Consider the following 140390-nt stretch of genomic DNA (forward strand, 5'->3'; position numbering starts at 1 on the left):
TTTGTTTTTTGAGACGGTGTTTCGCTCTTGTTGCCCAGGCTGGAGTGCAGTGGTGCAATCTCGGCTCACTGCAACCTCTGCCTCCAAGAGATTCTCCTGCCTCAGCCTCCCGAGTAACTGGGATTACAGGTGCCCGCCACCATGCCTGGCTAAGTTTTTGTATTTTTAGTAGAGACGAGGTTTCACCCTGTTGGCCAGGCTGGTCTTGAACTCCTGACCTAAACTCCTAACCCACCCGCCTCAGCCTCCCAAAGTGCTGGGATTACAGGCATGAGCCACCATGCCCAGCTGCAAATTTATAGTTTAACTTTGAAACAAAGATAATAGCCCTCTCCCAAAATAAACCCCTTTCTTGCCTGGGGACCAGACTGCCTTTGTAAGACTAACAAATTAGCCACGAGATTAGAAATTACGGTTCAGAAGTCATGCGGGTAGTGGCCACAGATTCTAAACCTCCCCAACGGCTCCTAGGGGAGCTACTACTGTAAAACCGAAGATTGGTGCTCAAGATATTTTTCCGATCCTGCACTCAATGGATCCGCAGGCGACACACAGATTAAGAAACCGGATCATCTGGTCTTGTGGCCCCCACCCAGAGATCCACTTAGCACAAGAGGACAGCTTCCACTCCCTATGATGGCATCTCCGACCTGACCAATCAGCACTCTCCACTTTCTGGCCCCTACCCACCAAATTATCCTTAATAAAACCCAGTCTCCGAATTTTCAGGGAGACTGATTTGAGTAACAATAAGACTCCGGTCTCCCATTCAGTCGGCTCTGCATGAATTAAACTCTTATTGCAATTCCCCTGTCTTGATAAATCGCTCTGTCGGGGAAAAATGAAACGGGCAAAATGAACCCATGGGGAGGTTACACTGACCCTCTGCTGCACATCCCGGACAGCCGTGTTAAGAACCCTTGGTATTATTGTTCCACGCTCCCATTTTACTTAGGTGGATCCTGAGGCCCAGAGTGGACAAAGGGCTTGCCAAGGTCGCAGAGCGCGCAGAGGATTAGAACCCTGACTTCCGTCAAGCACCTGCGGAGTTGGAGACGCCCACGGGCAACGCCCACCTGGCCGGGTGAGTGGAGGGGGCGGGCGAGTTGGAGGGGTGGAGTTTATTCGCGCCCCGCCTCCTTCACCCAGGCTTGGGGGCGGGGCCTTCCTGCAACCTTCGCGGCTCCAACATGGCTCCGCGGCTATGCAGCATCTCTGTGGCGGCGCGGCGGCTGCTGGGGGGCCCGGGGCCCCGCGCTGGGGACGTTGCGGCTGCAGCTGCGGCGCGGTGAGAGCCGGGCCAGGCAGGGACAGAAGCGCGCGGGGTGGGGTGCACGGGCGGGGGCCAGGGACTGGGCCGCGGGGGAGGGGCAGAGACTCCTCTCTTGGAATCTGGGGGTTAGAGGCGGGGCAGGATCAAGGCCTAGGGAAGGGTCTGGGCAAAGAATGGGGGAGGCGAGAAAGGGATGGGTAGGGTCTTTGTCCTGGTTGGGACCGGGCTGTGATGGGGACCTGATGAAAGATGGTGAGAAGGGCAGGTACTGGGCCCTGGAGACTGGGAGAGGGCAGAAGACAGGAGGAGTGGCCCATTCCCAGGCGTAGCTTATGATTTAACACCCACTGGAGGCTTCTGGTAGAGTCAGCTCCTCCGTCGGGAAGTTCGGTGGGAAAGAGATGATGGCAGGGGAGCAGTGGGGGATCCCCAGGGGCCATGGCTGCACAGACCCTTTGTTCCCCCACCTCGAACTGTACAGGTGGGGAAACGGACGGGAGTTGTCCAAGGTCACCCTCCCTGCTGTGCCATGGCATAACCAGATCTGGGACCCAGGCCTGCCAATGCGCCATGCACTTTGCACCCAACTGGTGGCCTCCTGGGAGTGGGAGTCTGGCTGGGCCATGTGCTCTCAGCCTGGGCTTTTGTTTGGGCCCTGCTCTGGGCTGAGCTAGGGATTGGCCTCCCTGACGGTCCCTGAGCAGCCCCTCGCTCCTTGGTCCCCACAGCCCTGTACTTCCCCCATCTGCATATATCACCCTGCACAGTTATGACTTGGTGCTTGTCTGTCTCTCGCTAGACCCTGATCTCATTTTTCTCTGTTTCCCCAGCCTCCCACCCTCAGAGGGCTCAGGACTGTGTATGGTCAAGGAATATTTACCAAAGAAGTGAGGCCACCTGTTCCCCTTCCCCCAACCTGTGAAAAGGAAGCAAGCATCCCTCCTGCCCTGCAGCCCAGGAATGAAGCTGCAAAGTTCTGTTAGAGCCTGCCATGAGATGTTACAGCACAGAGCAGTGGGGCTTTTCAACAGCTGGGAAAGAGGAGTGGCATAAGCCCCCCACCCAGACTGCCCAGTAATTAGGGAGAAAGCTGACACCGTGGGAAGAGCCTAGAGTTTGCCTGGCACTAACAAATTTAACTCGGAATTTCTAGGTGGGGTGTCCTCAGGACTCTTTAAGCCTCGGGTTCCTCATCTGTAAAATGGGAGTAATCAGACAGGAAGTATCTCATAGGGTTGTTGAGGACTAAAGATGCCGTGCTTGGTCGGGTATGGTGGCTCACATGTGTAATTGCAGCACTTTGGGAGGCCGAGGCGGGCGGATCACTTGAGGTCAGCAGTTCAAGACCAGCCTGGCAACACTGTGAGATCCTGTTTCTATAAAAAGTACAAAAATGGCCGGGCACGGTGGCTCATGTCTGTAATCCCAGCACTTTGGGAGGCCGAGGGGGGCGGATCACGAGGTCAGGAGATCGAGACCATCCTGGCTAACACGGTGAAACCCCTTCTCTACTAAAAATACAAAAAATTAGCCGGGCGCGGTGGCGGGCGCCTGTAGTCCCAGCTACTCAGGAGGCTGAGGCGGGAGAATGGCATGAACCCAGGAGGCGGAGCTTGCAATGAGCTGGGATCGTGCCACTGCACTCCAGCCTCCAGCCTGGGCGACAAGAGAGAGACTCCATCTCAAAAAAAAAAAAAAAAAATTCTCCATGTTGGTGAAACCCTGTCTCTACTAAAAATACAAACAATTAGCTGGGCATGATGGCTCACACCTGTAATCCCCGCTACTAGGAAGGCTGAGGCAGGAGAATCAATTGAACCCAGGAGATGGAGGTTGCAGTGAGCCGAGATCGCGCTACTGCACTCCAGCCTGGGTGACAGAGCAAGACTCTCTCTAAAACAAAAAAGATACCGTGGTTGTGAAGTGTCTGGCACTTGACAAACATGCAGCAAGTGTTGCTCCTTGCCCCTAGCCTATGTTACAAGCAATTTCTGCATGAGACCCACATAATATTGAGGCTCAAAGGGCTCTGGGAAGATCATCCTTTATGAGCCCTTTGTTTTCCAGATGAAAACATCAAGGTTGGGGAAGGGACAGAATGGGTTGGTGGTAAAACCATTTGTGTGGCAAACACCCAGAGGCCATAAAAGGAGCATGGGTCTTAGAGTCAGCCTGCTGCCCCTCACTTAGTAACCCTGGATGAGTTGCTGAACCTCTGTCAGCCTCAGTTTCCTTTTCTGGAAAGTGGGGATGGTGATCCCTGCTTGGTGTTTTTGGCAGGATTGCTGTGAAGACACTTGGATTAATATTTATCAAGTCCCTCAAGGACCATCTTGCAGTTACTTATGCCTTAATTCCACATTGGATACCTGAGAACACTCTGTCCTGCTGCCCTCAGGCTGCCCCATATCTCTCTGGAGTCACTAGTAGGGCCAGCAGCAGCCCTTCTGGCCTGTGAAGTTTGGGGGCAATGAGGCTGCTGGGGTGGGGATGGAGTGTGGGCTTTTAAATCAAATGGACCTGGGCCAGGCACCGTGGCTCACGCCTATAATCCCAACACTTTGGTAGGCCAGGTGGGAGAATCGCTTGAACCCAGGCGTTTGAGACCAGCCTGGGCAACATGGCAAGATCCTGTCTCTATAAAAAATACAAAAATTTGGCCAGGCACAGTGGCTTACGTCTGTCACTTTGGGAGGCTGAGGTGGACGGATCACCTGAGGCCAGGAGTTCAAGACCAACCTGGCCAACATGGTGAAACCTCATCTCTACTAAAAACACAAAAATTAGCAAGGCCAGAGCTGGTGGCTCCCACCTGTAATCCCAGCACTTTGGGAGGCCCAGGCAGACAGATCACGAGGTCAGGTGTTCAAGACCAGCCTGGCCAACATGGTAAAACCCCATCTCTATTAAAAATACAAAAATTAGCTGGGCGTGGTGGTATGCATCTGTAATCCCAGCTACTCCGGAGGCTGAGGCCGGAGAATCGCTTAAACCAGGGAGTTGGAGGTTGCAGTGAGCTGAGATCGCACCACTGCACTCCAGCCTAGGTGACAGAGCAAGACTCTGTCTCGGAAAAAAAAAAAAAAAATAGCCATGGTGGCGTCTGCCTGTATTCCCAGCTACTCAGGAGGCTGAGGCAGGAGAATCGCTTTAACTGGGGAGCCGGAGGTTGCAGTGAGCCAAGATCGCACCACTGCACTCCAGCCTGGGCAACAGAGGGAGACTCCGTATCAGGAAAAAAAAAAAAAAAAAAAAAAAAGGCTGGGTGCGGTGGCTCACACCTGTAATGCCAGCACTTTGGGAGGCTGAGGCGGGTGGATCACCTGAGTTCAGGAGTTTGAGACCAGCCTGGCCAACGTGGTGAAACCCTGTCTCTACTAAAAACACAAAAATTAGCCAGGCATGGTAGCAGATGCCTGTAATCCCAGCTACTCGGGAGGCTGAGACAGGAGAATCACTTGAACCCAGGGGGCGGAGGTTGCAGTGAGCTGAGATCGCACCATTGCACTCCAGCCTCGGGAACAAGAGCGAGACTTCGTCTCAAGAAAAAAAAAAAATTAGCCGGACATGGTGACACATGCCTGTAGTCCCAACTACTCTGGAGGCTGATGCAGGAGAATTGCTTGAACCTGGGAGGTGGAGGTTGCAGTGAGCTGAGATCATGCCATTGTACCCCAGCCTGGGCAACAGAGTAAGACTCCATCTCAAACAACAACAAAAATTAGCCAGGCATGGTGGTGCACACCTGTGGTCTCAGCTACTTGGGAGGATCATTTGAGTCTGGGAGATAGAGGATGCAGTGAGCCATGACTGTGTCACTGCACTCCAGCCTGGGTGACAGAGTGGGACCCTGTCTCGAAAAAAGAAGAAAAAAGAAAGATGAAGCTGACCTAGCATCAGAACCTGGGTTTGTCCAGAGCTTGTGCTCGTAAGCACTAGTTCTGCTGTTGGTGTTAAGGATGGAAAGGACCCCCGATCCCTGAGTGAAGTCACTCTGGGTCAAGATCTACCATTTCTTTCATACTTTCCAGCTTTCATCATTTTCATGCAAGAATATCTTAGCTCCTCCTTCGTTCATTTCTCAAACTTGGACTGCGTTCTCACCATGTGCCCAGCACTGCTCCAAGCATAGGGGATACAGCAGGGATGCAACAGAACAGACAAGGATTCTGTCCCGCTAGGGCTGCTTCCAGTTTAGAGACTGACAATAAACAAAGCACATAATAAGCCAAAAAGTATATATATTTTTTTATTTTTAATTTGTAGTAGAGATGAGGTCTTGCTGTGTTTCCCAGGCTGGTCTCAAACTCCTGGGTTCGGCTGGGCATGGTGGATCACGCCTGTAATCCCATCACTTTGGGAGGCCAAGGCAGGCGGATCACTTGAGGTCAGGAGTTTGAGACCAGCCTGACCAACATGGTAAAACCCCGTCTCTACTAAAACATACAAAAGTTAGCCAGGTGTGGTAGCACGCACCTGTAGTCTCAGCTACCCGGGAGGCGGAGGCAGGAGAATCGCTTGAACCCAGGAGGTGGAGGTTGCAGTGAGCTGAGATTGTGCCACTGCACTCCAGCCTGGGCAACGGAGTGAAACTCCATCTCAAAAAAAATACAAGAAACCAAAAAAAGGCCAAGCGCAGTGGCTCACGCCTGTAATCCCAGCACTTTGGGACGCTAAGGCAGGAGGATCACCTGAAGTCAGGAGTTCAAGACCAGCCTGGCCAACATGGTGAAAACTCGTCTCTACTAAAAATAAAAATTAACCGGGTATGGTGGCACACGCCTGTGGTCCTAGCTACTTGGCAGGCTGAGGCTGGAGAATTGCTTGAACCTAGGAGGCGGAGGTTGCAGTGAGCTGAGATCATGCCACTGCACTCCAGCCTGGGAGGCAGACTGAGACTCCATTTCAAAAAACCAAAAACAACAACAACAACAACAAAACAACTCCTGGGTTCAAGCAATCCTTCCCTCTTAAAGTGCTGGGATTACAGGTATGAGCCACTGGACTCATCCTAGTATAGCGTTTTAGAAAGTGCTCTAGAACAAGATGGGAGAGCAGGATGAGAGGGCTTGTGGAGGTTAAGGGTAGGAGAACATTGTAATTTCACTGAGAAAGTGAAATTTGTACTCTTGCAAATATGCCCTTGGGGATGCTGGCTTGGAGTTCAAACCCTCCTCTGAGATCTTTGACAAGTCCTTTCTTGGATTTTCCCTGTAGAAAAGAGCTTTAGGGATGGGCTCCACCACCCTGCTCGTTTGATAGATGCGGAAACTGAGGCCCACAGGCAGGAAGGATTAGTTTCCAGCATTCCAGCCCATAATCTCTCTCTTCAGGGCTGGCTATTTGACTGATATTTATCTTGGTCAGTGCTGATGTTAATAAATTACTCAGTCTAGTCCTTTCTAGAGCAAAGGTCTTGGTTGATAAATAGTAGGAGCTGTTCTCACTGCCTGTCTCCCTCCAGGGGAAGCAGCCCCTCTACATTAAAACCAAAGGTCAAGTCCCTCAGTGCCCAACCTGAGGTGGGGGTTGGCTTTCAAGGAAAGAGCACTGGGTTGGTTTTTTTTTTTTTTTTTTTTTGAGACGGAGTCTCGCTGTGTCTCCCAGACTGGAGTGCAGGGGTGCGATCTCCGCTCACTGCAAGCTCCGGCTCCCGGGTTCATGCCATTCTCCTGCCTCAGCCTCCCGAGTAGCTGGGACTACAGGCGCCCGCCACCACACCCGGCTAATTTTTTGTATTTTTAGTAGAGAAGGGGTTTCGCTGTGTTAGCCAGGATGGTCTCGATCTCCTGACCTCGTGATCCACCCGCCTCGGCCTGCCAAAGTGCTGGGATTACAGGTGTGAGCAACCACACCTGGCCACTGGGTTGGTTCTTAACTCTGCCCTCTGATTTCCTGTGTGGCCTTGGGCAAGTCCCTTAAACTCCCTGGGCTTCTTTCTATTTTATCGTCTCGAGAATGGGAATACCAGTAGTACCAATACTATAAGATCATTGCATAGAGTCAGTGAGATCGTGCAGTTGAAAAGTGTATCCCAGATCCCTGGCTTAGAGCCTCCCTTATTCTGGTCTAAAAACTTCACAGACCACACTACCCATCTAATGATAATTGTCTTTTTGCTAATGAAGCAAATGCATGTACAATGACCGAGACAGTCCATGAAATCAGAAATGCTTAACACACTTTTTAAAATCTTTACAAAAAATTATAATGAATAAAGAAAAATTTAGCCTCCTATTCCTCTTTCCCAGGTAAGCAGTATTAACAGTTTGGGATAAGTCATTTCTCTCTCTTTTTTTTTTCTTTCTTTTTTTTTATTCTGAACATGGAGTCTCACTCTGTCACCCAGGCTGGCATGCAGTGGTGCGATCTTGGCTCACTGCAGCCTCTGCCTCCTGGATTCAAGCAATTCTGCCTCAGCCTCTCAAGTAGCTGGGACTACAGGCACACATCACCACTCCTGGCTAATACTTTGTACTTTTTTTTTTTAGTAGAAATGGGGTTTTGCCATGTTGCGCAGGCTAGTCTTGAACTCCTGAGCTCAGGCAATCCGCCTGCCTCGGCCTCCCAAAGTGCTAGGATTACAGGCATAAGCCACCATGCCCAGCCTCTTTTTTTTTTTTTGAGTCAGGGTCTGGCTCTGTTGCCCAGTCTGGAGTGCAGTGGCCCGACCTCAGCTTGCTAAAACCTCTGCCTCCTGGGTTCAAGCAATCTTCCCTCCTCAGCCTCCTGAGTAGCTGGGACTACAGGTGTACTTGACCATACCTGGCTAATTTTTTTTTTTTTTGAGAAAGGGTTTCACTCTTGTATTCCCAGGCTGGACTGCGATGGCCCGATCTCAGCTCATCGCAACCTCTGCTTCCTGGGTTCAAGTGATCTTCCCACCTCAGCCTCCTGAGTAGCTGGGATTACGGGCATGCGCCACCACGCCTGGCTAATTTTGTATTTTTAGTAGAGGTGGGGTTTCTCCATGTTGGTCAGGCTGGTCTCGAACTCCTGATCTCAGGTGATCTGCCCGCCTTGGCCCCCCAAAGTGTTGGGATTACAGGCATGAGCCACCGCACCCAGCAATATTTTATTTATTGCAGAGACAGGGCTTCAGACTCCTGAGCTCAAGCAATCGGCCTGCCTCAGCCTCCCAAAGTGCTGGAATTACAGGCATGAGCAACTATGCCTGGCCCATTTCTCATTTTTCTTTCTTTTCTTTTTTTTTTTAGAGACGGACGGAGTCTTGCTCTATCGCCCAGGCTGGAGTGCGGTGGCGCGATCCCGGCTCACTGCAAGCTCCACCTCCCGGGTTCACGCCATTCTCCTGCCTCAGCCTCCCAAGTAGCTGGGACTACAGGTGCCCACTACCATGCCCGGCTAATTTTTGTATTTTTAGTAGAGACAGGGTTTCACCATGTTAGCCAGGATGGTCTCAGCCTCCTGGCCTCATGACCTGCCCGCCTGGGCCTCCCAGAGTGCTGGGATTACAGGCTTGAGCCACTGCGCCCAGGCTCTCATTTTTATACTTATGCAAACATATCACCACTTTGGCCGGCTGCGGTGGCTCATGCTTGTAATCCCAGCACTTTGGGAGGCTGAGGCAGGCGGATCACGAGGTCAAGAGATCGAGACCATTCTGGCCAACATGATGAAACCCTGTCTCTACTAAAAACACAAAAATTAACTGGGCACGGTGGCGCACGCCTATAGTCCCAGCTACTTGGGAGGCTCAGGCAGGAGAATCACTTGAACCCAGGAGGCGGAGGTTGCAGTGAGTGGAGATCTTTATCCATCTCAAAAATAAACACAACAAAACAAATATATCACTACTTTAAGATTATTTAAAAAAAAAAAATTTTTTTTTTTTTTTTGAGACATGGTCTCTGTCACCCAGGCTGGAGTGCAGTGGCCTGATCATGGCTCATTGTAGCTTTGATTTCCTGGGCTTCATGCGATCCTCCTAAGTCTCTCAAGTGGCTGAGACTACAGGCATGTGTCACTACACCCAGCTAATTATTGTATTATTTTATTTTATTTTATTTTATTTTATTTTATTTTTATTTTTTTGAGACAGAGTCTTGCTCTGTTGCCCAAGCTGGAGTACAGTGGGCTTTGGGCATGATGCAAGGTGGATTTGGGGTTGATCCTCTTGGCAAGAGGTGGCAGTTGTGTGACCCAAGTAGAGGACCTCTTGGAAGGGGGATGAAGTGGAGGCAGGGAGGCTAGAGAGAGAAGTGGGAGGTGGGGCTGCCTCTCCTGGCCTCCTGAGGCTCTGCAAAGCTTCAAGAAGCCAACTGGGCAGCTGGAATCTCTGTAGAAAGGAGCTGGCTCCAATAGCATTTCACACTCTGGAGCTACCACAGGACTCCGTGGCCCTGTTCCCAGAAATGTGGGTCACTGGTCTAGGGGAGCAGGACATCCGAGCAGATGGAATTGCTGGGGCTCCCCCCCCACCTCCACACGTCCCCCTCAACTCCTCTGTCCTGCAGTTTCTATTCCAAGGACAATGAAGGCAGCTGGTTCCGCTCCCTCTTTGTTCACAAGGTGGATCCCCGGAAGGATGCCCACTCCACCCTGCTGTCCAAGAAGGAAACCAGCAACCTCTACAAGATCCAGTGTGAGTGGCTGCTGAGCTGACCAAGCTCTGCCCTTTCAGGGGCTCTGGGGGCCTGTGAGGCTCCAGGATGGAGATGGGAGCAGCTGTCCTGGGACCCCTGGCCTTGATTTGCTCCCCTCACCCCAACTTCTTCTCTGTGTACACACCCTACCTCACTTCTTGTTCTCTGTCCTCTGTTGCAGTTCACAATGTAAAGCCCGAATACCTGGATGCCTACAACAGCCTCACGTGAGCGTCCTGCATCCATACATCCCAGCCACTGCTTGGGTGGGGACCACACTCTCAGCAAATCCGCAGAACATCTTCCACCTTGTTTTTTTTTTTAGAAATCCAGGAGATGTAGATTTCTTTTATTTCTGCCTTTTTCTTTCTTTTCTTTTTTTTTTTTTTTTTTGAGATGGAGTTTCGCTCTTGTTGCCCGGGCTGGAGTGCAATGGTGCGATCTCGGCTTATTGCAACCTGTGCCTCCCAGGTACAAGCGATTCTCCTGTCTCAGCCTCCCAAGTAGCTCGGATTACAGGCATGCACCACTAAGCCTGGAAAATTTTTTTGTATTTAGTAGAGACAGGGTTTCACCATGTTAGGCTGGTTGCGAACTCCTGACCTCAGGTGATCCACCCGCCTTGGCCTCCGAGTGCTGGGATTATAGGCATGTGCCACCGCGCTTGGCCCCTTTTTCTTTCTTTTATTTTTCTTAAAAGAGATGGTCTCCGGGAGGCGGAGGTTCCAGTGAGCCAATATTGCGCCTGCACTCCAGCCTGGGCAACAAGAGCGAAACTCCGTCTCACACACAAAAAAGAGACATGGGATCTCACTTTGCTGCCTAGGCTGGTCTCAAACTACTGGGCTCAAGCAATCCTCTTGCCTCAGCCTCCCAGTGTTGGGAATACAGGTGTGAGCCTCCATGCCCAGCCAGGATGTAAATTTCAGAGTTGGAAGTCCTGAGGGCCCTTTGCCTAGCTTCTGCATTTTTGAGATGGGAGAGTCTGAGGCCCAACCGCAGGGTCTGCAGTTTGAACTGAGTTTGAACCCTTATCTCAGAGGCCCTGATGGCTATGTGAACCTTGCCCCTCTCTGCACCCCTCCCACAGGGAGGCTGTGCTGCCCAAGCTGCACCTGGATGAGGACTACCCATGCTCACTCGTGGGCAACTGGAACACGTGGTATGGGGAACAGGACCAGGCAGGTAAGGCGCTCACCTCCCTAGTGCCATTGCTACCTCCTAGCCCTGGCCTCCAGCACCTTTCACACCGGGCTGTTCTCCACTCCCTCTCCACAACAGCACCTGGTGGGGCTCTTACTAAAACCTCATCACCTCACTCCTCTGCTCAAATACCTGTCCTGGCTCCCCTGTGCCCTCAAGGTGACCTGTGAAGCCTGTGAGTCCTTCCCGGCCCCACCCCCAGCCTCATGGCGCCAAATCCTTCTTGCCTCGCTGTGCTGTCCCACCCAGGACTCAGTTCCTCAGATTGACGGTTTCACTCTTTAGTTCCAGACTACTGCTCATGCTCTTTCTTCTGCCTTAAGCATTACTTCTTCTTTGCCTGCTTTACCTGGATCACCGTCTTTTGTTCTTTTGTTTTTTTTTTGAGACTGAGTTTCACTCTTGTTGCTCAGGCTGGAGTGCAGTGGTGCGATCTCGGCTCACTGCAACCTCTGCCTCCCCAGTTTAAGCAATTCTCCTGTCTCAGCCTCCTGAGTAGCTGGGATTACAGGAGTGTGCCACCATGCCCAACTAATTTTGTATTTTTAGTAGAGATGGGGTTTCACCATCTTGGTCAGGCTTGTCTTGAACTCCTGACCTCAGGTGATCCACCTGCCTCAGCCTCTCAAAGTGCTGGGATTACAGGCGTGAGCCACCGTACCCGGCCTTTTTTTTTTTTTCTTTTTTTTTGAGACAGGGTCTCGCTCTGTCACCCAGGCTGGCAGGTAGTGGCACAGTCTTGGCTGACTGCAACCTCCATCTCCTGGGTTGAAGAGATTCTCCTGCCTCAGCTTCCCGAGTAGCTGTAATTTCAGGCATGTGCCACCACTCCCAGCTAATTTTGTATTTTTAGTAGAGATGGGGTTTCACCATGTTGGTCAGGCTGGTCTCGAACTTCTGACCTCCGGTGATCCACCCGCCTCAGCCTCCCAAAGTGCTGGGATTACAGGCATAAGCCACCACTCCCAGCCTTTTGTTTTTGAGACAGGGTCTTGCTCTGTCACACAGGCTGGAGTGCAGTGGTATAATCTTGGCTCATTCGAGCTTCAATTTCCCAGGTTCAAGCAATATTCCCACCTCAGCTTCCTGAGTAGCTGGGACTACAGGTGGGCTCCACCATGCTCGGCTACTTTTTGTGTTTTTTGGTAGAGACGGGGTTTCTCCATGTTGCCCAGGCTGGTCTCTAACTCCCGAACTCAAATGATCCTACCTCCTTGGCCTCCCAAAGTGCTGGGATTGCAGACATGAGCCATCGTGCCTGGCCTTTCATTTTTATTCATTTTAAAATTTTCATTATTTATGTATTTATTTTTGAAATCAGGTCTCGTTGCCCAGTGGGGAGTGCAGTGGTGTGATCACGGCTTACATAGCCTTAACCTCCTGAGCTCAAGCAATCCTCCTACCTCAGCCTCCCGAGTAGCTGGGACCGCAGGTGCATGCCACAATGTCCAACTAATTTATTTTAAATTTTTTGTAGAGACGGGGTCTTCCTATGTTACCCAGGTTGGTCTCAAACTCCCAGGCTCAAGCAATCTTTCCATCTTGGCCTCCCAAAGTTCTGGGAGTACAGGCATGAGCCACAGTGCCTGGACTATTCACTTTTCTATTTTGGCATAGATGTCACCTCCTCCTGGAAGGCTGCTGAGATTTCCTCCACCTGGGCTGGGTCAGGCACCTTCCCTAGCTCTCCAGGCCTCAGTAATTACCTCCTCATGCCCTGATCACGTACCCCTATAGCTGCCTGTTTAGTTGTCTGTCTCCATATATAGGTGAATCCCCAATATGCAGTACATATTTGTGGAATAAATAGGGGTTCTTCTTGTCTAACCTGGTGTCTTACAGTCCCAGGGGCACCCCTAGCATGCCCCATCCCACCCTAATAGACACACCAAAGTTGGTACCACCTATAAGAACCCACACATGAATTTGGCTGACTCACAACATCTCAGCCACTCAAAGGGACCTCAAATTTAGACCCACACTGTCCAAAATGATAGCCACTAACCACATTTAGCTATTTATTTATTTATTTATTTATTTTGAGATGGACTCTTGCTCTGTACTGTACTGAGCAAGCTCTGTACTGTCTCCCAAGCTGGAGTACAGTGGCGCAATCTTGGCTCACTGCAACCTCAAGTTGTTCTTGAACCTCAAGGGTTCAAGTGATTCTCCTGTCTCAGCCTCCTGAATAGCTGAGATTACAGGCACATGTCACCACACCCAGCTAATTTTTTTGTTTGTTTGTTTGTTTTGTTTTGTTTTTGAGACAGAGTCTCGCTCTGTCGCCCAGGCTGGAGTGCTGTGGCCGGATCTCAGCTCACTGCAAGCTCCGCCTCCCGGGTTCCCACCATTCTCCTGCCTCAGCCTCCGGAGTAGCTGGGACTACAGGCGCCCACCACCTCGCCTGGCTAGTTTTTTGTATTTTTTAGTAGAGACGGGGTTTCACCGTGTTAGCCAGGATAGTCTCGATCTCCTGACCTCGTGATCCGCCCGTCTCGGCCTCCCAAAGTGCTGGGATTACAGGCTTGAGCCACCGCGCCCAGCCTTTTTTTTTTTTTTTGAGACGGAGTCTTGCTCTGTCGCCCAGGCTGGAGTGCAGTGGCGTGATCTTGGCTTACTGCAAGCTCCACCTCCCAGGTTCACGCCATTCTCCTGCCTCAGCCTCCCGAGTAGCTGGGACTACAGGCGCCTACCACCACGACCGGCTAATTTTTTTGTATTTTTAGTAGAGACGAGGTTTTACCATGTTGGTCAGGCTGGTCTCGAACTCCTGACTTTGTGATCCTCCCGCCTCAGCCTCCCAAAGTGCTGGGATTACAGGTGTCAGCCACTGCGCCTGGCCTATTTATTTATTTTTTTGAGACAGCGTCTCACTCTGGTTGCCCAGGCTGGAGTGCCATGGTGTAATCACAGCTCACTGTAGCCTTGACCACCCAGGCTCAGATGATTCTCTCACCTCAGCCTCCCAAGTAGCTGGAACTACAGGTGTGCGCCACCACAGCCAGCTAATTTTTTGTATTTTTAGTAGAGACAGGGTTTCGCTATGTTGCCCAGGCTGGTGTTGAACTCCTGGACTCAAGCAATCCATCAGCCTTGGCCTCTGGACTACTGGGATTACAGGTGTGAGCCACTGCGCCCTGGCCTCACATGTAGCTGTTGAAATTTATATTAGTTAAAATTACATAAAAGTTAAAATTCAATGTGTGCCAAGGTGCTCACCTGTAGTCCTAGCTACTTGGGAGGCTGAGGTGGGAGGATTGCTTGAGCCCAGGAGTTCAAGGCTGTGATTCAATACCATCACACCTGTGAATAGCCACTGCACTCCAGCCTGGGCAACACAGTGAGACCCTGTCTCTAAAAGAGAAAAAATTCACTACTGAGTATGGTGGCTTATGCTTATAATCCCAGCAGTTTAGGAGGCTGAGGTGGGAGGAACACTTGAGGCCAGGAGTTTGAAACCAGCCTGGGCAACATAATGAGACTTTGCTTCTACAAAATATATATATATATATATATATATTTTTTTTTTTTAAAAAAAGAAGAAAATATTTTTAAAAAGAAAAATTTCAGTTTCTTAGTCATACTAGCTACATTTCAAATGCTTACTCACACACACAGGGCTCATGCAGAAAGTACTTTTGGACGGTACTGGTTTAGACTGTCTGCATAGCACAACTATAACAGATGGTCCTCTAAACTTCCCTTGAATTCTCCCAACCATGAAGAGCTCACTTGTAAGCCAACCTATTTCATCCTTTGACGGCCCCGATAATCATGTGTCTTTGAAAATAATCTGTGACCTACAGATAGATAGGTGTATCTCCTTAATCAATTATTTGGTTTTAGTAACAGACATTAAAATATTATTTCTGTTTTATTTTTATTATTTCTATTTAGAAACAGGGTCTCGCTATATTGCCCAAGCCGGACTTGAACTTCTGGGCTCAAGCAATCCTCCTGAGTAGCTGGGACTATAGGCATATGCTATCGTGCCCGGCTAGACACTGATATGTGGCTAAGGGAATAAGACAAAAGCAAATTGCCTTCAGTTTCAGCCACTACAGCTTTCCCATTTTAAGCTTGACTTGATCAGCTCCAGCAGTATTCCTTGAATTCTCTTAAGCATTTGCTAGTTGTGAAATGAACTTTGAGGGATGGGATCCTGACTTTTTCTTTTTTTTCTTTTTTGAGACTGAGTCTCACTCTGTTGCCCAGGCTGGAGTGCAGTGGCGTGATCTCAGCTCACTGCAACCTCCACCTCCTGGATTCAAGCAAGTTCTTGTGCCTCAGCCTCCTGAGTAGCTGGGACTACAGGCATGAACCACTATGCCTGGCTAATTTTTGTATTTTTAGTAGAGATAGGGTTTCACCATTTTGGCCAGGCTGGTCTTGAGCTCCTGGCCACAGGTGATCGACCCGCCTCAGCCTCCCAAAGTGCTGGGATTACAGGTGTAAGCCACTGCCCCTGGGCCTATTTTTATTTTTTTTATTTTTCTGTTTGGGACAGGCTCTCGCTCTGTCACCCAGTTTGGAGTGCAGTGGCATGATCATAGCTCACTGCAACCTCGAACTCCTGGGCTCAGGTGATCCTCTCACCTCAACTTCTTGAGTAACTGGGACTGCAGACATGCACCACCATGCCTGGGCTAGTTGTTTTGTTTTTTGTTTGTTTGTTTTGTAGAGGTGAGGTCTTGCTATGTTGCCCAGGCTGGTCTCAAACTCCTGAGCTCAAGTGCTCCTCTCCCTCCTCAACCTCCCAGAGTGTTGGGATTACAGATCTGAGCCACTGCATCTGGCTGATCCTGACTTTTTAAAGCATACCCAACATTTTTTGTACCTTGAAGTTCAGTCCCTCACATAGAGTCAGCCGAATCATGTTGAGCTGTACCCTGGGAGTAGGGTTCAGGAATCTACATTTTAATAAACTTGTAAGAACCATTGATCCATCTACTACAGGGAGCACCGTAATTGTTAGACAATTCCTTCTTCTTGGCTGGGTGCGGTGGCTCATGCCTGTATCCCAGCACTTTGGGAGACTGAGGCGAGTGAATCACCTGAGATCAGGCGTTCAAGACCAGCCTGGCTAACATGGTGAAACCCTGTCTCTACTAAAAATACAAAAATTGGCCAGGTGTGGTGGCTCACGCCTGTAATCCCAGCACTTTGGGAGGCTGAGGCAGGCGGATCACAAGGTCAGGAGATTGAGACCATCCTGCCTGACACAGTGAAACCCCGTCTCTACTAAAAATACAAAAAATTAGCCGGGTGTGGTGGCGGGCGCCTGTAGTCCCAGCTACTCGGGAGGCTGAGGCAGGAGATTGGCTTGAACCTGGGAGGTGGAGCTTGCAGTGAGCCGAGATCGTGCCACTGTACTCCAGCCTGGGCAACAGAGTGAGACTCTGTCTCAAAAAAAAACAAAAACAAAAACAAAAACAAAACGAAACAAAAATACAAAAATTAGCTGGGTGTGGTGGCACGCGCCTGTAATCCAGCTACTTAGGAGGCGTAGACAGGACAATCTCTTGAACCCAAGAGGTGGAGGTTGCAGTGAGCTGAGATCGCGTCACTGCACTCCAGCCTGGGCAAAAGAGAAAAAGAAAGAAAATTCCTTCTTCTTGCCAGTGATATTGTCCTTGTAACTTTTCTCCGTTAATCCATTTTCCACAGGTCAGCATTCCTGGTTTTGGTAGATTTCCATCCATAAAGTACTTTTGCCATTTCCTTTCAGAAAGAGGCCTTTAAACCATAGGGTCAGGCCATTTTGCAGATGGGAAAATCAAGGCACAGATGGAATCAAAAAGCAGGTGAAGGTCAGGCTGGGGATGGGGATGGGAAGTTAACAAAGTCTGAGCTTCCAGACTGATGGCAGCCAGCCGCCCTTAGCTTTAGTCTGCCCGTGTGATCCTCTGGGGACCTTCTTCCGCTGATTCGCCCAGCCATGCTCACAGGATGGCAAAACTGTTTCCTTTCTTCTCCTCCACAATTAATTAGGTTTCTTTGTTATTGGGAGTTAATTAGTTTCCCCGGGCGGCCAACATACCACAAACTGGGTGGCTTAAAATAACAGAGGTTTATCCTGTCACAGTTATGGAGGCCGGAAGTCACAAATCAAGGTGTTGACAGGGCAGGGCTGTCCTTCTTCCTAAGGCCTTAGGGGAGAACCCTTCCTTGCCTCTTCCAGTTTCTGGGGATTGCTGGAAACTCCTAGTGTTTCTTGGCTTGTAGACTTGTCATTCTAATCTCTGCCTCCCTCGTCATATACTGTTCTCTCCGTGTGTCTCTGTCTTCACACAGTGTTCTCCTGTGTCCAGATCTCCCACTTCTTATAAGGACACCAGTCACTGGACTCAGGGTCCACCCAGTATAATCTCATCTTAGGTTGATTATACCTACAGACACCTATTTCCAAATAAGGTCACGTTCTGAGGTTTTGGGTGGACATAAATTTTTAGGGGACATTGTTCAATTCAGTGCAGATAATATGATTTTTTAAAATTAATTAATTAATTAATTTATTTATTTTTTGAGATGGAGTCTTGCTCTGTCACCCAGGCTGGTGCAGTGGCCCGATCTTGGCTCACTGCAAGCTCCACCTCGCGTGTTCATGCCATTCTCCTGCCTCAGCCTCCCCAGCAGCTGGGACTACAGGCGCCCGCCACCGCGCCCGGCTAATTTTTTGTATTTTTAGTAGAGACAGGGTTTCACCATGTTAGCCAGGATGGTCTCGATCTCCTGACCTAATGATCCACCCGCCTCGACCTCCCAAAGTGTTGGGATTACAGGCATGAGCTACTGCACCCAGCTTCTAATTTTTGTATTTTCAGTAGAGACAGGGTTTCACTATGTTGGCCAGGGTGGTCTTGAACTCCTAACCTCAAGTGATCTGCCTGCCTTGGCCTCCCAAAGTGCTTATGGGCGTGAGTCACTGCGCCTAGCCAATAATAGGATTTTTATAAATTCTTTTTTTTTTTTTTTTGAGACAGAGTCTCGCTCTGTCATCCAGGCTAGAGTGCAATGGCGCGATCTCGGCTCACTGCAACCTCTGCCTCCCGGATTCAAGTGATTGTCCTACCTCAGCCTCCTGAATCGCTGGGACTACCAGCACATGCCACTATGCCCAGCTAATTTTTTTGTATTTTTAGTAGAGATGGGGTTTCACCATGTTAGCCAGGATGGTCTTGATCTCCTGACCTCGTGATCCGCCCTCCTCAGCTTCCCAAAGTGCTGGGATTTCAGGCGTGAGCCACCGCGCCGGCCTAGGATTTTTATAAATTCTAACAGTACAAAGAGTTTTCCATGCAAAGTAAGCATCCCTTCTGCCTAAGGCCTCACAGGCCTCCATGCTGTGTCACAGGGGCATCTACTGTCAATGTCTTTTTTTTTTTTTTTGAGATGGAGTCTCGCTCTGTCGCCCAGGCTGGAGTGCAGTGGCCAGATCTCTGCTCACTGCAAGCTCCGCCTCCCGGGTTTATGCCATTCTCCTGCCTCAGCCTCCCGAGTAGCTGGGACTATAGGCGCCCACCACCTCGCCCGGCTAGTTTTTTGTATTTTTTAGTAGAGACAGGGTTTCACCATGTTAGCCAGGATGGTCTCGATCTCCTGACCTCGTGGTCCGCCCGTCTCGGCCTCCCAAAGTGCTGGGATTACAGGCTTGAGCCACCGCACCTGGCCCAATCTCTTTTTTTTTTGAGACGGAGTTTCGCTCTTGTTGCCCAGGCTGGAGTGCAGTGGCGTGGTTTTGGCTCCCCGCCACCTCTGCCTCCTAGGTTCAAGGGATTCTCCTGCCTCAGCCTCCCAAGTAGCTGGGATTACAGGCATGCACCACCACACCCGGCTAATTTTATATTTTTAGTAGAGACGGGGTTTCTCCATGTTGGTCAGGCTGGTCTCAAACTCCTGACCTCAGGTGATCCAGCTGCCCAGGCCTCCCAAAATGCTGGGATTACAGGTGTGAGCCACTGCCCCGGTCTACTGTTAATCTCTTAAATCGCCATTAAGAGGTGATGCATAAATTAGCATCTCTGGATGTCCTTGCCCCCTCAACACATGAGGTAGCATACCACACAAGCTCTTCTGTTCCTTGGTTCCTTTTTTCAATTCACTGTTTTGGAATGCTCCATATCAGCCCATCAGTTCTCCCCTGTCCTTTTGTCCAGTTGCTCCTCCAAGGTCTGGTGGTCTTCCTTATGCATGCCACTGCTTCCAGGGTACAGGACACATCTGATCTTGTTGCTATTTAAGGAAGGTGGGGTGGGAATATTATTCCCATTTTCAAGATGAGAACATTGAGGCCTAGAGCCATCCAAGGCTACTGGGCAGAGCTGGAGCTCAAATCCAGGTCTCCTAGACTTGTGTCTGGGATCATCCTCTCCCCAGCATGGTCTTCCACCAAGGCAGAGGGAACTCAGAGGGTCTTGCTGCTACAGGGAACCAGACTACCTGCCTCCCCCATCCCCACCACATATATACTTAGCCAACCTTGGGGAGGTCATCTGCTGGGGGTCCCAGCAGCCCACTGACCTATACCTCTCACCCCCAACAGTGCACCTGTGGCGATTCTCAGGCGGCTACCCAGCCCTCATGGACTGCATGAACAAGCTCAAAAACAATAAGGTATGTTAGTGGCCACTCAGCACACCTCTCTGGATGTTGGATGCAGCCCAGCCCTGTGCTGGAGTCTCCTCTGCCACCCCATGAGGCACACTGTCAGGATGGAGGACACTTCCTGGTAGCCGTGCCTTTACCACCATGCCCACAGGAGTACCTGGAGTTCCGAAGGGAGCGGAGCCAGATGCTGCTGTCCAGGAGAAACCAGTTGCTCCTCGAGTTCAGCTTCTGGAATGAGCCACAGCCCAGATTGGGTCCCAACATCTATGAGCTGAGGACATACAAGCTCAAGGTGCCTCCCTCCGACCGACCCCCTCCTGCCCCCCAACTTCCCTGCTGCAATGCTGCTTTCAGCTGTCCCAACACCTAGACTGGGGCTTCTGGCTTCTCCCTCCCTATGGGCTCAGAGCAGAGTTGTGTACACATGTGTGCAAACATGCATACCAGGGCCTGAGTGAGTCAGGGCCTGCAAATGAGGCCAAATGGCTGCTGGAGCTTAGGAGGCGGGGAGACAGGGTAGTTTCCCTTCCTTGCCTGGCTGCAATGCTATGAATCTGAGGTGGGGGCTCATTCCCATCATCCCTTTGGTTCTCTTTCAGCCAGGAACCATGATCGAGTGGGGGAACAACTGGTAAGTGGCAGCACCAGGACTGGGGTTGGGGGGGTACCCTGCTCACCTGCCCCACCAAGGCCCCTGGTGGGCCACCTTTTCCAGGGCCATATCACAGGGAACTTAGTACCCTCTGCCCCTCATGGATCTGGGAGAAGGATCCAACCAGGAGGTGAGGATCTCCTAGAAGATTGTGAGCCCTCCGTTGGTAGAACACCCCGCCATCAGCACTTTCCCTCCTGTGGGATGTGGCCAAGAAATCAGCCTCAGTACCCTCTGCACCAGCCCTGGCTTCTGCCCCATATTATTCTGCCTTCTCCAGGGCTCGGGCCATCAAGTACCGGCAGGAGAACCAGGAGGCAGTGGGCGGCTTCTTCTCACAGATAGGAGAGCTCTACGTGGTGCACCATCTCTGGGGTAGGTTGAAGACCTTCCAGGAGCCTTTTGTTAGTTCTTTTTCTCTGTCATCATTCTCTGTAGCCAATGGGGTTGCATTAGTGTCCTCAGAGAACTTAATGTTCTAGCAGGAGACACTATCTTAGATGTAAAGTCACAAAAAGATCAATTTCAGATTATTACAAATAATATTTATAGAAAACAGGCAAGGAGGCCAGGTGCAGTGGCTCATGCATGTAATCACAACACTTTGGGAGGCCGAGGTGGGCGGATCACAAGGTCAAGAGATTGAGACCATCCTGGCCAATATGGTGAAAACCCATCTATACTAAAAATACAAAAATTAGCTGGGCATGGTGGCGCACGCCTGTAGTCCCACATACTTGGGAGGCTGAGGTAGGAGAATCACTTGAACCCAGGAGGTGGAGGTTGCAGTGAGCCGAGATCATGCCATTGCACTCCAGCCTGGCAACAAAGCGAGACTCTGTCTCAAAAAAAAAAAAAAAAAAAAAGGCAAGGAGAGATGATGGTGAAAAACACAGGGGATCTACATTGGTCTACATAGACAAAGAATGCCTCTCTGAGGGAGTAAAATGTAAGCTGAGGGGTAAAATGTAAGCTGAGAGCTGCAGGATGAGAAGGAGCCTGCTGTGAATTGCTAGGCAAAACCATTCCAAGTAGACAGAGCAGCACGTGCAAAGGCCCTGTGGTGGCGAAAGGCCTTCGGGGTTTTGAGGTATGGCAAGGAGGCCAGTGTGGAGTGAGTAAGGAAGAATGTGGGGAGATGGATCAGGAGAGGGGGAATGAGTTGGGATTTATTGTAAATGCAATGAGAGACTGTTTCAAATAGCAGTGACATGACCTGATTTTTGTTCTAGTATGATTTCTCTGGCTGCTGGCTGCTTTGTTAAGGGTGCTTGGTAGGGGAGCAAGAGAGAAAGCAGAGCTTTAGGAGGCCATTACTGTAGTTCAGGCAGGAGGGGATGGGGCAGTGGGATGCTGAGAAGTCCACAGATTCGTTAGTCTAGAGGTGGAACCAACAGGATTTGTGGATGAATTGCCTGTGTGGGGCAAGAGAAGGAGAAGGGCATTCCAGAAGAGCTCCCAGGTTCGTGCTTGACCTGCTGTGTGTTGTTTACTGAGTCTGGGAGGTCTAGGGAAGGAGCAAGTCAGTGGGGTCAGGAACGTAATCTTGGCCCTTGGAATTCTTTCTTTCTTTCTTTTTTTTTTTTTGAGACTGAGTCTCACTCTGTCACGTAGGCTGGAGTGCAGTGGTGCAATCTCAGCTCACGGCAACCTCCACCTCCCAAGTTCAAATGATTCTCGTGCCTCACGCTCCTGAGTAGCTGGGATTACAGGCATGCAGTACCATGCCCGGCTAATTTTTGTATTTTTAGTACAGACAGAGTTTTGCCATGTTGGCCAGACTGGCCTTGAACTCCTGGCCTCAAGCAGTCCACGAGCCTCGGCCTCCCAAAGTGCTGGGATTACAGGCGTGAGCCACCACACTCAGCCAGAAGTGTTACATTAAAAATGCTGACACACGAAAGTAGAGATGTCAAGTAGGCAGTAGATGGATATAGGAGTCTGGAGTGCTTGGGAGTGTTTGCGACTAGAAATATAAATGTAGGCAATATTAACATATGTACTGATTGGATGGATTATTAAAGCAGATAGTGTTTGCTAACAGTCCGAGGGAGGCATCTAGGGAGGAGGAGACAGCAGGGCAGGGTTTGGGGGGCAGTGGGAAGAGGGCCCTGTGCTGGGTAAGGGATCCGATCCTCTGTGCCTGAGAAATGAGTCTGTGCCTTTCTCACAGCCTATAAAGACCTGCAGTCTCGGGAGGAGACTCGAAACGCTGCCTGGAGGAAGAGAGGCTGGGATGAAAATGTCTACTATACAGGTGAGTGAAGACTTTGGAGGTCTTCTGCTGAGAACCCTGTCTGAGGATGGAATCCCCTCTGCAAGGAGATCTAGCCTTTCTTGATTACCTCCAGTGATGGGGAACTCACTTTTAAGACAGTGAGTTAGTGGGTTTCTATCCCAGTGGCACACTCCATAGGATACCAGCAGGCCTAGGTGAGTGCTCTAGGGGATGATAACACAGCCAGGGCCACACCTCTGCCTAGGAGATGTGGATTAGCGAACGCCCATTGTGACCTTGGGCATGGTTCTTCACCTCGCTGAGGCTGTTCCCTCGTCTATAAGATGGTGATGGTGATAGTGCTTCCATCAGAGGGCTGTGAGGGAAGATTCTACAAACTGTTACTTTTTATTTTATTTTATTTATTTTTGAGACAGAGTCTCACTCTGTCACCCATGTGGAGTGCAGTGGTATGATCTTGGCTCACTGTAACCTCCGCCTCCCAGGTTCAAGCCATTCTCCTGCTTCAGCCTCCCAAGTAGCTGGGATTACAGGCATGTGCCACCATGTCCAGCTAATTTTGTATTTTTAGTAGTGACAGGGTTTTACCATGTTGGCCAAGCTGGTCTTGAACTCCTGACCTCAGGTGATCCGCCTGCCTCAGCCTCCCAAAGTGCTGTGATTACAGGCATGAGCCACCATACCCGGCCCACAAACTCATTTATGAAAAGTGCTTTCCCCAGTGTTTGTTACAAAGGAAGCATGCAGGAAATGTTTTTGAACAAGGTTTTTGTTTTTGTAGAGACACAATCTTACTATGTCGCCCAGGCTGGTCTCAAACTCCTAGGCTAAGCAGTCCTCCCACCTCAGCCTTCCAAAGTGCTGGAATTATAGGCATGAGCTACTGTGCCCAGGTTCAAACAAGTTTTTTGCTCAAGGTATTTGCCACTTTGCTAGGAACGCTGAAACCACCTAGAGTCAGTGGGTGTTAATTGAGCTCTCACTGTGTGCTGGGAACTGTGGTAGGTAGGTGGTTGAGGGGCCCATAAATGAACAAGAGCTGTTCTTGCCACTGAGGAGCTTACAGTGATCACTTACCAAGTGGTATGAGGGAGAATATGTCTGCTGAAGGAGGTAGCAGGAGCCTTGCTATTCAGTGTGGTCCCAGCTGGGTATGGTGCCTCACAACTGAAATCCCAGCACATTGGGAGGCCGAGGCAAGAGGATCACTTGAGGCCAGTAGTTTAAGACCAGCCTGGGCAACACAGGGAGACCCCATCTCTACAAAACATTTTTTAAAAATTAGCAGAACATGATGGTTCCCACCTGTAGTCCCAGCTACTTGGAAGGCTGAGGTGGGAGGATCACTTGAGCCCAGGAGTTTGAGGCTACAGTGAGCCATGATTGTGGCATTGCACTCCAGCCTGGGCAACAGTGAGACCCTATGTCAAAAATAAAAAATAATAAGAAAAAAACCAACAGTGAGACCCTATGTCAAAAATAAAAAATAAAAAAATAAAAAACAGGACAGGCACACTGGCTTACACCTGTAATCCCAGCACCATGTAAGGTCGAGGTGCGTGGATCAGTTGAGGCCAGGAGTTGGAGACTAGTCTGGGCAACATGGTGAAACCCCGTCTCTACTAAAAATACAAAAATTAGCCAGGCGTGGTAACTCAAGCCTGTAATCCCGGCTACTCCGGAGGCTGAGGCGCAAGAATCGCTTGAACCCAGGAGGTGGAGGTCGCATTGAGCCGAGAACCTGCCACTGCACTCTAGCCTGGAAGACAGAGTGAGACCCTGTCTCAAAAAAAAAAAAAACAAAAATTAAAAAACAAAACAAAATCAAGTGTGGTCCCAACTGACAATATTGGCATCCCCTGGGAGCTTGTTAAGAATGACAAATCTCGGCCGGGTGCAGTGGCTCACGCCTGCATCCCCAGCACTTTGGGAGGCCAACGCAGGCAGATCACCTAAGGTCAGGAGTTCTACACCAGCCTGACCAACATGGAAAAACCCCGTCTCTACTAAAAATACAAAATTAGCTGGGCATGGTGGCACATGCCTGCAATCCCAGCTACTTGGGAGGCTGAGGCAGGAGAATCGTTTGAACCTGGAAGGCGGAGGTTGCAGTGAGCCGAGATAGTGCCATTACACTCCAGCCTGGCAACAAGGGTGAAATTCCGTCTCAAACAAACAAAGAAGAATGATAAATCTCAGCCTTCCTGCAACCTACCGAATCAGAATCTGCACGTTAACAAGAACTGCCAAGTGATTTGTATGCACATTAAAGTTTGAAAAGCTCTGAGCTGGAGGAGAGTCTAACCTCCTGGATGACCTTGAGCTGACCTTCTCTAGGCTGCACCCTCCCCATCTGTAAAACAAGGCAGTTGGGCTAAATCAGTGTTTTTCTTTTTTCTTTTTTTTTGAGATGGGGTTTCACGCTCATTGCCCAGGCTGGACTGCAATGGCCTGATCTTGGCTCACAGCAACCTCTGACTCTCAGGTTCAAGCGATTCTTCTGCCTCAGCCTCCCCAGTAGCTGGGATTACAGGCATGTGCCACTACGCCTGGCTAATTTTGTATTTTTAGTAGAGAGAGGGTTTCTCCATGTTGGTCAGGCTGGTCTCGAACTCCTGACCTCAGGTGATCCGCCTGTCTCGGCCTCCCTAAGTGCTGGGATTATAGGCATGAGCCACCATGCCTGGCCAACAGATAACTATTAAAATTTAAGAAAATGTTACTCTCATCACCACTAAAGTCCTATCTTATCCCATAATTTGAGGGATCTGGTGCTCTTCATGGGCCCTTTCAGGAGGGCAATAGGACATTCCTGTCGCAGCATCTGGGACCTCCTTCTGCCCACTCAAAGGCCAGCATGTTTGGGTGGGGCCAGGGAAGGTTGTTGGCTTGCTTGAGCCCCCTGTGTGACCTCTGCCTTTCTCTCTCCTCAGTCCCCCTGGTGCGACACATGGAGTCTAGGATCATGATCCCCTTGAAGATCTCGCCTCTCCAGTGATGCTGCCTACACCTCCACCTCCTTCCCCTTCTCCCTCAGGCAACCCCGATAGACAGTGGCACTCCCGGTCCTGCTATCTTGGTTTTGTCTTGGCTCTGGGAGGACTCTGAGGGGCAGTGCTCAACTCAGACAAGGGGGAACTGAAGGCTGACAAGTTCTGAGGATTACAGCTCTGCCCAGGCCCTTTCCACTTTCCCTGCCTGCCTCCTTCCCCCTGCTAGAAGTAGTTTCTAATTTCCCTGAATGAAGGATAGCGATCTTTTAGGCCTTCTTATATGTTCTAGAATTCCTCATCTCAAGGCCACAAGTCCCCAGTTATCACCCTTGGAAATCCTCCGTTTAGCTTAGTTGCACAAAAGGTAACATGTCCAGTGGCTAGAGGTGGGGTGGGAAGACAGGACCCCAGGCCAGGCCCTAAGGAATTCCCTCGTCTCCACTGGGCCACCCACTTGCTGGACAGTCTGAGCCAAGTCCCTCCTGTTGGAGAAAAGCCTGGAACTGCCAAAAACAAAACAAAACAAAAACCTCATCACCATGGTCAGGAGGAGGTCCAGACATCCCACCCAGATAGGCTGGGGAAAGGGATGGAAGCCAGGAAAGATTTAGGGGCAGGAGACAGACACGTAACAGGAACTCAGAAGGTAGAACTTAGAATTCAGAACTTGGGTTTCAATTGTAGAATTTGGAATCTGGAATACAGAATTGGGAAGAAGAACAGAGATGACAAAAGACCATTTGAAGAGAGGTTCCTAATACTAGACAGATGGAGAGTGGCTTGGCTGTTTCCCCCTACATATTGGGGTTCAAAACTTAAATGTGTAGTTCCAGTCCTTCTATGCAGAAAGTCTCTGCTGCCCTCCCTCCTTCCTGCAGGCAAATGTGCCACCTAGGGCCTGTTCCCTCACCCTGTATTCTGTCTCCCCTGATTGACATTCTGTCAGCCCAACCCTCATTCTGCAGGGCCACCTGGTGTGTGGAGGGGGGGTCAGTGACTCGGCGGGGTCTCCTCAGTGACCCCCATACCTCATCATGAACCCTTGGGTAGCTTGATTCTGCCTCCCATCCAGGAAAACTTGTGCTGGAGTTGCTGATGGAACCAATTAAATATTTACTATAAATCGCAGTGTCCTTTCTTCATCTGCAAGGAACTTTAGCAGGTGCCTGAGGCAGGGCACAGTAGAGCTGTTGGGCTTAGTCCCACATGGCAGATCTACCCTCCTGGAGGGTACTGTGTTCTTGAACTATTCTCAACAGTCAGTACTGGCTGGGCACAGTGGCTCACGCCTATAATCCCAGCACTTTGGGAGTCCGAGGTGGACAGATCACTTGAGTGAGGTCAGGAGTTCAAGACCAGCCTGGGCAACATGGTGAAACCCTGTCTCTACTAAAAATACAAAAATTAGCTGGGCATGGTGGTGCATGCCTGTAATCCCAGCTACTTGGGAGGCTGAGGCAGGAGAATCGTTTAAACCCTGGAGTCAGAGGTTGCAGTGAGCAGAGACTGTGCCGCTGCACTTCAGCCTGGGCGACAGAGCAAAACTCTGTCTCAAAAAAACAAAAAAACAAAAAAAAACAAAACCATTATTTTCCTTCTTGCTCCAGGGAAGAAGGAACTGGCACTGTACAACCAGGGATTCAGGACACGTGTTACTAGCTCCGGATAAGTAGGATTTACCCGAAAAAATCGACCCTATTTGTACAGTTCATGCCAGGGGGTAGGAAACACTTGAAGCTTTCATATACTGCATTAGAAGCTTTCAAATATTGCGTTAGACTTGTGACTCTCTGTCCTGGGCAAGTCAGGTCTAAAATGGAGAAACTGGTGACGCACTCCTCAAAAAGCCAAGTGTAAAATGAGGTTAATGCCCTCCCTGACTTGTTGCCTTCACTTGTGTGGCATATTGTGGTGAAAATAATAATTAAGCAGCAACGTTATGGATGCAAATCCTTTAGGGCCCAAATCTTTCCGGCCGCTGCCAAGTTCTTTCGTGTTATCTTGGACATAACACAACATTAATTCAACTACTTGGCGGAGCGCCCACTAGTTGCTGGGCACTGCCTTAGGCCCTGGGACAGTGAACAAAGAACAGGTCTCTTTGTCTGTTCTTTACAGCCTCACCACGCCCCCACCTCCTTCGGGGGCCTCCGCGCTCAGCTTCCGGCCTCCACGCCTCGCTTCCGATCGGCCGCCCTTTCCTCACTTCCGCTTCTCTATGGTGCGCGAGCCGCCTTTGCTCCGCCTCCGGAAGTGGCTTGCTCCCGGTTCCAGGTTCGCGGAGCTGTGAGGTGAGGAGGGGAGTAGGGCAGCGGGGCTGGGATATGGGGCGGGGCCGGGCACTCCGGGACTGAGGTGCTGATCGCCCAAAGGGCGCCCCTGGGCTGGGGTCTGACCCGGATTCTCCTCCCTCACTACCGGCAGTCCCCGGCCCCTCGGCGCTGCGCTGTTATCTCATCCGAAAAGTGTTCGCTGCAGCATCCTCAGGCTTCACGTTGCAGCCTCTTGGTCGTGAAAATGTAGCCTGATGGGGGGGGTGATGGTGGTGATGGTAACAGCTCACATATAATGTGCTTTTCTGTGTGCCAGGCACTCTACTGTGTTGCCAAAGTCAGGATTTCTCACACTTAAGCCTTTCAGGTCCCGTCTTTGTAGGCTTTGCCAGATCAACTTACCGCCTGTACTACCGTTTACTAAAAATTTTTAATCCAGTCCAAAAAAATTTTTTTTTGCAACGGGGTCCCTGTTGTCAAGACTGAGCGATCATAGCTCACTGCAGCCTGGAACTTGTGGGTTCAAGCCATCCTCCCACCCCAGCCTCCAGAGTAGCTTGGGACCACAGGTGTGCGTCACCACACTAGGCTAATTTTTAAATTTTTTCTGAAAATGGGGTCTCGCTCTGTTTCCCACTCTGGTCTTGAACTCCTGGGCTCAAGCGATTCTTTCGCCTCTGCTTGCCTTGGTTTCCCAAAGTGTTGGGATTACAGGTGTGAGCCCAGTCACTTTTTTTGTTGTTGTTGTTGAGACTGAATCTCGCTCTGTCTCCCAGGCTGGGGTGAAGTGGCGGCGATCTCAGCTTGTTGCAACCTCTGCCTCCCGGGTTCAGGTGGTTCTCCTACCTTAGCCTCCTGAGTAGCTGAGCTTACAGGCGCACACCTCCACACCCGGCTAATTTTTGTATTCTTGGTAGAGACGGGGTTTCACCTTTTGGCCAGGCTGGTCTTGAACTCCTGACCTCAGGTAATCCACCTGCCTCAGCCTCCCAAAGTGCTGGGATTACAGGCGTGAGCCACTGCGCCCAGCCAAGTCACTTTTGAAACTAAAAATTTACTTTGAGAGAAAACTTGAAATCTCTCCACCAGAAATGGAAAGCTGCTTTCACTTGTTTTATGTAGAAGGTAAAAATTAATATAGTTAATATAATGAAAATAGATCACTGTTAACAAATTCTGGCTAGATTTTGTTGTTTAAGGCTGTGGGATAGAGTTCTTTTGTTACAAAGGAACACTGGTATTCATAGATGTTAAAGACAAACTAGGGAACTTAGATGTTCTCCTTGAAGCAATCAGAAGTTTCAAAAAAGAATTGAAAAGGGATTAACTTTCTCCTTAGGTGTTCAGCATTATTTAAGATCACCTATGCATCATCTGAAGCCACAATCCCAGGTCATCTTCATCACCTTCCCCAGTGGAATGCCTCCTGTGTTAAAGCCCACAACAACCCCTGTGGTAGGGACTGTTATTCTCATTTGATTTGTGAGGAATCAGACCCAGAGAAAAGTGAAGTGACTTGTCCGGGGACTCATAGCCGTGAAAGAGTAGAACGGACATTCCAGTTCAGGGCTCTCTGACTTTTACCATGACAAACTATTGGCTGCCTCAAGTCAGAGAGGTGGAAGCTTCAGTGAGTATGATTGTGCCACTGCACTCCAGCTTGGGTGACAGACCAAGATAGATTAAGGTAAAGGGGACAGTGCTGCCCACCTCAGGAGGCTGTGGTGAGGCAACAAGGGAGGATGCTTTGTGACCCTAGAGCCCCATGAAATGTAGGTTCTATACTTTAAATTCTAGGATCAACCTGGGAGTCGATGGCATCACTAGATGAGATGCTGGCAGGACTAGGAGGCGTAACAGTGTAGTTAAGAGCACCAGTATGGCATTGATTGGATAGATCCAGATTTTAGCATAGTAGTCATGTGACCTTGGGCAAGTAATTCCCGTTGCAAGCCTCAGTTTTGTCGTCTGTAAAATGGTGGTAGTTCTTATCTGAAAAGTTTGTTATAAGGAGCAAATGAGAACTTACCCATACAGTGCTTGGATCAAGGCCCAGCACACAGTGATCACAGTAGTAGTGGGAGTGCGTTTAAATGCCAGACTGAGGAGTTTGGATACTAATTTATGGAGCACTCTGCAAGGCTCAGGGGGAAGAAGATAGAGCTCACAATCTACATGGGAAGACAGGTGAACGATTCACAGAGATAAATTCCGTAACAGTGTACCCAAAGTAGCCAAAAGAGTGCTTTGGGGAGACCTGACAGGCTTCCTAGAGCAGATGAGCTTTGCTTAGTCTTGGATATAGGGAGGAAGAGCTTTGCAAGCAGGGGAAAGGACGTGGAGTGTTTGGAGAACTGGGATTGCAGGGTGTAATTGCAGCCAGGAGCAGAGGTTGGGGACAGTGGGAAGGTCAGTAGGAATGGGAATGCAAGAAATGAAATTGGGAAGATGGGTTGGGGACAAACCATCAAGGGTCTTTATGACAGGTCAGGGAATATGGGTATTCAGTGCATTATGAAGAGCCAGCAAAAGTTTTGAAACAGGAGAGTCATTAATTAGGTTGGTCTTTTTTAAGAAAGATAATTTAGACAGTATTGTTGGGCAAGACTGTTAAGAGTAGTCCTGGAGAGGAATGTGGAGGGCTTGGAATAGGGTGTTGAGATGGAGAGACACATGGTGCCTGGATAGCTGAGCGGACCCTTGAATGCAGGTCTCTTCTGTGGAGAGTGTGGAGCAGGATGTGGGTGAAGGCAGGGAAGGGAGAGGTTGAAGAAGATGATTCCGAGATCAGTGGGGGTGGGTGGTGATGCCTTTTTATAAAAGGCGGTGGAGTTTGTTTTGGACGGGCTGAGGGATGCTTCCCTGTTGTATTATAGAGGGTTAAATTGAGGCTTTGAGGGGTTAAATGACTTTTCTTGAGTTACCGAGTCTGTAAGTGGCCAGAACTGCTAGTTCGGCTCCAGAAGAATGCCAAAAGCTTTCTCTTCTTAACAGGTCTCTGCTGTTTCCTCCTGACATCAAGGAACAACCATGTCATCAGAATCGAGCAAAAAACGGAAGCCCAAAGTCATCCGAAGTGATGGAGCCCCAGCTGAAGGAAAGCGGAATCGATCTGACACTGAGCAGGTGAGATCAGTCAGGGTTGCCATGCTGCTGAGAAATTACATCTCATGGCCAAGCACCTGGCTATGTGTTTACAGCAGCTCGGGGTCGCATCTACCAGGTACAACTTTTTGGTGGCTTCCACTTGATCAGGTGACTGGGATTCCCGTTTCTTCACAAAACCTGAGTGTCCACATCCGGTTTAGCTGCAGCATCTCCAAAACCAACAAGCCTGTATTAGACATGATTAGCACCTGCACAGAGAATGTATTCCAGTATGATAATGTGTCTCCAGTTTTCCTGATGGTCAGAAGAAGGCAGTCCATCTGCAGCATGGCACTGGAGCTTCATATATGTTGAATCCCAGGGTGTGCTGCTGAGACAATACCTGCAAACTCTGTCTCCAAAAATAAAAGAGTGACTCCACTATGGTATAGCCACACTATGGGATATTATGGTACAGTTGAAAAGAAGGAAGTCAGTATGTGTGGTATGTGTGTAAGGACAAGGATAGATCTCCAAGAGAAAGTGTTAAGTGTAAGAAGAAAGCTAGAGCATAACATGTGTAATGTGAACCCTTTATGTTAGAAAATAGAAAAGACTCACCCAAAAGGAGAACTATAAATTTCTGTGGGTACCTGTATATGTAAGTAAATAGGAAAGATCTGGAAAGATACACATCAAACTGGTAACAGTGCCTAAATTTTGGGAGGAAGTAGGTGTGGAGGCAGGTGGTCAAGGAGATTTGAAACTTTGAATTTCTTATAAGAATATATTCATAGTCAGGCACGGTGGCTCACACCTGTAATCTCAGCTCTTTGGGAGGCTGAGGCAGGCGGATCACGAGGTCAGCAGATCAAGACCGTCCTGGCTAACACAGTGAAACCCAGTCGCTACTAAAAAATACAAAAAAAAATTAGCCGGGTGTCATGAGCCTCAGGAGGCTGAGGCAGGAGAATGGTGTGAACCCGGGAGGTGGAGCTTGCAGTGAGCCGAGATTGCACCACTGCACTCCAGCCTGGGGGGCAGAGCGAGACTCTCTCTCAAAAAAAAAAAAAAGAATATATTCATATATTTTGGCCTGCCGTGGTGGTACACTCCTATAATCCCAGCTACTTGGGAGGCTGAGGCAGGAGAATCACTTGAGCCCAGTAGGCAGAGGTTGCCGTGAGCCGAGATGGAGTCACTGCATTCTGGCCTGGGCAACAGAGCGAGACTTTTGTCTCCAAAAAATATATATATGAATATTCATATATTTCTAATTCGATTCAAAATAATGTTACTGTTATGGTCTGAGAGCTCGTGGTCGGCAGGTTCTTTTCTTCATTTTGTCTGTTTCTCTGTTCTTGAATCTGTCAACTTCCTTTGTGACTTAGCTATTTAAAAAAAATTTTTTTTGAGACAGGGTCTCACTCTGTCACTCATGCCAGAGTACAGTGGCACGATTTTGGCTGACTGCTGACTCCCTCTCTTGGGCTTTAGCGATCCTCCCAGCTCAATCTTCCAAGTAGCTGGGACCACAGCTGTGTGCCACCATGCCCAGCTAATTTTGTATTTTTTGTAGATATGAGGTTTTGCCACGTTGCTCAAGGTGGTCTCAAACACCTGAGCTTAAGTGGTCTGCCTGCCTTGGCCTCCCAAGGTATTGGGATTATAGGTGTGAGTCACCCTGCACCCAGCTGGAATTCCTCTCTATAGTAGACTACCATGCAGCCATTTTGATTGAGATCTATATTTACTGGGATGGTCATATGGTTTGACCATGTCCCCACTCAAATCTCATCTTGAATTGTATCTCCCAGAATTGCCACGTGTTGTGGGAGGGACCTATAGGGAGGTAATTGAATCATGGGGGCCGGTCTTTCCCATGCTGTTCTCATAGTGAATAAGCCTCACAAGATCTGATGGGCTTATCAGGGGTTTCTGGTTTTGCTTCCTCCTCATTTTTCTCTTGCCACCATCATGTAAAAAGTGCCTTTTACCTCTTGCCATGTTTCTGAGGCTTCCCCAGCCATGTGGAACTGTAAGTCCAATTAAACCTCTTTTTGTTCCCAATTTCAGGTGTATCTATCAGCAGCATGAAAACGAAGTAATACAGTAGATTCATACCAGTAGAGTTGGGGGGTTGCTGAAAAGATACCTGAAAATGTGAAAGCGACTTTGGCCCTAAATAACAGGCAGAGGTTGGAACAGTTTGGAGGGCTCAGAAGAAGACAGGAAAATGTGGGAAAGTTTGGAACCTTCTAGAGACTTGTTGAATGGCTTTGACAAAAATACTGATAATGGGCTGGACACGGTGGCTAACGCCTGTAATCCCAGCACTTTGGGATGCTGAGGCAGATGGATCATAAGGTCAGGAGTTCAAGACCAGCCTGGCTAAGATGGTGAAACCCTGTCTCTACTAAAAATACAAAAAAATTAGGCCGGGTGCGGTGGCTCAAGCCTGTAATCCCAGCACTTTGGGAGGCCGAGACGGGCAGATCATGAGGTCAGGAGATCGAGACCATCCTGGCTAACACGGTGAAACCCCGTCTCTACTAAAAAAAATACAAAAAACTAGCCGGGTGAGGTGGCGGGCGCCTGTAGTCCCAGCTACTCGGGAGGCTGAAGCAAGAGAATGGCGTAAACCCGGGAGGCGGAGCTTGCAGTGAGCTGAGATCCGGCCACTGCACTCCAGCCTGGGCAACAAAGCGAGACTCCATCTCAAAAAAAAAAAAAAATTTAGCCGAGCGTGGTGGCGGGCGCCTGTAATCCCAGCTACTCGGGAGGCTGAGGGCAGAGAATTGCTTGAACCAAGGAAGTGGAGGTTGCAGTGAGCCGCGATCATGCCACTGCACTCCAACCTGAGCGACACAGTGAGACTCCATCCCCAAAAAAAAAAGTTGATGATAATATGAACAATAAGGTCCAGCCTGAGGTGGTCTCAGATGGAGATAAGGAACTTGTTGGGAACTGGAGCAAAGGTGACTCTTGTTGTGTTTTAGCAAAGAGATTGGAGACATTTGCCCCTGCCCTGGAGATTTGTGGAACTTTGAACTTGAGAGAGATGATTTAGGGTATCCGGTGGAAGAAATTTATAAGCAGCAAATCTTTCAAAAGGTGACTGGGTTATGCGCAGTGGCTCACGCCTGTAATCCCAGCACTTTGGGAGGCCAAGGTGGGCAGATCACTTGGGGTCAGGAGTTCAAGACTAGCCTGGGCAACATGGTGAAACCCCATCTCTACTAGAAATACAGAAATTAGCCGGGCCTGGTGGCAGGTACCTGTAATCCCAGCTACCCATGAGCCTGAAGCAGGAGAATTGCCTGAACCTGGAAGGCGAAGTTTGCAGTTAACTGAGATCACGCCACTGCACTCCAGCCTGGGTGACAAGACTGAGACTCTGTCTCAAAAATAAAAAAATTAAAAAAAAATAAAAATAAAAAAATAAAAACCCGTTTTTTGAGGAGAAATTCAAGTTGGTTGCAGAAATTTGCATAAGTAGCAGGAAGCCTAATGTTAATCTCCAACACCATGGGGAACATGTCTCTAGGCCTTGTCAGAGACCTTCATGGCAGCCCCTCCCATCACAGGCCCAGAGGCCCAGGAGGAAAAAGTGGTTTTGTGGGCCAGTCCCAGGTTCCCCGTGCTGTATGCAGCCTAGGGACTTGGTGCCCTGTGTCCCAGCCACTCTAGGCATAGCTGAAAGGGGCCAATGTAGAGCTTGGGCTGTAGCTTCAGAGGGTGGAAGCCCCAAGCTTTGGCAGCTTCCATGTGGTGTTGAGCCTGTGGGTACACAGAAGTCAAGAATGGAGATTTGCTCCGCCTGGATTTCAGATGTATGGAGACGCCTGGATTCCCAAGCAAAAGTTTGCTGCTGGCGTGCTCATGGAGAACCTCTGCTAGGGCAGTGTGGAAGGGAATGTGGGGTTAGAGTCCCCACACAGAGTCCCTACTGAGGCACTGCCTAGTGGAACTGTGAGAAGAGGGCCACCGTCCCTCCAGATCCTAGAATGGTTGATCCACCAATGGCTTGGGCAATGCACCTGGAAAAGCTGCAGACACTCAATGCCAGCCTATGAAAGCAGCCAGGAGGGAGGGAGAATGTATCCTGCAAAGCCACAGGGGCAGAGCTGCCCAAGACCATGGGAACCCGCCTTTTGCATCAGCGTGACCTGGATGTGAGACTTGGAGTCAAAGGAGATCATTTTGGAGCTTTAAAATTTGACTGTCCTGCTGGATTTTGGACTTGCATGGGCTCTGTAACCCCTTTGTTTTGGCCAATTTCTCCCATTTGGAATGGCTATATTCACCCCATTGTACCCCCATTGTATCTAGGAAGTAACTAGCTTGCTTTCGATTTTACAGGCTCATAGGCGGAAGGGGCTTTCCTTGTCTCAGATGAGATTTTGGACTGTGGACTTTTGGGTTAATGCTGAAATGAGTTAAGACTTTGGGCGACTGTTGGGAAGGCATGATTGGTTTTGAAATGTGAGGACATGAGATTTGGAGGGGCCAGGGGCGGAATTATATGGTTTGGTTTTCAATCTCAACTTTAATTGTATCTCCCAGAATTGGCACATGTTGTGGGAGGGACCCAGAGGGAGGTAATTGAATCATGGGGGCCAGTCCTTCCCGTGCTATTCTCATGATAGTGAATAAGTCTCGCGACATCTGATGGGTTTATAAGGGGTTTCTGCTTTTGCTTCCTCCTCATTTTTCTCTTGCCGCTGCCACGTAAGAAGTGCCTTTCACCTCCCGCCATGATTCTGAGGCCTCCTCAGCTATGTGGAACTGTAAGTCCAATTAAACCTTTTTTTGTTCCCAGTTTCAGGTGTGTCTTTATTGGCAGCGTGAAAGTGGACTAATACAGATGGGAAGTCGCACTTAACAGCACAGATGATATGATCCCGTTTTGTTTACAAATAAAATGTTTATTTATCCACAGTCTTCACAGTGGTGGTGTTTCGGACTGAAGCGAAATTATAGGCAATTTTTCTGTTTTCTTTTTGATACTACTCTGTATATTCTGAATCTTTGACATCAGGCATGCATTACTCTGCAATCAGAAAGCAAAAGAGGGCCGGGCGCGGTGGCTCACGCCTGTAATCCCAGCACTTTGGGAGGCCGAGGCGGGTGGATCACAAGGTCAGGAGATCGAGACCATGGTGAAACCCCGTCTCTACTAAAAATAGAAAAAATTAGCCGGGCGCAGTGGCGGGTGCCTGTAGTCCCAGCTACTCGGGAGGCTGAGGCAGGAGAATGGCGTGAACCCGGGAGGCGGAGCTTGCAGTGAGCCGAGATTGCGCCACTGCACTCCAGCCTGGGCGACACAGCAAGACTCCGTCTCAAAAAAAAAAAAAAAAAAAAAAAAGAAAGCAAAAGAGGTTTCTATTTTGAAGAGAAGAAAAGCATTTGATTTAAGGACCAGATCTTTTAGAGACCTGATTGGGGCTTCATTGTTACTGTTTTTATCTAACGAGATGTCAGCCAAGTGTCCCTGATCCCAACAGGGAGACTTTTACCTCACGGACACAGAGCCTTTATCCTTACCTCTACAGGAAGGTAAATACTACAGTGAGGAGGCCGAGGTGGATCTGCGGGACCCTGGCAGAGACTATGAGTTATACAAGTATACCTGCCAGGAGCTACAGAGGCTGATGGCTGAGATCCAAGACCTGAAGAGCAGGGGTGGCAAGGATGTGGTAAGAAGGGGGACCACGTGGCCGTGAACCTGGTGGGTATGCGTAGATGAGGCTGTTTTTGCACCTACCAGGGCCCTTCCTGATCTTGGTCTTCTGTCCTAGCCATGATCAGGTGACTGGAGCCTCAGGGCTCCCAAAACCTATTAATTTATTGGAACTTCTCATCACCACTCAGTCACCAATTACAGTAATGAAAGTATAGGATAATTAATTTTTTCCCTACTAATTTGATCATTTATCCAATTAATATTTATTAAGTGCCAGGCATTTTGCTAGGTGTTGAGAAATGATAATAGTACTTATACATTTGCTTGATACAAAGATTGATATGTATAAATAAATTATAGACACCAAAAATGAAATTATCATTAATAGTAAGTGAATAAATGAGGTTTTAGGGGCAGATAAATTAAACAACGTGACTAAAAACTTGATAAGTTTTTAAAAAATCCATTTTTTTTCCAGGAATTGCACATATTCGTGCCTATGCTGACAAGTTTTCTTACGATTATTGCATTCAATCTATTGTAGCCAAGCTTTATGGCTATAATTCTGTGATTTTCCATTTAAGTTATCCTGTAATGTTATTTATAGAGGTCAAATTTTATGGCAAGATGTTACTATTGCCGGGATCTCTGCGTAGGATCTGTAGAGACAGATTGTGCCTTCGCTGCCTTTATTCCAACTTCAATTCCTGTTACTCTAGTCCAAGCAGAAATTGCTTTTTTTTTGCCTGAGATTCTTAAGCGTTTTCCTTATATAACCATCCCTCTTATTTTCTTCATGACTTTTCTCATGGTTCTGGGCTCCCTCCAGTGCCTATGTTTGGCCCCAGATGAGGATGGGTCGGTGGTGAGGGACGGAAGGAAGCTGAGCGAGCCCCTGTCTCAGTGGGCTTTACTGTTTTCTTTGCTCACAGGCAATCGAAATTGAAGAACGGAGGATTCAGAGCTGTGTGCATTTCATGACTCTAAAGAAGCTTAACCGATTAGCCCACATCAGGTTGAAGAAAGGAAGAGATCAGACCCACGAGGTAGGAGTTAAAAGGTTTAATTAACCTTCCTCCTTTCTCCTCCTCATCCCCTTCTTTTTTTTTTGGAGACAGTCTCGTTCTGTCCCCCAGGCTAGAGTGCAGTGGCACAATCTCGATCTTGGCTCACCGCATCCTCTGCCTCCCAGCTTCAAGCAGTTCTCCTGCCTCAGCCTCCCAAGTAGCTGGGATTACAGGTGCCTGCCACCACCACCATGCCCGGCTACTTTTTGTAGTTTTTAGTAGAGATGGGGTTTCACCTTGTTGGCCAGGCTTGTCTTGAACTCCTGAGCTCAGGTGATCCACCCGCCTCAGCCTCCCAAAGTGCTGGGATTACAGACGTGATCCACTGCACCCAGCCCCATCCCCTTCTTTATTCCCTTTACACCTTCTCTTAGTTTGCTGACCCTCTCCTCTGCCCCATCCTTACTTGCCCTGCTCACCTCTGATCTTATCCTCCTTTCAGGCTAAGCAGAAAGTAGATGCCTATCACTTGCAGCTCCAGAACCTGTTGTATGAGGTGATGCACCTACAGAAGGAGATCACCAAATGTTTGGAGTTTAAGTGAGTTTGGGAGGACAGGGCTTTGGCACATGTGGTCTCTCGGTAATTGCTTTTTCCCGTGTAGCTCGCTGTAAGTCTGTTTCTTTTGTTTGTTTGTTTTTGAGATGGAGTCTTGCTCTGTCACCCACTCTGGAGTGCAGTGGCAGAATCTCAGCTCACTGCAACCTCCACCTCCTGGGTTCAAGCGATTCTCCTGCCTCAGCCTCCCACTACAGGCACCCACCACTACACCTGGCTAATTTTTGTATTTTTAGTAGAGACGGGGTTTTGCCATGTTTGCCAGGCTGGTCTTGAACTCCTGACCTCAGGTGATCCTCCTGCCTTGGCCTCCCAAAGTGCTGGGATTACAGGCGTGAGCCACCACACCTGTAAGTCTCTCTTTAAAAAGAAGTCTGATGAGCTTAGGAAACTAGGATCTGGGAGAAGGGCAAATTGCAAGGGTGAATGTGGGAGAATTGCAAGCCATGGTTTCAGGCTGCATAAAGAATCTCAAAAGTCTCTTTGACCTTTTTGAGTTTTGAGCTCTGCACTTGGTAAAAAGCAGGTCTCTCTCCCTATCGGGGGTCTTTACATTACCAGTTTGATTCCTGGGTACATTGTATGGGAGCAACTCACTTCCAGTCACATCCTTTTAACCTTTTGGCCCAGTTTTCCTTTCTTTTTTTTTTTTTTTCTTTTTTTTTTGAGACGGAGTCTTGCTCTGTCGCCCAAGCTGGAGTGCAGTGGCCGGATCTCAGCTCACTGCAAGCTCCGCCGCCCGAGTTTACACCATTCTCCTGCCTCAGCCTCCCGAGTAGCTGGGACTACAGGCGCCCGCCACCTCGCCCGGCTAGTTTTTTGTATTTTTTAGTAGAGACGGGGTTTCACCGTGTTAGCCAGGATGGTCTTGATCTCCTGACCTCGTGATCCACCCGTGTCGGCCTCCCAAAGTGCTGGGATTACAGGCGTGAGCCACCGCGCCCATCCCTGATGCTGATTTTTGAGAGACATCTTTATCTGTTCCACAAAATCATTACCTAGTAAAAGTTAAATACGAATAAAGGTGAAATCTGCATCAGGTCTGTACTTAACAATATTGTACCATTGTCAGTTCCTGGTTTTTTTTTTTTTTTTTTTTTTTGAGACGGAGTCTCACGCTGTTGCCCAGGCTGGAGTGCAGTGGCGCGATCTCTGCTCACTGCAAGCTCCGCCTCCCGGGTTCCCGCCATTCTCCTGCCTCAGCCTCCTGAGTAGCTGGGACTACAGGCGCCCGCCACCGCGCCCGGCTAATTTTTTGTATTTTTAGTAGAGACGGGGTTTCACTGTGGTCTCGATCTCCTGACCTTGTGATCCGCCCGCCTCGGCCTCCCAAAGTGCTGGGATTACAGGCTTGAGCCACCGCGCCCGGCCAGTTCCTGGTTTTGACAATGTATAATGTGGTTAGATAAGTTAGTATCATTGGGGGAACTTGGGTGAAGGGTACATGGAGGAAATAAATTCTCAGTATTATTTTTGAACCTTCTTGCAGTCTTAAACTATTTCAAAATTAAAAAGGTATCAAAAACAAAATAATGTGATGCACTGGTCTGTAATCATCATGCAAATGGAAACTGACAAACCCAGAATATAGTGGAACTTAAACTACAATTTTACTTAAACTACAATTTTGTTTCCTGAGAACGGCAGCACAATGTCATGTTTTTGTCTGTAGGTCGAAGCACGAAGAAATTGATCTGGTCAGTTTAGAGGAGTTTTATAAGGAGGCTCCACCAGATATCAGCAAGGCCGAAGTCACCATGGGAGACCCTCACCAGCAAACACTGGCACGTCTAGACTGGGAGCTGGAGCAGCGGAAAAGGTACCATTTCCTCCTTCCTGACCTTTTTTTTTTTCTTTTTTGAGACGGAGTCTCGCTCTGTCGCCCGGGCTGGAGTGCAGTGGCCGGATCTCAGCTCACTGCAAGCTCCGCCTCCCGAGTTTACGCCATTCTCCTGCCTCAGCCTCCCGAGTAGCTGGGACTACAGGCGCCCGCCACCTCGCCTGGCTAGTTTTTTTTTTTTTATATTTTTTGGTAGAGACGGGGTTTCACCATGTTAGCCAGGATGGTCTCGATCTCCTGACCTCGTGATCCGCCCGTCTCGGCCTCCCAAAGTGCTGGGTTTACAGGCTTGAGCCACCGCGCCTGGCCCCTTCCTGACCTTTTAACCATAAAGTGTCAGTGCTTTGTCATGACCCAGGATAACGCAGCAAAGCACTATGGAACTCTCAGAATAGTTTCTAAGACCAAATCCATTTTATGATTAATTCACACTGGATAGTTTAAACTTCACCAACCTCATCATGGATGGGATTGGGGTTATAATTGCTTAAGGGCTTTTTTTTTTTTGAGATGGAGTCTCACTCTGTCTCCCAGGCTGGAGTGCAGTGGCGTGACCTCAGTTCACTGCAACTTCCACCTCCCGGCTTTAAGTGATTGTCAGTCCTCAGCCTCCCAAGGAGCTGGGTGGTAGGTGCATACCACCATGCCCATCTATTATTTGTATTTTTTGTAGAGACGGGATTTTACCATGTTGGCTAGGCTGATCTCGAACTCCTGATCTCAACTGATCTGCCTGTCTTGGCCTCCCAAAGTGCTGGGATTACAGGTGTGAGCCACTGAGCCGGGCCCCCCGTTTTTTTTTTTTTTTTTTAAAGAGATGGCATTTCACTCTATTGCTCAGGATGGAGCACTGGGGCATGACAACGACTCACTTCAGCCTTGACATCCTGGGCTCAAGTGATCCTTCTGCCTCAGCCTCCCAAGTAGCCAGGACTATGGGTGCCTGCCACCATGCCTGGCTAATATTTTTATTTTTGTAGAGCAGGGGTCTCACTCTGTTACCCAAGCTGGTCTTGAACTCCTGGCTTCAAGTGATTCTCCCACCTTGGCCTCCCCAAGTGCTGGGATTATAGGTGTGAGTTACCATGCCTGGTCTCTCTTTCAAATTTTAATGCCGAAGACCTTATCTTTTGTACCATAAATCTAATTTTGTATTTTGCCTTTCCCCCCCTTATCTATAAATGTATGCCTGTGGCATAAAGCTTTGTAAACATTTTTTCAGGAGGTTGTGCAACATTCTAGTGTATATCCTAGTGTATAGAAAAATTCACAAAATTATTCCCCTGTTGGATTTTAGGTTGTTGCCATTTTTTTTTGCTGTCATAAATAATACTTCAAGTCACACTTTAGGTATAAACTTTTCTATACTAATAAAGAGTTTTATTTATTTATTTTTTTGACATGGAGTTTCACTCTCGTCGCCCAGGCTGGAATGCAGTGGCATGATCTCGGCTCACTGCAACCTCCGCCTCCCTGGTTCAACCAATTCTCCTGCCTCTCAGCCTCCCGAGTAGCTGGGAGTACAGGCATGTTCTACCATGCCCAGCTAATTTTTGTATTTTTAGTAAAAGCGGGGTTTCACCATGTTGGCCAAGATGGTCTCTATCTCTTGACCTCATGTTTCGCCCGCCAGCCTCCCAAAGTGTTGGAATTTACAGGTATGAGCCACCACGCCCAGCCAATTTTTGTATTTTTTTTTTTTTTTTTTTTTTTGAGGCGGAGTCTCGCTCTGTCGCCCAGGCTGGAGTGCAGTGGCCGGATCTCAGCTCACTGCAAGCTCCACCTCCCGGGTTCCCGCCATTCTCCTGCCTCAGCCTCCCGAGTAGCTGGGACTACAGGCGCCCGCCACCTCGCCTGGCTAGTTTTTTGTATTTTTTTAGTAGAGACGGGGTTTCACCATGTTAGCCAGGATGGTCTTGATCTCCCGACCTCGTGATCCGCCCGTCTCGGCCTCCCAAAGTGCTGGGATTACAGGCTTGAGCCACTGCGCCTGGCCAATTTTTGTATTTTTAATAAAGACGGGGGTTTCACCATGTTGGCCAGGCTGGTCTCAATCTCCTGACCTCAGGTGATCCACCTGCCTTGGGCTTCCAAAGTGCTGGGATTTTAGGCATGAGCCACTGTGTCTGGCCAGTACTATGTGTTTTAATCTAAGTCATTCTAAAAATACAGTGGTTTTGTTTTTTTTTCTGTAATGAACTTTTCACGGTTGCATCCTTTCCATTCATGGTAACTTTTTCCCCTTTCATATTTGTACAAGAATACTAGGGCTTTTGATTGGCACATTTGTTCTGGTTTTTTGTTGGTGAGGTAGCTGTATACTTGCCTTTTTCTGTTATGGAATGTATTCTCTGTTTTCGGTTCATATTATGAATTTAGTAAGCATGAATCTGGTTCTTTTTTTCTTTTTTTTTGAGATGGAGTCTTGCTCTGTTTCCCAGGCTGGAATGCAGTGGTGCTATCTTGTCTCACTGAAACATCCGCCTCGTGGCTTCAGGCAGTTCTCCTGCCTCAGCCTCCTGAGTAGCTGGGATTACAGGTGCATGCCACTGTGCCCGGCTAATTTTTTTAGTAGAGACGGGGTTTCACCATGTTGGCCAGGCTGGTCTCGAACTCTTGACCTCAGGTGATCCGCCTGCCTGGGCCTCCCAAAGTGCTGGGATTACAGGCGTGAGCCACCGTGCCCAACTGAGTCTGGTTCTTAGGAAATTTGTGTCAGTGTCTTAGCAAATGGGGCTGGCCTATCACTCCGTTGTCCAGTCCACTGATTGTTCTGGGCACAGACTCAGCTGTCAGTGCTGCATTCTTGTGGCACTGGTCCAGAATCTATTCCCACCCTGTCCCAACCAGGCCAGTCCATGGGCCTCTTTTGGGTTATATAGCTGCTAAGTCCATGTTTATGAAAGTTTTAGGTCTTACCTCTCAAGCAAGAAATGGAACAGAAGATGGCATGTGTATCCCCTAGTGGTTACAGAGCAGACAGAGCCTCTGGAGAGCAAGAGACATGAATCCAAAGCCCAGCACAGTGTTTGTTCTTGGCTAGATGCCCTTGGGCAAGTGATCTACTTGCCTGAGCCTTGGTTTCCTCCTTTGGGGATAAGAAAAGTCCCTGTTTTCCAGGGTCTTTATAAGGATTAAATGTAATTATGCTTGTAAAGAACTCACCAAAGTACCTGGCACACATTGAGTGCTGGATAAACATTAGCAGTTAATCATGGCTGCTACCATTAGGTGGAGTCTGACGGTGAACAGGCGTGTTGAGGTATCACAGGGGGATATCAGGTGACAATGCTCGTTCCTCCCCCCACAGGCTGGCAGAGAAGTATCGAGAGTGCCTATCCAACAAGGAGAAGATTCTCAAGGAGATTGAGGTGAAGAAGGAGTACCTGAGCAGCCTCCAGCCCCGCCTCAACAGCATCATGCAGGTGGGGCCCGCTGGCCTTTTGCTTTGCCTTCACCACTGACCAGGCGCTGCCAGACACCATGTCACTCTTTGAGCTTTGCCAGGTCTATTACCCTAAATTAGAGTATAGTATAAGGATGGGCTTGTCTGCATCCCTACCCAGTTGGTGTGATAAGCTTGTGTCTGGGAGGAAGAAGTGCTGGCCTCAGGAATATATACATGCATTGACCTGGGTATTTTCATCCAGAGCCTCCTCTGGGTAGTATACTTTCTCAGACTGTGTAAATTTGGTTTACCCCCTGCATGGCCCCCACTGGCCTCACAATCTCCAGGCATCTAAACTTGCTTCTTGTGGATGTCTGTTTGATCCCCCTGACTACGCTTCAGGGTCAGACTGCTCAACAGATCTTCTCACTCTGAAAAAAACTTTACTCATGAGGAAGAGTCCACACTTGGCCTGTAAAATACAATGTCTTTCTGTATAGGTGGCCCACTTTTTATTTGCTTTGCGAAGCCAGATTTGGTGTAAATCCTTATAATTTTGTGAAGCAAGGTAGATGGCTAATATGAAAGAACTTTGTAAAAGGATCCTAGAGATAAATTTGCTTATTTTCTTAGGATTTGGCAATCTCTATATTTCCTTTCTTCAGCTCTAAGTGTGGAAGGACAGTTGTTGACTGCTTGCGGTGCCTCATGCCTGTAATCCTAGCACTTCGGGTGGCTGAGGAGGGAGGATCACTTGAGCCCAGGAGTTTGAGACCAGCCTGGGCAATATCAGGAGACCCCACCTCTACAAAAAAAAATTAACTGGTCATGGTGGCACGTGCCTGTTGTCCCAGCTACTTGGAAGGCTGAGGCAGGAGGATCGCTCGAGCCTGGGTGACAGAGCAGAAATTAAAAGTTTTGGTTGTACTTGACCAAAGCTTCTGCATGGTTAAATTTTCTCTTGTTACCTGGAAAATTTCTAAATGGGTACAGGTTAAATAAATTCTTGTATGGTACAGCCTTAGAGCTATGATGAAAGTGTGGAATCAAACCACTGATATCGAACCACTGACAGAATAACTGAAATATGAAAGAAGATCTGTCATATTATTAAACAAAAAAATGCAAGTTGTAGAACATATAGTATAAGCTCATTTCTATATCTTAGTTTACAAAGTATCTGTAGGGCTATATACATATAGGAGTTGGGTATATACTTGGAAAAGTCTATATTCATACCAAACCATTAACAGCTACCTTGAGGACTGGGAACTGGGAGCTTTTGTTTTACAAACTTGAATACCACTTTTTTTCCCCTTTTCCTTACCCACCTTTGCCGCCGCCCCCCATGACTTTAAGATGCCTTTTTTTTTTTTTTTGAGACAGAGTTGCTTTGTTGCCCAGGCTGGAGTGGAGTGGCGCCATCTCGGCTCACTGCAACCTCTGCCTCCCAGGTTCAAGCGATTCTCCTGCCTCAGCCTCCCGAGTAGCTGGGTTTACAGGCGCCTGCCACCACGCCTGGCTAATTTTTGTATTTTTAGTAGAGATAGGGTTTCACCATGTTGGCCAGTAGTCTTGAACTCCTGACCTCAGGTGATCCGCCTGCCTCGGCCTCCCAAAGTACTGGGATTACAGGCATGAGCCCCCACGCCCGGCCTAAAAGGCTTTTTTTTTTTTTTTTTTTTTTTTTGAGACAGAGTCTCACTCTGTTGCCCAGGCTGGAGTGCAGTGGTGCAGTCTCGGCTCACTGCAAGCTCTGCCTCCCGGGTTCATGCCATTGTCCTGCCTCAGCCTCCCAAGTAGCTGGGACTACAAGTGCCTGCCACCATGCCCAACTAATTTTTTGTTTTGTATTTTTAGTAGATATGGGGTTTCACTGTGTTAGCCAGGATGGTCTCGATCTCCTGACCTCGTGATCCGCCTGCCTCAGCCTCTCAAAGTGCTGGGATTACAGGCATGAGCCACCATGCCCGGCCTAAAATGCTTTTCATTTTACTTTATGTATTGTGCAATTGATCCTCATGCATTGCGCAGAGTCTGCAAACTTGAAACTCAAAGCGATCTAGTTCAGTCTTTCCCAAGTCAAGAAAAAAAAGAAAAAAAAACAAGAAAAGCACACAAATAAAATCTCTGAAACAAAACCTGAATTCATTGCCTAAGGTCTTGAATACAACTTTTAAAAACAATGTACAATGTATTACTTTAAAACAGAATTGTATATACAGAAAAGCATATAACTTGCAAGTATATGGCTCAATGAATATTAACTAAGAAACACATCTGTGTAACCAGCACCCAAAATCCAAGAGAAAGAACATTAACAATTTCCTGGAAGCTCCTTTATTCCCCCTCCCGGTCCCTATCTTCCCCCACACTCCAGTAACCATAATCTTGACATCTAACATCATAGGTTCGTTTTGCCTGTTTTTGAACTCTATACAAAGAGAACCATAGTATATACTCGTATATCTGGCTTCTTTTGTTCAGCAGTATGTTTCTAAGATTCATCTGAGCTTTTATGAGTGCAGGAGTTTGTTTTCACTGATGTTTAGTATTTGGTTGTTTCCAGCTTAGGGCCATTCAGATAATGCTGCTATGAGCATTCTTATATGTGTGCTTTGGCATACATGTGTACATCTGTTGAATATATACCCAGGAATGAAATTGCTAGGTCATACAGTATGTTATACATATATTTAGCTTTTGTAGACATTGAAACAGTTTTTTAAAGTGATTGTACCAATTTATAGGAATTCCCACCAGCACCATATGAAAGTTCTAATTGTTCTACATCCTTGTCAACACTTGATACTCTCAGTCTCCTTAATTTTTACTACTCTGGAGGATCCCATTATAGTTTAAATTTTTATTTCCCTGAGGACTAGTGATGTTGAACACAGCACATTTTGCCTTTTGGATAACCTCTTGGGATGGGCCTAGGCAAGTCTCTTGCCTGTTTTTCTGTTGGGTTGCCTGGAGATGAGTGTTTTCCCAGATCTTTCCTGTTCTGTAACCTCCTGCCTTTTCACTTTGCTAATGGTGTCTTTTAATGAGTGCATGTTCCTAATTTTAGTAATTATTCTTTTCCTTTATAGTTAGTACTTTTTCTGTGTCTTGTTTAAGAAATCTGTCTCTTTAAATCTGTAGTCATCCTGAAAGTGATTTTGTATGTAGTGTAAGTTAAGGGTAAAGATTCATTTTTTTCTTTCCACATAGGTATTTAGCTGACCATTTATTGAAGACATTCTCTTCGCACTGCTCTGTAGTGCCACTTTTGTCACAAATCAAATGTCTTTGTACACGTGGATAGTTGTGTAATCTCTGTGTCCATCTGTGCACAGTATCACACCGTCTTATTTACTGTGGCTTTATCAGAAGTCTCGATGCACAGTTGCAACCTAATTCTTCAGGATTGTCTTGGTTATTCTTGGCCCTTTGCATTTACATATAAGTTTCAGAATGAGATTGTCTGTTCTTACCTGCTGGGATTTTGATTGGGATTGCATTGAATCAGCAGACCACTTTAGAATAAACTGTTACCTGGACAATATTTGAGTCTTCCAGGCCATTGACATTCATATGTATCCACTTATTTTAGACTTTTCATTTCTCAGGTTTTTGTGTAGAGGCTTATATGCCTTTCATTTGTTTATTTTATTTTATGTTTTATTTTAATTTTATTTTGAGGCAGTCTTGCTCTGTTGCCCAGGCTGGAGTACAGTGGTACAATCTTGGCTCACTGCATCCTCTGTCTCCCAGGTTCAAGCAATTCTTCTGCCTCAGTCTCTCGAGTAGCTGGGATTACAGGTGCGTGCCACCACACTTGGCCAATTTTTGTATCTTTAGCAGAGATTGGGTTTTACCATGTTGGCCAGGCTGGTCTCAAACTCCTGACCTCAGGTGATCCACCTGCCTTGGCCTCCCAAAGTGCTGGGATTACAGGCCCAGCCTGCTTGTTTATTGTTTTTTGTTTGTTTGTTTTTTTGAGACAGAGTTTTGTTCTTGTTGCCCAGGCTGGAGTGCAATGGCACAATCTTGGCTCACCGCAACCTCCACTTCCTGGGTTCAAGTGATTCTCCTGCCTCAGCCTCCCGAGTAGCTGGGATTACAGGCATATGCTACCACGCCCAGCTAGTAGAGACAGGGTTCTCCATGTCGGTCAGGCTGGTCTCGATCTTCCGACCTCAGATGATCCTCCTGCCTCAGCCTCCCAAAGTGCTGGGATTATAGGCGTGAGCCACTATGCCCGGCCTGTTTATTCTTATTTGATGTTTTATTGATGGTATTGAAATGGCATCTTTTTATAATTTCTTTTTTTTTAAATTGATTTTTATTTTTTATGGAAATGGCATCTCGTTAAGTTACCCAGGCTGCTCTTGAACTCCTGGCCTCAAGTGATCCTCCTGCCTCAGTCTCCCAAAGTGCTGGGACTACGGGCATGAGCCAGGGTACCCTGACAGTAAGTAAAATAAAACAATTTTATTTTCTTACTGTTTGCTGCTAGTATAAAGAAATATAATTTTGTTTATATTGAGCTTTTATCCACCTATTAGTTCTATTAGTTTATCATGTATCACTTTTATAAACAATGGTTTATAGTCACTCAGTAGCCACTTGTTCCTGTGTGGACTGGCTAAAAAAGGAAGAACAAAAATCTGTCTCTTGTGTGCAGGCTTCCCTTCCGGTGCAGGAGTACCTGTTTATGCCATTCGACCAGGCTCACAAGCAGTATGAGACAGCCAGGCACCTGCCGCCTCCCCTCTATGTCCTCTTTGTTCAGGCCACTGCATATGGGCAGGCCTGTGGTGAGTATGGGGGCTGGGTGAGGACAAGGGGCTGTGGGAGCAGCAGCTGTGGCCGAGTGAATCAGTTGGAAGCAGTACGTGCTCAGGAAATTTCTCAGTCCTGCCCCGAAGCCCTCAGGTGACAGAAGCTTTCTTCCCTCTGCATTGCCCAGCATGGCTGCTCTGACCAACCGGCCTAAGGCTGGATTAATACCTGATGGGTATTTCACCGTGGGTGGCTTTGAGTCATTCGTGAGCCTGACTGGACAGCTGTTGGGTGCAGAGCCCAGGCAGCCTATCTGGGCTCCCAGGTGCTCACCCCATCAAGGCACGCTTGGCAGTTAGATCAGTGCCTCTTGCTCTGCTTCAGGGTGGGGGTGCCTGGTGAATACAGGTCTCAGCCAGCTCTCCCAGGCTTTCACCATGCCTTGAATCAGCTGCATGCCTTTGTTGTGGATTTCCAGGTTAGATATGTCCTCATTAAGCTTGAGGGCAGCCTGTGACTCTGCTAGGGTTTTGAGAAAATTTTAGAGACCCTGCCTTTTACCCTAATGCAGCTTTCACCCAGCACCTAAATTTGCTCCCCAACCCCACCCCACCACATCAGACAGACATATACTGCACCAGTGCTTGCTTCTCTTCCCACCGAGGGCACCAACACATTACTGTCTCTCTTCTTGTGTCTTCCTCGTCCTTCTGGTCCTCCCCTCCCCTTTGTTCTCCCTCCTGTTTCCATCATCAGCTCATATGAAATCCTCCCAGCCCCCTAGACAGGGTGAGTAATTTTCTTTTCTTTTATGTTTAAAATTGGCCTGTTCCATTCTGATGTTCCTGTAGAATGCTAATATTAAATGACTGAAAAAAATAGTCTGGCGTTTGCCGGTGACTGATGGGAGCAACTAGTTGTTTGGGGTGAAGGGTGGTGATTCACATAGGGTTGCCATAGATAAGGCAGTGGTCAGCCACTTGGGGGAAGTTTGCCATCCCTCTTTTGTGTGGCTAGGCAAACCATTTCAGGTTCTTGGGACTATATGTACCCTTAAAAGTGGAGTTGGAAGGTGGTGGCCTGTCTGACCTCACAGCACTGGACCCTCAGAGGGGGGTCCCAAGACATCACTCAATAAGGTGTCACAGTCACACCTGGTGTATGCAACAGGCTGTTAGCTTATGTGCTGGAGAGGCCAAGCTTAAGTTGAACAGACCTGGTCTTGAACCCTGGTTTATCAGCCATGTGGCTGTGATGTCTAGCTTCTCTGAGCCTTAAGTTTCCCATCTGAAAATGGCTATAATAATGTATTACTCCTGTAGGGTTGTTGTGAGGATTAAATTTTTTTTTTTTTTTCTCTGAGACGGAGTCTCACTCTGTTACCCAGGCTGGAGTGCAGTGGCATGATCTCGGCTCACTGCAACCTCTGCCTCCCGGGTTCAAGCAATTCTCCCTGCCTCAGCCTCCCAAGTAGCTGGGGTTACAGGTGCCCACCATTGTGCCCGGCTAATTTTTATATAGTTAGTAGAGACGGATTTCACCACGTTGGCCAGGCTGGTCTCGAACTCCTGACTTTGGGTGATCCACTCTCCTTGGCCTCCCAACCAGGCATCAGCCACCACGCACAGCCTAAAAATTAATTTTTAATAATTTTATAATTAAAATTACAAGCATCAGCTCATTCAGTCGCCACCACTAATGGGGTAGCTACTATTTTTCTTTTTTTTTTTTTTTGAGACAGAGTCTCACTCTGTTGCCCAGGCCGCAGTGCGGTGGCATGATCTCAGTTCACAGTAACCTCCACTTCCTGGATTCAAGCAGTTCTCCTGTCTCAGCCTCCCAAGTAGCTGGGATTACAGGCACATGCCGCCACACACAGCTAATTTTTGTATTCTCAGTATAGACAGGATTTTGCCATCTTGGCCAGGCTGGTCTCAAACTCCTGACCTCAGGTGATCCACCTGCCTCGGCCTCCCAAAGTGCTGGGATTACAGGCGTGAGCCGCCGTGCCCAGCAGCTACTATTTTTCAAGTCCCCATTTCATAGATATAGAAACTGAGGCTCAGACAGTGACATAACTTTCCAGGTCATGTGTTTGGGAATTGGTTAGGTGGGGACTCAGGTCTGGGACTAGACTGCAAGATCCAAGTTCCTATTCACTGTCCTACTGCCTCCCAGTTAAGTGAGACAGTGGCAGCCATGTGCTTGGTATAGTGTAGAATAAAGAAAAAGCACTTAGGTGAGAATCATTGTTTCTGGGATGTGGACAGGTGTGGATTTCTGGATAAGAACCTCTAAGACAATTGGCAGAGGAGTTCCATGTGGCTTTAGGCCCTCAGTTTGAATTTCTGTGCTTTGGTGTGCACCAAAAAAGAGAGGCATTCCCTGCTAGTTTCAGGTGATGCTGGTTTAGGAATTTGTACTTAAGTTGTTTGTTCTCAGTAAATGACAGAAAAAAAAGACTTAAGTTTCCCACCTTGTTTCCCTTCATCTGGAGCAAGGATTTTTGCCGTTCCACCCTTAGTCAGCAAGGAGCTGGGCAGAAGTGAGAGAAATGCAGCCCCAGAGCTGGCCTACTCGTGCTGCTTAGCACCTTTCCTCAGCAGCTTTCCTACCAGACTCTTTCTTGCCCCCCAGATAAGACGTTATCTGTGGCAATCGAAGGCAGTGTGGATGAAGCCAAGGCTCTTTTCAAGCCTCCAGAGGACTCCCAAGGTAATGTGGTGGTTGGGATTCCTCCCCCAGCGACACCAAGTCACCATCCAAGGGCAGTCCTGGTCTTTGGAGAACCAGCTGGACTGGTTCTGTGTAGCAGGAAGCTTGACTTGAATGTCCTAGCATCCTGGGGTAGACAGGAAAGAGAGCTCACTCCCCGGAGTCACAAGGTGCTGCCCGTGGATTTCAGCCCTGCCACTCACTAGCCGACTGACCCCGAGGAAGGTATTTAACATTCCAGAGCCTCAGCTTATTCATTTGTGAAAACAGATAGTAACACCTCATGTAGGATTGTTATGTGGATTAAATAAGGTAAAGCAAGTAAGGCCTTTTTTCTTTTTTCTTCACCATGTTTTCTATACTGAATAAGAAGCAGCAAGTTAATTTATTATTTGTTATAGAGAAACTCATTTACCAAAGACAGAGTCAGGGCCCCTTTATGCCATGTGGGTTGGAGTGCTTTAGGGAGCATTTGGAGCCCCCTCACCTCTAGCTGCCTTCTCTCTGTGGCTGCAGATGACGAGAGTGACTCGGATGCTGAGGAGGAGCAGACCACGGTGAGAACCACTTTCTTTTATGGGAGCATCAAGCAGCTGCATGCACTGGGGCATGCTTGTTTGCAGGTGCCATCCTCCCTAGAAGCAGAAGAAAGAGGTTTGAAAGAAAAGGCTGCTGGGAGGGGAGTCTGGCAACCCAGCTAGCTGAAGCAGCAGGTGCCAGGCAGTAGGGTTGAGGCCTGGCTGGTTGGGAGAGGGAAGGGGAGATTGGTATGACCGGTGCTCATCAGCTTGGCACATTCCTTTGTCCAGAAACGCCGGAGACCCACGCTGGGGGTTCAGTTGGACGACAAACGCAAAGAGATGCTGAAGAGGCACCCACTGTCCGTCATGCTCGACCTGAAGTGCAAAGGTCTGGCTACACTCACCTTGTTTAGGGGATCTGTAGCACCTAAGAGTTCACCTAGCTGCAGATGCAGAGGGTCCAGGAGCCAGACGCCTATTTGCCCAACAAAGAATTCCCATTTCATGTTGCTTTGTCTTTCCTTATTGTTTTGCATGGAATTTGTTTCTTTTTGTTGTTAAGTCATAACCGTAACAACATAGCAACAAAACTCCAGTCACATAAGGCAGAAGCTTGAGAAAACCACACCTCTTTCTGAATCTGGCAAGTCAAATATCTAGAACAAGTTGCAAAAGCATACAGGTTTTGAGTAATAAGACCAACATGTTTAATTTGGTAAATATAAGTAGAACCTTGTATTCTGCAGAGTGTATGTTTTGAAGTTGGTTTGTATGAAAAACTACCACATAATAAAATGTTCTAGCAGTATAAGAGCTAACAATAAAATTTAAGTTTCCCTCCCACCCCAGGTTCCTAGATACCAGTCCTAGGTCTCACCTCCAAGGGCAACCATTATTACAGACTTCTTATATATTTTCCAGAAAGATTCTTTGCACCTAGAAGCTTTTATACAAATGTATATTTATCCACTTCCCACTTTATTTTTTACACAAATGGAAATAGGCTCTACACACTGGTTGTCTTTTTGCTGGTTGGTTGGTTGTTTTTAGAGATAGGGTCTCACTCTTGTCATCCAGTCTGGAGTGCAGTGGCATGATCACGGCTCACTACAGCTCAACCTCCTGGGCTCAATCGTTCTTCCCACCTCAGCCTCCCAGGTAGCGGGGGCTACAGGCACGTGCCATCATGCCAGTTAATTTTTGTATTTTTTTTAGAGATGGGGTTTTATCATGTTACCCAGGCTGGTCTTGAACTCCTGGGCTCAAATGATCCTCCTGCCTCAGCCTCCTAAGTAGCTGGGACTGAAGCATGCACCACCGTGGCTGACTTTGAGATAATTTTAGACTCATAGAAGACTTGCCAAAATAATATGAGTTCCTATATACTCTTCATTCAGCTTCCCTTAAAGTTACATCTTAATTATAGATGGTATGATTACCAGTGATCCACACTACTCTTAATTTCATTGGTCCAATACTGTTAACTAAATGACAGAATTTTTTTAGTTTCTTCCTTTTTCAATTAATGTCCTTTTTATGTTCCAGGATCCAAGCCAGGGTCTCAAAGTGCATTTAGTTGCCATGCTTCTAAGTCTCCTCCAGGCAGTGACAGTTTCTCAGTCTTTCCTTGTGTTTCATGACCTTGATTAGACTTGAGATTATGGATTTTGGGGGAGAATAGCATAGATGAGATCCTTGCTATCATGTCATATCAGGGCTACCTGATATCACTGTCTTATTTCTGCTGATATTGACCTTGATCACGTGGTTCCCATTCTATCTTGTATTTGTTAGAAGCTGTGTCACTAAGTCCAGCCCATGCTCAAGGGCAGAGAAATTAAGCCCTACCTGTTGGTGGGAAGAGTAGCAAAGAATTTGTAGGTGCTCTCTTTGCTTCTTTTTATTCACTATATTACTGTCGTGATTTTTTTTTTTTTTCCTTCTTGACATGGAGTCTTGCTCTGTTGCCCAGGATGGAGTGCAGTGGCGTCATCTCAGCTCACTGCAAGCTCCGCCTCCTGGGTTCATGCCATTCTCCTGCCTCAGCCTCCTGAGTAGCTAGGACTACAGGCGCCCATCACCACGCCCAGCTAATTTTTTTGTATTTTTAGTAAAGACAGGGTTTCACCTTGTTAGCTAGGATGGTCTCGATCTCCTGACCTCCTGATTCGCCCGCCTCGGCCTCCCAAAGTGTTGGAATTACAGGCATGAGCCACTGCGCCCGGCCAATTTTGTTTTTATAGTAAATGATTGTAAAAGTCTGTTTGAATTTTTCTATGATTCTGATTTTCTTTTTCTTTTTTTTATTATAATTTCAACTTTTGTTTTCGATTCTGGGGGTACATGTGCCGGTTTGTTACACTATTTTTCGTGGTCCTGAGGTTTGGGGTATGAATGATCCGTCACCCAGGTAGTGGGCATAATACCTAGTGGTTAGGTTTTCAACGCGTTACCCCGCTCCCTTGCTACTCCCTATGACTCTGTTGATTCTGCTCTGAGTGTTTGACTCATAAATTCTCTCGTCTTCCTCCCCTCCAGATGACAGCGTGCTTCACCTGACTTTCTACTACCTCATGAACCTCAACATCATGACAGTAAAAGCCAAAGTGACAACCGCCACAGAGCTGATCACCCCCATCAGTGCAGGGTACTGGGCAGGCGCTCTGGGCAGTGACACACGGGATGGGGAGGTGGTGAGAGCCTCTTTGCGGGGCTGCTCTCGGTTCCTCCCTCTGGCTCTGGAGAGGTCCACAGCTGTGTTGACTTGTCTTGTATCCAGATGGACCAGAAGTCCTGGCACATTTGCTGGTATCTTAGAAAGCATTCTTTAATTTGTGAAGTCCTCTTGCTACACAGAAGATGATAGAAGTGACAACAGCATATTTGCAAATTGAGTAGGTGGGGCAGAGCACCAGCTTTTTGCTACCAGTGGAAAGTGTGTGAATAGAAAATGAGATTTGGCAGAGATTAGCAGGTTGACAAATTTAGGCCACTCTTTCCCTTTTCTCTTTCTATCCCAAGGTGCTGGGATTTTTGCTCCCCAGCGTAGCCCAAGCCCATGTCCTTATCTGGGTGGTGGGAGGACTGTGGTGGGTCCCTGTGAGAGTTTTGAGAAGAGTGAGCAGAGGCACAGTAATGACAGCCATCATCGCCTCCCCAGGAAGGCCCTGACTACAGTGTTCTTTTTTTTAATTTATATTTTTGTTGATACACAGTCTCACTATGTTGCCCAGACTGGAGGACCATGGCATTATCATAGCTCACTGTGGCCTCAAATGTCTGGGCTGTAGTGATCCTCCTACCTCAGCCTCCTGAGTAACTAGGACTACAGGTGCATGCCACCATGCCTGGCTGACTTTCTATTTTTATTTTATAGAAATGGGATCTTGCTATGTTGCCCAGGGTGGTCTTGAACTCCTGGCCTCAAGCAGTCCTCCTGTCTCTGCCTCTCTCAGTGCTGGAATTCCAGGCATGAGTCACTGTACCCAGCCCAATCATGACATCCTTGTTCTGCAAACATGGGTGGGAAGAAGGGTCAAGGGGTTCTGAGGGTGAAATAGCTTCCATTCACAAGAGCACTGCCCTGACCTAGTCCCACTGTCAGCTGTAGAAAGACCACTGAGGCTTAGGGAGGTATAGCTCTGGTGCCTGGTGGAGCAGGGCTCTTTCCACCCCTTCCAGTTCCCCATGATGATGGTGTCTCTTGGGTTTTAGACTCTGCTCTTAGAGTCCACATCCCCTTCAGTCCACAGCAGCTTTGGTTGCTGTGCCTGAGAGTGTTGTTGGACCCCCCCCCAGGGGTGCTCTGGATGAAACTGACCCTATTCCCATCTGACCCCAGCAGAGGGAGCCCAGGGCTTGCTTCTGAGCACCCAGTGACACTGTCCAGGGCTCTCAGTTCAGTGAGGAGCTCTAGGGCTCCCAGATCGTGGTAGAGCTCATCATGAACGTTCTGCTTGTTCATTTCTTAGGTGCCCTACATGCTAATAACAGGGCTGTTTTTCCTTTTCTAGTGACTTGCTGTCTCCTGACTCAGTCCTGAGTTGCTTGTATCCTGGGGATCATGGAAAGAAAACTCCGAATCCAGCCAATCAGTATCAGTTTGATAAAGTTGGGTGAGTCAGCAGTTTCCTCTTCTCCTAGCTCTCTACTTCTGAGTTTCTCTGGTGGCTCAAGCTAAATGCTGGAGACCTGTTAGGGCCAGAGGTAACCTAGAGGATAGGAAGGGAATGCTTGTTCTTTCTTGCTTACAAGGCAAAGGGAGATCACAGAAAAGGGTGGAAGGATAAAAACTCGGAAACATGCTGGGTGTGGTGGCTCATGCCTATAATCCCAGCACTTTGGAAGGCCAAGGCGGGTGGATTCCTTGAGCTCAGGAGTTCGAGACCAGCCTGGGCAACATGGCAAAACCCTGTCTCTACAAGACATACAAAAATTAGCCAGGCGTGGTGGCAGGCATTTGTAGTCGCAGCTACTGGGGAGGCTGAGGTGGGAGAATTGCATGAGCACAGGAGGTTGAGGCTGCAGTGAGCCATGGTCATGCCACTGCACTGCAGCCTGGGGAAAACAGAGCCAGACCCTGTCTCAAAACAAAAACAAAAAGAAAAACAACCCCTCTGGAAGCATAATAATATGTGATACAATAAAAATGTCTGACGTTTTAATTATCTGAGGATTAATTTTTAAAATATTTTCTAAATTGGTAGACCAATAAAGACATTAGTACACTGCCTTTGTATTTGATATTTGCTTATGAGTTGAGGCTGCAAGAAGAAAAGGAAAAAAGAGGAAAGTGAATATGAGAAAGATGAAATTCACAGTAGGGAACTGACAGAGTGGAAGGGCTCTGCCAGCAGCCTGGCTGTAAACATGGCCAAACCTGCAGGACTGGCTGGTCTGGAGGGCATGGTAGGATTGGAGGAGGGCTGTATCCTGGGACCACAGCAGAAATGACTTACAGCACAATTTTATTTATTTTCTTTTCTGCAGCATCCTGACTTTGAGCGACTATGTACTTGAGCTAGGTCACCCCTACTTGTGGGTACAGAAGCTTGGTGGCCTCCACTTCCCCAAAGAGCAGCCCCAGGTCTGTACACTGATCTCATCTACTTGGCTGAGGAGCTTACCTCCTCTCTTCCTGTATAGACTCTAGAAAAGCCAGGCCAGGCATGGTGGCTCACACCTATAATCCCTGTACTTTGGGAGGCCGAGGCAGGTGGATCACCTGAGGTCAGGAGTTCAAGACCAGCCTGGCCAACATGATGAAACCGTGTCTGTACTAAAAATACAAAAAAGCTGGGTGTGGTGGCACGTGCCTATAATCCCAGCTGTTCAGGAGGCTGAAGCAGGAGAATTACTTGAACCAGGGAGGTGGAGGTTGCAGTGAGCCGAGATCAAGCCACTGCACTCCAGCCTGGGCAACAAGAGCAAAACTCTGTCTCAAAAAAAAAAAAAGGCCTGTCATGGCCTTTGGAGTTTTGAACTGGCAGAACGTGTCCCCTCAGAGCTGTGACCTGTCTTCTGTCCACTCAGGACACTAAAATGTCTTAGACTTACAAGAGTTTAGGTACCTTTTGCCTTTTCTCTGAGCCTAGTAGCCTTCTAGACCCAGGTAGCTTGAGTCCTTGCTCTGGGACTCATGGCTGCAGGCTCTGCTGCCCTTGTTCTTGTGTGCAGGTGCCAAATATGAGGCATGAGCAGAAATCCAGGGGGCCTGGCCCCTTAGCAGAAGCCTGCCTTTCCTCAGGAGTTGGACACAGCTTCTCAAGAACCCAGCATACTGTGTTGTTTCTGCCAGGACTCAGCATCTGGCCTGTCATAGCAGATAAACCCTGCCATGTCTAAAGTACCCATCTTGGGGCACGGATAATCCAGGCTGTTGCAGGCAGGCAGGTCCCAGGAGAGAGATGGTGCCCAGAGGAAGGGATGGGGGAGCACTCGTGTGTGTGTCTCATTGTCACTCACCTCACAGCAAACAGTGATTGCTGACCACTCGCTGAGCGCCAGCCACATGGAGACCACCATGAAACTTCTGAAGACCAGGGTGCAGTCCCGCCTGGCCCTCCACAAACAGTTTGCATCCCTAGGTAAGCTGATGATGGGGTGGTGGTTTAAGAGTCACTCAGGTAACACACAGACAACAACTTAGCCTTTCACTTAAAACTTGAATCCTGATGACAAATACAAGACCTGGATTCCTGGCTTTACAGAGTGGGCATCTTGGCAGAGCCACTGGGGAGAGCTCCAGGCCTGTCCAGGCAGAGGGCTGAGCTCCCCCTTAGAGCCGTCAGTGCTGTCCTGCCTCACAGAGGAGGCACAGAGCCATTGGGTAGCACAGGTTTGTGGATTGGTCAGGGGCAACTCATCCTAGGCCATGCATTGCAGATTTTGATGTGCTTTCGACACATATTTAATGAGATCCTGATTCATACCTGGCACTGAGCATAGTGCTGGGAGAAGAACTGAGCACAGTGAACCCCTGCCCCTGGCTCTGTGGCTCACAGTCAGCTTATTTGAATATAGCTGTCCAGGGAGCGACTCGCATATCCGTTCCCCAAGGCCTACCGACCTGATGTTCCCCAGGGTGAGGCTGAGCCTGTGTTTTCTTCTAAGCTCCCAAGTGATAATGATGAGCCACTGACTTAGGTGGTGGCATTTGGGAGTTTCTTTTAGTTTATTCACTCAGTAAATGGTTGTCACATGCTTACCATGTTCAAGGTGCTTACAGTGGCAGGGGGATGGGGTCAAGATTTTTCTGATCTAAAAGAGTCTCTGGGCCAGGCACGGTGACTCTTGCCTGTAATCACAGCACTTTGGGAGGCCAAGGCAGACAGATCTCTTGAGATCAGGAGTTCAAGACCAGCCTGCCAACATGGTAAAACCCCGTCTCTACTAAAAATACAAAAATTAGCTGGGCATGGTGGCATGCACCTGTATTCCAGCCACTCAGGAGGCTGAAGCAGAGAATTGCTTGAACCTGAGAGGTGGAGGCTGCAGTGAGCCAAGATTCCAGCCTGGGCAACAAAGCGAGACTCCATCTCAAAATAAAAAGTAAAAAAATAAATGAAAAAAAGAGTATCTGTCAGGAAAGGCATTGGGTTTCCAGGACACATCTGGAGACCACTCCCCACCAGTTCTTGGACTCCACATGGCTGCTGATCTCTCCAGAGCACCGATGTTTGTCCATGGGGCCTTGCTCCCCATCAGCATTGCTGAGTTTGTTGTCCCAAGGTTGGGAGCTTGTCATTTTGGACAGCGCTTACTATGTTGGCCGTATTTACTTATTGAAATGCCAGCAGGAATTTACCCTGGAGCAGTTCTCTGGCTCTTCTCCCTGACACACAACACTTCAGTTGTTTCCTCCATCAAGGTCAGCTATGAAAATGCAGGCCTGTAGGCTGTTTGATCTAATTAACAGTCAACTGCTGCAGGGGCATCCTCCCTAGTTCTGGCTGCAGGGGTTTTTCTTTGGCAGGCTATCATTTGCATTAAAGAGAAAGCACCGTAAATGCTGGCACTGGATCTGGCCACAAGCACACAGCACTGGGTGAAGGTCAGGTTGACATGCTTACATTCCTGGCACATGTTGACCTGGGTACTTGAGTGCCAGGTGTACCAGGATAGCTGGCCGGGCCATCTGAGCCCTTCAGAGAGCCCCAGGAGGATGCCAGTTACCCATCTGTGGCACCTGATTTCTACCTGTGACGTCACCTGTCTTGCTCTCTTTTAGAACATGGCATTGTGCCAGTTACCAGTGATTGCCAGTACCTCTTCCCTGCCAAGGTTGTCTCTCGCCTGGTGAAATGGGTGACAGTTGCCCATGAGGATTACATGGTAGGTGAAGGAGTGAAAAGTTACCCTTACTGTCCTGAGGAATGCAGGACCATGTCACCTTCCAGCTCCTGCCACCTGATTGGAAGGGCAGGGGATTTAACTAGAGGAGCCAGTAGTTCACTTCTTGTCTGTGGTACCTCTTCTAGGAGCTGCATTTCACCAAAGACATTGTGGATGCGGGACTGGCTGGGGACACCAATCTCTACTACATGGCACTCATCGAAAGGGGCACAGGTAATTGCTCTGGTGATTACAGGGGTTCTAGACAAAGGGCGCTGCCAAGAATCAAACACTCTTGGGGGTTGCCCAAAGAAAGCAGAAGATCCTGGAATCCTGCTGCAAGGACTTAACAGATAATAATGATCGTGAGAGCCTGTTCAGCAAGGACTCATTCTGCAACACAGTCACACACACGCTCTGTCTCACTGAACCCTCACTACAGTCCTAGGGGTGGTGCTGTCATTTCCATTTTACTGGGGAGGAAATTCGGGCTTAGTTACAAGCCCAGTCTGAGCGCTGAGCCTGAGCTCTTTGCTCTTTCCTTCACCGCTCTCTACACCAGACATCTCCTCTTTCTCCCTCTTCATAGCAGGGCTGAGGGGTCACTCTCAGGTTGTAAAGGGCAGGGTCACAGGGCCTCCCTCCCTCTTCTGCAGTCCCTGTTCTCACTTCAGAGGCATTGAAAGCTCTGATTCTTCACACCTCTTCTGGCATCCAACTCTGCCAGGTTCCCTGCTGAAGTCCTGGGATGCTGTGTTTCGGCTGTTATGCTGTTGTCCCACCCAAGGTGCGGCAAGCCTGGCACTGCCTGTGGGATCTGACACCCCCAAGACTTGGTGCTGAGCTGAGGAAGTTGTCTGTAGTTCTAAGACAGTTCCAGAACTGTAAGGAAAGTTGAACTCTTTGGTATCAGAGTTTCTGTCCTCACTACCCCACTTGCTTCTCTTTCTATTCTTCATGTCTTCTAAAAAAACATTCTGAAGAAGCTGAATTATTTCAGATACGGTTGAGGCCTCCCTATCCCACTTTATTCCCTTTCTCCTAATAGGTGACCACTATTTGAATTTTATACATTTGCTTTCCATCCTTTCCCCACCACACACTTTTTTTTTTTTTTGAGACGGAGTCTTGCTCTGTCACCCAGGCTGGAGTGCAGTGGCGCAATCTCGGCTCACTGCAAGCTCCACCCCCCGGGTTCACGCCATTCTCCTGCCTCAGCCTCCTGAGTAACTGGGACTACAGTCACCTGCCACCACACTTGGCTAATTTTTTGTATTTTTAGTAGAGACAGGGTTTCACCATGTTAGCCAGGATGGTCTCGATCTCCTGACCTTGTGATCCACCCGCCTCGGCCTCCCACAGTGCTGGGATTATAGGCGTGAGCCACCACGCCTGGCCACAACTTTTTAGTTAATATTCTGACTGTTAGGGAAGAATTATGTTAACCTCTCCTCTCCTCTCCTCTGTTACTTGAATAACTAGTGGTCAGAGAATTAAACTCTCCCCTGCAAAAAATAACTAAAAAGAAGTGGCAAACCTATCCCACTTGAGAACGTAAATATCCTCCTGTTGAAAAAGGCAAAGGCTTTCACCAGAGAAAAAATGAGTATGTTCAAAAACACAAATATTTTGTTTAGTAATTATGAACACAGCTTTGGTATCAGCCAGTTCTGGTTAAACTCAGCACTGCTACTTTCCAATTATTTGATGGTAGAGAAGTTTCTGTCAGAGCCTGTTTCTTTATGTGTAAAATGAAGATGATGATAATAGTACCTAACTCATAGAATTACTGTTAGGATGAAATAAAATGTGTCTAGAGGGTTTACCACAGTGCCTGGGATACAGTAAGGACTCTCTACATGTTGGCTAGTATAAAGAATTTTGTGTAACAAAGTATGTAAAAATCAAATGAAAATAGAGAAAATGTATTTGATGTAACAGTTGATACACAATATTGTTGAAAAATTAGATAGTAAGCTTTCACATGGAGAAATCCTTAGCTTGCTGGCAAATAAAGAAATGACAATTAAACTTCTATCAAAGTAGCAAATAGAACACATGGAGAAAGCTAAGGTGGACCAGACTCTGGGGAGTCCACAGCTTTGTGGCACAGTAAATATGTCAAAGTCCTTGGAGAGACCAATTATAGGACCTCACATTCTGCAAGCTGGCAATTCTACTTAGGACATTTTAGAACAGTTGGTACCAGAATGTGCTCTGCAGCATTCAGATTAATAGGAGACATCTGAGCTGGCCTCAGGGGTGCAGTGGGGAGGCTGCCATGGCTAGTAAGCTGGGTCTTAGAACTGAGCTTTCCTCCTCTCTCCTCTCTTCCCAGCCAAACTGCAGGCCGCTGTGGTGTTGAATCCTGGCTACTCCTCCATCCCACCTGTTTTCCAGCTCTGTTTGAACTGGAAAGGGGAGAAAACCAACAGCAATGATGACAACATTCGGGTAAGACCCAGCTGGGGATGACGGGAGGAGCAGGTAAAGCTCCCGGGGGAGGTGGCCGTGGCAGAACCCACTGCAGCTGAAGGCTTGGGCACTGCCTTAATTCCCAAAACAGAAGGTTGTGCCAGGATTTGCAGAATTTGCTGGAGCCTGTGTGGTGTAATAGAGGAAAGAGCCCAGACCTACTTGCCTACCTTGGGGTTCGCAGGTTTCCCCATTTAGAGAGTAAGAAGAAATACCTACTTGAAAGATTATTGGCTTGGGCTCCTATAAAAAAATGTGAATAAGCTCTGAAGCATTATAGAAGCACTGGAGTAACATGAAGAATGACATCGTTGCACCTGTTAATCAGCATTGTAGCTGTTAATCAGCGTTGCAGCTGTTAAGTAGCAGCCTGTGGCAGCTACTAAATCAAACGTGCCATGGAACACGTTTTTAACCAACATCTTCTGACTTAGGTCTTATTTTGAGACTCCTTCCCTGCACACCTCTGTTTTCCTGGCTGTGGGCATACGAGGCAGGGAAAGTTACGGGTCAAAATTAGGAAGACCTCATTGCCTTGATGAGGGGGCCTCAGGACAAGCCAGTCTAGCTTGATCTGATGGCCCAGCTCCTACAGAGGCATCAGCGCTCAGGCCCATCCAGGAATGGAAGCCCGGCCATTGTGGTCCCCCAAACGCAGGAAGGTAGTGCTGAGATGCTGGCTTTCCCACCACACAGGCCATGGAGGGTGAAGTCAATGTGTGCTACAAGGAGCTGTGTGGCCCTTGGCCCAGCCACCAGCTGTTGACCAACCAGCTGCAGCGGCTGTGTGTGCTGCTGGATGTTTACCTGGAGACCGAGAGCCATGACGACAGTGTGGAGGGGCCCAAGGAATTTCCCCAGGAGAAGATGTGTCTGCGGCTTTTCAGGTGAGGGGAGGTCTGGGGCCCTGGTGACTTCTCACAGTGATGTGGGGCAGAGATCAGAGCCACATTTTCTGGGGAGAGCTTGCTTCTTCCTGAAACTTCCCCTTCAAGCCTGTGCCTGTCACCCTGGTCCACCTGTTTTTCACCAACACCTCCTGAAAGTGGGTCACCCAACCACATAAACAATGCCAGGTATTGGCCAAGAGGATTTGGCTGAACTTTATTTTCTATACTTTCCGTGGAAAACAATAGAGTTTGTTTGCTTTTTGCTGTCCAAATAAGCTTTTTAAACTGTGTGCATGCTCGCCTGTACCCAGGGAGTCTGCTGTGGTCTTTCTAGGGTACTGTCCTGTCAGTGAGAACCGCAGCTTAGGCAGTCAGGTGGCACAGAAGGAACCAGCCTCGAAGTAAGACAGAGGAGTGCAGATCTCTGTTTTGCTGCTGACCTTAGAAGAGTCACTTCTGCTTAGCTCTGAGCCCTCCCCCCACTTTTTCTTTTCTTTTCTTTTCTTTGAGACAGGGTCTTATTCTCTTGCCCAGACTGGAGTGCAACAGCACGATCATAGCCCACTGCAGCCTTGCAGTCTTGACCTCCAGGGCTTAAACGATCCTCCCGCCTCAGCCTCCCTAGTAGCTGGGACCACAGGCAGGCACTGCCACACCCAACTAATATTTAAATGTTTTTATAGAGATGAGGTTTCACCATATTAGCCAGGCTGGTCTCAAACTCCTAGGTTGAAGTGATCAGCTTGCCTCAGCCTCCCAAAGTGCTGGGATTACAGGCGTGAGCCATTGCGCCCGACTGCCATTTTCTGAAGAGTGAAGTGGTGGAAGTAATACCTTCTAGCTCATGATGCTTCAGAAGTAATTCATGTAAAGCTTCCTGGCACAAGACTGGGACTTGGAAAATGCCAGTAGTTCCTGACAGCTTGGTACTCAGAGTGTCTGGGCTCATGGCACTTCCAGCTACTTTTCCTTTCTCTTTCGTTTTGGGTCTTTTATTTCCCTTTCATTCCCTAACTCATGTTCTTTTAAGAGTCAGTTTCAGAACTGCAGATGTCACTGCTCAGGCATCCCTTCCCTTCTGAGTGAGGTTGGGGAGGAGCAGTGTTTGGGAAGAAGAGTGATAATCTGTTTCTAATCAGTTTCTAATCAGGACATCCCTCCTTGTTCCCTGTCAGTCTAAACAGTACCTTACCTCTCCCTCACCTTGTTCTCGGACAGCCAGTTCCAGCCCCTAGAAGCAGTCCCAGCATCCTCTCACCTCATCTGACACCTCCACTGGCCTGGTTCATTGTGTTGTCTCATAATAACGAGTTCCAGCTCTGAGTGGCTGCTGGGAGGTGGAGCTGGTGGCCAGATGCTGGCACCTTCTAGGACTTGCTCTCCCTAGAGGGCTTGTGTGAGACCTCAGCTCTTCCCACCTGCCCAGCCCATTTTAACACATTTCCAGGGTGGGAACTCACGTGGCCGGCATTTATTTCCACTTCTCCAATGGTTCCCAAAGGACCCATTTCTTTTTCTTTTTTCTTTTTTTTTTTTTGAGATGGAGTCTCACTCTGTCGCCCAGGCTGGAGTGTAGTAGCATGATCTCGGCTCACTGCAACCTCCGCCTCCCGGCCAAAGGACCCCATTCTTTTTTTTTTTTTTTTTTTTTTTTTGAGACAGAGTCTCGCTTAGTCGCCCAGGCTGGAGTGCAATGGCGCGATCTCGGCTCACTGCAAGCTCCGCCTCCCGGGTTCACGCCATTCTCCTGCCTCAGCCTCCCGAGTAGCTGGGACTACAGGCGCCTGCCGCCTCGCCCGGCTAATTTTTTTGCATTTTTAGTAGAGACGGGGTTTCACCGTGTTAGCCAGGATGGTCTCGATCTCCTGGCCTCCCAAAGTGCTGGGATTACAGGCGTGAGCCACCGCGCCCGGCCAAGGACCCCATTCTTGAAGGGCTTTGTTGTGTCTCCAGGCTGAGCTCCTCTGTCCACATTCTGAGAAGGTGCTCCTTCAGTGACTCAGATCCAGTTAACTCTATGGCTGGTAGATGTGAGAGGCAAGGCTCTCCGGCCAGGATGCAGAGTGCTGGCATGGGCAGCAAGAGACCTGAGGCCAGGAGTTCCACCAGCCTGGCCAACATGGCGAAACCTAAACTAAACCTCAACCTAAACCCAGGCGTGGTGGTGCATGCCTGTAATCCCAGCTACTTGGGAGGCTGAGGCACGAAAATCCCTTGAACCCAGGAGGCAGGGGTTGCAGTGAGCTGAGATCGTGCCACTGCATTCCAGCCTGGGCGATACAGAGAGTCCGTCTCAAAAAAAAAAAAAAAAAAAAGGAACAATCCTAAAAAGTGAGGGTGCCCAAAGCTATGTCCCTGAAGTGCCACTGTCAGTGAGGGCCTTTCCAAGTTTGTGTTCACTCATTAGCAAGCACAAAAAGACATTTTTACAAAAATAGTATCTCACCTTATATGTTGTTCTGCTGTATGCTTTTCTCGCAACATTCTGTGTCATAGAACTCTGCCTCTTTTTTTTTTTTTCCCTTGTGTGAATGAACCATAATTTATTTTATCAGCCTGGAAGGTGTGTTATTAACTACTCCGTTCTCCTATTTCTCTAGGGGTCCCAGCAGGATGAAGCCATTTAAATACAACCATCCTCAGGGATTCTTCAGCCATCGCTGACCTCTCGCCCAGCCTGTTGTTTCCCCCAAGGCCTCACCCTGAGTCCTGGGCTTCTGCTTTCTGCTGTGGCCCACATGTGACTCTTGATATTCTCTAAAGACACCAGCCGATTAAAAAGCGTCACCTGACCAGTGGCCTTTGTCTGTGGTTCCTTGCTGGGTGGCTTTGCAGTCTGGAAGGGCAGGTGGGAGCTGTGGCACAGTGTGAAAAAGCATTTGTAGAGAAACTTTTTCTCAGCAGCCAAGAAAAGCAGAGTGGAAAAAGATTCCAATGCTGCAGAGAGATGCTCACCTCTTGTCTACGCACACCCTATTTCTGCTTTGGGGAGTGAGGTCCTCATGATCTTGGAATTTATTATCCCAGGTTCCTGCTGTTAAGAGGTGGTAGGAGAAGCCAAAGGCAGCAGAGCACAAAAAGCAAAAGCTGTTCCCTCCCCACCTGCTCTTCCCATTATCCCTGTCAGGGTTGCCGATGGACAAATTGTCTCTGATCGTTGGCTGTTATAAATGCCTGACAGTGCAGTGTAAACAGAAGACAAATTCAGTTGATCCTTGAACAACTCAGGGATTAGGGGCACCAACACCCCCTGTCCTGCACAGTTGAAAAATCTGTGTATAACTTTTGACTCCCTAAAAACTTAACTAATAGCCTGCTGTTGACCAGTAATATGCTATTAGTAGTTACTTACTGCTAACATAGTACATATTTTCAATATATATTTTGTATCTTGTACACTGTATTCTTGCAATAGAGTAAACTAGAGGAAAGAAAATGTTATTAGGAAAGTCGTAAGGGGGCCTGGGCACAGTGACTTACGTCTGTAATCCCAGCGCTTTGGGAGGCCGAGGCGGGTGGATCACTTGAGGTCAGGAGTTTGAGACCAGCCTGGCCAACATGGTGAAACCCTGTCTCTGCTAAAAACACGAAAATTAGCCAAGCGTGGTGGTGCATGCCTGTAGTCCCAGCTACTCAAGAGGCTGAAGCAGAATTACTTGAACCTATGAGGCAGAGGTTGCAGTAAGCCAAGATCATGCTACTGTGCTCGAGCTTGGGCAACAGAGTAAGACTCCGTCTCAAAAATAAAAAAATAAGAAAGCCATAAGGAAGGAAATACATATCTACTAGTAAGTGGAAGTGGATCACCATAAAGGTCTTCACATCCTGTCTCAGGGTTGAATAGTCTAAGGAAGTGGAGGGGTTGGTCTTGGTGTCTCAAGGATGGCAGAGGCAGAAAAGGTGGAGAAGGTGGAGGCAGAGGCAGGCACCACTGTTATTTTATTGAACAAAATCTATGCAGGGGCTCATGACTGTAATCCTAGTACTTTGGGAGGCTAAGGCAGGAGGATCCCTTGAGGCCAGCAGTTCAGGTCCAGCCTGAACAACGTAGTGAGACCCTGTGTCTATGAAAAATTTAAAAATTAGCTAGGTGTGGTGGTATCCACCAATAGTCCCAGTTGCTCAGAAGGCTGAGGTGGGCAGATGACTGGAGTCCAGGAGTTCAAGGTCATAGTGAGCTATTCATTGTGCCTGTACTGTACTCTAGCCTGGGAAACAATGCAAGACCCTATCTCTAAAAAATTAAAAAAAAAAAAGAAATCTGCATATAATAGACCCACAGAGTCCAAACTGTTGTTCAGAGATCAACTGTACTTCACAGAGAGTAATTCTAAGTCTTACAGGATTTCATGGAGTTGGCGAGAGTGGTGTTGGAGAATCAATCACATACAGAGATACAGGACAGTGAGACCAGGTAACATTTGAGGAGAATATATATTTTTTTAAATTGAGACAGGGTCTTGCTCTGTTGTCCAGGCTGGAGTACAGTGGCATGAACACAGCTCACTGCAGCCTCAACCTCTCCTGGACTCAAGTGATCCTCCTGCCTCAGCCTCCCAAGTAGCTGGGACCACAGGCGTGTGTCACCATGCCTGGCTAATTTTTAAATTTTTTGTAGAGGCGGGATCCCACTAGTTTTCTCAGGCTGGTCTCAAACTCCTGGGCTCAAATGATCCTCCCACCTAGGCCTCCCAAAGTGCTAGAATTATAGACATGAGCCACCACACCTGGCCTGAGTAGAGTCTTTATGGTAATGACAAAAGTGCCTCAAAATATAATGGTTTGATTCTCAAAGGATGAAGAAAAGTCTTGGGAAGATAGGTAACAACCTTTAAAATGTTCATAAAATTACCTCCTTTGTAATACTCCTGCAAGTCAAAGTAAAGGATGGCATAGACTATTCTTGGACAGTTTTGTCAAAAAGTGTATCTTGACCCCCACCATCAGTACTCCATTCTTTATTCATTTTAAAAAATAAGATGGGCTGGGCGCAGTGGCTCACACCTGTAATATCAGCACTTTGGGATGCCAGTGGGCAGATGACCTGAGGTCAGGAGTTCAAGACCAGCCTGGTCAACATGGTGAAACCCCATCTACTAAAAATACAAAAATTAGCTGGGCATGGTGGTGCACACCTGTAATCCCAACGACTCGGGAGGCTGAGGCAGGAGAATTGCTTGAATCCCCGAGGCGGAGGTTGCACTGAGCTGAGATTGTGCCACTGCACTCCAGCCTGGACAACAGAGCAAGACTCCGTCTTGGGGAAAAAAAAAAGATGTAGAAATGTAAAAATTTTTGAGAATTAGTACGTAGTTGCAGAGATAAAGTTTGCTAACTCCAAGAGGAAACACATTTTATTTTTTGTGATGTCCTGATGGAACTTTTTATCCCTCCACGACATGCTGTTAAGCTTGGTCCCCATCATAAGCATATTCCCCCAAGTGGACTTTTACTTTTTTTCTTTGAATAATGCAGACCTCCAGTATAAAAGCTATTCCTCCAGGTCTCTCTGCCGATCACTGAGTATCCCAGGGATAAGGATTTTCAGAGGAAGAGCTAAGTAATAAATTCCTTCCCCTACCAGGGCCCTTCATTTTACGGATGAAAACCTAAGCCTTGCTGGGCATGGTGGCTTGTGCCTATAATCCAAGCCATTCAGAAAGCTGAGGCAGGAGAATTGCTTGAGCCCAGGAGTTCAAGACCAGCCTGGGTAATATAGTGAGTCCCCATTTGGAAAAAAAAAGAAACCTGAGCCTAGCAAGGAGAAGAGAATGATACCTTCGATGGCTGTTAAATCACCACCACTACCGTCAGTCCACATCAGTCCTTTGAATTCCAAAGGCAGGTACTCTCTAGCTTAGAGGTCCTCGAACTTCAGCCCGTGTGGGAGTCACCCATCCCAGCACCTGATGAGAAACACAGACACCCAAGTCTCATTCCAAATATTCTGACTCAGTTGACCTGAGATGCGCCAAGGAAGTGTATTTTTTTATTTTTATTTTTTGAGCCTTGCTCTGTCGTCCAGGCTGGAGTGCAGTGACACGATCTCAGCTCACTGCAACCTCTACCTCCTGGGTTCAAGTGATTCTCCTCCCTCAGCCTCCCAAGAGCTGGGATTACAAGTGTGTGGCTAATTTTGTATTTTTAGTAGAGATAGGGTTTTACCGTGTTGGCCAGGCTGGTCTCAAACTCCTGACCTCAGGTGATCCACCCACCTTGGCCTCCCAAAGTGCTGGGATTACAGGCGTGAGCCACCCCGCCCAGCCAGGAAGTGTATTTTAACCAAGATTCCCAGGTATAGACTGCCCTGGTCTCTATGGAAGACACTGTACTTTCTTCCCTTCCCTTCCCTTCGCTTTCCTCATTTTTCTTTTTTTTTTTTTTTTTTGGTTTGTTTTTTGAGACGGAGTCTCGCTCTGTCGCCCAGGCTGGAGTGCAGTGGCGTGATCTCGGCTCACTGCAAGCTCCGCCTCCTGGGTTTACGCCATTCTCCTGCCTCAGCCTCCTGAGTAGCTGGGACTACAGGCGCCCGCCACCGCGCCCAGCTAATTTTTTGTATTTTTAGTAGAGACGGGGTTTCACCGTGGTCTCGATCTCCTGACCTTGTGATCTGCCCGCCTCGGCCTCCCAAAGTGCTGGGATTATAGGCGTGAGCCACCGCGCCCGGCCTCCTCATTTTTCTTGATGACTCTACAGGGCCAGATTCTCTGGGCAGCTCTCTTCTGCACCTTGGATAGCAGCATGAGCATCTGGGTGCTTTTTTTTTTTTTTTTTTGAGATGGAGTCTCGCTCTGTTGCCCAGGCTGGAGTGCAGTGGCACGATATTGGCTCACTGCAACCTCCGCCTCCCAGGTTCACGCAATTCTCCTGCCTCAGCCTTCTGAGTAGCTGAGATTACAGGCGCCCATCACCATGCCTGGCTAATTTTTTATATTTTTAGTAGAGATGGGGTTTCACCATGTTAGCCAGGATGGTGTCAATCTCCTCACCTCATAATTCACCTTCCTCGGCCTCCCAAAGTGCTGGGATTACAGGTGTGAGCCACCGTGCCCGGCGAGATGCTTCTTTCTCTCCACATAGCGAGATCTCCTTGTCTTTTCCCTGACCTACTTGCCTGGGACTTTTTCCCAGGTGGCATCCCCCTGGTCTGTCCACCTTCAGGCCTTGTGTCTCACCGCCTGTGCTGAATAAGATTGAAATAGAGCCTAAAAATAGTTTATTTAATAGCCCCCGCATTGCAGCCTGCACTTCTTTGTTCTTGGCTGGAAGGCAGCCAAACTGACTCAGCACAAAAGCTCATCTCCAGAAGCCAGGACAAGATTTCAAAGAGGGCTTGTGAGGGCTGGGAAGAGGCTTTGCTGCTTAGACAGGGGATATCAGAGCCTGTCGCCCTCCAGAAGAGATTTTCCCTTTCCAGAGAAGCAGGCTGAACAAAAGAATCCCTTGGCTTTAAGGAGGATTTTAAAACAAGCAAGAAGCCCGGTCAGTCCCTCCCCTGTGGGCTACTTAGCCATTCATGCCCAGGGTGGGCAGATTAGGGGGAGAGGGACTGGCGTGGGAAGACCTAGAAGCTTCCTCCTCAGCTGGAATTGTCCATGGACTTTTGGCAGATTATATTCTGGGGCATATCGCAGACCGCAGCCCATCTGTCGCTCTCTTGTACCTGGGACTCAGCCTGTGTTGCTTGCCTTTGTTTCTTTTTTGTTTTTTTTCCTTGACAGTGTTTTTAAAACTTTTTTTTTTTTTTTTTTCTTTTGTAGAGACAAAGTCTCACTATGTTGCTCAGGCTAGTCTTGAACTCCTGGCCTCAAGCAATCTTTCCACCTCGGCCTCTCAAAGTGCTAGGATTACAGGCGTGAACCCACCATGTCAGGCCTATTCCTTGCCTTTTTAAAGCTGCCATCCACATTCCTGATTTATCGGTGTCTTCTAGTCTCTCCCTTATTTTCTTCCCAGCTTACCCCTTACTATTTTCTTTGCAAATAACTCCACAGACCCTTTTCATAAACTTAAGGGTGTTCTTGCTGATCACTCCGCAAAGCTAAGCAAAACCCTATCCCTAGGAGGGAGCAGGGCTGCCAGACTTCCAAAGGAACTTCGTCCCTGTCAGTGTAGCCGACTCTCCTTTCTATGGTGTTCAGCGGTGTCTCTGATGAGAATAGGCATTAAGCATCTATTTTGGGTCAGGCCCTGTGCTAATCACATTTTTACATTCACTGTCCTATTTAAATGCAACTTAGTGTGTATTTTGCCTCCTTGGTTAAATTTATCCCTAGGTATTTTATTCTTTTGGTACTATTATAAATAGAATTGTTTTCTTAATTTCTTTTTCTGATAGTTCGTTGGTGAGTAGACGTACAATTGTTCTTTGTGTGCTGACTTTGTCCCCTGCTGCTTTACTGAATTCATTTATTAACTCTAGTAATTAAAACAAACCTTTCTGCCAGTCTGGGTAATATAGTGAAGCCCTGTCTATACTAAGATAAGATTTAAAAATTAGCCAGTTGTAGTGGCACATAACTGTAGTCCCAGCTACTCAAGAGGCTAAGGCAGGAGGATCACATGAGCCCAGAAGTTAGAGGCTACAGTGAGCTATGATCACACAACTTCACTCCAGTCTTAGGGACAAAGTCTCAAAATAAATAAATAAATAAAGTTTATTGTGGATTATTTGGGATTTTCTATATATGTGATAATGTCATCTACAAATAGAGATAGTTCTATTTCTTCCTTTCCAATTTGGATGCCTTTTCTTTTTCTTGCCTAATTTCTCTGGCTAGGACTGCCAGTACTGTGTTGAATACAATTGTGAAAGTGGGCATCTCTGTCTTGTTCCTGATCTTAGGGGAAAAGCTTTCAGCCTTTCACCATTGGTTTTTTGTTTTTTGTTTTAGATACAGGGTTTTGCTCTGTCACCCAGGCTGGAGTGCAGTGGCGCAATCAGAGCTTACTGCAGCCTTGAACTCCAGGGCTCAAGCGATTCTCCTACCTCAGCCTCCCACATACCTGGGAATACAGGTGCAAGCCACTGTGCCCAGCTCCCCTTCATTCTTTAAGGTAGTGTATTACATTAATCGATTTTCTTTTCTTTTTTTTTTTTTTTTTGAGACAGACTCTCACTGTGTCACTCAAGCTGGAGTGCAGTGGTGCAGTCTTGGCTAACTGCAACCTCTGTCTCCCAGGTTCAAGCGATTCTCCTGCTTCAGCCTCCCACATACCTGGGAATACAGGTGCAAGCCATTGTGCCCAGCTCCCCTTCATTCTTTAAGGTAGTATATTACATTAATTGATTTTCTTTTCTTTTCCTTTTTCTTTTTTTTTTTTTTTTAAGACTCTCACTCTGTCACTCAAGCTGGAGTGCAGTGGTGCAGTCTTGGCTCACTGCAACCTCTGCCTCCCAGGTTCAAGTGATTCTCCTGCTTCAGCCTCCCGACTAACTGGGACTACAAGTACTTGCCCCACCATGCCTGGCTAATTTTTGCTTTTTTTTTTTTTTTTTAAGTAGAGATGGGGTTTTACCATGCTGCCCAGGCTGGTCTCAAACTCCTAATCTCAAGTGAACCTCTCGCCTCGGCCTCCCATGGTGCGGGGATTACAGGCATGAGCCACCGTGTCCAGCCTGTATTTATTTATTTATTTATTTATTTATTTATTTATTTATGAGACAGAGTTTCTCTCTTGTTGTCCAGGCTGGAGTGTAATGGTGTGACCTCGGCTCACTGCAACCTCCACCTCCTGGGTTCAAGCGATTCTCCTGCCTTAGCCTCCCAAGTAGCTGGGATTACAGGCATGTGCCACCACACTTGGCTAATTTTTGTATTTTTAATAGAGACAGGGTTTCACCATGTTGGCCAGGCTGGTCTCCAACTCCTGAGCTTGTGATCTGCCTAATTTGGCCTCCCAAACTGCTGAGATTACAGGCATGAGCCACCGCCCCTGCTCTGATCTTTTAAATATGGTGTTGGATCAGATTTGCCTAGTACTTTGTTGGCGATTTTTGCATCTGTATTTATAAAATATATTGATCTATAGTTTTCTTGTGGTGTCTTTTTATGGCTCTGGTATTTGGGTAACACACAGGCCTCATAGAATGAGTTAAGGAAGTGTTCCCTCCAAGTTTTTGGAAGCCTTTGAGAAGGACTGGTATAAATTTTCCTCTAAATGTTTGGTAGATTTCACCAGTGAAGCCATCTGGACCTGAACTTTTCTTTGTGGGTAGTTTTAAAATTAGTACCTTAATCTCTTTATTTATGATAGATCTATTCAGATTTTCTTGTTTTTCTTTTATTTATTTATTTATTTTGAGACAGAGTCTCGCTCTGTCACCCAGGCTGGAGCACAGTGGTGCGATCTTGGTTCACTGCAAGCTCCGCCTCCCAGGTTCACGCCATTCTCCTGCCTCAGCCTCCTGAGTAGCTGGGACTACAGGCGCCTGCCACCACGCCCAGCTATTTTTTTTTGTATTTTTAGTAGCAACGGGGTTTCACCATGTTAGCCAGGATGGTCTCCGTCTCCTGAACTCGTGATCCACCCACCTCAGCCTCCCAAAGTGCTGGGATTACAGGCGTGAGCCACTGTGCCCGGCCTATTTATTTATTTTTGAGATGCAGTCTTGCTCTGTCACCCAGACTGGAAGGCAGTGGTGTGTTCTTGGCTCACTGCAACCTCCGCCTCCTGGGTTCAAGCAATTCTCCTGCCTCAGCCTCCTGAGTAGCTGGGATTACAGACATGTGCCACCACGCCTGGGTAATTTTTGTATTTTTTTAGTAGAGATGGGGTTTCACCATGTCAGCCAGGCTGGTCTCGAACTCCCGACCTGAGGTGATCTACCTGCTTCAGCCTCCCAAAGTTCTGGGATTACAGGCATGAGCCACTGCACCTGGCCAGATTTTCTCACTTGTCTTGAGTCAGTTTCAGTAGTTTTTATATTTCTAGGAATGTATGCATTTAATCTAAATTATTGAATCAGTAGACATACAGTTGTTCACAGTATTGCCTTATAATTCCTTTTATTTCTGTAAGGTTGGCATTAATGCCTTCTTTTATTCTTGATTTTAGTAATTTGAGTCTTAGTCAGTCTAGCTAAAGGTTTGTCAATTTTGTTGGTCTTTTTTTTTTTTTTGAGACGGAGTCTCACTCTGTCGCCCAGGTTGGAGTGCAGTGGCCGGATCTCAGCTCACTGCAAGCTCCGCCTCCCGGGTTTATGCCATTCTCCCACCTCAGCCTCCCGAGTAGCTAGGACTACAGGCGCCCGCCACCTCGCCCGGCTAGTTTTTTGTATTTTTAGTAGAGACGGGGTTTCACCATGTTAGCCAGGATGGTCTTGATCTCCTGACCTCATGATCCACCCATCTCAGCCTCCCAAAGTGCTGGGATTATAGGCTTGAGCCACCGCACCCGGCCTATTTTATTAATTTTTAATTTATCTCTTAGAGACAAAGTTTTACTGTCACCCAGGCTGGAGTAGAGTGGTAGCAATCATAGCTCACTGTAACCTTGAACTCCTGGGCTCAAGCAATCCTTCTGCCTCAGCCTCCCAAGTAGCTACAACTACAGGCATGCACCACTATGCCCAGTAGTTTGGGTTTTTTGTTTTGTTTTGTTTTGTTTTGGTTAAATTTTTGGTAGACAGGGGCTTTGTTGCCCAGGCTGGATTCAAACTCCTGGCCTCACACAATCCTCCTGCCTCAGCTTCCCAAAGTGCTTGGATTACAGGCACTTGCCCATTGGAGCCATTATAGAGGAAGCCTATCACAAAAGCCAATATTAAGGAAAACAGACCTGACAGCCAAGAAGTGACTGAGTCCAGTGACTTCACTTCAGCCCTTGAATGTTGCCATTAGGTTTTGTCACATGCAATATTCTGACATGTGCTAGAATGGCTGCCCAAACTTTAGGTGGAACAATTCATCCCCATTTGCCCAGGACTTCCCTGGTTTTAACACTAAAAGTCCTATATCTTGGGAAATTCCTATATCCCAGGTGAATTGGAACAGCTGACACCTGACATAGCAGTCATTTGATGACCAAAATTAAACCAATGCAGCTTGCTCAGGACTCTGTGGCATGGTACAACAGAAAACATGGACTCTGGAGTTAAGGTTTGGGTTCAAATTTTAGCACTATCATTTACTAGCTGTGTGGCTCTGGGCAACTCACCTCACCTGTTTTCTCACCATTAAAATAGGCATCAGAATCTCTGTGTTGAAAAATGCCCATATGGATTGGAGAGAATTTATGTAAAAACATGATTATCTCTGCCATGCTTCGTGGCTCACACCTGTAATCCCAGCACTTTGGGAGGCTGAGGTGGGTGGATCACCTGAGGTCAGCCTGGCCAACATGGTGAAACCCCATCTCTACTAAAAATACAAAAATTAGCCAGGCATGGTGGCACACACCTGTAGTCCCAGCTACTCAGGAGGCTGAGGCAGGAGAACTGCTTGATCCCAGGAGGCGGAGGTTGCAGGGAGCCGAGATCGTGCCACTGCACTCCAGCCTCGGTGACAGAGCAAGACTGTCTCAAAACAAAAACAAAAACAAAGCATGGTTATCTCAACAAATGGTACTTGTCATCATTATAAGTATTTTGAGGTTCTCAACCAACTGTAACTTTTTTCAGACAAGATACATGGGAATTTCCTGGGTCTTAGATCCCAGTTGGATATTCAGATGCTGTACTATGTGCCAGGGCCTGTGGAGGTCTGTCTGATTTCCCTAGGGAAGAGATGCTCAGAAAATTAATGCTTAGGTTTTCATAGAGTCCTTGGGCATGTTTGATAATGAAGAGCCAACCAATCAAAGCCATTTCTCTCTCTCTCTGTTTTTTGGAGAAAAGTTCTCACCCTTTCACCCAGACTGGAGTGCAGTGTTTTTTTTTTGTTTTTGTTTTTTTTGGTTTTTTTGAGACGGAGTCTAGCTCTGTTGCCCAGGCTGGAGTGCAATGGCCGGATCTCAGCTCACTGCAAGCCCCGCCTCCCAGGTTCACGCCATTCTCCTGCCTCAGCCTCCCGAGTAGCTGGGAGTACAGGCGCCCGCCACCTCGCCCGGCTAATTTTTTTTTTTTTTTTGTATTTTAGTAGAGACGGGGTTTCACCGTGTTAGCCAGGATGGTCTCGATCTCCTGAACTCGTGATCTGCCCGTCTCGGCCTCCCAAAGTGCTGGGATTACAGGCTTGAGCCACCGCGCCCGGCCAGAGTGCAGTGTTATCATAGTTCACTACAGCCTTGAACTCCTGGGTTAAAACAATCCTCCCACCTGAGCCCCCCAGTAGCTGGGACCACAGGTGTGTGCCCCATACCCAGCTAATTTTATTATTATTTTATTTTCTCTATCACCCCAGCTGGAGGGCACTGGCGCAATCTCAGCTCACCTCAACCTCTTCCTCCCAGGTTCAAGTGATTCTCGTACCTCAGCCTCTTGAGTAGCTGGGATTACAGGCGCCCACCACCACACCCAGTTAGTTTGTTTTTTGTTTTGTTTTGTTTTTTGAGATGGAGTCTTTCTCTATCACCCAGGCTGGAGTGCAGGTGACACAATCTTGGCTCACTGCAATCTCTGCCCTTCTCGGTTCAAGCGATTCTCCTGCCTCAGCCTCCCAAGTAGCTGGGACTACAGGTGCCCTCCACCACGCAAGGCTAATTTTTTGTATTTTTAGTAGAGACGGGGTTTCACCGTGTTAGCCAGGATGGTCTCAATCTCCTGACCTCGTGATCCACTCGCCTCAGCCTCCCAAAGTGCTGGGATTACAGGCGTGAGCCCCCGCGCCCGCCCAAGCGTGCATTTTTATAATGCTCCCAGGTGATGCTGCTGAAGGCAGTCCACAGTCCACACCGAGAACCCACATAGCAGGCCAACTGTACAGATCATGAAAATGAAGCCCCTAGCACACTGCCTGGCACATGGTTTGTGCCCAGGAAACAGCACTAGAGAGACTATGCAAGTTGCTCTAGATCCACGAGGGAACTGATGCTTGCTCAGTCCCATGCAGTCTTGGGTGTCCCATCCCGATCTCCCCTGCCCTGCCCCCAGCCTTCCCAGGGGAAGAGAATAAACAACAGCAGCAACATTTTCATTTTATAAGCACTTGGTTTTATTGCACAGAAGCAATTGAAAGTGGACTCCAGTGGAAAGTGCGCCCTGGCATAATTCAGTGGCCAGTGCCCGGCCCCACCTGGACCGCTCTTCCAGAATAGAGAGCTCTGGGCAAGGGCTTGACCACTCCTTTGGAAAACAGAAGGCATTTGGGAATAGGTTAAGACATCTCAAGCATAATGTGTTTCTAACTGCTCATTCATTATTGCGGTCATCTGTCAGTTGCACATAGAGGCAATAAATGCACTTATTTGGAAAGGAGGGGGCAGTTTTATAGTCAAGTGTTTACGTGTGGCATTCGGCATATATCACATTCAGCTACATAAGCTATCATAACATAATTGTCCATCGCCTGGGGAGGGCGTGGGGGCAGGGGCCTGGGAGTGCCCTCTCTTGCTAACATATTGCTAACAAATTCCTGTTTGAAGAAGAAGGCCCCATCATCAAAGCAGTTTCTTCTTACATAAAGAGAAAAAGTGAAAATTGTGTTAATCCGATCCTTGAGCTCTGGGACTCTTGTGAGTTTCTTTGGCTGTTCCGGATGTTCCTTTCTCCCTGCCTTACTTCCCCTTGGTGGCCTTGTCTTCTGTGGCCTTCTCTGGAGGCCTGCTATCTTTTTGGTCTGTGCTGGAGGATTTTTCAGCCTTTTCCGCCTTAGGCTTGGTAGGCTCCTTTGAGAGGGTCTTGTCATCCTCCTTGGCTTTGGCCTCTGTCTTGGGTTTCTCCTCAGGCTTCTTGGCCTTCTCCTCCTTGGTGTCTTTTTTCTCCGGTGCTGCTGCCGCCTCCTCCTTCTCTGCTGGTTTGCTGGGTTCCTTGGCCTTGGCATCATCTGGTTCCTTCTTGGCCACCTCTGTCTTCTCTTTGGGTTTAGCGTCTTCCTTCACCCCCACCTTAGCAGGAGCCTCCTTCTCTGGGGTGGCGGCTTTTTTCTTATCTTCAGCCTCTTCCTTCTTGGCTTCAACTTTGGATTCTTTGGGCTTTTCGACAGCAGGTTCCTTCTTCTCCTCCACCTTGGGCTTTGGAGCCTCTTTCTTGGGTGCCTCCTCTTTCTTGCTGTCCTTCTCCTCCGTTTTTGGCGTGGCAGGGGCTTTCTCTTCCTCTGCCTTCTTTGGGGGCTCTTTGACTTTCACCTCTTGGGGCTTCTCCTCCTTCACTGGGGACTTCACCTCTTCCTTCTTTGGGATCTCTTTCTCAGGGGCCTTGGCATCCTCCTTCAGGGGAGACTTCGCCTTCTCTGGGGACTTGACCTCCTCCTTGACAGGGCTTTTGGCCTTTTCAGGGGATTTGTCTGCAGGGGACTTTGCTTCCTCCTTCGCTGGCGTCTTGGCTTCTGGAGATTTCACATCAAGAGTCTTGGCCTTCTCAGGGGACTTGGCCTTCTCCGGGGACTTGGCTTCCTCCTTCACTGGGGACTTGGCCTTCTCGGGGGACTTGGCCTTCTCGGGGGACTTGGCTTCCTCCTTCACTGGGGACTTGGCCTTCTCGGGGGACTTGGCCTTCTCAGGGGACTTGACTTCCTCCTTCACTGGGGACTTGGCCTTCTCGGGGGACTTGGCTTCCTCCTTCACTGGGGACTTGGCCTTCTCGGGGGACTTGGCTTCCTCCTTCACTGGGGACTTGGCCTTCTCGGGGGACTTGGCTTCCTCCTTCACTGGGGACTTGGCCTTCTCTGGGGACTTTGCTTCCTTCTCTGGGGACTTGGCCTTCTTGGGGGACTTTGCTTCCTCCTTCGTTGGGGACTTGGCCTTTTCAGGGGACTTGGCCTCAGCCGGTGACTTTGCTTCTTCCTTCACTGGGGACTTGGCCTTCTCTGGAGACTTGGCCTCAGCTGGTGACTTTGCCTCTTCCTTTGCTGGAGACTTGGCCTTCTCAGGGGACTTGACCTCGGCTGGAGATTTTGCTTCCTCCTTCTCTGGAGACTTGGCCTCAGCCGGTGACTTTGCCTCTTCCTTTGCTGGAGACTTGGCCTTCTCGGGGGACTTGACCTCGGCTGGGGATTTTGCTTCCTCCTTCTCTGGAGACTTGGCCTCAGCCGGTGACTTTGCCTCTTCCTTTACTGGTGACTTGGCTTCCTTCTCTGGGGATGCAGCCTCTTCTGCTGGGGGAGACTTTGCTGCTTCTTCTCCCCCTTCTGCCTCCTCCTCTTCACCCACTTCTTCCTCCTTGCCCTCCTCCTCTTTGGCCTCTTTCTCCTCTTCTTCAGTCACTTCTTCAGTTACTTGGGTCTCCTCTGTCTGTTCCTCCACAATCACAGTTTCTTTCTCAGACTTCTCCACCACTTTGACCTTCTCTTCGCTTTTGACCTTTATGTGAGTGGACACAGCGGGAATTTTGGGGAGTCCTTCGGGAAGCGAGAAAGGAATTGGGCCAAAGCCAATCCGACACTCTTCACCTTCCAGGAGTTTTCTGCAGGATGGATAATGGAACACATTACTATACACTCAGAGCAAATTCACTATTTGGGTTCTTCCTAGACTATCCTGAAGGTCACTGACATTGAATGATATGGATTTTGGTGGAACAGGAATGTGAAGGGTGGGCATTATGAGCCTGGAGAAAGTCACTTGGCAAATCATTCCAGTGACCACCCAGAATATGTAACGCAGTGGACTGGTTTTTTGTTTTTTGTGTTTTTTTTGAGACAGGGTCTCGCTCTATTGCCCAGGCTTAAGCAACTGGTCTTCTTCAATACAGCTAAGCCTGAAACTTTTGAAATAAAACAACTTTTGCCCCACAAAAAAGGCCCTCAAGAGAAAGCTCCTAAATAAATTTAACAAAGATTAAATTTATTGTACCTCAAACTAAAATAGTATTCAAGAGAACCCTGGGAGCCTGAGCAAACAATTCCACTTTTTTCTTTTTTTGAGATGGAGTCTCACTCTGTTGCCTAGGCTGGAGTCCAGTGACACAATCTCAGCTCACTACAACCTCTGCCTCCAAGATTCAAGCAGTTCTCCTGTCTCAGCCTCCTGAGTAGCTGGGAGTAGAGGCACACGCCACCACACCAATTTTTGTATTTTTAGTAGAGACGGGGTTTCACAATATTGGTCAGGCTGGTCTCAAACTCCTGACCTCAGGTGATCCACCCGCCTCAGCCTCCCAAAGTGCTGGGATTACAGGTGTGAGCCACCGCGTCTAACCACAATTCCACTTTTATAAATTTGGGTTTAAGAGGTCTTAGAATGCTCCCATTTGAATCGCGAGTGTCTCTTGTCACCCTGTATTACCATATTTTGAGTTTCAGGAATAAGGTAGAGGCTGCAGTTTCCCCTCTTGGCTTTGCTCCTCACTAGATGGGTGACCTTGGCCAAGACACACAAACTCTTTGAGCCTCAACTTCCTCACTGGAAAAAGAGGGTCATTAGAGTCCCTACATCAGAGGGTTGTTTCAGTGAGACAATGAACGGAAAAGACTTGGCAGAGTGCCTGTCGCAGAGTAAGTGTGGGAGTTACCCCTCAGACTAGTGCTTCCCAAATTTAGCAGCACACAGATGACTGGGGATCTTATCAAAATGCAGATTCTGATTCAGCAGGTCTGGGGAGGGGCTGAGAGTCTGTCTTTTGTTGTTGTTGTTTTTTTTGAGACAGTGTCTCACTCTGTGGTGACAGGCTGGAGTGCAGTGGCATGATCATAGCTCACTGAAGCCTCCAACTCCCAGGCTCAGGTGATCCTCCCACGTCAGCCTCCTGAGTAGCTGAGACTAAAGGCATGTGCCACCATGCCCAACTATCTTTTTTTTTTTTTTTTGTATTTTTTGTAGAGATGGGGTTTTGCCATGCTGCCCAGCTTGGCCTCAAACTCCCAAACTGAAACAATCTGTCTGCGTTGGCCTTCCAAAGTGCTGGGATTACAGGCATGAGCCACCACACTCAACCGAGAGACTACCTTTCTGATAAGCTCTTGAATGACGCCAGTTCCGCTGGTTCATTTGCCATGATTTGAGTAGCAAGATTACAGACTAGAGCCAAGAAGTAGGAAGCCACAGGTCACCAGTCAGAACTGGGACAAGTCCTTGGGGGATCAGTCCTTTTCCTTAGCCCTGGCTCCCCCAGGTCTTATTCCTGAGACTGGCTTTCTCAAGACTGCCATTGACTAAGGATTCCCTCTGTGGCAGCCCAGTGGTACCTGTGCTTCCTGGATTAGCTTCAGAATGGGATTAGCTCATCTTCCTGACAACCCTACGACATGGGTGCTCTTATTATCATCTCCATTTTATTTCCCCAAGAAGTGAATGCTTGCAGAGCTAAGAAACTCTCAAGGACAGAGTTTTAAAGCTCCCTGACAACTCAAGCACCTCTTTTCCCTCCAAAGCAGGCCTCTGGCTGGTTGGATTTGGGGAGGGGATAAGGAACTTCCACCCTCTAAATCATTTCAGAATGAAAGTAAGTCACTCTCAAGACTCACCGGCTGGGCGCAGTGGCTCACGCCTGTAATCCCAGCACTTTGGGAGGCCAAGGTGGGCAGATCACCTGAGGTCAGGAGTTCGAGACCAGCCTGGTCAACATAGTGAAACCCGGTCTCTACTAAAAGATACAAAAAATAGCTGGGTGTGGTGGCGGGTGCCTGTAATCCCAGCTACTTGGGAGGATGAGGCAGGAAAATCACTTGAACCCAGGAGACAGAGGTTGCAGTGAGCTGAGCTAACACTGCTGCACTCCAGCCTGGGCAACAGAGTGAGACTCCATCTCAAAAAGAAAAAAAAAAGACTCATATATCTCACAAACTAAGAGTGGCTGCCAGGGGCTGAAGGAAGGAGAGAATGATAATGATGGCTTCTTGGGTATGGAGTTTCAGCTTAGGATGATGAAAACAGTTCTGGAGACAGTGGTTATGGCTGCACAGTAATGTGAAAGTACTTAATATCACTGAACTATCTACTTAACATGGTTAAATGGGGCTGGGCATGGTGGCTCACGCCTATAATCCCAGGACTTTGAGAGGCTGAGGTGGGCAGATGGCTTGAGTCCAGGAGTTCGAGACCAGCCTGGCTAACATGGTGAAACCCCTTTTCTACTAAAAAAAGAATACAAAAATTAGCCAGGCATGGTGGCGGGCACCTGTAATCCCAGCTACTCAGGAGGCTGAGGCACGGGAATCGCTTGAACCCAGGAGGGAGAGGTTGCAGTGGGCAGAGATCGCACCACTGTACTCCAGCCTGGGCAACACAGTAAGTCTGTCTCAAAAAAATAAATAAAATATAAAATAAATAAATTGGTTCAATGGTAAATTGTATGTTTTATCTATTTTGCCGCAATTTAAAAAGAGTTTTGTCCCTAAGACAGGTAGGCTGCCTAAACGGGGTCTTGAAACCCAAGGCTTAGCGTCTCATAGGAACACAAGGTTTCTCCACCATGTGACGGCCCCTGTGCGTCTCACCTGTAAGCGGCTATCTCTATATCCAGAGCCATCTTGACATTGAGCAGGTCCTGGTATTCTCGCAGCTGGGCTGCCATCTCCCACTTGGTGTTCCTCAGCTCAGCGTCCAGCTGCTGAATGGCTTCCTGGGAAAGAGAGGTGACACACATCACATGCCAGCCAGTGTCTGGCCCTCAGTATTAGGGAAGCTGCAGCGGGCTGTGCAACCCCAGAGTAGGCCCATCCAGCCAGGCTCACTGGGGCCAACCCCAACCCTGCTGGAGCTGTTGGGTCCTCATTAGTGGACATGGAACAATCTGGAGCAAAAATTCTGCTGTATAATGACCTCAGCCTGGGGAAGGTCTGAAATGAAATTCATCAGACGTCAACAGTTGTTTCTGTTTGTTTGGCTGGTAGGATAACGGGAGAACTTTTACAGATCTTGAGCTTAGAAAGTGCTCAGTGAGGACAGGAGGGGTGGCTCATGCCTGTATTCCCAACACTTTAGGAAGCCGAGGAGGGCGGATCACTTGAGGTCAGGAGTTCAAGATTAGCCTGGCCAACATGGTGAAACCCTGTCTCTACTGAAAATACAAAAATTAGCCAGATGTGGTGGCATACACCTGTAATCCCAGCTACTTGGGAGGCTGAGACAGAAGAATCGCTTGAACCCAGGAGGCGGAGGTTACAGTGAGCCGAGATCGCACCACTGTACTCCAGCCTGGGGGATATAGTGAGACTCTGGTGGTTCACGCCTGTAATTCCAGCATTTTGGGAGGCTGAGGCAGGAGGATCGCTTCAGCTCAGGAGTTTGAGACCAGCCTGGGCAACACAGTGAGACCTCATTTCTACAAAACAATTAAATAATTAGCTGGACATGGTGATGTGCACCTGTAGTCCCAGCTACTCAGGAGGCTGAGGCAGGAGGATTACTTGAGCCCAGGAGGACAAGGCTTTAGTGAGCTGTCATCTCGCTGTCACATTCCAGCTTGGGCAACAGCATGAGACTGCGTTTCAAAAAAGAAAAAAAAAAGCCCAGTGGGAGCAGGGCCTTGCCTGCTTTTGCTCCTGTCTTTCCCCAGTGTGCCACCATGTCCGACACATAGTCAGGGCATTGGTGACTGCCTCAGCCTTCGGAGTAGCTAGCACTGTAGGCACACACCACCATGCCCAGCTAATTTTTTTTTATTTTCTTGAGACAGAGTCTCGCTCTCTCGCTCTGTCACCCAGGCTGGGTGCAGTGGCATGATCTCGGCTCACTGTAACCACCGCCTCCCAAGTTCAGTTCAAGCAATTCTCCTGTCTCAGCCTCCCACGTAGCTGGGATTACAGGTACACACCACCATGCTCAGTTAATTTTTGTATCTTTTTAGTAGAGACAGGGTTTCACCATGTTGGCCAGGCTGGTCCTGAACTCCTGACCTCAAGTAATCCACCCGCCTTGGCCTCCCAAAGAGCTGGGATCACAGGCATGAGCCACCATGCCCAGCCGCCAGTTATCTTTAAAAGAAGGAATCTGCTAAGGCCTTCCCCCGGTCACCCAAAGACATTGGTGGCTGTTTACCAAATGTCCACTGTGACCAAGACCAAGCTAGTGAGTGGCAGAGCTGGGATTCAAATCTAGAAGGATTCGAATGTTGAAGACCTTGCCGAGCTCATTGACAAGTTCACACTAATCTCATTTAAAGTCTCTCTCTCTAGGCCAGGCACGGTGCCTCACACCTGTAATCCTAATACTTTGGGAGGCTAAGGTGGGAGGACTGCCTGAGCCCAGGAGTTTGAGACCAGCTTGGCCAACATGGTGAAACCCCGTTGATACTAAAAATACAAAAATTAGCCAGGTGTGATGGCATGCGCCTGTAGTCCCTGCTACTCGGGAGACTGAGGCTCGAGAATCTCTTGAGTCGAGGCAGAGGTTGCAGTGAGCTGAGATCATGCCACTGCACTCCAGCCTGGGCAACAGAGTGAGGCTCCATCTCAAAACAAATACGTAAATAAATAAAAGTCTATCTCTTTCATCTTTCCAGCTCTGCAAAGCAGGCTTTTTTTTTCATTGCTGGAAAGGAATCCAGATTCAGAGAATTAGATAACTTTCCTAGGGTCATACAGCTGGAAAGTGCTGGTATGTCTGACTCCAAGGGCCACAATCTTAACCACTACAATCCTACTTGGTGAGGGACAGTAACTTGTCCAGGGTTACCCAATCAGGTAAGCTGTCTGCCCTGCCCCTGCCCACCTGGTAGGAGGCAATGTCGGCCTGATGACGGTCCTCTAGCTCAGAGCGCTGCCTCTCCAGTGAGTCCTTGGTGCTTTTCAGTGTCTCCAGCTCTGTGGTCCTGGCCTGCAGCTGACGCCGGTACTCAGTTATCTCCTCCTGCACTGAGCGCATGGCGTCTGTGTTCACCTTGGCTGCCTCGGACAGTCGGTCCAGCCTCACTGGGGGAGAAGGTAGCAGGGCACAGGATTAGACACACCTGGGTTTGGGTTCTAATGCCCAGATTATTATTATTATTTTTTTTGAGATGGAGTCTCACTCTGTCGCCCAGGCTGGAGTGCAGTGGCGCAATCTCGGCTCACTGCCAGCTCCGCCTCCTGGGTTCAAGCAATTCTCCTGCCTCAGTCTCCCGAGTAACGGAATTACAGGCACCCGCCACTATGCCCAGCTAATTTTTTGTATTTTTAGTAGACATGGGGTTTTGCCACGTTGGCCAGGCTAGTCTTGAACTCCTGACCTCGTGATTCGCCTGCCTTGGCCTCCCAAAGTGCTGGGATTACAGGCGTGAGCCACCGCGCCCGGCCTAATGCCCAGATTTTGAAGGTGACACACGTGGATTGACCTACTGCGTATGCCAGGCACCATACTGGATGCTTGACTCACTCTTTCCTGTGAGGTAAAGGCAAGTGACTACTCCCTAAGGCCACCCAGCTAGTGAGTGGCAGAGCTGGGACTCAAATCCCCAAAGATCAGGCTCTGTCTCCCACAATGTGGGATCCAAAAACTCTGCAGTCCAGCTCCCTAGCAAGGGCCTGGCAGTGCTGGGGGTTCCAATGTCATACCTGGCCCATGGGGCTTAACACTGAGCTGCAGGCTGGAGGCTTGTGGCTGAACAAGTTAATGAGCTTGTGACCTTTGAGAGGCAGGAGGGTACCGTGAGCAATCAGGTCACCTTGTAGCCATGGTTCCTTCCTTACAGGTTTCTGCGCAGAATCCAAGGTCATTGCAGAGCCCGTGACCTGGGTGCCAACCCCCCTGTCCCTTTCTCCACCTAGCTGCGCACTGCCCCTGAGCATTGGTAGCCACACCCCAGCCTCTGCCAGCAACCAGTTCCTGGTTCCCAGGAAACCTTTCAGGGGCAGTGGAGGTCTGGAGACTGGTCTTTAGCTCATGAAAGTGAACATCCTGAATCCCCAGATAGTGGCACCCAGGGGCATGAGTCTTGGTGGGGAGGGAGGAAGGAAGGAAGCCAGCTGAGTGGGCCAGTAAAATTCTGGGACGTCTGTCCCTATGACTGGCAAACCCAAAAGAGGTCTGCGCAGGGAGGGGCCTTGCTGCGGAGATGGAGGAGGGGATGGTTCTGCTCTGCAGAGGAGTGGAAAAGGAACAGAAAAAGCTATGCATCCAAATCCCGGTTTTCCTGGCTTTCCCTGCTAGCTAGTGCTGGCAAAGACTTAGAAACCATCCAAGTGGTTGGGGATTCTCAACTATTGTGAATCACAGATGCTTTTGGAAAATCACTGAAGCCTCTGCCCTCTCTCCCAAAAACAACGCAAAGTTTTATAGACAGTTTCGTGAGAGATCACGGAACTCCCCGAATTAAGCAGCCCAGTTGATCTACCCCACTCTTTCAACTCAAAAAGAAATTAAAACCGGAGAGGGCAAGTGTTGGTCAAGGTCACCCTGCAGCTGCTGGGCACAGCTTCAAGGCAGCGCAATCTAGCTGACTCAGGGCTGCAAGGAGTTGGGGGAGGGGCAGACTTGGGAGGCTCCCAGCTTTCCTAAAGGAGAAAAGGGACATTAAAACATGAACGGGTCCACCAGCCACCTCGCCACACGCAACAACTGATTGTGGTAATGGTTCCTCCTAGGAAGAAAAGATGCGAAAAGCCCTGCCCCACCCGACGTGGAAGATTAAGGTAGGGACGTTAAGCAGTGAGCACGGAGTGGGGAGGAGCCTGGTAGGGGAGAGAGGAATAGGGTTCCTTGCAGGGTGCAGGAGAGGGCGTGGCAGCATTGGCGGGGAAGCCTTGCTACTTAGAAGGGCTAAGAGTCTCCAGCACTTGCAGACCAGAATCCTGCATCACTTTTTTCCTACAGAGGAAACTTGTTTTGTTCTTGACATTGGAGTGGGGTTGCCTAAGCTTGGGGTAGAGAGCAGCAGGGGGCCCAGAGCTTAAGTATAGCTCTAAAGAACCTGGAAAGGGGGAACCGAAGGACAATCCAGAGTTGGGTACGTCCCACAAGAGACCCAGAGTAAAACCGCGATTTAACTAGGGGCATGGACTTTGCAGAGGGAAGGTAAGCAGCGCCCCCTTGGGTCACACCGCCCAGAAGCTCGCTGCGGGGTCAGCGGGGGCGCTCCTCCCCCCCACCCGCGGGCCTGCGCACCTCGGAACCACTCCTCGGACTGTAGCGTGCTCTGCACCGCGTGGCCTTCAAGCTGCGCGCGGATCTCGCGCAGCGCCGACGTCACGTCGCACTTGAGGGCGTCGCGCGTCTCGGCCTGCACCTGCGCCTGCGCGGCGCTGGAGCCCTGGATCTGACCGAGCAGCTCGCCCACCTCCTCCTGGTGGTGGCGCCGCAGGTATCCGCACTCCTCCTGCAGCGCCTGCGCCTTCTTCTGCAGTTCCACGCGCGCCGCCTCGGCCTCCTGCGCGAAGCGCGCGAGCGCGCGGGCCGCCGCCTCGGCCTCCTCTCGCTGCCGGGCCTCGTCGTCGAGGCGCTGGCGCACGTGCGCGATATCCTCGAGCAGGTGCTCCTGCTCCAGGCGTAGTTGACCGCGCGCCGCGCCCAGACGCAGCACCGCGCCGCGCATCTCTCGGACCTCGCGCTCGTACAGCTCGCCCATAGCGGAGCGGCCCGCCTGCTGCTGCCGCAACGCCGCCGCCTCGCCCTCCAGGCTGCGGTTGTGCGCCTCCAGCTGCCGCACCTTGTCGATGTACCCCGCGAAGCGGTCGTTCAGCGCCTGCAGCTGCTCCTTCTCACTGCGCGCTGTGGCCGCCGCCACCACGCAGCCCTCCGGCCCGTTGCTCAGCGTGTCCAGCGAGTCGGTGCTTGAGGCGGCGCCTGCGCCGCGGAAGCGGCTGGGCGAGGCGGACACGGAGCTCACAGACGTCCGTGTCCACGAGTGGAAGCCGCTGGAGGAGCCGGCGGCGGAGCGCGTCCCGCCTGCGCCGCCCTTTCGGGCCAGCGCGTAGTGGAGGCTGCCGCCGCCGTGCAGCGGCGCGAACGGGGCGCCCAGCAGCGCGTCCGCGCCGCCGAAGCTCATCATGGCCGGAGCAGGTGCGCGGGGCCGGGACGGGGCTGGAGGCACTGCGGCAGCACCAGGGCGCCGGCCCTTTTATAGCCGCCGCGGCCGGGTCCAACCCCTTGTCAGTGAGGGGGTGGGGAGGAGGGCCCCGCCCTCTCCGCCTCCTCCCCTGCGGCCCCCGGCTGACCGGCTCAGCCGCAGTGAGAGGGGCGGGGTAGGGGACCGACGAGGGAAGGGGAATCGACGCTGCGTCAGAGGAGACCCCCGAGTTCGGGGAAGCGGGCAGAGGACTCCCGGAGTGGGCCAGTGAGGACCCCCGGGTATGCGTCGGAAGAGCCTGAGAGTGTGTTCGGAATAAGAAAGGGGACTTGAAACAGGGAGAGGACAAGGAGAAACCTGATGGGAATAGGGGCAGGATGCCCTAGGGATGGAGCAATGGAAGATTGCAGTCATTAGGATGAAGGGATCCCCGTATGAGAGAGGACTCGAGGCTTTCCAAATAGTTAAGAGAGGCCCTCAGGATAGGGGGTGCAGAGACTGTGCAGCCAGCCCCGGAATAGAGGAGGGAGCAAGACAGTCCTGAATGGGAGCATGGACGCTCCATAGAACGGAGACAGGAGACCCCTGACGGGGGGAAGTACAGTGTTCTCCTAACATCTAGAGGACCCACTTGGAGAGCGCTCAGGAAACTCCGCGGCCAGCCCTGGAATAGATGAAGGGGGACCTGGAGTTGGGGAGAATACCAAGACTACCCTCAATGGGGGTATGGGAGACGCTGCAGAGGATGGAGAGAGGGAACCCCGGATGGGTGGGGTTGGGAGGGGGCAAAGCGTTCTATGAAAAGTCGGCAGTGGCCCCCCGAGAGAGGAGACAGGAGACCCTGCTGCCATCCCCAGTAAAGGGGACGGACCCTCAGCGAAGCGGGCAGAGGGTTCCCCGAATAGGCAGGAGGAAGCTGGGCTGAGTTTGAGGGGCAGATAACCCACAGTGGGGGTACCGTAGCGGGGCTTGAGCATGAAATTGAGAGAGCTGGCGCCTGTGTGGGGTGGGGGGAAATGATGGGTGTCACCCGAGCCAGGTTCTGCACACTAGGGTCAGCTAAGCAGTTTGCTAGTCGAATGACCTTGGACGAGCTGTATTCTCCCACCCTTGTTTTTCCATCTGTACAACGAAGAGGTCTTGCCCCAGAGACAAGCTCCAACTTCTGACCCCCGACTGCCCCAGGAAGTTCCACTTTGAGGGGTCTCTGGCTGAATTGGGGATGGGGAACCCACATCTTGCCGTTCTCTCGCCACTATGAAGTCCTCTTTTCTCCCTCCCCCTCCCCATCTTCTCAGCCTCAACTTGTTCTCTGTTCCCCTACCCCCATAACAGACAAGCAGGCGCCTGAGTCGGCATCCCTTCTCGCTTCCAGGGAAGTGATGGGATGCTTTCCAGGTACAAAAGTCCCTCACCCCACTAGGATGTCAGGTAGAAAAAGGGGTCCCCGGGACTTAGGGGGCCCTGCAACGGCTGTGACATTTGGTTCTTTATTGGTTTTGGCTCATGTTTTATGCCTTGGGAGTGGGGGAGGCGCTGCGGCTGGCGCTTCAGCACCGGGGACAGGGCCTGCTCTTTGTTGGGCGTGGGGAGGGGAAAGCGATTAACTTCTGCTTTTACTTTAGGGGAGGGAAGGGAGGCACGGAGTGCTCAGGGGACCCGAGAGCGGAGGCGAGTGATCCAGCAGGGTCACACAGTGAGCCAGGGACCCCTCCTTGGACTTCCTGTCAAGGGTCTAGTTCCCTGTTTTCTGGGCTGTTCTCCTCCTGCATAGGGACCCCTGCGAAAGGACCCCTGGGGATGCCGGGAGCCCTGAGACCCCCTTGAGAGTTTGTAGACTCCTACTTGCACTCTGAATCTCCCCCAGGCGGTTATCTCAACCCCCACTACACCCCCACTTTACCCGAGTTTTCCTGCTCCAGGATTCCCAGGACAGAACAGACAGATCCCCCAGGAAAGACCTCTGCCAGTTCCTTTCTCTTTGCCCTCTGTCTCCTTCCAAGGCCCCTGGTTCTAAGCAGACCCTCAGAGCTGGGAAAGTGATGGCGCTGTCCCTTTAACCATGTTTTACTGGAAGGAGAGTGCGCTGGGAGGAGGGAAGAGGGGGAGGGAGTTTCTGGTTTTGCATGAAGAAGCAGAACATGATGAAGCATTTTTCCCCCATCTAAAGATCCAGTCATGCTCCAGTTTGCAAGGGGCAACGGGCTGGTTGCAGGTGGTTCTGGGAGGATGGAGGTGAGTGGCTGGTCTGAGGTCCCTGAGAAAGGCATGGGGAGGGGGTGTTGGGCAGGACTCCCTTGCTCTCAGATGGCTCCCCATTTATTTGTCATTCTACTTGGAATTTTGCCATTGGAGCCTTGTTCCTCTGGGTCTTTTCGGTCTGCAGAATGCCGATATATTCTCTGGATGTGAGAAGGCTCACAAGCAGCTGATAGCAAAGAGGACTAGGGATTTGGGGTAAAAAGGGGGCTCCAAGAGGGACTGTTTTGAGGCCAGGGGGCTACAACCGTCAGATTGAAGCTGCCTATGTAGTCCAAGAAGCCCCAAGCATGACTCTTGTGGCTGGAAAAAATGGCATGAGGGCTCGAGCCCTGAGGTCAGTTCCCCCAAAGGACCCTTCAGTCTCACCTCCAGAAAGCCATCCCTGGCTACCTTCACCCCCATATTTAGTTAATTGTCCCCTCCTAGTTGTTCCCATGGTTCCCAGGGCTCATCTCTAACGCTGCTTTTACCACTGTGTGTTGTGTGAATGAATCAATGAATGAATAAGTTCCGTCTATTTTCCAGCCAAACTTGTGGTCTAGAGGGGCTGTGAATGGTTCTGCCCTGAGTTCTTGGGGCTTGAATCACTTTCACCTTCCTCCCTGGGATTCTTACCATTTGGAAGTGAGTAGAATAATATATTCATCTATCTATCCGTCCATCCATCCATCTACCCACAGTTCTTGGAGTATATCTTCCCAGAGCCTGGACTTGGCAGTGAGCATTGTGAATCTCCCAAAGGCAAGTAGAGTGTGCTGAGTTTCCCAGACTTCCTGCCCTTGGGCCCTTCTTGTCCCCATGTGTCTCCCGGACAAGGGTCCAGTGGCTCACAGTGAAGGACACACTGAGATTTGGGTCTCGGCCCCTGCTGTCCCTGGGCTTTTCTGGACCCCAAGGCTGGTGCTCTTCAGGAACATACATGCAGGGTGAAGGATAAAGCAGTAAGCGCTTAAACAGCCACCAGCCTTGCTGTTACTCAGTGTTCATTAGGCAGGGATCATTGTCCCTATTTTATAGGCAAGTAGACTGAGGCCCGAGTGAGGAAGTGGGTTGCCTGAGTTGACTCAGTGACACAGCAGAGCCCAGTGTCTCAGCTCATCCAGACCTGAGCTGGCACAGGACACACAGGGTGGAAACTTGTTTCTCTTGCACAGTAGAGGCCAACATGGTCTGAGGGTAGAGGATTGAGAGACCATCAGAGAGGGGATGGGCAGCTTTCTGGGCCTGGGGCTGGGGTCTGGCCTCTGACAGATCACCCATCTGTAAGTCTCTGTGGCCCATAACCCAACACCAGCATAGCCTGCGTGTGAGAACCCGCTTCCCGGCCCGGGTACCCTCTGACACTGTGTCACCTCTGTGGGAGCTACATATGACCACTGTTGGGGATGCAGATGCTAAATTCCTCATTCTCTTTTGCTGCTTGGTTTTTCTCCATAGGACTTGACCTTTTCTGACACGCTACAATGTGTCTTATCTTCTCCACTAAAATAGAACTTCATCGGGACAGGGATTTTTGTTTGTTTTATTCACTGCTGACTTCTCCGGTGCTTGGAATATTGTCTGGCATACGGTGGGTGCATAGCAAGTAGTTTCAGGATGTCTGCGAGGCTCTGCCGGAGAGGCCTGTTATCACCCAGACATGTTAGCACTGGGCATCTGGGCAGTTCCAGGCCCCAGGGAGGCTGCCCACAGGATGACTGGAGAAGGAGGTCTTGAAAGTGTGGCCCCCATCCTGGGGCCTGAAGCCTCCCAGCCCGAGCTGTGTGGTCCCCTTTGCTGAGGCTCAAACGTTGCCGGCTCTGTTGCCTGCAGACTCACCCTGCTCCTGCACTGCCTGTTCCTTTTTATGTTCAGCAATTCCTTTTAGAAAGTGCTGAGCCTTTCTTCCTGTTTCCTTTCCCTGTGAATGTCCATCATGCCCCACATTCTCCGTCTCTCCTCTTGCCCCTCCTTTCTCCACTGCATTCCCTTCCCCCTCTTCCTTCTCCCTCTATTATATCCCTCCCTCTTTCCCCCCAATTTCTCCTCTTTATTCCTTTCCTTTTCCTTTTTCTTCCTCTCCCTCGTTTTTTCTCCTGTCCCTCCTTAGAGATGCTCTCTTTTTGCTGCGTTTGAATCTGATTTATAATAAAAGGGCGGCAGTCTCCCCACGCCTACTCCCTTTAGGACACAGACAACAAAAAACTAAACTGTGTGCAGTTTTGCATAAGCGTCCGCCTCCTGGCTTCCACCCACAGCCTTAACCCCCAGGGACCAGCCACCGCTGACGCAGGCCTGCAGCAGGTGCCTGCCCGCCTGCCCATCTGCCACCCTGGGAGTGCACCAGGTGGGAAGCTGGATTCTACCCAAAGGCCAGGAACTGGAGGATGGGGTCACAGGTCCGCCCTATCTCCCCTGCTCTAGTTCCTGCTGTGGGAGACTATGGATGAATGATTCTTGGGCTGTGGTTCCCAAGATGGAGAGTGAGATGGTTCATTGGACTTTCATCTAGTAACTGAGTGGGGCTTGCCAAGTTACAAGTGCCCCAGGGCTGTCATTACTCTTCTTACCTAGAGCAAGAGGCTAAGTAGCAATGGGAATAAAGGCTGTCATCTCAGGAAAGAAGGAGATGCCTGGCTTCTCTTATTCTTGCAATCCTATGAAATAGATACCATTACTATCCCCGTGTCATGGTTTGAGAAATGAAGACTCAGAGAGGCTGGTCATGGTAGCTGATGCCTGTAATCCCAGCACTTTGGAAGGCCAAGGTGAGAGGATCACTTGACCCCAGGAGCTTGAGACCAGCTTGGGCAACATAGCAAGACTCTATTTCAATTAATAATAATAAATAAATAAGTTTTTAAGAAAATGATGGCTCAGATTGAATAACTTGCCCCAGGTTATATATCTGAAAAGTGGTGGAGCTGGGATTTGAACTCAGGTCTTATGGGCTCTGCAGCAGGAATACTGAACTACAAGACTGTACATCTCGCATTCAAGGCAGGCCCACCTGGACCCAGCACTTTCCTGATTCCGTCACAGCTGGCGAGGGGCTTTGCTCTTTGGGTTTCTTCTGGTGCCTTGGTGGAAGCAAGGAGGATTGAAAATGGGCTCAATCAAAACTTGTTTCTTTTCCCCCAGGTTTTTTTTTTTTTTTGAGACGGAGTCTCACTCTGTCGCCCAAGCTGGAGTGCTGTGGCCAGATCTCAGCTCACTGCAAGCTCCGCCTCCCGGGTTTAGCCATTCTCCTGCCTCAGCCTCCCGAGTAGCTGGCACTACAGGCTCCCGCCACTTCGCCCGGCTAGTGTTTTGTATTTTTTAGTAGAGACGGGGTTTCACCGTCTTAGCCAGGATGGTCTCGATCTCCTGACCTCGTGATCCGCCCGTCTCGGCCTCCCAGAGTGCTGGGATTACAGGCTTGAGCCACCGTGCCCGGCCTTCCCCCAGGTTTTTATATTCTCTGAGTTGTCTTGAGGCAAGGAGGTTTCCCAGGCAGCATAGTCAGTAAGTTAAAACGATGACCAGCTCAGCTTTCTGGATGATCCTGATTGAGGAGATAGATGAGTAGAAAGAAGCCATGGGACAGTGATTGGTGTTCACAGTGTAAATCTTTTTTTTTTTTTAGTCTTGCTCTGTCACCCAGGCTGGAGTGCAGTGGCGCAATCTCAGCTCACTGCAACCTCCGCCTTCCAGGTTCAAGTGATTCTCGTGCCTCAGCCTCCTGAGTAGCTGGAATTACAGGCATGCACCACATGCCTGGCTAATTTTTGCATTTTTAGTAGAGATGGGGTTTTGCCATCTTGGCCAGCCTGGTCTGGTCTTGAACTCCTGACCTTAAGTGATCCACTCGCCTCAGCCTCCCAAAGTGCTTGGATTACTAATGTGAGCTACTGCACCTGGGTTCACAGTGTAAATCTTGAGTGATGGAGAAAACAGCTTTGTCATCCTTTACATGGTGGGCACCTGCCTGCTGTGCTTCACGTACATACGTGGCGTCTGCAACAACTCTGTCAGCTGTGCAAGGTCACTGTCCTCTACAGAGTAGAACATCAACACTGAGAAGGAACGTGACCTGCCAAGGCCACAGACCAAGGTGGTGGAGGGGCTGTGGGTCACATCTAGGCTTTGTCCAGGACCCTTGCACCTCCCAGTATCCATATTGGCTCTCAGGAAAACAATAAAAAAAGGTTTCAGTGCTGTTTCATCTCTTTATTCTGGGGGAGAAGGAGGAGAGGGCCCATAGTATATTTTAGAGAAAGATTCATCCCAGAGTTTAAATTGGGATGTTGGGGGCCAAGCGCGGTGGCTCACGCCTGTAATCCCAGCACTTTGGGAGGCCAAGGCAGGCGGATCACCTGAGGTCAGGAGTTCAAGACACCTGGACGACATAGTGAAACCCCGTCTCTACTAAAACTACAAAAGTTAGCCGGGTGTGGTGGTGTGTGCCTGTAATCCCAGCTACTTGGGAGGCTGAGGCAGGAGAATCGCTTGAACCCAGGAGGCGGAGGTTGCAGTGAGCTGAGATCGTGCCATTGCACTCCAGCCTGGATGACAGAGCAAGACTCTGTCTTGGAAAAACAAACAAACAAACAAAAATGGATTTTGGGACTTGAGGAAGAATTAACAGTTGGATAAAAGTTCATTCCTGATGGCCAATGTTGGCATTACTGAGCCCTAAAAGAGGCGCCCCCGCAGGCTGGGCACAGTGGCTCTCGCCTATAATCCCAGCACATTGGGAGGCCAAGGTGGGAGGATCGCTTGAGCCCAGGAGTTTAAGACCAGCGTGGGCAACAAAGTGAGACCCTGTTTCTATAAAACAATTTGAAAATTAGCTGGATGTGGTTGTGTGCATCTGTAGATCCAGCTCCCTGCGAGGTTGAGCTGGAAGGATCATTGAGCCCAGGAGTTCAAGGCTTCTGTGAACTATAATTGTGCCATTGCACTCCAGTCTAGGTGACAGAGTGAGACCCTGTCTCTTAAAAAAAAGAAGAAAAAGAAGCCCCTGCAAATGGGCACAGCCGCAGGCTTGGTGGACATGAAGCTTGCCCTGCCCACGGGCAGCTGCACCCTGGCTTCTCTCTCTGCAGTCAGCTGTGTGGGGACATGGAGGACTCGGGGGCAGCCTGGCATTGCCAAAGACAACAGATGCCAGCATGAGAGAGACATGCCAAGAAAGTTTCTGAAACCTCTGCCTCAGCCCCGAGCCAGGCACTCCCTGTGCATGGAAAACTGCAGGGACCCAGAGTGGACCTGAACTCAGGGACCTGGCCACACACAGCCGGGAAAGCTCTGCTGGGCACCTGAACTACCTTCTGGCATCTGGGGAGGTTAGTGGCGGAGGAAAGAGGAAGCAGAGCTTGAAGTCTTTGCTCTCTGTTAGTGGGAGTTAGTGGAGAAAATGTACTTTCTATTAAACGTTTTGCTTCTGTGGTGGTCACCACAGAATTTCATTGCAAATTCCTGGGCTCGTCCAGATTATCCAAGTCAGAATCTCTTACAGAAGAGCCTGGGGATGTGCATTCTGAGCCAGTGTCCCTAGAGCAGGAGAACTGACTCTGGATCTGGCGTCGGCGAACTTTCCAGGCTCATGTTCGAGCTCCTGCGGAGTCTTTCACACAGACTTTTACAAACATCATCTCATGTAGGCTCCACAACTCTATTTAGTATTTTGAGGTGGAGTCTCACTGGAGTAGAGTGGCGAGATCTCAGCTCACTGCAACCTCTGCCTCCCAGGTTCAAGAGATTCTCCTGCCTCAGCTTTCTGAGTAGCTGGGACTACAGGCACGTGCCACCATGCCCAGCTAATTTTTTTTTTTTTTGTATTTTTAGTAGAGACAGGGTTTCACCATGTTAACCAGGAATGTCTCGATCTCCTGACCCCGTGATCCGCCCGCCTCGGCCTCCCAATGTGCTGGGATTACAGGTGTGAGCCACCATGCGCAGCCCTAGGCTCCGCAACTCTAAGAAGCTTTGACGAGTAAACAGGCCTGAAGAGTTGAAATCATTTGCCAAGCACAGAACCAGGATTCAAAACTTTGCAGTCTGGCTCTAGAATGCCACCCTGTCCCACCTCAAGACTGGCCCTCTGCTGGGAATGCCTTTCTCCCTCATCCTTCATGTCCTTTTCTCTGTGGAGCCGTGTGCCCTGCCCATAAGTGCCTGTCCTGGGATCCAGGGGATGACATGTACTGGAGTCCCTGGTGCTCATGCCTTCTTACCCCTCCTAGACCATGAGCTGAGGGGACAGAGAGTGGCTCTTGCACCTGGGTGGCTCAGGATGTGTACAGTGGGTGAACAAATGGAGGGACATTTGAGGCCCAGACAGAAGGACACAGAATGTTCCCTGGTGGCAGCTTAGGAGGGGGCAGGGCTGGACAGAGGGGGCAGTTGTGTCCTTCCCTACCTTAACCTCTTCTGTCTGGGCCCATCTCCATGCAATTATTCATTCTGCAACATTCTCTTGCACCCTGGCTTTCTCTCTGAAATCCGTTCTCCACCCCAGTATTCACTCCCCGACTCTTCAGGTCACTCCTCTTAATCCTCGAGACATTCCAGGTTACCCGCTCCCTCAGGAGCTTTGCTAACCCCAAGGTTGTGATAACTGCTTCCTTTAGGCTCCCACAGTTGCTCGTTCTAATCCCAACACGGTATTTGAAGGGCTATCTATTTCTCTCCTAACTGGACTGGTAGGAGCTTTATAAGGGCAAGAGCCATCTCTTATTTAATGTTGTATTCCTAGGGCATGGTACCAGATTATTAGTAAAACTTGTTGAATGAATAAATGCCATTCAGCGGTGACTTCCCATAGATGTTGCTCCATGTTATTCATGTCATTATAATCTATCTTGGGCTGCATTTCACAAGCCAGCGTTGAAGAAAGCTGGGCTCAGAGGGCCTTAGAGACCATCAGAGGTACAGATGATGAAACTGAAACCCAAGAGGTCAGTGGCAGGCCTGACTCTCACTGCCTCGCCTCTGGTTCTGCAGCTGGAGGTCCGTGAGGACGAGAACCGGGACTTGGATGTTATTTTCTGGCTTGGCAGGGTGTTTTGCCCGTGATCACAGTCATTGCCCTTTATTAGGTGCTTATAAGGTGCCAGGCCCTTTGTGTTTTTCCACGTTTGCATATCCATGGGGAAGGAACGTGCAATTATCCCCATTTACAGATCAACAAACAGGTGTAGGGAGGTTAATAATTTGATTATTTATCAGTGTCTTCTGGTTCCTTTCACAAATTTATCTGGGTCCTACTGTAGCTTCACAAGATTTGTCATCAAACCGACTTTTGGTGGCACAGTGGCTCACACCTGTAATCCCAGCACTTTGGGAGGCCAAGAGAGAGGATCGCTTGAGCCCAAGAGCTTGAGACCAGCCCAGGCAACACAGAGAAACATTTCTACAAAAAAAAAAAAAAAAAAAAAAAAAATTAACCCGGTGTAGTGGTGTGCCTGTGGCCCCAGCTACTCAGGAGACTGAGGTGGGAGGATCGCTTAATCCCGGGAAGGCGGAGGTTGCAGTGAGCCGAGATCACGCCAGTGCACTCCAGCCTCGGCAACAGAGAGAGACCCTGTCACAAACACACACACACTTTCCAGAGGGGGAAACCGAGGCTCTGGGACTAGAGAACCGGTTTCTCTGCCTGGGCATACTAGGCTGGCTCTGCACTTGATAGAATCGCGCCAGCAACAGCGCCCCCTGCAGGCGGCGGCGGGCACGCCTGCGTCACAGCCATCCCCGCCCTTCCGCAGTGGGAACGCCCGAATGCTTCATCCGGTCTCCGAAAATTGACGAGCGCTCCTCCAAAGGCCCTGGCTCAGGGAAGCGGGGTGCGCCGCCTTCAGCCCCGCCTTGGTCGCCGTGGCGTCGCATCATTGGCATCCCCAGGGGCTGCTGGAAGGTACCCGTGGCCTTGGCCGCCGTGGCTTCCCTCATCGTAACAGCCCGGGGGCAGCGGTGCTCAAAGAACTCAAGGGGTGGGGCTCAGGTAGGGGCATGGCAGGTACTCTTCCTAGGGGCGGGATCCTGGGAAAGGGGATCGTCCCAGAAGGACCCAGCCACAAGCAAGGACACCGGTGCATCAAGTCCTGGCGCCTGTGTGTCCGTGGGCAGCGCCCTTCTCCTCCTCCCCAGACATTGGTCCTGGCACCTGTGTGTCCGTGGGCAGCAGCCTCTTCCTCCTCCCCAGACCTCAATTTCTGCGCGAGTAAAATGGGGACTCTTCCAAGACACTTACATGAATGCAAAAAATCGGGATTTCGTCCAGCATGCTCAGAATTCTCGCCCCTACACAGGCACCTGAGAAATCAGAGCTAGGTCAGGCGAGCCGGTGTGGATGTACTGGGAGCTCCTTCCCTTGCTGTGTCAGCACCCTTGAGACTGGAGAGCCCTGGAGGTTGGGGACCGGTCACTTCCTGGTGGACCAGACTCCCTGCAGTCTGGGATGGTGACAGACATGAGACATGGCTGTGGAAGTAACTGGTAACAGTAGTAGCCCACATTTATTGAGCACTGACTATGTGCCTGGCTTTGTGTGAAGGCCAGTCACATGCATTATTTCCCCTCCCACAGCCCTGTCTGGTAGGTACTGTTATTCTGTCCCCAATTTACTGATGAGGCATTTGAGGCCCAGAGTTGCTGGGCAGTAACCAATCCAAAGTCACCCTGCTGACAAGTGGCTGAAGCAGTAGTCCCCAGTCTTATCCACTATACTGTATGGAGAAAGGTCTGACCTGGAAGGCAGAATGGCAGAGGGGGAAATGACAAGGCTCTAGCAGTATTAATAATAGATACCATGCACTGAGTACCCACTAAGTGCTGGGTGCTGGCCCAAGGGCATTTCATGTATCGTTTCTCCTCCTGACAGTGAACCCTATACTGTAGATTTTATTTCCATTTCAAAGGTGAAGCTCGGAGAAGTCACTTTATATGCCTTAGGACACATATAGTAAAAACTAACTTTGGGATTCATGGATGGTGCGTTCTGCCTGCCTGTATGTCACTCTTAGGCATATTCCGCTTCTCTCTGGGTCAAGCTTTCTCCTGCTGTGAAATGAGAGGCTTGGACTGGGAGACTTGGAATGTTCCTTCCCGAGCCGATGTTCTTTGATTTTAGGGAGTTTTGACATGAATGTCAGGAGAACTGGCTTTGAGGATTACATTTGTTCCTAATTAACTATAATTTAGGCACACTTTAGCCAAGTTCCCTGCATCTCTGGGCTTCAGTTTTCCCATTAGTAAAAGGTAGAGACCAGACCAGGCATGGTGGCTCATGCCTATAATCCCAGAACTTTGGGAGGTGGAGGAGGGAGGATTGCTTGAAGCCAGGAGTTTGAGTCCAGCCTGGGCAACAAAGCAAGACCCTGTCTCTACAATAAAAAATTTAAAAAGTTCAAATTAGCCTAGTGCAGTGGCTCACGCTTGTAGTCCCAGCTACTTGGGGAGCTGAGGTGGGAGAATCACTTAAGCCCAGGAGTTTGAGGCTGCAGTGAGCTATAATCATGCTACTGTGCTCCAGCCTGGGCGACAAAGCGAGGCCCCATCTCTAAAAAGAAAATGGGCTAGGCACAGTGACTCACACCTGTAATCCTAACACTTTGGGTGGCTGAGGTGGGAGGATCACTTGATCCCAGGAGCTTGAGGCCAGTCTGGGCAACATGGCAAAACCCTGTCTCTACAAAAAATACAAAAAACTGGCTAGGCATGATGACATGTACCTATGGTCCCAGCTATCTGGGAGGTGGAGGCAGAAGGATCACCTGAGCCCAGGAGGTTGAGACTGCAGTGATCTGTGATCACGCCACAGCCTTGGCAACAGAGTGAGACCCTGTCTCAAAAAAAAAAAAAAAAAAAAAAATTACAGAGACTAGACATTTCCAATCATCAGAGTGCCTTCTGGCTTGAATGTTTTATGACTGCAGATGAAGAGACAACCCGAGGGTCAGCAAACTGCATCCTCTGAGAAAGTCTAATGAACATAAATCTTCTACCTTACTCAGAACGTCCCTGGCACAAGTTTCCAAGGATAGACCCCCTGCATGGGTGAAGGGGAGCAGCTGCCTTTGAGCAATCAGCAGTAACTGCTTGGGGAGGCTTACTCCCCTAATAGTTCAGACGTCACCTCCGAGGTGAGACAGACCCACAGCTGAACGCCAACACTTCCAATTCTCAGTAAGGCATCTCAGGCAAGTGACCTTTCCTTTCTGTATCTCAGTTTCCCCTGTATAAGATGGGATGCTGGCTGGGCATGGTGGCTCACACCTGTAATCTCAGCACTTTGGGAGGCCGAGGCGGGCAGATCACCTGAGGTCAGGAGTTAAAGACCAGCCTGGCCAACATGGTAAAACCCTATGTCTACTAAAAATACAAAAATTAGCTGGGCGTGGTGGTAGGCACCTATAGTCCCAGCTACTCAGGAGGCTAAGGCAGGAGAATCGCTTGAACCCGGGAGGCAGAGGTTGCAGTGAGCCGAGATTGCTCCACTGCACTCCAGCCTGGGCGACAGAGCAAGACTCCCTCTCAAAACGAAAACAAACAAAAGGATGCTAATGGTACCAGCTTCATCTGGGATTCAGTGAGAAAACATGAGGTGGGGGAGGGGGAAACTAATACCATTTTTTTGGCCTTGAAAATTCTCGGTAAACACAACTTTTACTAGTTGTGTCTGCAGCAGCAGTCTGGGCACTGGGGGAGTTCCTAGGCCTTGGACCCCGCCCATCCTCTATGCCCTAAGATGGTTTTAGGGGAGGAGAGGTAGGATCCTGCTGAGTCAGCAGAGGATCCAGAGTTAGGACTCAGGCAGCCCCCACCCCTGAGGCTGCCAGCACCAGCTGCTGGCCTAAAGTGGTATTAATGGGCATTCTAGCATGTCCCTAGCTGGCAGCAGCTCCTGGGGAGGAGCAGCAGCCGCTGAGAATAGGGGAGGCGGAGGAATGGTGTTGGGACTCCTGCAGGGTGTGCCGGGGACTATGGCTAAGCGCATCCTCACGGTTCCAGATGAGTTAACTGAAGTGTGTGCCGTGCTTTGGACTTTTATAAGTGCATTTGCATGAGTCGTGTCCTCAGGACAGGGTTGAGTGGCATGGCACAGGGTTCTTAACGTGCAGTACAGGGATTTGACTCCTGCGGACCTGTACAAGGGATCAGGAATCCCCCACACTGTGCAGGATTGTGTGGGTGATTCTCCAGAGGCATAAGACCCCAAAATGTCGAAAGAGTTCTTGATTTAGGAGTCAGAAGACCTGCTCACTAGACCCCATCCCCATTTCTCCCTTCTACCCTTCTTTTCTTTCTTTCTTTCCTTTCCCTTTCCCATTCCTTTCCCTTTTTTGTTTTAGAGACAAAGACTTGCTGTGTCGCCCAGGCTGGAGTGCAGTGGTACAATCTCAGCTCACTGCAGCCTTGACCTCCTGGGCTCAAGCCATCCACCCACTTCATCCTCAGCCTCCCGAGTAGCTGGGACTACAGGTGCACACCACTATGCCTGGCTAATTTTGTTATTTTATACATATATATATTTTTTTTTAATTTTTTTTTTTTTTTTTTGTGGAGACACCCCATCTCACCATGTTGCCTGACTGGTCTCGAACTCCCAGGCTCACGCAGTTCTCCTACCTTGGTCTCTCAAAGTGCTGAGATTACAGGTGTGAGCCACTGCACCTGGCCCTTCCCTCCTTCTGTCTCATCCATTCAGCAGACATTTCCTAAGATGTGTTTCAGGCTCCACCCTCCATTGGGAATACAGCCATGAAGAAGACAGGCTCCCAGCGCCCTAGCAAGTTTGGGGCCAATTTTGTAAGAACTGATAGAGGCAGCAAGTCCAGGGGTTGTGAGAGCTTCAGACTGGGGCTCCTGACCCAGCATGTGGCAGAGGGCAAGTTGGGAGTCAGCAGGGGAGTCCTGGCTCCGTGCCTGTGGCCTTGGGTAGGCCACTAGCCTTGCTGAGCCTCAGTTTAACCCCCTGTCCCTGATAGGACCACTTCACAGGATGGGGTGAGTGTGGAGGAGATGAGGTCCTGGTGGAGCCTCCTCCTCCAGAGAGGGCTGATAGGTTCTGGAGAAGGGGAAGGGGCCTGGGCCCCTACTAGCTGGCTGGGGGCCCCAAGCAAGCTACATAACCTCCCTGAGCCTCAGTTTTCTCATCTGTGAAATGGGGGGGGATTTTCCAGGCCTTGGCCACCTCTTTGGACACTGTGCTGCTCAGATCGGACCATGGGCTTTGCTCAGGTGTAGAGAAGGGTGGTGGGGGGATTGGATGTTCTCTCCGTCTGCACCCAGCGGGGCTGACTTCACATATCCGCTCATTGTTGAGTACCAAGTGTGGTTTGTGTGCAAGGCACCATGCAGGGGATAGAGGAGGGACCGCAAGGGCCTGTGCCGCAGCCCGCCTGGAGTTCAGAGCCCTGGACAAGGGACACGCAAGGGTTTGCCAGGGCTGATTGGAGCAAAAATAACCCCTCGCTGTGAAGGCCATCACTTCATCACTCTGGCCCTTGGTTACCTCATCTGTAAAAAGGGGAATAAATGGTACCTCCCTGCTAGGGTCGTGCTGAGCCTCACAGTGGCTGGCATAGTGTCTACACTAAATACACAGGAACCATTGTCGTCACTACTGCTGTCATTAATATGATCATCAGCCATCAGGTGCCTTTTGTCCCCTCCCCTGACTAACCTGTCACACGGTGAATTATGTCAGGGCCAGCTCTCCTGTCCCTGTCCCTGCCCCAGAGCATTAACCACCTCCCGAGGTGGAGCCTGGATGCTCCCTTTTCAGACCCAGTCCATGCACCCAAAGAAGCTCTTGGCTCCTCAGTGAGGCTCGGGGCCCCTTTCCCTACCCCCGTTTCTTCAGGCCCAGCTGCAGAAGGCATGACCCTCTGGCCAGCCCGAGACTGAAGCCTCCCTCCTGTCCCGTCCTCTCCTTCCACCCGGCTGCAGGGTAAGGTCAACAGGCCACATCCAGCCAGCCTTTCTGGGCATTCTGCTCTCACTGCAGCTAGAGCCAGTTGAGCCCGACTCAGCATCTCCTCCCACATTCCTCCCCCTGCAGGCTGCAGCAGGGCTGGGGACACAGCCTGGGCCTCCACAGCCTCTGCAGCAACCCTGTCACTGTGGTGGGCGAAGGGCCCAGATCGGGGGCAGGCATCCCTGCTGGATGCTAGTCCCTGCTCCTGACCAGCAGCCGCAGTGCCTGATTTATGGCTCCCTTTGGGCTCGCTCCAGCAAAACTGCTTGCAAACCACTCCTGGCCTATTCTTTTCTGGGTCCTGGTTTGCAGTCAGGTTGTCTCACGCCACAGCCTGCAGCCCCACCCCACCACACCCCCAGTCCCCAACCACCGGGTGCCTGGCACATCAGGGCAGGTTATGCCTTAAGAAGAAGGACAAAGTTCCATCCCAGCCCTGCCATGGGTGGACTGGGTGGCCTAAAATGGCTTATGGAACCTCTCTGGGCCTCAGGTTTCCTGTTTGCACACTGAATGATCTTGAAGGTATCCTCACTGATATCCATGCTTCTGAGTTTCCTTCACATTGCCCCACCACCTCCCAAGTCTTTTGCCTTGGAACTGAGTTTTTTTTTTTTTTTTTTTGAGATGGCATCTCACTTTGTCTGTAGGCTGGAGTGCAGTAGCGCAATCTTTGCTCACTGCAACCTCTGCCTCCCGGATTCAAGAGATTGTCCTGCCTCAGCCTCCCAAGTAGCTGGGATTACAGGCGTGCACCACCATGCCTGGCTGATTTTTGTATTTTTAGTAGAGAGGGGGTTTCGCCATGTTGGCCAGGCTGGTCTTGAACTCCTCACCTCAAGTAATCTGCCCACCTCAGCCTCCCAAAGTGCTGGGATTACAGGCGTGAATCACCGGTCTGGCCTGGAACTGGGTCTTCCATGTGTCCAAATGGAGACCCCAGCAACCAGGCCAGGCAAGCAAGAAAGAACTAGGCCTGGGTGGTGATGGTTGCTGGAGATACCCATCTTTGGAGCCCCACAGCCCTGAGCAGGACCCCTGGCTTTTTCTAGGCCAGTCCCTTGCCTCCCTGAGCTGCATCCATAAAATAGGGAGTGTCAGACCTGATTTATTGCAGGCGGATCCCTGTGCTAGACACAGCTTGAGCAGGTGACAGTAAATGCGGGTCTCTTTTCCCAGCATCCTCAAGCCTGCTTCCCAGGGGCTACCAAGTCCAGGCCACTGCAGACAGTGGGAGCATGGCCGTGGGTGGGCATTTTGTGACCAACGTGGGGGTGGGGGTGATGGTCATCACTGTGCCTCCAGGTCATCTGTCTGATCCGTGAGCAGGAAGCGGGGAGGGCCCCAACACTGGGTGTTTGCAAGGAGGGTGTGGAACTGTCGAGAGCTTGGTGGCCTATTTGCTCATGTGTTCATCCATTCAGACATACTTAGTCAGCATCTTCTTCTTCTTTTGTTTTTTTTTTTTTTTTTTGAGATGGAGTTTCACTCTTGTCACCCAGGCTGGATCTCAGCTCACTGTAACCTCTGCCTCCTGGATTCAAGCGATTCTCCTGCCTCAGCCTCCCCAGTAGCTGGGATTACAGGCATGTGCCACCATGCCCTGCTAATTTTGTATTTTTAGTAGAGATGGGGTTTCACCCTGTTGGCCAGGCTGGTCTTGAACTCCTGACCTTAGGTGAACCACCTACCTCGGCCTCCAAAAGTACTGGGATTATAGGCGTGAGCCACCGCACCTAGCCTAGCCAGCATCTTCCTGATGGCCACTCTGCACCTGGGTCTGCAGAGGACAGTTCTAAGCACCTTACATGCATTAACTTGCTTTTATCCTCAGGACAACCCTATAGGGTAAGCAGTAGTCACATCATTTTTGCTCAAGGTCACACAGCTGATAAATGGTAGAATCAAGGGTCTGAAGCCGGGCCATCCTGTCAAGTCCACGGCAAACGCCTTTCGTCAGCTTCGCACTGCTCTCAGCACCAGCCTGCTTCCTGCTCCATCTGGAAGCACCATTGCATCCCCGCTCTGGCCTTCACCCTTACTGCTCACCGCACCCCCGTTTCCTGACTCCCTTCCTCCTCTGACTAAACAACAAACTGATAGTCAGCCTGCAAGACTCAGCTGTATGGCTGAGCGCAATGGCTCATATCTGTAATCCCAGCATTTTAGGAGCCCGAGGTGGGAGGATCACTTGAGGTCAGGGGTTCAAGACCAGCCCGGGCAACATGATTGAAACCCTGTCTCTACAAAAAATACGATAATTAGCCGGGTGTGGTGGTGAGCGTCTATAGCCCCAGCTATTCAGGAGGGTGAGGCAGGAGGATCACTTGAGCCTGGGAGGTCAGGCTGTAGTGAGCTGAGATTGCACCAGTGTACTCCAGCCTGGGCAGCCACAGTGAAACCCTGTCTTGAAAAATAAAAAATTAAAAAGACTCAGCTGTGGCATCACCTCCTCCAGGAAGCCTTCCTTGATGCCCTTCCTGTCCCAGGCTGGGTTAGGCTCCTCCACTGGCCTCTCTCAGTTTCCCCTGTCCAGCACTCATCCCTCTTGTTGCAAGCATCTGTTCATGTGTTTACCTCCTCTACCAGACCGTGAGCCCCTCGTCCTCACCTTGACACCCACTGTGCCTGGCACCATTTGTGGTACAGAGGAGAGCACTGGGGAATTTTGAAGGGCCAATTTTTTTTTTTTTTTTTTCTTTTTGAGATGGAGTTTCGCCCTTGTTGCTCAGGCTAGAGTGCAATGGCACAGTCTCAGCTCACCACAACCTCCGCCTCCCAGGTTCAAGCGATTCTCCCACCTCAGCCTTCCAAGTAGCTGGGATTATAGGCATGCGCCACCACAACCAGCTATGTTTGGTCAGGCTGGTCTCAAACTCCCGACCTCAAGTGATCCACCCGCCTCAGCCTCCTAAAGTGCTAGGATTACAGGCATGAGCCACAGTGCCCGGTCTTTTTTCTTTTCTTTTCTTTTTTTTAAACAGAGTCTTGCTCTGTTGCCCAGGCTGGAGTGGCATGATCTTGGCTCACTGCAACCTCTGCCTCCTGAGTTCAAGCAGTCCCCCCACCTCAGCCTCCTGAGTAGTTGGGATCATAGATATGTGCCAGCATGCCCAGCTAATTTTTTATATTTTTAGTAGAGACAGTGTTTTGCCATGTTGGCCAGGCTGGTCTCAAACTCCTGGCCTCAAGTGATCTGTCTGCCTCAGCCTCCCAAAGTGCTAGGATTATAGGTATGAGCCACCATGCCTGGCCAGATGACCAAATCTTGATCGTTCATAACCTTGTGAATAGTTGACAAGTTCTAGCATCTCTGTTTCACAGAGGAGGAAACTGAGGCACAGAGAGGTGACATGATCTTCGCAACTCACAGAGCTAGTGGTGACAGAGCTGGCATTTGTTGGAATGGTCTCCATTTCAGAACAAGATCCTAAAGGGTTTACCAAACCAGGGCTTAAATTTTTTGAATTATTTATTAATGGTTCAAAAGTCTGAAGGTGCAAAGGGTAGACAGTGAAAAATCTCCCTTCTCTTCTGTCCCCAGCCACCCAAATCCTCCTAGGGAAGCAGCTGGGGTGATCTGATCCTCAGGTGACTTTCTCAGCAGTGTGTGTGTTCCCAGATAAACCCAGCGTGTGTTACTCAGAACCAGCTTTAAACCCAGGCCTGTGGGATGCCCATCTCACCCGGGGTTGCTCAGGACTTGGCACAGGGCCCACCATGTCCTGGCAAAGATATTAGGCCACCAGAGGCCTCCATCCCCCCATCCTAGGTCCCCTCCCTGTCCCAGGTCCCCTCCCACCACTGCTGTGCCTCCTCAGCAGAGCTGCCTGCCTGGCTCTGCTCCCCAGGCTGCAGCAGAGGCTGGGGCTCGGGCCCACAGCCCGGCAGGGCTACAATGGTGAAGGGCTGCTTTGGGCTGAGGGGGCCTCCCTTCAGCGCAGTCTGACACTTGCTTTATTATTCCTCACAGAAGGGGCCCAGTGTGGGGAAACACCCCAGCAAAGGCAGGGGCCAGAGTGAGGAGGCACTGGGCAGGCGGGGCGCATAGGGCACATCAAGGCAGGGCAGGGTGGGGATGCTGGCTCCACCCCTTCCTGCTGGGAACCAAGTGGGCATAATAGCTCCCTGAGCAGCCTCTTTTCTCTGAGGAGTAGGAGACAGTACCTGGAATTCCTTGGGGAATGCAGTGAGCGCTCGAGAAGCGGTGACTGGAGTGGTATAGGTAGGGAGGCTCCGGGCTTTTCCACCACCCTAGACTTCCCTGTGACCCCTGAAAAGCAGACACAAGACCCTTGGAGCCTGTGCTCGGGCCTCTGACCTAGTCCCTTCCCCTGTGTGCATAAATATTAGGGGGATTGTTGTTGTTACTCTCTCTTTTTTTTTTTTTTTCCTTGAGAGGGAGTTTCGCTCTCATTGCCCAGGTTAAGGTGCAATGGCACGATCTCGTCTCACTGCAACTTCCACCTCCCAGGTTAAGCGATTCTCCTGCCTCAGCCTCCTGAGTAGCTGGGATTACAGGCATGTACCACCACGCCCAGCTATTTTTTTGTATTTTTCATAGAGATGGTGTTTCACTGTGTTAGCCAGGATGGTCTTGATCTCCCGACCTCAGGTGATCCACCCACCTTAGCCTCCCAAAGTACTGGGATTACAGGTGTGAGCCACTGTGCTTGGCCCTGTTGTTGTTACTCTTATTGGTGTCCAGTCTTGTGATGTCCAATAGGAAGCCAGGACTCCCACCTCCACCCTGTTCCCCAGGGTAGCTTTGGTGGAGGGCAGGGCAGCAGTGAATATGTGTACAGGTTTGGAGGGTGGGGAGGAGGCTACCAGAAGGCTGGGTGGGGCACAGACAGACCACAGGGCTGGGAACCAGGCCTTTGGGGTTCACCTCTTACATAGCCCTGGGCATGCCTGAGCCCAGCTTCCTCCTCTGAGAAATTAGGGTGATCATCCCTCTCCCCATTAACCTCATGGGATTTGGGATGTTCAGGGTAGAGAATGCATGAGAGAGTCTTTGCCTTGAACTCCTGGCCTCAAGTGATCCTCCTGCTTCAGCCTCTCGAACTGTGAGGATTACTGGGATTACAGGCATGAGCTACTGTACCTGGCTAGGAGTCTTTGCCATCTGCAAATCAGAGGCAGCAAGCAGGTATCCATAGGTCTGCAGAACCACAGAGAACATTGAAGGGATTTGATTTGGAAATAGTAGTAATGATTGTGTGATATTTTGAATATAATTAACACCTCTGGCCTGTACATCATTTACACTTTTTTTTTTTTTTGAGACAGGGTCTTGCTCTGTAGCTCAGGCTGGCATGCAGTGGCGTGATCTCGGCTCATGGCAACCTCTGCTTCCCGGGCTCAAGTAATTCTCCTGCCTTAGCCTCCCGAGTAGCTGGGATCACAGGCATGCACCACCACACCCAGCTAATTTTTGTATTTTTAGTAGAGACGAGGTTTTGCCATGTTGGCCAGGCTGGTCTCGACTCCTAACCTCAAGTGATCCACATGCGTTGGCCTCCCAAAGTGCTGGGATTACAGGCATGAGCCACCATGTCCGGCCTTACACAGCCATTTTAAATATATGGGAAAAAAAAAAAAAGAGGATTTGAATTAGTTGCCCTATCAGTCAGAAAAACAGAACCCACTTTAGGGGGTCCAGCGGGGGAAATTTTGAAAAGCCAAACAGGAGGCTGGACAGAGGTCGGTTACCCAACCCATGGCCTGGGACCACAGAGGTCTGTCTGGAGGAAACTGGAAGTTTGAGAAGACGCAGCCACTGCCCAAAGGCTGGAAAAACCCGGGCCTCTTCCACCTGCCAGTCTCCCTTCAGTGCCTCCCATTGGCTGGACTTAATCAATGCTGGTTTGCAAAGGAGCTTGGGAAATGTAGTTTGCAGGGGTTAGTTCCCCCACCTTTCCAGATGGTGAGCAGAGGAGGAACAGCAAATGGATGTAAAATCATACAGCAGGCAGGATGTGGTGGCTCATGCCTGAAATCCCAGCACTTTGGGAGGCCAAGGCAGGAAGATCACTTGAGGCCGGGAGTTTGAGACCAGCCTGGGCAATATAACAAGACCCTCATCTCTGCAAAAAAATTTTTAAAAATTAGTCATGGTGGCACCCAGCTGTAATCCCAGCTGCTAGGAGGCTGAAATGGAGAATGGTTTGAGCCCAGAATTTGAAGCTTCAGTGAGCTATGATCACACCACTGCACTCCAGCCTGGGCAACAGAGCAAAACCCTGTCTCAAAAAAAGAAAAAACATCATATGGCACATGAGGGTTATAGTTGTCAACATGAAATGACTGGGCGATTTAGCATAAAAATCTGGATTAATAGATTCTCCTGAAACACCAAAGAAAGGCTCCGCTCCCTTGAGTCCACCATCTTAGCCTAGTTTTGCTGTGTACATTGTCCTTGGGGAGCCCTGCTGAGGAGTCCTGAGAAACTTACAGGGTGAGGGGCATGAGAGGACCCCATGTCTTTCAGGGTGGGATCAGAGGAGGAGAAGCCATGAGGACCCTGAGGCAGGTGGGCTGAGCAGGCAGGGCCAGGGAATCCAGTGGGGCCGTCAGTTTCTAGGGAGAGCACACTGGGGATCTGGAACTGTGGGTACCTTCCTATTGTAGCTTTTGTGCGTGTGTGTGTGTGTGAGACAGAGTCTCGTGCTATCACCCAGGCTGGAGTGCAGTGGTGCAATCTCGGCTCACTGCAACCTTCGCCTCCCGGGTTCAAGCAGTTCTTTGCCTCAGCTTCCCGAGTAGCTGGGACTACAGGCACCCGCCACCACTCCTGGCTAATTTTTGTATTTTTAGTAGAGACAGGGTTTCACGATCTTGGCCAGGCTGGTCTTGAACTCCTAACCTCGTGATCCACCCGCCTCAGCCTCCCAAACTGCTAAGATTACAGGCGTGAGCCTCTATGCCTATTGTAGCTTTTAGAGACTGTCTGGTCTTACACAACTATGAGGGTTGTGTTTGTTCATTTTAGTTATCTTTCTGACACTGTCAGGCCCTGTGTTCTGAATTTTCCAGGAAGTCCCAAAGTGTAAACTGATAACAGATTATCCTGGAGGAAGAGGTGGGGCAGCCTGGAGTTTTCCTCTGGACATCCTGAGAGGGATACTGAAGCACTCAGGAGGGGTCTCAGACCTGCCCAAGCTCATACATGCAGTTTGAGAAGAGCTGCGCTTAGACCACAGGCCTCTTGGCTCCTGGGAAGCTGAGAGCATCGGCTCTGGAGTTCGTCAGACGGGCAGATGGGCAAGTCCCAACCGCAGCTCAGTGACCTCAGACAAGCCCCTTCACCTCGTAGAACCAGGTTCTTCTTCAGAGTTGTAAGAAGGAGTAGAGGAGGGTCTCTGCATGTCAGATGCCCACACAGTGCCTGGGAGCTGAGGTTGTCATGGTTACCAAGAGGCCAGTCTCAGGGCTGCTGTGATGACCTGGGCTGCTCTCCCATTCCCAAGAAGGGGGAACTCCTCAGATTCCCTACTCTGCTCTTCTTGCTCCCTCCCAAGTAATACATGAGCAGGAATTTGTCCTCTGCAGGAATGTGCAGCGAGAAAGTCTCCTTTTTTGATGAGACAGCGATGAGGTGATGTCTGGTTTTTTATATCCCCATTTGCTGAACTGGTGCCAGATGTAAGAATCCAGGCTGGATTCCATTAGCCATATTTGTCCTCTGGCCTCCCAGTCCTGCAGGACCTTCTGGGGGCCCACGTTGAGACCCTCCAGTTGGGAAGAAGTTGGCTGGGGCAAATGATGCAGCCCTAAGACGAACCATTTCCACTGGGGACTCAGGCGGGGTCCCTGAGAGCCTGACTCACTCGAGTCTTTAAAAATTTAGAAAATAAAATTGATCTTTTTTTTTTTTCTTTTTACTGAAGTAAAAAACCCTTTGAAGTTTAGGAACTACAACTAATCCACGTTGAAGGCTAATCGGAGGCCTAGATAGGTTAATACCTTTCCCAGAGGAACCCAGTGGTAAATGTAAATGTCAGATTGATCAATTGTAGATTGGACTTCAGAAGCTGGAGTCCTCATTACTATTCTGGGACAGTGGTCGGCTCCATTTGCTCAACAGAAGGATCAGTGGCCTGGAGAATTTGAGATAGTTGGTGATAACATTATAGGATTATATTTTAAATGGGAAAGAAATTCCTAAAAGTAATATGCCATGTTAAAAAAAACTATATTAGGGCTGGGTACAGTGGCTCATGCCTGTAATCCCAGCACTTTGGGAAGCCGAGGTGGGAGGATTGCTTGAGCCTAGGAGTTCCAGATTAGCCTGGGCAATACAGTGAGACCCCATCTCTACAAAAAGAAAAAAATTAGCTGGCGTGTCATTGTGTGCTTGTAGTCTTAGCTACTTGGGAGGCTGAGGTGGGAGGATTGCTTGAGCACAGAAGGGTGAGGCTGCAGTGAGCTGTGATCACACCACTGTGCTCCAGCCTGAGTGACAGAGCAAGACCTTGTCTCAAAAATAAAAAAATTCATATACAGAAATGCCTGAGGCATACAATGAAAGCTCTTGAAAGCCACTGTCTGGAGATAAGCACTAAAGCCACTTACACAGATTTTTTCAGATTTTTCTGAATTTAGAAGTATATGTTAAAACTTATATTTTTATTTTTATTTATTTATTTATTTTTGAGGTGGAGTCTCGCTCTGTCCCCCAGGCTGGAGTACAGTGGCACAATCTCGGCTCACTGCAAGCTCTGCCTCCTGGGTTCACGCCATTCTCCTGCCTCAGCCTCCTGAGTAGCTGGGACTACAGGCGCCTGCCACCACGCCCGGCTAATTTTTTTTGTAGTTTTAGTAGAGACGGGGTTTCACTGTGTTAGCCAGGATGGTCTCGATCTCTTGACCTCATGATCCGCCCACCTCGGCCTCCCAAAGTGCTGGGATTACAGGCTTGAGCCACCGCGCCAGGCTAATTTTTTGTATTTTTAGTAGAGACGGGGTTTCACCGTGGTCTCGATCTTCTGACCTTGTGATCCGCCCGCCTCTGCCTCCCAAAGTGCTGGGATTACAGGTGTGAGCCACCGCACCCGGCAAAACTTATATTTTTAAAAACTTAACATTGTACATTCTGTTTTGCAGTTTGCTTTTTGCAAATAACAGTAGCTGCTGAAATGTGGCAATTCTTTACCTGGCAGATTCATGACCAACCTGGTGGGAGAAGTAGCTGGTAAAGTTTTATGCAAAATTGTGTGTTGTGTCTATGTGAGCATTTTTTAGAAATAGTGACTACGATTCTTATCAGAATCTTAGGAAAGATTCAGACCCAAGACCCTTGATTGCCGACGGGGAAGGGACTCAGGCGAGCTGAACAGGGAGCTCAGTCCTCGGGGTGGCCTTGAAGGATGAGGACAGGAATGCTGCAGTCGCCTGGCCCTGGGCATCCTGCCCTGGCCTTGGAGAGGAGCTGCATCCTACAGAGCCAGAAGGAGGACAAGGGAGTCAGCCTGCCCAAGCTCCAGGCTGAGCCTCTGCAGTCCCTGCCAGGAGAAGTCTTACAACCGCCGGGAGCTTGGGAAGGTTACAGAGAAAACGCCTCTCGCAGCACTTGGGGAGGACACTGCCTGCAGTGCCTGCCATGGGCCTGCTCAGGGTCGGGGAAGCCTCCGAGGGACAGGCTTGGGGCAGAGGGGTGGGTGAGGGGCAGGGAGCAGAGGGCACTCTCCGGGCCAGGACCCCGGCACACCTAGCACACAGACCTTGGGGAGGGCGCCAAACACAGGACTTGGCTGCATTTTGTTACTGTCACTTCGAGTATTACCTGTGCAGTCGGGCAGGCTTTATGGATCTCAGACTGCCCAGGACTTTTTTTTTTTTTTTTTTTTGAGACGGAGTCTCGCTCTGTCACCCAGGCTGGAGTGCAGTGGCCAGATCTCAGCTCACTGCAAGCTCTGCCTCCCGGGTTCACGCCATTCTCCTGCCTCAGCCTCCCGAGTAGCTGGGACTACAGGCGCCTGCCACCTCGCCCGGCTAAGTTTTTTTTGTATTTTTAGTAGAGACGGGGTTTCACTGTGTTAGCCAGGATGGTCTCGATCTCCTGACCTCGTGATCCGCCCGTCTCGGCCTCCCAAAGTGCTGGGATTACAGGCTTGAGCCACCGCGCCCGGCCTGCCCAGGACTTTTCTAGCTGCTATGGGAGGATCTAAGATTTACCAAGAACAACAGCCACTGCCCAGAAAATGGGTTTCTCATGTGAGCCCTGTGCCGAGCACTGTATGTGCACATGCTAGATTTTCATTTGCTGCGGGGATGTCCTGTTACACTCGCCACTTTACAGTGCCCCCCACCCCATCAAAAGCCAGGAAACCTGTCAAAGGCTCATAGGATCAGCAGGTGTTGATTTAATACTGGTACCCCCAGTTGCAGAGTCCCCAGCCTCAACCACAGGCACTCTCCTCTGCCCCACAGGGAGGGACTGCCACCCAGACTCAGGGATGACCTCTGCGAGATGACAGCAGAGGGTTTTTGTCCTGTTTCAACTTTTTTGTTTGTTTTTGAGATGGAGTTTTTGCTCTGTTGCCCAGGCTGGAGTGCAATGGTGCGATCTCAGTTCACTGCAACCTCCACCTCCTAGGTTTAAGCAATTCTCCCGCCTCAGCCTCTGGAGTAGCTGGGATTACAGGTGCATCTCACCACACCCAGCTCAATTTTTGTATTTTTAGTAGAGATGGGGTTTCACCATGTTGGCCAGGCTGGTCTCAAACTCCTGACCTCAGGTGATCTACCTACCTTGGTCTCCCAAAGTGCCGGGATTACAAATGTGAGCCACTGAGCCAGCCTCACCTTTTGTTTTTAATTATTATTTTTTGAGATGGAGCCTCGCTCTGTCACCAGGCTGGAGTGTAGTGACGCCATCTCGGCTCACTGCAACCTCTACCTCCTGGGTTCAAGCGATTCTCCTTGCCTTGGCCTCCTCAGTAGCTGGGACTACAGGCACCCGCCACGATGTCCGGCTAATTTTTTGTATTTTTAGTAGAGACAGGGTTTCACCATGTTGATCAGGATGGTCTCGATCTCCTGACCTCGTGATCCACCCACCTCGGCCTCCCAAAGTGCTGGGATTATAGGCGTGAACCACCGCACCTGGCCTTTTTTTTTTTTTTTAAACCACAAGCATGTGTCACTTTTATAGTTAAGAGGAAAAACAAAAATTTTCTAAAAATCTGTATTTCTGAAATGGTTAGCGGGAGCCCAGCTGAGTCTGGGGTGCTGCATGCCTCCTGTCCATGGGGACCTCTCCTAGGCACCTCCTTTCTCAGACCCATCCTTAGGGCTGGGGGAAACTCCTTCCACAGTGTTCTTGGCTTCAAAGCAGGGCAGGCTTTCCAGATGAGGAAGCACATAGGCTGGTGGGGGTGAGGTGGGGTGGGGAGTGGCGGGAAGACCTTCCAGGCCAGGTGTCCAACCTAGAAAAAGGCTCAGAAGTGTGCATGAGTGTGAGCTGTTGTTGGGAATAAGAAGATTGTCCCAGGAGGGCCCAGTACACACTAGAGGCTTATAAGAAATACTGCTGGGGGCCAGGCGTGGTGGCACGCACCTGTAATCCCAGCACTTTGGGAGGCCAAGGTGGGCAGATCACCTGGGTTCAAGACCAGCCTGGCCAACATGGTGAAATCCTGTCTCTACTGAAAATACAAAAATTAGCCAGGCGTGGTGGTAGGTGTCTGTAATCCCAACTACTGAGATATGAGAATCACTTGAACCCAGGAGGCAGAGGTTTCAGTGAGCTGAGATAATGCTGCTGCACTCCAACCTGGGTGACACAGTGAGACTGCTTCTAAAAAAAAAACAACAAAAAGAAATAGACCGGGCATGGTGGCTCATTCGTATAATCCCAGCACTTTGGGAGGCCAAGGTGGGCGGATAACCTGAGGTCAGGAGTTTGAGACCAGCCTGGCCAACATGGTGAAACCCCGTCTCTACTAAATATACAAAAATTAGGCAGGCGTGGTGGCAGGCACTTGTAGTCCCAACTACTCAGTGGGCTGAGACATGAGAATCGCATGAACCCAGGAGGCGGAGATTGCAGTGAGCTGAGATCGTGCCACTGCACTCCAGCCTGGGCAACAGAGCAAGACTCTGTCAGGAAAAAAAAAAAAAAAAAAGCCAGGCGCGGTGGCTCATGCCTCTAATCCCAGCACTTTGGGAGGCCGAGGCAGGTGGATCACGAGGTCAGGAGATTGAGACCATCCTGGCTGACATGGTGAAACTCTGTCTCTACTAAAAATACAAAAAATTAGCCGGGCGTGGTGGTGGGCACCTGTAATCCCAGCTACTCGGGAGGCTGAGGCGGGAGAATGGTGTGAACCCGGGAGGCGAAGCTTGCAGTGAGCCGAGATCATGCCACTGCACTCTGGCCTAGGCGACAGAGTGAGAGTCTGTCTCAAAAAAAAAAAAAAAAAAAGAAGGAAAGAAAGAAAGAGAAAGAAAGTAAAGAAAGAAAAAAAGAAAGAAAAGAAAGAAAGAAGAGAGAAAGAAAAGAAAAAGAGAAAGAAAGGAAAGAGAAAGAGAAAGAAAGAAAAGAAAGAAAGAGAAAGAAAGAAAAAGAAAGAAAAGAAAGAAAGAAAAAGAAAGAAAAGAAAGAAAGAAAAGGAAAGAAGGAAGGGAAGGAGAAAGAAAAGAGAAATACTGCTGGGCACCTGGGTGAGATAGCAGAGATGGCATGCATTATAGTCCCAGCTGCTCAGGAGGCTGGATGGGAGCCCAGGAGTTCAAGGTTAAAGTGAGCTATGATCTTGCCTGGGTGACACAGTGAGACCCTTTCTCTAAAAACAAAGAGAAAGCAATCTTGCTTTGCATCTGTAGTTCTTGGGGGCTGTCTCTTTATTCTCACTTGTCTGTGCATTCATGGTGTCCAAGCCTAGGGCCCAGAGTGACTTTACCTGATGGAGCCTTAATTGTCTCACCTAGAAAATGGGGACGCAGAAATGGCTTCCTGAGGGGTTGAAGGTATTCTGTGAATGTCAAGGTTGTGCCAATGTCAGATATTATTGGTTGGATTCACATGAAGCTGGGCACTCTATAATTTTATTTATTTATTTTTTTGAGACAGAGTCTCACTCTGTAGCCCAGGCTGCAGTGCAGAGGTGTGGTCTCAGCTTACTGCAACCTCCACTTCCCAGGTTCAAGAGATTCTCCTGCCTTGACTTCCTGAGTAGCTGGAACTACAGGTGCACACCACCACGCCCAGCTAATTTTTGTATTTTTAGTAGAGACAGGGTTTCACCATGTTGGCCAGGCTGGTCTTGAACTCCTGACCTCAAGTGATCCACCCGCCTCAGCCTCCCAAAGTGCTGGGATTACAGGCGTGAGTCACCACACTCTGCTAACTATTTTAAAAACAGTTGCTTTTTTCCTTCTTCATGTTTATTGTGGATGATTTAGGAAATGTGTATAAGCAAAAAAAGAATATAAATGTTATCCATGATCCCACTCCTGCTAACATGTGGGTCTGTGTTTGTCTATGTGTATTTATAAAACTAGAATTACACTGCATAGTCTTGGCTTTTATTTATTTATTTTTTTTGAGACAGGATCTCACTGTGTTCAGGCAGGAGTGCAGTGGTGTGATCTCGGCTCACTGCAGCGTCTGCCTCCCAGGCTTAAGGTATCCTCCCACCTTAGCCTTCCAAGTAGCTGGGACTATAGGCACACGCCAGTACGCCCCGCTACTTTTTTGTAGAGATGAGGTCTCCCTGTGTTGCCCAGGCTGGTCTTGAACTCCTGGGCTCAAGCAATCTGCCTACCTCAGCCTCCTAAAGTGCTGGGATTACAGGCACAAGCTACCACACCCAGCCTATTTATTAATTTTTAAAAATCGAAGTAAAATTCATATATCATAAAATTATTCATTGTAAAGTGTACAACTCTGTGGCATTGAGGACATTTATAACATTTTGGTACCATCACCTCCCTAGTTGTGAAACATGTTCACCACCCCAAAGGAACCCTGTTCCTGTTAGCAGCCACTCCCCACCCTCTCTTCCCCACTCCCTGGCAATGGGTTTCCTGTCTATGGATTTAGCTACTCTGGGCATTTCATATGAATGAGATCACACAATATTTGTCCTTTGTGTCTGGCTTCTTTCGCTTCGCATAATGCCCTCCAGGCTCATCCATGTTGTCGCATGTGTCAGCGCTTTATTCCTTTGCCAGGTTGAATAATACTCTGTCCAGATAGACACATTGTGTCTGTCCATTTATCAGTTGATGGGTGTTTGAGTTGTTTCCACGTTTTGGATGTTGTATGCTAAGTTTTGGGACCTACTTTTTTCTTTTCTTTTTTTTTGAGACAGTCTTTCACTGTCACCCAGGCTGGAGTGCAGTGGCGCGATCTCGGCTCACTGCAACCTCCGCCTCCCGGGTTCAAGCAATTCTTCTGCCTCAGCCTCCCGAGTAGCTGGGACTACAGGTGCCCACCACGATGCCTGGCTAGTTTTTTGTATTTTTAATAGAGACAGGGTTTCACTATGTTGGCCAGGCTAGTCTTGAACTCCTCACCTCATGATCCGCCCACCTCAGCCTCCCAAAGTGCTGGGATTACAGGCATGAGCCACCATGCCCGGCCCTTTTTTCTTAACTATGTGTGGCAAACATCTCTTTGTGCTACCATGTTTATATCCTTGCATTTCAGGCATGTACCCATCTTCTGTGTGGCTGGACCATGTGGGTAAACTCTCTGGAGGCCTGCATGAGCTAATGGGGATGCTCTGTCCCACGCACAGTGGAGCCTGCCTTCATGGGCCCTGCTGGCCTTCGTGGCACCACCTCTCCCGTAGACATCAGAGCTCCAGTGCTGGCTCTTCCTCCTGCAGACGCACTCAGTGGTGCTCAGCCAGGCTACCCTGCACAGTGTCTCACTCATCTACGCCGGAGTGATGGCTGCTCAGCTAGCCACGAGGGGGTAGCACACCCTCTGCCCATCTGCAACATGTCTGAAGCCCACCTAGACCCCTTCATCCCATGGACACTGCATTAAGCACCTGCACAAGCACCTGGGCTTCAGGTAGGAGCTACCTGGCCTCCTGCCCACCTATCCCCTGGAGCCAGCCTGTGCTGCTTTCCTTCCTGAGGCTAACCTCTTCATGCCCTGCGTGTGGGGAGACCCAGAGATCCTGGTACTAATTCTTTTTTTTTTTTTTTTGAGGTGGAGTCTTGCTCTGTCGCCCAGGCTGGAGTGCAGTGGCGCGATCTCGGCTCACTGCAAGCTCCACCTCCCGGGTTCATGCCATTCTCCTGCCTCAGCCTCCCGAGTAGCTGGGACTACAGGTGCCCACCACCTCACCCGGCTAATTTGTGTGTGTGTATTTTTAGTAGACAGGGTTTCACCATGTTAGCCAGGATGGTCTCGCTCTCCTGACCTCGTGATCTGCCCGCCTTGGCCTCCCAAAGTGCTGGGATTACAAGCATGAGCCACCGCGCCCAGCCTTTTTTTTTTTTTTTTTTTTTTTTGAGATGGAGCCTCGCTCCGTCACCCAGGCTGGAATGCAATGGCATGATCTTGGCTCGCTACAACCTCCGCCTCCAGGTTCAAGTGATTCTCCTGCCTCAGCCTCCTGAGTAGCTGGGACTACAGATGCCCACCACTACCCCTGGCTAATTTTTGTATTTTTAGTAGAGACGGGGTTTCATCACGTTGGCTGGGCTGGTCTTGAACTCCTGACCTCAGGTGATCCACCCGCCTTGGCCTCCCAAAGTGCTGGGACTACAGGCGTGAGCCCCCTGGTACTAATTCTTACTGTTTTCCCTCAACACCTTGAGAAGTAGGCACCAGCCCAGTGATGATAGACCCAGAGGAATGTTCTGGAACTCACCCTGCAGAGGAAGGGAGGAGGGGAGGCTGGATCCCGGGTCCACCACCTGCTGCAGAGCCTCAGCTGTTGCTATCACGGTTCCTCAGGACAGCCCCGCAGCCCAGCACCCTGAGGGGCAGGAAGGCACACATTTTTAGTGAGCCTGGCCTCTGGACTCCAATCAGTTGACCTGGATGGCCGGCCCTGGGTCATTGGCTGTGCTGCTGCAGCCCGCCCGCCCCACCCCACCCTGGGAAGGACTGTCTCCTGCCTGACCCTCCTCCTCCTCAGCTCTCCCAGGCCAGCGTTCCCAAGCAGGGCGGGGAGAAGCCGCTGCAGGGAGCTTGGCACAAGCGCTCCAGGGCCCCGTCCAGTCTGCCCAGGGCTTTGGGGGGTTTCAGATCGCCTCCCTGGTCCCTGCTCAGAGAGGAGAGAGGCTGGGTCCTAGGAACAGATGCCAGGCCCTGCTCCTCTGGGATGAGGAGAACCTGACCAGTCTCGCCTGGGCCTGGTTTCTGCAGCTGGGCCGTCATGGCAGCTAGCTGGGAGTCCAGTAAACATTTACCGAGCACCTATTGTGTGCCGTGGGGCCCAGTGTAAGGCCAGCAAAGATGGGCAGGGCCTCTCATGCAGTGCCCAGAGGGACTGGTCCCCAAACTTGATCAAGATAGAGTCACCTGGGATGTCCTTAAAGGTTGAGATTCTTGACTCAGGACCCCTTGTATCAGAATCTCCCAGGGTGGGGCCCAGAAATCTGGATTTCTAACAAGTTTCCAAGTGATGCTTGTCATCAGGCAATTCTGGGAACCTCTGTTCCAAACAACACTCTTACCCTCAGATACGCACCAGGGACTTGATGGACATGGGCTTCCCTGCCCCTCCACAGGCCCCCTGAGCCCCCAGGAGCTGGGTACAGCCTCTGTGACAGGCTGTGTGACACAGGGCAAGTTTCTTAACCTCTCTGTGCCTCCCTTTCCTGGTCTTTTTGCCGGAAGAACAGTAAGTAGTTGGCCTACCTCATTGGGTATTTATGAGGAATAAATGAGGTAATAAACGTTCGGGGCTTAAAACAATGCCCTACACACACACACACACACACACGCATACACGCATATACACATACATGCACACACATATACATACATATATACACATACACAGGTGCACTGGCACACATACACATATGCACACACATACACAGAGACAGGTGCACAGATGCATACACATGCATGCACACACACACATACACACGTGCACATACCACACATACACACAGGTGCACTCACACACATATACACATATGCACACACAGAGACACATGTACATGCGTGCACACACACACACACACATACGCACCCCTGACATGTATTTTTATCGGGCATCCTGGTGCTCCTGACCCAGCCCTGCCAGGTGACTTATACTGTTGCTCAGTCGGGACGGGGGAAATTCTGGGCTGTGGTGCATGAACTAGTCCTTGGGGCTGGGCAGGAGCTGGCCACGCAATTCTTGTTATCGATGTGAATGAATGAATGAATGAATGAGGTATGAATTGTTTGACATTTTTCTTTGCTTTTAATTAGGAGACCACCAAATTTGCCTCTATAATGCCCTGCTCATTGCAATCTGGTAACGATAGTCACTGGGTCTCTGCTCTGTCCCTCCCACTAGAGACTTCCTTCCCCCCACATTCAGTGGGTGCTACTCCAGGACCAGGAATTTCATACAGGCCCCACTTTGGGAGCTCACGTTCCTGTGAGCATCACCCTCCAAAGTGGCCCTCAGTGTGCTGGTGTGAGGTTTAAAGACTTCCCAAAGCAGGTGGAGATCGCCCCCAAAAGCCAGACATCCTGCTGTTCTTTTTTTTTTTGAGACGGAGTCTCGCTGTGTCGCCCAGGCTGGAGTGCAGTGGCCGGATCTCAGCTCACTGCAAGCTCTGCCTCCCGGGTTTTTACGCCATTCTCTTGCCTCAGCCTCCCGAGTAGCCAGGACTACAGGCGCCCGCCACCTCGCCCAGCTAGTTTTTTGTATTTTTTAGTAGAGACGGGTTTTCACCGTGTTAGCCAGGATGGTCTCGAACTCCTGACCTCGTGATCCGCCCGTCTCGGCCTCCCAAAGTGCTGGGATTACAGGCTTGAGCCACCGCGCCCGGCCCATCCTGCTGTTCTTGAAAACCCAGGAAGCCTGGCCACATGGGGCGACATTCTCAGCCTGCCCACAGCAGGCGCTGAGGGTCTGCTGCTCATGGAGTGAGCTTTCTGACCCACAGCCACACGGAGGTCCATGCCGACTGATGCCTGCCGGAGCTGAGCTGTGAGCTGTGACTGAGCCCCTAGCAGCACTGTCCTCAGGAATCTGCCAGAGCCCTGGAATTCCCAGAGGGCCCCAAGCTCCTGGTGGCCACGGGTATGTGCCCTGGCCACTAGACTGGGGAGGCCAGGCCCTGGGGCTGAGAGATTAGTCCTAGGCCACTCTGCCATGGGCCCTCTGCAGGCCAGGAGCCTGCAGGGGACCAGGGGCCTCACTGGGTGCTTCTCTTTGTGCCTCTGACTTGGGTGTCACCCCCCCACAGTGAGGTCTGTGCAGCCGTTCCCATTTCCAAGTGCAGAGACAGGGTCTGAGCAGTGCAGCAGCTTGGACACCTTCTTACTCTGGAAGCCCCAAGCTGGGTCTGCGCCGAGGTGCCTCCCATGGCTAAAGTTGCAGACTTAGAGCTCTTCTGTGCTTGAGGTTCTGACATCTGCCCTCCCCAGCCCATCAGGTCCTCTCCCGGGGCCGAGCCATGTTAGGAGCCTGCATTTAAAATCCCAGCCTTGGCCGGGCGCGGTGGCTCAAGCCTGTAATCCCAGCACTTTGGGAGGCCAAGACGGGTGGATCACGAGGTCAGGAGATCGAGACCATCTTGGCTAACACGGTGAAACCCCATCTCTACTAAAAAATACAAAAAAAAACTAGCCGGGCGAGGTGGCGGGCGCCTGTAGTCCCAGCTACTCAGGAGGCTGAGGCAGGAGAATGGCGTAAACCCGGGAGGTGGAGCTTGCAGTGAGCTGAGATCCGGCCACTGCACCCCAGCCTGGGCGACAGAGCAAGACTCCGTCTCAAAAAAAAAATAATAAAATAAATAAAAAAATAAAATAAAATCCCAGCCTCAGTCTCCGCATCTGCATCTAAGAGGGCTGGGCTGGGTGCGCTCTGTGCACCTTCCAGCTAGAGCGTGGGACTGAGTTACTGAGCAGGCCAGTCCCCACCTGCCAGACTGTGGGGAGGCATTTTCCTTCTCCACTGACACCCCCACGGCTCCGGCGGGCTGAGGGGGCCCAGGATTGTGTGAGAGCTGATGTGAGACACCTCCGCTCCCTTCTCATTGTCAAGAACTCCCTAATGACAGGAACATCCACACCATGGCAGCCTCCCGGCCACCTCCTTTTAATCTAATGTGGTGGACTCAGAAATCACTGATGTGTGCAAGATGTGTGTGAGTCCAGGCATGGTGGCTCACGCCTGTAATCCCAGCACTTTGGGAGGCTGAGATGGGAGGATTGCTTGAGCCCAAGAGTTTGAGACCAGCCGGAGCAACATAGTGAGATCTCGTCTCTACAAAAAAATTAGCCAGGCATGGTGGCACGCACCTGGAGTCCCAGCTAGTTGGGAGGCTGAGGTGGGAGGCTTGCTTGACCCCGGAGGTAGAGGTTGCAGTGAGCTATGATGGTGCCACTGCACTCCAGCCTGGGCAGCAGAGTGGGACCCTGTCTCTAAAACAAACAAATTATGTGTGATTCCTTGTGCCTTGGGGACTGTCACTATGGAGCCAGAATTCATTTAAAAACACACAAGTCACCTAAGTTCTAAATGTGTTTTCTTGCTTGGCGCGGGGGCTCACGCCTATAATCCCAGCACTTTGGGAGGCCGAGGCAGGTGGATCATGAGGTCAGGAGATCGAGACCATCCTGGCTAACATGGTGAAACCCCGTCTCTACTAAAAACAAAAAAAATTAGCCAGGGGTGGTGGTGGCCATCTGTAATTCCAGCTACTCGGGAGGCTGAGGCGGAAGAATGGCATGAACCCAGGAGGTGGAGGTTGCAGTGAGCCGAGATCACGCCACTGCACTCCAGCCTGGGTGACAGAGCAAGACTTCATCTCAAAATACATACATACATACATACATAAATGTATTTTCTTATTCTATAAGACTGTTCTAGAAATAAATAAAGCCAAGTGCACCTTCTTTTGGTCAGTCTTGATCCTAAAAGTGCCAGGCAGGCCACCCTGCTAGCGAGTCTCCCATAGCTAGGAGGAGTCTGCAGGGCGAGTGAGGGAGTGAAGGGTGAAAGGTGGCCTATGAAGAGCAGGCATGACCCCCTGCGTGAAGGCTGCCCACGAGAGGCTGAAAGATCCCAGATAACAATGGACACTGCTGTACCAAGACCCCAGGCAGCAGAAGCTGAGGCTCTGCAGCAGCAGCCAGCAGATGGTTCCATTGTTTCTGGGATAAGCAGTGCTCCCTGAGGCCAGAGCAAGACACAGAGAGAGGCAAAGGAAAGGTGGGTACTCTAGCAGGGCAGGGATAGTGGGACCCCCGAGTGGGGGAATCCCAGCTTCACACATGGAAGGCTGAAGCCAGTGGGGTGGATAACTCCGAGGCCACACAGGACCTGAACTGCACCCTTCTGACCTGGCCACAGAAGCTGGCCCTCACCTCTCCCCGGGACCCACCCTCCCCAGAGTCAGCTTGGGCCCTGACACCAGGGGTCTGCCCAGCCCAGCAGGGAGTCAGGAGCCACTGAGAGTGACGGGCAATGTTCTAGTAGAACAGGGTCCACGTGGGAGACAGTCTCAATGTTTCTCCCAGGCAGGCGAGATCTCAAAACATCGTGCTTCTAAAAATGCTCTTCAGAAGAAAAATGTTGGACAGAAGAATATGGAAGCGTCAGAATGACAGGTTCAAGTGACTAAATACAGGTTCAAATAAATACAGGTTCAAGTGACTAAATATTCTTTCTGTATTTTTCATGCACATTACTTTTAAAATCAGAAGATGATTATTTTTGCAATCAGAAGAAATGTGATTAATGTGATAATAAAAGCCATTTGTTGGTGCAAGTTTATAGAGGAAGACGTTTCTGGGAAAGTTTATAGACAAAAGAGGTGCCCCTCTGCAGGGGCCCAGAGCCCCAGGCCCAGCCCAAGGACAGCACGCCTTGCACAGGGGGCTCCTGGAGTCCTGGTCTTCAGCAGCCCCTGGCACGGGACCCCCTGACTCCGCCCACAAGTTTGCAATCCTTTAGGCTGTTACCTGTCTGTGGTGTGTCTCCCCACAAGCGCCCATTGTGAACAAGCGTGTGATGAGCCCTGGTAGCTTTGAGCAAGTCCCTCGTTGTGTGTAGACAGAGCACCAACCTCTGCAGCTCCTCTTATATTTACAGGCCCAGGTAGTCTCAGCTGGAGAGGACGGCCCCGACCCGCCACTGCCCTCTAGCGGAAAATCAGAAGAACAATAGCAGCACCCAGGATTGAGCTCTCGTCTCGGACGGGCGCTGGGTTAAGACCCTCCTGTCCTCCCCTCAGTGGGAGCACCCTGAGGGCACGTTCCTAAACCACCCCCCTCCGTGGATGTTAGAGGTACATGGCTTGCCCAGGAAGTGGTGGGCTGGGCTTCATCAGGCTCTCTCCAGTTGTGAGATTCTGTCCTTAAGCATACAGTAGTACTCACCATTGAACGGCAGATAACGTGCATTGATCTCTTGTGTCCTGTGCGTGTATCCTGCATGTGCTAACTCAGCTGCCACGCCAGTGGGTTGCCCCGTCTGATCACCAGTGTAGCCTGCGAGGTGGGGCTTCTGGCTTCACTCTTTAGAATGGCGAGCTGAGACACGATGCGGGGATGGCGGGAATCCCAACATCTCCTGCTGGGGAGTGGGATGAACGTGTGGATGGCCCAGGCACTCTGGCCCCGTGGCCTGGACTCTACCATCATACTTGCCTCCCTGGGGGTGTCTTCCACCATGCCTGTGGTGCCACGCTTCCCACGCCCAGACCATGAGTTGATTGCATCAAGGTGAGGCCCTGCGCTGGGGCTCAGGTGTCTCTGCCACTGGACACAGGAAACTGTTTGATGGAGCAAGAACGGGGGCTTTCAGCTGGAAGACCTGGTTTGCATCCCACCTCCACCAACCCCCCTGTGTGTGACCCTGGGCAGCTGTGCCACCTGAGCCTAGGAGACATCTACAAAGTCAGGGTGGGATTACAGAAAGGCCTGGCCTGGCTGGGATTTGTGGATTGATGTCTGAAGAGTGTGTTGTGGGTGCCCACAGTGGCAGCTAACGGCAAAGACAGAGCAGATTCCCTGCCCTGGGAAGCCCCAGGAGCTGCTTCCACCTGGACCCCCGTGTCTCTGCACAGGCTGATGAATTCACCTGGCCCTGATGCTTCCAGCTGCATTTTCTGGAGTCAGACCCTTAACCTCTCTAAGCCTCAGTCTGTTCATCTCACAAATGGGGGTCATGCATGAGCAGGTTTGGAGGTGGGTCCTCCCCTAGTGAACCTTCAGATGAGACTGCAGACCTTGCCAACCCCGACTGCAACCTCATGAGAGACCTTCAGCCGAGGCACCTGATTACTGACCCACAGAAACTGCAAAAATAAATGCCCTTTTAAGCCACTAAAAATACAGGATTCAACCTCCCTTCCTCCCTACCCCGCATGGAAGCACTGTTTGTGATTAAATGAAGGAAGGCAAGGGGAAGTTCATGGTTCCAACTGTGACTGTGTGCCAAGCACACTTAGGGTCTGTGCTTCTTCTCTGCCATTTGCTGGCTACTAGGGAGGGCATGGCCTCATGTGCCTTGGTTTTCTCACCTGTGAAATGGAACTAGCAGCCTCTGATTCTGTTGGGAGGAGGTCACGCAGGTGAAGCGCAAAGGACACTCAGTAACTTGAGGGTTGCTGTGGGGTCAGGCCTTTGTCATGTAGCTGTTGCTGCATTAGCGTCCACTCTCTTCCCCTGGAAAGGCAGCTTCTCTTTTGAATAAGGAAATACAAGAAGGTCCCAGGTCTGTTTGGACCTTGGGAGAGCAAATAATAAACAGACCCTGACTTTCTGGAAGGATGAGGATGAGAGTGATCTGATAAAATGCTCTGGCAGGCCCCCTTGGTCCATCCAATTCACTAAAAACACCGGGATTAGAAAGTACTTCACTTTGGTGTTACTGGCTCTATGAAAAGCTGGCTATGTGACCTTGGGCAGAGAACTCAACCTCTCTGAGCCTGAGTGTCCCCAGCTGTGAAGTGGGTCAGGGATGGACTGGATGACACAAACTTGTGGTGGCCCTGCTCCACTCTCTCCTCCTGCACACCTCTGACTGCTGTAGTCCTGTTTCCCTAGTCTGCCGTTTCACCCAAGTTCCAGACTTTCCTGAATCAATCGATCGATCAATCTAAAACCTCCAGCTCCTGGCCTTAGGTTGCTTATTGCACAGCTCCCTTGAGGTCCCCTCTCCTACGCCATTCCGCCCCTCGCCGGCCCTGCAAGGCCAATACCAGCTCCCTTTTTTGGAGGAGGAGCAGTGAGGGCTCAGGAAATACCTGGCTCTCACAGTTGATTGGGGTGTGGGACGGTCCAGTCTGCCCAGCCTGGGTCTCTTGCACTCCAGAGGGTCACCAGGAAACCCAGCCTGGGGGGATGCCACAGGCCAGGAGGTGGCCCCAGAGACACCGAGAAAGGCAAGAGAGAGGGGAGGCAGGGCACGGCTAAGCCTTGGGCTATGATGGCTGCTCTCCCTCACCTCTGGCCCTGCCCCCGGAGTCCCCTCTGCCAGGCCGACTGGCACCTCTGCTCATGGCCTCCAGCTCCGAGGGGCAGGTGTGGTCACCTCGGCCATGGGCAGCAGCCGGCAGCTTGAGTTCCCCCGGGTGGGCTCTGCAGCAGAGGCCTGGGTTAATAAGCTATGGGGAGTGATTTCCCAGGAGGAAAGGCAAAAGTGGGCAGGCACTGACCCTGGTGTAGTGGATGAACATTCCAGAATGCAGACTCGCCCTGGAAGAGCAACTTCCAATCTACTATGTGCCTTCAGAGTGTGCTGTGGGCCTGGTCTCCAGTCCTGGCACTGCCACCTCCAGCTCTGTGACCCTGGGGAGGCCCCTATCCCAAGTCAGCCTCAGTTTCCTCATCTGTACAAGGGTGATGGTGGTGAAGGCTCCGTGAAGGATTCTAAGTAGCATAAGGGAATGCCGTGTGCTTATATGGCGGTGGTGTTCAGTACTATTATTTTTTAAACTTTTATATCTAGTAACAGTTACCTTGTTTTGGTTCTCACCATTCTGAGTTTTATCCTGTGCATTCATTCATTTACTCACCCACCCGTGCAAAAATAAAAGGCAATTTCATCACTTCTTAAAAATATGTCTTTGGGAATTCAGTGTCTTACCCAGCCAGCCATGGAGCTGGTTAAACAGCTCGGACATCTGGTCCTTGTCCTGTCTGGTTTGTGTGCGCTGGGGTTCTCATGTCTGTTCAGCTTTGACCCCTTTGCAGTGAGGTCAGGAGTGCCCCGTGAGTGCACCGTCTGGGACCCTCATTAGGGTCAGACCCTGAGGCATACCCAGCCTGAGGGTGAGCTGGGAGTTCTCAGCTGCCTGCCTGCGTGACCTCCCAGCACCCGAGTACGGTTAATATATCAGGAGAGCGGGGAGGGGCAGGACTCCCAGGAAACTGAGCTGTCGAGTCAGAGAGTTCGGGGAGCCCCTTTCCTCCATCTGCATGTGTGGGCGGGGCCGGTTTGACGAGCGCCTGCTCATGCACATCACCCCGCGAAATCGTCGCTGCCAGCCTGCGAGCTGCGTGTGAACATCCCCATTGTGAAGACAAGAAGAGTGAGACCGGAAAGGGTGTGGCAGCGGGACAATGGCCATGCTGGTCCTGCAGGTCTTGGGCATTTCTGCTCAGAAACCCTCATGGGGACCTCTTCCTGACGAAAGTTCAGGGCCCACTAGTGTCTGTGTCATCTCCCCACAACCTCGACTTCCCTTTCCTTCTATGCAAGAAAGCAGATAGTTGGCTATTTGGAGAGTAGGTCAGATTACTCACCATCAGCAAGGACCCCTGCACACCCTCCCAGGGCTCCCTCACAGCAGCTGGGATGAGCTCAAAATCCTCAGGGCAGGAGGCTATGTTAATGAAACATCTCTTGATTTGTCCTTCCCTTTGGCCTTTCTCTTTAAGGATTCCCTGAGGAAACGGAGCCCCAGTGCCCTCAGGCCTCCATGCTTAGAATTGAAGTCATCACCCCACCCCTGGTATCCAGAAAGGTCCGGTCCCAAATGTCCCTGGGAGAACTGTGAGCGGAAGGTCCTGTGTGGCAAAACCCCAGGCCGGAGGGGTGGAGGGGCTGATCCTGCACATCCAGCAGCTCTGTTTTCCCTCTCTCCCACCCCAGGCTCTTCTGTCATCTCCCCGCATTTCCCAGTTTCTTCCTGTCTGGATCTTTCTCCTTCCTTCCGTCTCTCTCTCGCATTGCGTGTGTGTGGGCATTCGTGGTCTCTGTCAGTCTCTCCATCTCTCTCCTGGGTCAAGTCTGCAATTGCAGTCAGTCAGACAGCTCAGGCACAAAGACTCAGCCACTTTCATTTGCTGAGACCCCAAGGAGCCCAGCGTCTGTGCCTGGTGTTCGAGGCTCCTGGGGACCTGCCCACCAGCCTGGGTCCCTGCTCCCTGCTCCTTCCCTGCCTCAAGCTGGTCCCCCACCCACAGCCCTCTCTGGAAAGCAGAGCTGGAGACTCAGTTCCAGAAGCAGAAGTTTATTTCTAGAGGGCCCAGGGCAACAGGAGTGGGGCTGGGGAGAGGGAGCCGGGACGGAGGCGGCTCATACAGGGTCATTGTCCAGTGGGCCATCCCTGCGGCACCTGGGGTTTGATGGCCGGGATTGTCAGAAGAGCTGAGCAGAACATGCTTAGAATTGTCCACTTGCAGGCCAGATGCGTGGCTCACACCTGTAATCCTGGCACTTTGGGATGTCGAGGCAGGCAGATCACCTGAGGTCAGGAGTTCAAGACCAGCCTGGCCAACGTGGCGAAACCCGGTCTCTACTAAAAATACAAAAATTAGCCGGGTGTGGTGGCAGGCTACTCAGGAGGCTGATACAGGAGAATCACTTGAACCTGGGAGGCGGAGATTGTGGTGAGCTGAGACCTTTCCACTGCACTCCAGCCTGGGTGACAGAATGATACTCCATCTCAAAAAAAAAAAAAAAAAGAAAAAAAAGAAAAAAGAAAGAGGCCGGGCGCGGTGGCTCACTCCTGTAATCCCAGCACTTTGGGAGGCTGAGGCAGGTGGATCACAAGGTCAGGAGATGGAGACCATCCTGGCTAACACGGTGAAACCCCATCTCTACTAAAAATGCAAAAAATTAGCTGGACGTGGTGGCGGGCACTTGTAGTCCCAGCTACTCGGGAGGCTGAGGCAGGAGAATGGCTTGAACCCAGGAGGCGGAGCTTGCAGTGAGCCAAGATCGGCCACTGCGCTCCAGCATGGGCGACAGAGCAAAACTCTGTCTCAAAAAGAAAGGAATAAATAAATAAATAAATAAATAGAATAGTCCACTTGCAGCTCGGAAGAGGGGGCCATGTATTGATAGGCTCCTGTGCCCCATGGGTCGGTGTGCCTGTGGCTGCCAGTTCCCTCTCAGGACTGGGCTGGTGTGCCAGGAAGCACCAAGAGCATCCCATGTCGGATGTCAGTGAACCCAGGGGTGGAATCGGAGAGAGACGTCTGCAGGTGGCCAAGGCAGCAGTGACAGAGACCACGGACGCCCCCACACACGCAACGTGAGAGAGAGAAGGCAGGAAAGAGAGACAGGAAGAAACAGGGAGATGCAGGGAAATCAGAGAAGAGCCTGGGGTGAGAAGGAGGGAAAACAGAACTGCTGGATGTGCAGGATCAGCCCTGCCGCCCCTCCGGCCTGGGGTTCTGCCGCACAGGACGTTCTGCTCACAGTTCTACCAGGGACGTTTGGGACCTGACCATTTTCGATACCAGGGGTGGGGTGTGGCTTCATTCTAAGCATGGACGCCTGAGGGCACTGGGGCTCCATTTCCTCAGGGAATCCTTGAAGAGAAAGGCCAAAGGGTTACATTAGTATCTAAAGTCTATCATTCACATAGTGTTCTTTCTTCCTGTTACACATTTCTATGAATTTTGAAATATTTATGATGTTTACCATTTTGATCTCATGAGGAATATTCTCACTACTCCAAAACTTCCCTCTTCTTTACTTATGAATCTCTGTCCTCTTTCTCCAGAAATCTTACAAACTATTGATATTTTTACCATCCCCTTAGTTTTGCCTTTTCCAGAATGTCATATAGTTGGAGTCATGTATTAGGTTGGCACAAAAGTAATTGCGGTTTTCCCATTCTTTTAATGCCAAAAACCGCAATTACTTTTGCACCAACCCAGTATTATGCAGCTTTTTCAGATGAACTTATCTCACTAATTAACATAAAGTCACCCTGCTCTGCTGCCTTTCTGTGTGGTCTCATCCACTTGAAGGCCTGCCCTCACAGTCTTTCTCATACATGTCTTTGTCTTCTCTATGCCTTGATGGAGAACTCCTTTAAATCACAGAATAATATTGTGTTTTATGGATGACTATTTTTTTCATTCACCTTTTGAACATCTCGCTTCTAGTTTGGGTGGTTATAGATAAAGCTGCTGTAAACATTCCTGTGCAGGCTTTGTGTGGACGTAACTTTTCATCTCAACTGAGTACATACCCAAGAGCATAATTTTTGGATTATATTGTGAAAATATGTTGGGATTGGTAAGAATTTGGTGGATTTCATAAGAGAAATCATTTGGTTCTGGTGTTGTCTTTTTTGGAATGTTCTCAATGTTAATTCACTTAATAGGCAGAGGGTGTTCAGATTGTGTATGTTTCTAGTGTGACCCAGGGAAGATTATGTCTCTCAAGGAATTGATACATTTCACCTTCTCGTTGTTAATGTAGAGGAACAAACATCCAGGAAAATGTTACCTATACTAAGCAATGACGGCAACAACGTCTTCTTGTCTTTTCAGTTCTGTATAGGACATAGGCATTTATCCAGTTCTCTGTTCAAATACGCACACACACACACACACTCACGCTTTTACTATGAATAAAATCTATTGCAGTCCTATCATTTAGAAAATCACATAATCCTGCTGGGTGCAGTGGCTTATGCCTGTAATCCCAGCACTTTGGGAGGCTGAGGCGGGTGAATCATGAGGTCGAGAGTTCGAGATCAGCCTGACCAACATGGTGAAACCCTGTCTCTGCTAAAAATACAAAAAATTAGCTGGGCCTGGTGGCGGGTACCTGTAATCCCGGCTACTCAGGAGACTGAGGCAAGAAAGTCACATAATCCATTAGGTGATATTCCAATGTTTATTTAACTCATAACTTCTATAATACATTAATTTGAACTTACAGAAATCAAAAGTAAAGCATTTGGAAACTGATCCCAGAATACAGGACATTTCTACAGGAAACAAGATGTGAACATAAGACTCAATGAGTTCGATGGTGGTAATAATACTTAGGACTCAATTTATAATCTAATCAAATTAGATGAAGTACAATCATGAAATGTCCCATATTTTTCTCCTATGACCTTGTATAATGCTTTTACCGAGTAGAAAATTCCTAAGTCTACCCACCCAAGTACTTTTCTTACCCTGTTTTTGTTTGTTTGTTTGTTTGTTTTTTGTTTTTTGTTTTTTCAGTGGTGGCTTATTTGGCCTCCCCAGGATGGACTGGAGCATCAGTCGTGCCCGGGTTCATCACAGGACAGATACTCAAGACACCCTGATCACCATTAGGTGGACTTGAAGGAGCCAAAAACGGGCGCAGTGGCTCCTCAACAGAGACTCTCCTGAATGTATAGACATGGGAACCACCTTCAGCATCAAAAAAGGAAACATTCTGCATGCCCATATCCAGAAAAATCCCCACTCGCTGTAGCTTGCCATCTACGAAGAGGAAAGTCAGCGGCACCGTGCTGGCAGAGAGGCGGCCTCCAGCCCTCAAACTCACAGTCCAGAATCCACGCTCTGTGGTCAGCTGGATCCTCCCTTTGCGGTGAACAGATTCTCTGCAGACTCCCAGGTCCCATTCTGTGCTTGTTCCCACGTCCACCTCCCAGTAGTGGCGGCCACAGGTAAAGCGAGGGGAGCCCAGGACACAAATGGACAAGTCAAATCTCTCAGCACGGTCTTGCCAATTGTGTCTGATGTGCCCACTTTGGACGCTCCTGAGGTCATCAGAAATGAGGAGGAAGTTGTTGGCTGTGTCACCATCCAAGGTCATATCCACTGTGAAAAGGAAAACAAGTTGATCATCAAATGGACAGAAGCCCACCCCATGCCTCTCCTCTACTTCGCAGGCCCAGATATCTGACTTTGGTTTAATTCTCTTCTTCCCCCAAAATCAAAGCTTTTCATAAGGCAACTTCCCTGACTGGTTCAGATTCTCACAGGTATGCTTTGTGGCAATACCTGACTCTTATTCACAGTAGCAATTCTTATTTGACTTTATGTCACGTGTTTGCTTCATTGAACTTTTCTTCATTTAGAGTGGAGGGTCTCTGAATGCAGACACCATGACCCCCACCTTGATGCGTGGATAAATAAATGATAATTAAGACAATGCAAGTGGTCAATATTAAATATGTGTCTGCTTCCATATTATATTGCTCAATTCAGTATCTAGAGCCTGATTCCAGGCCTTTGTTTTCCACGTTTGTAAACAAATTAATTGTGCACAGTTCTGACAGATGGGATATCTCTGCAGCTGACAATATGATGGCAGAGGTGCCCGTCCTGGACATTAAGAGGCTCCAAGGCCAGGAGGAGGAGGGGGGCCTTAGATGAAAGAATGTTTTCCATTCTACATGAGAGGTGAGACCTTAAGCAAAACAATGGTAAATTTTGGAGCCAAGAGAAAGGTATTTGAAAGTTGTTTGTCATAACTGACTGATTGTAGAGAATAAAGGCGGCCAATACAAAGGTCAATAATTTAGGGCATTGAGTATGTGGTTGACAGGTGAAGCTGCCAATTTTCATGAAGGAGGCAGTGTGATCTGACCTAAAGAAAATTAATTGTCCAGAGCATTCTGAAAAAAAGAAATGTACAGAACATATTATCCTTCAAGTCAAAAAACTGATATGATCACCAACATAGATTTTATAGATTATAGTAAAACCTGAGGGAATTGATTGCTGTTTGATAGTGAATTAGGGAATGAAATGAATGGATATGGACAAGGAAGGAGGAAGAATGTTCCAAACATGACGTGGACAGGGTGAATCTGTCCTCCATATTTCAGCACAGCGACAGTCAGGTAATGTTAGGTGAATGAGTAAAGATCATGGCTGTCACGGCAGAAGCGACCAGTGTCGGGGACATCATAGGGGCCCACCACCATTTATAGGTGTAATTCTTTGCCCAGGTTGACCATAATCTCTTCATGTAAATGTCCCTTTTCTCCAGAGTTATGGAGAGTGATCGTGTTTTCTGTAGCCAGGACCACTGTTGAAGCCCATGGCGCATGGATGAGACCAGCGTCTGCAGCTCGCCCCACACTCACAGAAACAAACACCATAGGCGCTCCATTCCAAACTCTTCTCAACCCTGGGGTGAGGTTGTTTGGTACAATGGATGCCAATATTCGCCCTGCATGAGAATTACCAGGCCCATCTCAATGTCAGAGTCCTGGGAACCTTTGCTAGAGAGAAATTCAAATTAGGTTGCTCTATGTTTTCGCTACTCAGCAAAGTCCCCAAGACAGAGGGATTAATCCTGAGACTTCCCCGTTCAACATCTGCATTTTAACAAAATTCCCAGGTAATCTGAGCACACTAAGTTTAGAGAATCCCTTGTCTAACCCATGACATAGACATTGGGTTTTTTTTGTTGTTGTTGTTTGTTTGTTTTTGAGCCGGAGTCTTGCTCTGTCGCCCAGGCTGGAGTGCAGTGGCGCCATCTCAGCTCACTGCAAGCTCCACCCCCCAGGTTCACGCCTTTCTCCTGTCTCAGCCTCCTGAGTAGCTGGGACTACAGGCGCCCGCTACCATGCCCGGCTAATTTTTTGTATTTTTAGTAGAGACAGTTTCACCATGTTAGCCAGGATGGTCTTGATCTCCTGACCTCATGATCCCCGGCCTCAGCCTCCCAAAGAGTGGGATTACAGGCGTGAGCCACCACGCCCGGCTTTTTTTTTGGAGATCACCAGGAAATCCCCATATGGAATGGGGGGCCAATTGCACAAATGATTTTTCCTGGTCTGGTCATGAGAAGGGAGCAGGGTATATAGATTCCTTACTTTGGAACTTGCGCATTCTTGGGTTCATCTGCAGAATCTTCTTCAGCTTGGGCTCCAGTTCCTTGATGTGGGAAACCAGCCTCTCTAGCTGCCGATTGGGCCTGACTTTGTTCTTCTGAGAGACCGCAGAACAGCAACAGCAAAGTAGATCCTCCCCACGGGGCTCCTTCTGCAGTGAATTGATGCACTTGAGGCAGACGCTGCATCCACACTCCAGGGACATTGGTTTTTCTAGATAGTCTGAGCAGACGGGACAGCTGCTCGCTTCTTGGAAGAGTGCAGCCATGTCCACTGCCAGGAGAAAAGTGCACAAGGGAAGAAAATTTCCATGAGGTGAAAGCCTGTTACTTGTGACAAGTGACAACCTTTTCATACCTAGAGGTATTGTGTTCCAGCTTTGTCACTCCTAGAACAAGGCCATGAGTACACTCAAGCACATCCCCCCATCCCCCGTCTTCAGAGATCTGAAGTTCTACTGGGAAGGAAGTCACAAATCATCACTGTGCTCTGAGCCCAGGTGGAGGAAGGGTTCATTATCCTGGTAACCCAGCAGCTGAGCCTGAGCCAGTGACACGGCAGCACCCATGCGAGGAGCAGCGAGCTGGGGTCACTTCACCTCCTCCTAGGGCAGCCCGAGCAAGAGACTGATTGATGAACATAAGAATTAGGGGTTGGGAGGTCAGGTGTGCCTGTAATCCCAGCACTTTGGGAGGCTGGGGGTGGGTAGATCATCTGAGGTCATCAGAAGTTCGAGACCAGCCTGATCAACATGGTGAAATCCCATCTCTACTGAAAATACAAAAGAATTAGCCAGGTGTGGTGGCAGACGCCTGTAATCCCAGATACTTGAAAGGCTGAGGCAGGAGAATTGCTTGAACCTGGGAGGCAGAGGTTGCAGTGAGCCGAGATTGTGCCATTGCACTCCGGCCTGGGCAACAGAGTGAGACACCATTTCCAAAAAAAAAAAAAAAAAGAGGGACTGGATGCAGTAGCTCACATCTGTAATCCCAGCACTTTTCAAGGCCAAGGCAGGAAGATCCCTTGAGCCCAGGAGTTTGAGACCAGTCTGGGCAACACAGGAAGACCCTGTCTCTACAAATAATACAAAAATTAGCAGAGAGCAGAGATCACGTCAGGTCTCTCCAACCTGGACAACAGAGTAACACCCTGTCTCATAAAAAAAAAAAAAAAAATTACATCCTTCTCCAGCCTTGGAAATGAATACCAAATTGACTGCCACCACTCCTAGACTGGGGATCCAGGGTGACTGGTTTCTAACTCTGAGGCAGCGCTCAGACAGCCCTTGTTGAATTCCTTACTTACAAATTTCTCTCATTCATCCCCCCAAGTCATAACCCCCATTTCTAGACATCTAAGGAGGAAAAACACACACAGGCATGGACTCACCTCTTCTGCTGGAAGCTCCTCTGTCCTCCAGCTGCTTCCACCAGGAGCTCAGGTCTTGTGGGGAAGGGGCACACGAGGGCCTTTCATTGGTGAGATTCCCACCTCCCACTGGGTCACACCCTGCCACGCCCTCTAACCTAATGAGGCTTTGATTTGATTATAACAGGGAGTTAGGTTTTTATTGGTGATATATCTCCAGTTCACTGTAACTTTACTAAATCCTTCATCCTGACAGTGTATTTTTCTTTCATATGAAGGTAAGATTAAATTGCCTTTATATTAAATTAGGCTTAATATACTAACTTCAAAAGCTTATTTTAGAGATGTTTCCATCACTTGTCAGGAAAGATAATTCCTGTAATATGTTGTAGGCTTGAAGCTTTGCTTGGAATCCTAAAGTATTACGTATGATTGGATTTGCAATTTTACAAAATGGCTTAAATTCGTATACATCAGACTCAAAGGTAATAAGGGCATGCATCCCATTGAGGAAAATCTAGGCAATTTTTATTTATTTGCATTGGTTTATTTCTGGTTTTGAAAAAATTTCATAATTCTTAGGAAAAAAAAATTAAATAATTACTATTTTGACAAATGACCATTAAGCTTCTTGGACCCTGAGTACTTCAGAGAGTGTTAGGATAAAAGCCCCAATTAAAAAAAAAAAAAAAAAAAAAAAAGGATGATTTTCTGGTGAAACTTGAGTTCTCAGATAGAAATTGCTACCCGTGATGTGAGTTGTGCTTTCTTTCATTTGAATCAACCCCGAACCTTTTCCTTTTCATGCCTTTCTGTGTAGTGGGATCTTTACTGCTTTGTTTTCAAATTTCAAATAATTTGAATATAATCTTATCATTTTCCCTATCCCCCTTGGCACATATTAAAGGAATTTTCTCTTTTTGCATAATTAAAAATAAAGACCTAATTTTGGTCAGCTTTAAAGATGATCCCTCATGGGATTGGAGGACTCTGAGACACGCAGGTCTTGTTTTGGTTTACTTTTTTTCTCTTTACTTTCAGTTGACATGTAATAATCGTACATGTTTATGGCACACAGTGATATTTTCACACATGCATAAAGTGTGTAATAATCAAGTCAGGATAATTAGCACACTCTAAAACATTTATTTCTTTTCTTTCTTTTTTTTTTTTTTGAGACAGAGTCTCACTCTGTCGGCCATGCTGGAGTGCAGTGGCACGAACTCGTTTCACTGCAACATCCGGCTCCTGGGCTCAAGCAATTCTCCTGCCTCAGCCTCCTGAGTAGCTGGGATTACAGGTATGTGCCACCATGTCTGGCTAATTTTTTTTTTTTTTCAGTAGAGATAGGTTTTCACCATTTTGGCCAGGCTGGTCTCGAACTCCTTACCTCAGGTAACCCGCCCGCCTCGGCCTCCTAAAGTGCTGGGATCACAGGCATGAGCCACTGTGGCCAGTCAACATTTATTATTCCTTTGTAATGGGAACCTTCAGAATCCTCTTAGCTTTTTGAAAATATGCAATCATGTATAAGTAACCATATTTACCCTATAGTTGTGTTAGAGCCCATTTCTCCCAATTAGCTGTAATTTTATATCCAATTACCAACCTCTCCCCAAGCTCCCCTCCCGCTTACCCATCCCAGCCTCCACCAGAGCCCATTTCTCCTATCTAGCTGTAATTCTGTATCCAATAACCAACCTCTCCCCAAGCTCCCCTCCCCCTTACCCTCCCAGCCTCTACACCCACGATTCTATTCTCTGCTTCTGTGAGCTCAGCATTTTTCTTTTAGCTCCCATACAGGAGTGAAAACATGCGGTATTTATCTTTTCTGACCTGATTTATTTTGCTTAACATCATGTCCTCTAGGCTGAGACTCAGGTCTTGACCCAGAGAACTGATGAATCTGCAGGTATCATGGAAATGGCCAGGTTAGCGCTTAATTTGTACTTAATTCATAAAATAATAGCTTTGTTTTCAAATTTCAAATAACTTGAATATAATCTATTTCCCCCTCCTAAAGTGTATCACATATTAAATGAAGAGTTTTTCTTTGTATATATATTTTTAAAAGACCTGCATTTAGTTCTATTAAAAATGACGTACAGGCCGGGCGCGGTGGCTCACGCCTGTAATCCCAGCACTTTGGGAGGCCGAGGCGGGCGAATCACGAGGTCAGGAGATCAACACCACAGTGAAACCCGGTCTCTACTAAAAATACAAAAAATTAGCCGGGCGTGGTGGCGGCGCCTGTAGTCCCAGCTACTCGAGAGGCTGAGGCAGGAGAATGGCGTGAACCCAGGAGGCGGAGCTTGCAGTGAGCAGATATCGTGCCACTGCACTCCAGTCTGGGCGACAGAGCGAGACTCTGTCTCAAAAAAAAAAAAAGATGTACAATGGGACGAGATCACTCCTTAGGATTCAGTGTCTCAGCAAGAAAACAAAGCTTGAGAGACAGTGTGTAGGGAGCAAGGTGAACTTTACGTGATTGGAATGAATTGGATTCCGGTCATAAAGCAACCATTTGGGGTTTGCTCTTGGCTGGATTCTGGGTCACTCCACATACCCATATAAAGACAGAGTCCAGCCCTGGCATATCCTGTATGTGAGAAAAACTTTCTGCCAAAACCAGGCTGGATACAACGTAAAGAGTGTGAGAATGACTTATGAAATGAGTCAGATTCACAAGATGATCCTTTCAGCTGCTCCAGGGAAGAAGGAACAGACAGACAGCAAGATAAATTTGCGGAAGAGTTGTGACGTCAGTGACAGCGGCACAGTGCAGGGTGAGGCAGCCAGAGCACAGAGAGGCAGTAAAAGCCACTCGGACAGGTATGGGAGGGACACGGAGCCACAGCCCATAAAACCCAAAGGACAACTGTAACAATACTTTTTAGTATTTAAAATGCAATTCCTAATTAATCTACTTCATTGACATTCATGATTTTAGATGTTCCATATTTTTCTGCTGTAACTTTGTTCCGTTATCTTGTACCAAGCAGAAAAGCTTCTAGCATTGAGCATAAAGTGAGTGTCTAAATGTGTTTGTGGCAAAAAGTTTATTTGCCCTGCTCAGGAGAAACTGTAGATTTGTCATTGCCAAGATTAATCACAGGACAGATGCTCAGGAAGCCTTGGTCATAATTGATAATTGAATCTGCAAGAGCAAAAAATGGGCACAGTGGCTCTGCAGCAGAAATCTTAGCAAATGTAAAGATATGGGTCCCATCATTAATGTTAAAAAAGGAAATCATTCTCATACCTATGTCCAGGAAAATGCATACCCTGCATAGCCTGGGACTCACCCAGAGGGTGGTTAAAGGCACAATGCTGGCTGCAAAGAGCTTTTCTTTCCTCACACCTACAGTCCAGAAGCCAAGTTCTGAAGACAACACAATTCTCTTGTCGATTAACAGATTCTTTGTAGGCACCCAAATCCCATTCTTTGTCTGTCCCCACATCTACCTCCCAGTAATGGCGTCCAGAGGTGAAGCAAGGGGAGCCCAGGACACAGATGACTTGTTTGAATCTCGGCACACTCTCTGTGGTTCTAAGAAATCCACAATGGACCCTCCTCAGATCTTCAGAAATGATGAGTCGATTGTTGGCTATGTCAATATTCAGTGTCATATCCACTGTGGAAAGAAAAAAGGTAAATCAGCAAATAGAAACTTCCCGGCATTCCCCGATTCCATAGAATTTCTTACAGAAGATTGAAACAGAATTGTAACAAGTCCCTCTTGTTCATAGTAAGCATTCTTTTTAAAAGTTTGATTCCTCAAGATTTTTTCTTTCAGTACATGAGATCCATGAAGGCAGAAACCATGTCTGTGGCTTGCTCTCAAAATCACAAAATTTAGCAGACTCTGTTCAAATGTAGATATCTAATGAATATTCTAGATAATGGAAAAACTTCTTATTATACTATTAGATCAGGCTGTGTATGGCGGCTTATGCCAGTAATACCAGCAGTTTGGGAGACTGAGGTAGGAGGATTGCTTGAGCCAAGGAATTTGAGACCAATCTGGGCAACATGAGACCACATCTCAAAAAAATTGGTGTGTGTGTCTGTGTGTGTGTCAGAAATCCAGATTCTCAACCAGCCTAGTCCAATAGAACCAGAATTTGCATTTTAAAAAAGATCTCCAGGTAATTTTAAAGTTTTCCATAGACATTAAAAAACATTCAACAATACTTTGAATAACATATTTTAAGCCCATATATCCAGAATTATTGTCACTTCCACTTGGGGTACACCCGTGTTTTAAGGGCTCCATAACCACTGGTGGCTACCATATTGGGCAGCACAGGTCTAGGGTATGACCTAAATATTATATTTTCTTCAAAATCTTCTGTTGTCTCTAATCTACACTCACAGCTGAGAACTGTTGTTTGGCAGGCATACACATTTTAGGTGCCAGAATTTAGCTAATGCCCCTATTTGATGGAGAGCCTTTTGAACAGTTGCTTTTTCCAAGGCTGTTGGTGGGCTGAGTGCAGGTTGTACAGATTTCTTACCTTGGGACTTCTGCATCTTTGGGTTTTAATATAGAATTCTTCTCAGTGGAGGCTCCAGTTCCTTGATTTTGGAAACCAGTTTTCCCAGCAGGAGATGGGGACCGACATCTTTTATAGTGACCACAGAGCAGATGGCGCACAATATATCATCCCCATGGGGCTCCTTTGGAAGTGAACTGATACAGCAGAAGCAGCAGAGATATCCACACTCTAGGTATGTCGGTTTTTCTTTTTTTCTTTTTTCTTTTTCTTTTTTTGAGATGGAGTCTTGCTCTGTTGCCCAGGTCGGAGTGCAGTGGTGCGATCTTGGCTCACTGCAACCTCTGTCCCTGGGTTCAAACGATTCTCCTGCCTCAGCCTCCTGAGTAGCTGGGATTACAGGCACCTGCCGCAGCGCCTGGCTAATTTTTGTATTTTTAGTAGAGACGGGGTTTCACCATCTTGGCCATGCTGGTCTTGAACTCCTGACCTCAAGATCCA

General features: G+C 49.4%; 4 protein-coding genes and 1 long non-coding RNA gene across 19 annotated transcripts; 3 read left to right on the forward strand and 2 right to left on the reverse strand.

Annotated features, from left to right (window-relative positions):
* The first annotated feature begins 1159 nt into the window (after nt 1–1159).
* On the forward strand, nt 1160–26696 carry NIPSNAP1 (nipsnap homolog 1). 6 transcript variants are annotated; one of them, XM_065522302.1, is made up of 12 exons: nt 1160–1288; nt 2104–2160; nt 9751–9878; nt 10061–10106; nt 10970–11064; nt 12404–12514; nt 19625–19695; nt 19841–19981; nt 20289–20320; nt 20622–20716; nt 22515–22598; nt 25514–26696. In XM_065522302.1, the coding sequence occupies exons 1-12, from the start codon at nt 1191–1193 to the stop codon at nt 25576–25578; spliced, it is 1023 nt and encodes a 340-aa protein (XP_065378374.1). In that variant the 5' UTR covers nt 1160–1190; the 3' UTR covers nt 25579–26696. The 6 variants fall into 6 exon arrangements, with proteins under 6 accessions (XP_065378374.1, XP_045219782.1, XP_065378375.1 ...); XM_045363847.2 differs by lacking the exon at nt 12404–12514; XM_065522303.1 differs by lacking the exon at nt 2104–2160.
* Nucleotides 26697–27816: 1120 nt separating this feature from the next.
* On the forward strand, nt 27817–65468 carry THOC5 (THO complex subunit 5). Of its 10 annotated transcripts, none has more exons than XM_074004073.1 (22): nt 27817–27864; nt 29186–29476; nt 30841–30972; nt 36489–36632; nt 37552–37665; nt 38129–38226; nt 39917–40063; nt 43395–43509; nt 48145–48277; nt 48999–49031; nt 50880–50957; nt 51474–51514; nt 51767–51866; nt 54017–54125; nt 55492–55593; nt 56468–56564; nt 57450–57564; nt 59208–59311; nt 59458–59545; nt 61650–61765; nt 62483–62673; nt 65277–65468. In XM_074004073.1, exons 3-22 carry the CDS (start codon nt 30877–30879, stop codon nt 65338–65340), a joined length of 2085 nt encoding a protein of 694 aa, XP_073860174.1. In that variant the 5' UTR covers nt 27817–27864; nt 29186–29476; nt 30841–30876; the 3' UTR covers nt 65341–65468. The 10 variants fall into 10 exon arrangements, with proteins under 10 accessions (XP_073860174.1, XP_005567715.1, XP_005567718.1 ...); XM_005567658.5 differs by having other exon boundaries at nt 29186–29301; XM_005567661.5 differs by having other exon boundaries at nt 29186–29238.
* An 11277-nt stretch (nt 65469–76745) lies between these two features.
* On the reverse strand, nt 76746–87661 carry NEFH (neurofilament heavy chain). Its single transcript, XM_045363850.2, has 4 exons — nt 86734–87661; nt 84364–84563; nt 82149–82273; nt 76746–79177 (listed from the first exon to the last, which is right to left on the reverse strand). The coding sequence occupies exons 1-4, from the start codon at nt 87614–87616 to the stop codon at nt 77332–77334; spliced, it is 3054 nt and encodes a 1017-aa protein (XP_045219785.2). The 5' UTR covers nt 87617–87661; the 3' UTR covers nt 76746–77331.
* A 2091-nt stretch (nt 87662–89752) lies between these two features.
* Nucleotides 89753–132331, forward strand: LOC135965455 (uncharacterized). Its single transcript, XR_012418874.1, has 2 exons — nt 89753–89869; nt 131410–132331. It is a non-coding gene; the product is annotated as an uncharacterized lncRNA (long non-coding RNA).
* On the reverse strand, nt 131386–134516 carry RFPL1 (ret finger protein like 1). The gene is made up of 2 exons (XM_005567663.5): nt 134007–134516; nt 131386–131997 (listed from the first exon to the last, which is right to left on the reverse strand). Exons 1-2 carry the CDS (start codon nt 134377–134379, stop codon nt 131417–131419), a joined length of 954 nt encoding a protein of 317 aa, XP_005567720.3. The 5' UTR covers nt 134380–134516; the 3' UTR covers nt 131386–131416.
* Nucleotides 134517–140390: the final 5874 nt, after the last annotated feature.

The sequence above is a fragment of the Macaca fascicularis genome, chromosome 10 (genome assembly GCF_037993035.2).
Source record: "Macaca fascicularis isolate 582-1 chromosome 10, T2T-MFA8v1.1".
NCBI classification, from domain to species: domain Eukaryota; kingdom Metazoa; phylum Chordata; class Mammalia; order Primates; family Cercopithecidae; genus Macaca; species Macaca fascicularis.

Coding starts and splice junctions, on each gene's coding strand:
- NIPSNAP1 (XM_065522302.1), top strand. CDS start 1,191: ATGGCTCCGCGGCTATGCAGCATCTCTGTGGCGGCGCGGCGGCTGCTG. Junction 10,107..10,969: donor GATGCCTACAACAGCCTCAC/GTGAGCGTCCTG, acceptor CCCCTCCCACAG/GGAGGCTGTGCTGCCCAAGC. Junction 19,696..19,840: donor ACAAGCTCAAAAACAATAAG/GTATGTTAGTGG, acceptor CCATGCCCACAG/GAGTACCTGGAGTTCCGAAG.
- THOC5 (XM_074004073.1), top strand. CDS start 30,877: ATGTCATCAGAATCGAGCAAAAAACGGAAGCCCAAAGTCATCCGAAGT. Junction 48,278..48,998: donor TGCATATGGGCAGGCCTGTG/GTGAGTATGGGG, acceptor TTCCATCATCAG/CTCATATGAAATCCTCCCAG. Junction 59,312..59,457: donor TTGCCCATGAGGATTACATG/GTAGGTGAAGGA, acceptor TACCTCTTCTAG/GAGCTGCATTTCACCAAAGA.
- NEFH (XM_045363850.2), bottom strand. CDS start 87,616: ATGATGAGCTTCGGCGGCGCGGACGCGCTGCTGGGCGCCCCGTTCGCG. Junction 84,564..86,733: donor GTCCGAGGAGTGGTTCCGAG/GTGCGCAGGCCC, acceptor CTTCTCCCCCAG/TGAGGCTGGACCGACTGTCC. Junction 79,178..82,148: donor ATAGAGATAGCCGCTTACAG/GTGAGACGCACA, acceptor TCCATCCTGCAG/AAAACTCCTGGAAGGTGAAG.
- RFPL1 (XM_005567663.5), bottom strand. CDS start 134,379: ATGAAAAGGTTGTCACTTGTCACAAGTAACAGGCTTTCACCTCATGGA. Junction 131,998..134,006: donor AAGAATGCGCAAGTTCCAAA/GTAAGGAATCTA, acceptor TCCTTTTCACAG/TGGATATGACCTTGGATGGT.